Source organism: Aquarana catesbeiana, linkage group LG09 (genome assembly GCF_042186555.1).
Source record: "Aquarana catesbeiana isolate 2022-GZ linkage group LG09, ASM4218655v1, whole genome shotgun sequence".
Classification (NCBI taxonomy): Eukaryota; Metazoa; Chordata; class Amphibia; order Anura; family Ranidae; genus Aquarana; species Aquarana catesbeiana.
The window spans coordinates 233,545,838-233,690,016 of record NC_133332.1 but is presented as its reverse complement, the minus strand read 5'-3'; the positions used below and the strand labels follow the sequence as shown (position 1 = coordinate 233,690,016).

At 43.5% G+C, this 144,179-nt stretch overlaps 2 protein-coding genes across 3 annotated transcripts in view; both read left to right on the top strand.

Moving 5' to 3' along the window:
- Window positions 1–11,344, top strand: part of PHPT1 (phosphohistidine phosphatase 1) — a 13,052-nt gene extending 1,708 nt beyond the window's left edge. The window contains exons 2-3 of the mRNA XM_073599953.1: window positions 3,196–3,323; window positions 8,398–11,344. Coding sequence (XP_073456054.1) covers window positions 3,196–3,323; window positions 8,398–8,490 — 221 coding nt within the window. The 3' untranslated portion in view covers window positions 8,491–11,344. The remainder of the gene's footprint in view (window positions 1–3,195; window positions 3,324–8,397) is intronic.
- A 20,628-nt stretch (window positions 11,345–31,972) lies between these two features.
- Window positions 31,973–136,143, top strand: MAMDC4 (MAM domain containing 4). Of its 2 annotated transcripts, none has more exons than XM_073599952.1 (29): window positions 31,973–32,070; window positions 33,277–33,372; window positions 36,089–36,262; window positions 40,272–40,397; window positions 46,879–47,021; window positions 47,568–47,652; window positions 48,007–48,126; window positions 48,880–48,996; window positions 61,797–61,885; window positions 65,398–65,550; window positions 68,995–69,073; window positions 73,355–73,435; window positions 75,172–75,261; window positions 77,167–77,298; window positions 79,135–79,265; window positions 82,568–82,670; window positions 84,048–84,155; window positions 87,687–87,821; window positions 88,196–88,317; window positions 88,925–89,144; window positions 99,956–100,093; window positions 102,674–102,807; window positions 103,614–103,704; window positions 103,788–103,937; window positions 109,595–109,729; window positions 115,671–115,798; window positions 120,671–120,779; window positions 125,600–125,775; window positions 135,895–136,143. In XM_073599952.1, exons 1-29 carry the CDS (start codon window positions 32,022–32,024, stop codon window positions 135,934–135,936), a joined length of 3,456 nt encoding a protein of 1,151 aa, XP_073456053.1. In that variant the 5' UTR covers window positions 31,973–32,021; the 3' UTR covers window positions 135,937–136,143. The 2 variants fall into 2 exon arrangements, with proteins under 2 accessions (XP_073456053.1, XP_073456051.1); XM_073599950.1 differs by having other exon boundaries at window positions 125,597–125,775.
- The last annotated feature ends 8,036 nt before the right edge of the window (window positions 136,144–144,179 follow it).

The window sequence follows — 144,179 nt, the reverse complement described above, 5'->3', positions numbered from 1 at the left end:
CATCTATTGCTCTCCTCCCAAAACCACGCCCTCTGCACGCCCGCTGTGATGGGCTCTGTGATCAGACATTGTGTCCTTCAGGGTAGAGGGGCTAATCACAGGGCCAATCAAAAAAAGAATAAAAATGGTGGTTCAGTCGTGATAATATCTAATTATAGCAACCAACTCACCAAAACCAATCACAGTGACCCTTTACCATGTGATCAGCAGTGTCCAATCACAGCTGATCACAATGTAAATACACTTGCCGGTTATCGGCATTTCTTTCCTCATGCGCTGTCAAAGCGTGAGGAGAGGAGAGCCAGTAACCGGCAAGTGTGACAGGGGTCATCTACACTTATCAGTGTCCTGATTATCAGTGCAGCTACAACAGTGCCCATCAGTGCTGCATATCACTGCAGCCTGATCAGCGTACGTCAGTGAAGGAGAAAGATTACTTATTTGCAATTTTTTAACATAACATTAACATAATTTTTTATTTACTTTTATATTTTTTTCAAAATTTTCGGTCTTTTTTTTTTTTTTTTTTTTTTTTAGCAAAAAAAAACAGTGGTCTTTAAATACCACCAAAAGAAAGCTCTATTTGTGTGGGGAAAAAAAAAGATAAAAAAAATTTTGTTTGGGTACAGTGTTGCATGACAGCTGAAAATTGGCCTGGGCAGGAAGGGGGGTAAAAGTGCCCAGTAGGCAAGTAGTTAAACAAGATATGAAAAACACCAGAGCAAAATTTAATAATGCATTACAGTGTTTGTTCACCAATGCCAGAAGTCTGCCAAGCAAAATAGGTGAGTTGGAAGCTCTGGTGCACGAGGAGGGCTATGATGTAATCGGTATTGCTGAAACTTGGCTTCATTCCTCACATGACTGGGCATTAATATTCCTGGCGATGCACTCTTTCGGAGAGACAGGGTAAAAAGGAAAGGTGGTGGGGTCTGTTTCTATGTGAGAAGAGATCTCAAAGTGAGTGTGAAAGAGGACCTGGTTGATGGAGAGTGTGATGAGTCTGAAGCATTATGGGTGGAAATGCATATAGATGAGCGTACTTTAAAGTTAATCATTGGAGTTTGTTATAGACCATCCAATGTTAATGAGGAGGTGGAGACTCAGCTCCTTGCACAGATGGAAAGGGCTGGGACAGTGATAATAATGGGGGATTTTAACTACCCAGAAATTGACTAGAGTAATGGCACTGCTGGGACAGTTAAAGAGCAAACATTTATAAACCTATTACAGGACAATTTTATGGTCCAGTTTATTGAGGCCCCAACTAGGAATGATGCTCTGTTGGACCTGGTAATCTCAAACAATGCAGAGCTTATTACTAATGTCCAGATGAAGGAACACCTGGGTAGCAGTGATCATAACATGATTTCATTTGATGTTAGCTGTAAGCAAAAAACACATACGGGAAAGATAAAAACACTTAACTTTAAGAGAGCAAATTTTCCAAGGATGATGGCTGTTCTCCAGGACTTAGACTGGGAGAGAATATTGACATCAATGGGCACAGAACAGAAATGGGAATTCTTCAAAGTGACTGTTTGTGAACTCACTGCAAAGTATATTCCCATGGATAATAAGTTTAAAAGGCTAAAAATAAAACCTATGTGGCTCACGGCCAAAGTTAAAAAAGCTATAAACAATAAGAAAAGAGCTTTTAAAAAATATAAAAATGAAGGAACACTAGTGTCATTTAAATGTTACAAAGAATATAACAGAATATGTAAAAAGGAAATCAAGGACGCAAAAAATCAAAACGAACGACAGATTGTAAAAGATAGTAGGACAAACCCCCAAAAATTCTTCAAATATATTAATAGTAAAAAGGTCAGGTCTGAGCATGTAGGCCCTTTACAAAATAATCTGGACTGAGGACAAAGAGAAGGCAAATTTATTAAATACTTCTTCAGCTCTGTGTATACAAAGGAGCATGGGGGGAGCTCATGTCCATAATGGGGGTGGTAGTGACACAGCCCTGAATGATCCACAATGGCTCAAAAGTGATATGGTCCAGAAATATTTAGACAGAATAAAGGGGGATAAAGCACCTGGACCAGATGGCATCCACCCACGGATCCTAAAAGAATTGAGCTCTGTCATTTCAAAGCCATTGTATCTAATTTTTAGGGACTCGTTAATGACGGGAATAGTACCACTGGATTGGCATAGGGCCAATGTGGTGCCCATATTTAAATAGGGAACAAAGTCTTTACCAAGTAACTATAGACCTGTTAGTTTAACTTCTATAGTCAGGAAGATACTGGAGAGTTTAATAAAAGACCACATAGACGAGTTCTTGTTGGAAAAAAATATTTTAAGCAACAGACAGCATGGATTCATGAAAGACAGAAGTTGTCAGACAAACCTGATTTCTTTTTATGAAGAGGTAAGTAAAACCTTGGACAGAGGGGTGGCTGTGGACATGCTATACCTGGATTTTGCAAAAGCATTTGACACAGTTCCCCACGCATGGCTCATGTGTAAGGTAAAGTCTACAGGCTTGGAAATATCAGTTTTTAAATGGATAGAAAACTGGCTTAAAGACAGAATTCAGAGAGTAGTGGTTAATGATTCTTACTCTGAATGGTCTAAGGTTATCAGTGGTGTACCCCAAGGTTGAGTGCTGGGACCCTGACTTTTTAATATCTTTATAAATGATATTGGGTCTGGGATTAAAAGTAACATTTCAGTCTTTGCAGATGACACCAAGCTATGCAGTAGAATAACGTCCTTACAGGATGTCTCCAATTTACAAGCCGACCTCAATGCACTGTCTAATTGGGCGACAATGTGGCAGATGAGGTTTAATGTTGATAAATGTAACGTTGTGCACTTGGGGGCTAAGAATATGCATGCATCATACATACTAGGGGGAGTACAACTGGGGGAATCAATGGTGGAGGAGGATCTGGGGGTTTTGGTAGATCATAAGCTCATAAGGGGGGGTTGCCTTCCTCTGGATCAACTGTGGGTATATGGGATTGTATGATATTTTTTATTGTATTTATTTATTTTTTATGGTTGAACTGGATAGTCTTGTGTCTTTTTTCAACCTGACTATGTAACTATCTAGAATCTGACGATCATGATTGTCTTGTTCATAAAATGTTCTCATTGTTGAATATGTGCCATGTTCCCCTCCTTTATCACATTAGTATATTATTCTGAAAAGGCCGGCACTGTGTTTTGTTGCAGCTGACATCTATGACAAAGTGGCCTCGGAGATTGAGAAGGGCCGCGTGCTGGACTGTGAGTGCCTAGGAGGAGGCCGAATTTCCCATTCTAGTGGCAGCAAGAAGATCCATATCTATGGCTACTCCTTGGTAACTGAATATATGGACATAACTCTATTATTATCTCTTTACATCATTAAGCAGATTGCTCAAATTTTTCTTTTCTTCCACCATAGGAGCTTTCCAGGCCGGCAGACTACAATGATTACTGCTAGCGGCTATAGCCACTGGTAGTAATCGCATGTAGAAAAATCCGACAGGCTGGCTGTACCCAAGTTGATGGATTGACTTTGGTACAATCGGCCTGCCCGTACATGGATCGAATTTCGGCTGATCCCAGCTGAACTTGTCTAATTTCAATCCATGTATGGCTGGCTTTATATAGACCAATGCTTTTGCTTCAGAGTTCTGTCATATAAAGTGTAAAGGATGAGGGCACCACAAGGTATGATTTATTATTCTTGATAATAGCTTAGTAGGTAAATCCAATGCGTTTAAGGGGAACATAACTCTCCCTTCATCAGGGCTCGAATGTTGGCCTTTGTGGGCAAAGGATGAAGGATTAGCATCCAGACCGGCATCCACACTAATATTATACTTATCCTTGATTCTTCACTCAGATTGTCCAGTATTTCCCCTCCAGCATTAAAGCCCTGATGAAAGTAGAGTTGTGAAACACGCTGGAATTCCCTGCTGATCGTTTATTAAGAGTAATAAATCCAGGCAGGCTGTGCATGTGTTGAACATTCCCCATTCATTTCTTTCAGACGGCCTTCAGTTGTTTGTGATGCATAGTGCTTTAGCAAATCATTTGTCATCCAGTAAGGGTTGAGATCTTCTAGTTGTTGTAAACCCTTACATATACCCAGTGAAGTGACTGGCTTCAGGTGATACATTGAGATCAAACAAATCCTGCTACACAAGTTGTACCTGATTATCTGCAGTCTTCTCTTTGCTACATCTGTTAAAAGTCAAGAATTTATAAAGCTTGTCTGTGCTGTCAAAAAAAAAAGGGGGGGGGAGGGGCAAAGAGCTAAAGAGCTGAAGTCACACTCTGCAGATCTTAGTGAGGGGAGCTGATTGGAGGGAATGGAACCCCCCTCCCCTCCATACAGCACACAGGAACAGAGCGGTGGCTGTCAATCAGCTGGAGACCCCTCTCCTGCCATCTTTTTTTTTTTTTTTTTTTTTTCTCATGGTGTCAGGAAAACTTTTCAGAAGTGACTCTTGGTGATAGCAGAGCAAGGAGGTAGCAGACAGAAATTACACATAGGGGGAGTTTTACTAAAACTTGAGCACTCAGAACCTGATGCAGCTGTGCATGGTAGCCAATCGGCTTCTTATTTCAGCTTGTTTAACCACATGCTGCAAAATCACGTACCTGTACGTCATTTTGGCTCAAATGGTTGTACCAGGGTGATGCCTGCAGTTGCAGGCATCACCCCGGTACCGTTTTTAGAGCTGACGGGCAGTTTCTTGTGACAGGAATCGATGCAGCTAATCAGCCGCTCGTTCGTTATCCCAAGCACCGGGAAGGGACGTCCCCTTCCACCACTCTGCCCGGGCTCTTTCATCCAGGATAACCAAGCGACTGGCCGGAGACCCGAACAAACCCAAAATCCGCTTTGATCGGGTCTCTGATCTAGAAACCCAGAAAGCGACATTGTGACGTCCCTTCCATTTTACTGGAGCCTTAAAGGCGTCAGATTAAAAAAAAAATGTCAGTACAAAACAGCCAAACTTGGTGTTTTGAATGCTTTTAAGTGAAAAAAAAAAATATCTGACGTGTGACTATTGCTGTCAAAAAAAAAAATTAAAGCCCCACATGCCTCCGCATTTGCACGCAGAAGCGAACTCATACGTAAGTCGTGCCCGCAAATGTAAATGGTGTTCAAACCACACGTGAGGTATCGCCATGATCATTAGAGCAAGAGCAATAATTCTAGCATGAGACCTCCTCTGTAACTCTAAACTGGTAACCGTTAAAGATTTTTAAAGTGGCACCTATTGAGATTTTTAAATACTGTAGTCTGTTGCCAACCACGAGTGTGTTTAAAAAAAAAAATGCATTTGAAAGACCGCTGCACAAAATATGTGACATAAAATATTGCAATGACCGCCATTTTATTCTCCAGGGTTTCTGCCAAAAAAAAAAATATATAATGTTTGGGGGTTCTAAGTAATTTTTTAGCAAAGAATACAGATTTTAACTTGTAAGCAACAAATGTCAGAAAAAGGTGGTTAATTAAGCTTTGGCAATAAAACCTGGAAGCTTGGTTTCTATGCACAACTGCACTTGCACTGCTGATTTTGCACTCTTCAGTTTTAGTAAATCCACCCCAATGTGCTTTGGATTGAGACAAGTACAAGTCCAAGGGATATGCTTTGTTCATATTTCATGTCTGAGGTTTACAACCGCTTTCATCCTCTTAACACCCAATGCTTGAGCAGCCCTTAGGCCAGACCCACAACTGGTTACTGTTGGTTAAAAAAAAAAAAAAAAAAAAGATAGGGGGCCATTGCTGACCAGGTGAAAATGCTAATTCCCTTGCTGTCTCTGGCTTTGAAGATTCTGAGTCACTGATCCTGAGCAAGAATGTAGCACATATTTGGAACTCATCGTGTACAGATTTGTTCCAGGTAGGAAATAATAGAAATTATTGAAGCCATTAAATGAACATAGCAGCCAGACAATTAGCATTTTGAGAAGGTCAGCATTAGCAGCACTGCTTGTCTCGAGCAACAGACTACAAGGGAATTCTGTAAACGGGGAAAAAAAGTTCCTAAGATATGACGGTTGATAACATGGTTTGTGCCCCACGCCACAAATTTTTTGAATGGCCTCTACAATGTGATTGTGTTTATCATGTTTTATAGAATGTGTTGTTTTGTTGGGACACTTTTTCATCTTTTTGCTCTAAGTGCTGGTTCGCGGGGGGCGGGGGTGACCTGTCAGGCGACTTAGCCACCTGACAAGTCTTGCTCCATGCATTGCAATGGAACCGTTCTAATAGGGGTGACTCTAGTCGCTTCAACTTAGAAGAAGGTTCCTGTACTTCTTTATGGCGACTTGGGAGCGGCTTGCATTGACTTCTATAAAGAATTCGTTTTGTGAAGCCGCCCCTGTGTGAACCGGCACTAAATTATATATAATTCTGTTTGTTGCCTCAAAAAAAAATTTGTTTGGAAAACAAAAGTGGTCAAATGAAAACGAAATTATTTTCCATGGGTGCCATACGGCTTCCTTCCGAACACTTAGGCTGGGTTCACACATGTGCGGTGTCCTGCATCCAATTTGTATAAGTGTGAACCCAGCCTTACAGTATCAGACAATCATGGCGTGCCCAACATTTTCCAGTGTGAAATGCTGAATCTTCCAAGTGTAGTGTATACCAGCATAACCCCCAACTCCACAATGCAGCATTTGGTGCCTGAGTGGTGTTGTTTGCCGAAGGTGAAGATCTATGCATGTTGTTTTGGCTGTAGATACACAGTAATGCCCCGTACACACGGTCGGACATTGATCGGACATTCCGACAACAAAATCCTAGGATTTTTTCCGACGGATGTTGGCTCAAACTTGTCTTGCATACACACGGTCACACAAAGTTGTCGGAAAATCCAATCGTTCTGAACGCGGTGACGTAAAACACGTACGTCGGGACTATAAACGGGGCAGTGGCCAATAGCTTTCATCTCTTTATTTATTCTGAGCATACGTGGCACTTTGTCCGTCGGATTTGTGTACACATGATCGGTATTTCCGACAACGGATTTTGTTGTCGGAAAATTTTATATCCTGCTCTCAAACTTTGTGTGTCGGAAAATCCGATGGAAAATGTGTGATGGAGCCTACACACGGTCGGAATTTCCGACAACAAGGTCCTATCACACATTTTCCGTCGGAAAATCCGACCGTGTGTACGGGGCATAAGAGTGGATGATTGCTGTGCAGAGGTGGTATGTCTTTTCTTAGTTGGCCCTGATTACAGGGTCAATAAAAGCTGAACTCAAAGAATTACCCCAAAAACATCCTTCTAGTGCAAACCCCCCCCCCCCCCCCCCCCACTGCAAGGGTTAAATGCTGGTTAAAGGAGTTGTAAAGACAGAAGGTTTTTCCATGCATTAAGATAAAAAACCAGTGTGTGGCAGCCTCCCCAGCACCCCCTAATTACTTACCCGAGCCCCATCTCTCTTGAAGCCGTCCAGGACACTCCTCCTGATTGGCCAAGACACAGCAGCCGCGCCATTGGCTCCTGCGGCTGTCAATCAGTCAGCCAATCAGGGGAGAAAAGGGGCCGGGCCAGGTTGGGGCTCCGAGTCTGAATGGATACATGGACCTCTGACTCTGCTTGGGTGCCCCCATAGAAAGCTGCTGGCTGAGGGCGCACTCGATAGAAGGGAGGGGCCAAGAACAGAAAAGAGAGACCCAAGAAGAGGCAGATCCGGGCTGCACTGCACAGAGGAGGTAAGTAATACATGTTTGTAAAGTTTTGTTTAAAAAAAAAAAAATAACAATCACTTTAAGTGTGGGGTAGAGGAATAATCTGTAGTATTTGTCCTATTCCTCGCTCCAGCATGCTTCAGGCACTCACCACCTCTCTGATGCTTCAGATTTTTTGGGGGCCCTTGCGGTTTTTATGTACTGCAATCCAGGGCTATTGGTCTTGTATTGTACTTGATGTGAGTAATGCAAACGCAGACCAGAACGTCTGAAGAGAAGAGGTTTTGGGGGACCGGTCACACAGCGTGGAGGAAATCTGCCCAAGCGAGGAAATATAAGGTATCTGTTATACCTTATTATTTTACTCCTGGGCTTAAAAAGCATGTAACCCTCGCAGTGCAGATCTCCATTATAAGGGTGTTCTTGTTTAAATCCCGGAGTTGAGCTTTAAAGTAAACATCTACTCCAGGCAACTAGCGAAATCAGTCTATGCTAATTCTGTGCAAATATTGTTAAGATTGGTAGTTTTGCACAAAGTGCTTTTGACCCAGACTGACATATAAATTTATATTCTGAATGTAGCCTGCAATAGTGGATACAGAAGAAACTTTACCGCAGTATGCCTCAGAAAATTTGGTTGTAGTCTCTGAATAGCTTATATTTAGATTATTTGTCAAAAGATTTCATAAAACACTAACCGCACATCCTCATCTTTTGTAGGGTTTTGGCCGGGCCAAGCACTCTGTATCTATGGAGCTGATCAAGACGAAATATCCAGACTATGAGGTCACCTGGTCAGATGAAGGATACTGATGAGGCTTCCAATGACCCTACAGAGTTCCAGGGCACAGTGTTACTGGTCTGAGGCCAGAACTGCACAGGACATTTTAGGCTTCTGCTATTCGGTGATTACCCACATGGTAGACTTCATCTCTTTTCACCACTGTAACAATGCTCCCCATTGTTACAGTGGTTAGATGAGGTAATTGTCATTACAGGTTAACTCGCACAGTAATATAATATTTAAAGTAGAATTCCAGCCTAACACTAACTAGTCTTTTAAAATGTTCTCTCCCCTCTTCTGCTACCTATACTGCCTGACCTGTGTAAAAAAAAAAAAAAAAAAAAAAAAAAAAAAAGGTCTATACTTATTTTCAGTCTGCTCATTTTAGGACTAGTGATCCCCTGTGTTAGTGAGTCTACAGGAGAGTGGAGGGAGCACTCTACAAGGGCCTGGGAAATCTAGGAGTTGTGACGTCACTCATAGACTACCATGTCTAGGCCATTGTCGGTGCTCTCTCCTCTCTGAGAAGCTGCTAATCATGTGACTGGCCCGGAGCAGGCTCAAAATAGATAAGTACACAGACCTTTTTTGCTTCGGTTTGGGGAAAGGAACATTTTAAGACTAGTTAGACCCCTTTCACACTGGGGAATTTTTCAGGCGCTTTAGCATTAAAAAAAGCGCCTGAAAGAAGCCTCATCTGAAATCCCAATGTGAAAGCCCGAGTGCTTTCACACTGGGGCACTGCATTGGCAGGGCGTCAAAAAAATGTCCTGCAAGCAGCTTCTTTGCAGCGCTTTCGTGTTTTTGCCACCGGGCTGGGTGCAAAAAACGACTGAAAAACGCCCCATTGTGAAAGGGGTCTTAGGAAGCGCTTTACCAGCGTTTTTCGGGCGCTGGCAGTGTAAAAGGGCTTGGGCTTTCACGCAGGGATTGCAGATGAGGCTTCTTTCAGGCACTTTCCAGGCACTTTTTTTAACGCTAAAGTGCCTGAAAAACGCCCCAGTGTGAAAGGGGTCTTAGTGTTAGGCTGGAATTCTACTTTAAAGGATAAGTTCACCTTTTGAAGTATGTTACACCTATATTAAGGGTGTAATGTGTAACATGCTCCAGACCTGCATACCCCCCCCCACGCCTTGTGACATCGGGCAAGGGATCCGCTCCTTGCATCTACTGCCATATTTTGAAAATGGTGGGGCTCCGCCAGCCCAGCTATGTCATTAAAAAGATGCACAATAGTGATTAATTGTGTATGTGATTTCGCGCAAAAACTTCTGGGTGAATAATGCTGTTTCATAAAGATGCACAACTAATATAATTCCTCAAAGTGTAGAACCACAATAGATAAAAGTGTAAATATAAGTGAAAGTCCTTCAAAGTGTGACTATTAAGGTGAACATGCGTTGATAGGTGATCTGGTGACTTTTCGTGGCGTTGTATGCCCACTAGGGGCTCCCAGAACTCTCACCTCGATGAGAGGTGTACATCCTTTGGGTCTGTGCTCTTTCTGGTCCAGTCCTGTGCTGGCGTTCTGTTCCGTCAAGAAAGGATATGGTGGAGGTTTGGATGTTGGGCAGAGTTGGAAGACTTCCAGATCCTCACATACCAAAAACGGTGAGTAGAAAGATACAGCTATGTCATTCACTCACCGGAATCTGCAAATGAGAAAACTACAAGTTCCGTCTGCCACTATGGCAGATGGTTTGTAGTTCTCAATGGGCCGTCAGCATGCTGATTGGCACACTCCTAGTCCATTCACACTGCCTTCAGCTCTGTAACAGAAAGTCCATACAGAGAACAGAGCTACAGACCGTGTGTGAAGGAGCCCAACATTGTAATTGCGATCCACTGAGGCTCCTGTGAAAAAAGTAATAAATGCACACTTTTTCAAAAAAGTGAACTTCTCCTTAAAAAAAAAAACTGTACTGAGGAATTATAGAAGCAACAATTGCTGACTTGTTCATTTAAAATTCCTAATTCCTGGCTGCCATACTGAACTGAATATGGAATTCAGAAATTCTTATTTCACTTTCCAATCTGCATGTTTACTCCAAGCCGGCAACTCCAAAGATTTTGAAGCAAAAGACAGCTAGAATTTTTAGACGGAGGTAAGCGATGGAAACCTACTTGGTTTTTCTCGGGTAGGTTTACTAATAATTACTGTGGTCATATTGCATATGGAATACAGAAGCCTATTGAGTGTAGGCCTGCCTACTGTCCACAAGAGAGTAATGTAATCACATAGTTGTATGATAGTGTACAGTTTGCCTCAACAATGGGGAAGCCATTTTATTGGCTGAATGTTATTCAAAATGAATCATATTTGTGCCTGCCAAAGTACCAGTAACACTGCAGACTAAAGCTGGCCATACAGTTAGTTTTTATTTCTTTTTTTTTTTGTTTAGCCAGCGGGCTGAATGGGGGAAAAAAAAAAAATTAACAGATTCCTCCATCCACACAATCAAGATGGATGGCGGAATCTTTCCCCCGCAGGACATTGTGTTCTGACAGCTGCACCCACCACCATCAGAATACACAGATCAGTGGTTGCAGCCATTTTTCTGCAGTCACTGATTTGAGAAAGTTTCCAGTACATCCCTTTGACAGAAATCAATCAAACCATTAACTTCTGTCAAGCGGGAACCGCCGTACACTGATCAAAATTCAGCCAGTCCCTGCTGATCTGGACGAATTTTGATCAGTGTTTGGCCAGCTTTACTGTTTGCTTAGCTGATGCTCACTAGATACTGCAAAATACATTGATAGATGTATTTATTCTGCCTTGACGTTAAGCATCATTCTATGATAACACAGAGCCCTCTAATGCCACAAAATGTCCCTTTTCATGTGCATTTCCTGTGTAAATAAAAGAATCTGTAAACGTGTTATCTTTACTGCTATTCATGTGCGATTTAAATGGGGAAAGTTTACATTTATTAATGATTACCTGTCAAAGCAGACCCAAAAACTGATTACATTTAGATACAAATGACTGAACGGCTTTCCTTGCTAACATATATTTATTCCTCCTTAGCCAATGATTTGATTAATACACCTCAGCCACACAGCATAGCCAGGATGGTGACCTCATTGGTCACTATTGCAGCTTCCTGTGTCACCTGCACACTTATTAGAATATGAAAGAGCTTAAAGCAAACCTATGATGTAGCCATGCAGAGCACAGCAACAGATCTGCTTTAATGCACAGCATATATTTACCTCTCTGTTCAGCCTCCATGATTGAACAATGGAAGCTCTGTGTAAGCTCTGAGTCACTGTAGTCAGTTTTCACAGGTCTAAGGGCTTTCTCCTCAGCCAAGCAGTAGCAGTGTCACTTGCTCCTCCAATCCCAGAAGTTCTATATATTTTCTTCATTGGTGGCAGCTGAGCAAAGCACAAGGGGACTAAAGAATAGCAAGGACAGAACCCATTTTTTCCTTCCTGTGAAGCTTGTTAAATGCTTGTAGTGTCTGATGCTTTTCAGACTAGCACTTAAAGCAGAGTTCTGCCTTTTTTTTTTTTTTTTTTTTTTAAGTCAGCAGCTACAAATACTGCAGCTGCTGACTTTTAAAATATGGACACTTACCTGTCCATGGCACCCACGATGTCGGCACCCGAAGCCGATCTGTCCATTGGGTGGAGGCGCTGCCATCTTCGGTAAGGGAATCAGGAAGTGAAGCCTTGCGAGTCGCGCTGCATGATCCCGCTGTCTTCTGGGACCTGTGTGTCTCCCAGAAGACAGCGGGGGGATGGAGGAGGCGCCTGATATGGTATAGATATCTGTGGATACTGCGGCTATCTATGCCTGGAAGTGGGAGCAAATACCTGGATTAGCTTTAAGAGCTAACATTGCATAAAAACCTTATTTATGAAAGGCAAATCCACTTTGCACTACAAGTGCACTTGGAAGTGCAGTCGCTGTAGATCTGAGGGGAAGATCTGAAATAAGGGTAAGCTCTGCTGATTTAATCTTCCAGTCATGTGCAAGCTAAAATTATGTTTTTTTGTTTCCTTGCATGCCCCCCTTCAGATCTACAGCGACTGCACTTCCAAGTGCACTTGTAGTGCAAAGTGTATTTGCTTTTCGTAAATTAAACCCCCCCCCCCCCTCCTCCTTGTGTCTGAGCCATTATGCTGATCCAAAAAGCTAAAATTCCTCTTCAGAACGGTATGAAATCATTACTACTATATTTATCAAGTGGGCATCTGTTGGGCTGGCAGGAAGCCTTCCTCTGCCCCACTGTGCCTTCAATTTGTAAGGAGGCTCTTTCCTGTACAAGTGGAAGCCTAACATATGTTTTTATTGAGTTTCTACACATGCTGTCATACGATTAGTTGTCAGTAATTCCATTGATGCAAAGTCCTGAAAGGCAATAAATGTTTTTGTGTTATTTTGTGGTGGTACAACTCATGCACACACAAAATATTTGGTATCCCTTACCTTTTGCCTTCCTTTTCATAACAAATTTGTATCTGCTACTCCCCTGTACTCAAAAATGTAAATAAAACAATATTGTTTAGTTGGAGTACAAATGATCATAGTTTTTCATAAAGAATGAGTTCACCTTTGGGAACATGTTATGTTAGGGTGGAACATGTAACATGTTTTCCCGAATGCTGCAGCCGCTCACCGATCCCCTCTCTCCCTGTGACTGCAGTATGGGGGAAAGGTTACCTGTACTAGCTGTCACTTTTTGATGAGCGCGAAGCCGTGCCTCATTTATTTACAGAGTTCTGTGACTACAATGAATTACTGACATCTTTTGCTATGTCACTGTTGAGCTCTCTGGTAGTTTGATTCTTCCTGTCTGTGTGAAACTGCCTGGCCGTACGATGTAGCTTACACAGACAGTCTGCAGGCGACCTGCTTAGCTCCTGTGATCTGCTGATTGCCGCTGCAGTGCTTTCCAGGCTCCTACAAAAGCCTTTTTTTAAAGTGAACTTATACTTTAAAGTAGATCTGCGGCCAGGCTATGAACATCCAAATACATGTTCTTAACAAACAGAAAACAAACTTTAAGATCTTGTTCACACTGGTGTGGTCTGGTGCTTTGTGTTAACAGAAAAAAAAGGTAAAAAGAAAAATTTAGGAGCTTCTGCTTCATATTTTGAGGATGAGTTACTCTACAGCGTTTTCAAGTACAGAGGTCAGTGAGGGCTTATTTTAAATTTTATTTACTGTTTGTTAAAGTGGTTTTAAGGATTTGGCTTTAAAAAAACAAAAAAAAAAACAAACCTGTTATACTTACCTGCTCTGTTCAGTGGTTTTGCACAGAGCAGCCTGGATCCTCCTCTTCGTGAGTCCCTCGCCGGCGCTCCTTGCTCCTTCCCCTTGACCAGTGCCCCCAATAGCAATTGGTAAAGTAAATGGGGTAAACGGCACTACCCTAGGCTGGTGAGGGCTATCTCAATCCCTCAGTGTTATAACAATGGTGCACCACCCAGAGGCTAGTGTGCTCCTATGGTGATAATCATAAGTGTTTAAATCACATATACCAACATATGATGTGACATGTAATAGCTAATTAGAAATGCAAACCCCCTCTGTAAATTGCTGTATGTGCTCTGGAACTGTATACACTTATTCAATTTCAATAAAACCTTTTGTTTGAGAGAAAAAAAAGTAATGCAAACCCCAAACGGAAAAACCTCTGCTTTCACATTAGTTAAATAATCAATAATTAATATCCAACATAAATAACTATATTCCATATGTGAAAAAAAAAGCAATATAAACAACCTCAAAAGCAATGTGTGTATAACTATAAATAAAAATGTAAGCACTGAGTTATCAAAACACAATGCTAATAATCAAAAATAGGTAAAATATGACTAATAGTTTGTTGAAAAATGTTATGTGTATTGACATGAATCGTCCCAAAAACAGTGATGTATATTCTCGCTGTAACAATTGCCAGGAATTCCAAAGTGACCAAGTGCTCAGCAGATCAGGTGACTCTTGTGCTCCCCCTTAAGGTACCCCACTCACCAACTCCTTTTACCCCTACAGGGGTGATTGGCGTGTATAAATAACCGGGCGTGATGTCCCTTGATGGCTTCTCCAAGCAATTCACCAAACCAAGATATCCAAGCGATCTATTCAGCAATTCCCAATGGCAGTTCCAGAGAATACTTCAGTAAGATCCCAGGGATAAATCCTGTGTCCTGCAGACGTGTGACAGCTCCTCCAGCCCCGCTGTATCCGGGCGTCCTGAACTACCTCCTCCTGCTAGAAGCCAGCACAGCACAGTGTAGTGCCGCTTGCTATGGGGGCACTGGTGCGTGCTCGCTCCTGAGCTCTACTCTATGCGTCCATAAGGCTCCATGCACACTGAAGCTCATAAACTGCTGTTTTTGGGAGTTTGGGCATTTTTTTTTTTTTAACAGCCCATAAACTCCCCTCTGTTATCCTATGTGTCCATATGCACACATGGTTGTTTTTGGACGTTTATCAGCAGTGAAATTTAAGGGCTGTTTTCTGAATGCCCTAAAATCGCGTTCAGGAGTTGTTTTTCTGACCACAAAAAAAGCCAAACGCTCATAAACTTCGATAAACTCTCAAAAACGTGGCTCACCAGCGTTTTTTAAAGTTTTTGATCCATTAAAAATAATAATAAAAACGCTATTAAAACTTTAAAAAAACGTTGAAAGACTCACTGCAAAGCTACTGGCGACTTTAGAACGTTATTTTAATGTCCAATGTGCATGAAGCCTTAAGCCTTGTATACACGATCAGATTTTCGGCAGGGAATTGTGTGATGACAGACTGTTTGCCTAAAATCCAACCGTTAGTACGCTCCATCAGACAATTGTCCAACTTTCGGCCAACAAATGTTCAATGGCAGGCTAGTACATTTTCGGCGGACAACGGTCTGTTGTCAGATTTTCCTATCGTGTGTACACAAGTCCATCACACAAAAGTACAAACACGCATGCTCAGAATCAATGCTCACCAAACACGACATTAGCAGAAGGTGCCCAAAGGGTAGCACTCAAGAGCTGAAATTCAACATAGTACGTCACTACGTTCGTGTTTGTTGGCCGACAATTGTGTACCATTTGTATGCAAGACAAGTTCCTGGCACACGCCCTTCGGACAAAAGTCTGACGCTTTGTTGGCCAACAATCTGATCGAGTGTACGAGGCTTTAAACATAGAGCTGTGACTCGGCCCCCCCCGCTCTCCTCATTGCAAAATTTAGTTGGGCATAAAAAATTTTGTCAGAAGTTCTGACCCTTCCTTTGACCCTTTCCTCACTCTGTGCAATATGTACAAGAAAAAAATTCCACTTAGGTGGACCCCCGCTTTATCTATCTGTGTTTTTTTTTTTTTTTTGAGTTCATTCACAAACTTTTCTTCTCAGCATTACATACTCACATATTGTGTGTAATATGTCCGCCTGTGTCAGATTTAGTCGGAAAGAATAACTTATATTATTCACTGCAGGCGGTTTCCATCTTCATTGTGGGCATTTGAAGCCCACAAGCATTTATTTCCTGGATGTGGTGAATGCTGTGCTCTCAGCATTCCCCGATCGTTCCCGCACATGCTCAGTGGCATCCTGGGAAGCCTGAGACTAGATCCCAGGTGTCTGGGAGAGGCTAGAAACACGCCTACTCCCACGGGAGGAGAACCAGGAAGTGCAAAGAAGAATAGAAAAATAAAAGGTAATTACGGCGATTTAAATTTTTTTAAACGGCATGTCAGCATCTAGGCAAGGAAGAGAATACATACAGATATTGTTCAAAATTTGGGTGGAACCCCGCTTTAACTTAGTGCAACAGTCATCCAGTTTGACTACTTTGAACTTTGAGATATGACATATATTAAAATTTGTGTATTTTTAACCAACCATATTGCTCAATCAGATCAGCTGAAAGGTACCCAATGACATAATATAATTTTTGCCTGACCTGGCCTTTCTCACTGCAAGGGCTTATGTTGATAGCATCCTTGTCAAGGATTAGGATCCTGTGGGTATGTATGTGGCTAGGTATCACCGTCTCTCATGTGTTCTCGGACCAGCACATTGGCCAGTTATCACAAGAATCAAAGGATCCCTAGTCTGGAAACTTTTAGTGACCAGAAAAAAATGCACGTGTTCGCATCCAAGCTGCCATCAAACACAAATTACAGACTTGCTCCTGACACCTCCAGTCATTACACTCTGCTTTCCAGGCTTTTATAGACGACACACACTGCTCTCACTAGCAGTTACATGCTAGCTAAACCAGGCTTGTTTAGGTGTGCTTTGCTGTCTAAAGTGGCATCCATCCCTCCACTGGCTTCCGCTCACCCAACAAATTAAATTCAAAATAATAAGTAATAATAAATACTAACAACTACTTACAAAGCCATCCACAACTTAGCCCCCAGCTACATCACTAGCCTAGTCTCTAAATACCAACCAAATCGTTCTGTTCATTCTTCTCAAGACCTCCTGCTCTTTAGCCCCATCGTCACCTCCTCCGATACTCCCTCCAGGACTTTTCCAGAGCCTCTCCAATCATATTGAGCTCCTTACCCCAATCTGTTCGATTATCTCCTACTCTATTCACTTTTAGATGATCCCTGAAAACCCTCCTCATCAGAGAAGCCTATCCTACCCACACCTAACAACTATATTTTAATTTTCTCTGTCAGCTCATCCCCCACAGTTATCGTTTGTATCACTTGACCCTCCCTTCTGGATTGTATGCTCTAACAGGCAGGTCCCTCTGATTCCTCCTGTATTGAATTGTATTGTAACTATACTGTCTGCCCTTATATTGTTGATGCGCAAACTGTTGGCGCTATATAATTCCTGTATAATAATGATAAACGAGCCCTTAGGCTCCGTACACATCTTGGCGTATGGGGGCGACAATCGTGGCAAAAACGTGCAAATAGAATCGCGGGATGCCTGTTGCCCAAAAGAAGCTCATGTACTTCTTTTGGACGACCTGTCTCGCGATTCTGTTCGCATGATTTTACCGCGATTGTCACCCGATGAATTGCGGGAAATTCGCGTCGCGTTTGGGGTACTATTGAAATTGACGGGGAACGTAGGGCACCCTGCGAGTTGTCGTTATTGCTAATCGCGGCGTTTTGAAACGCGGAGATGTGAACGAAAGCCTCAATAAAAATCGCAGATCGCCGCTATTACTAGTAAAAAAAAAAAAAAAAATTATAATAAAAATGCCATAAATCTATCCCCTATTTTGTAGATGCTCTAACTTTTGTGCAAACCAATTAATATGCTCTTATTGCGATTTTTTTTTTTTTTTTTTTTTTTAACCAAAAATATGTAGAATACATATCAGCCTCAACTGAGAAAGAAATCTTTTTATATATATTTTTGGGGGATATTTAGTATAGCAAAAAGTAAAAAATATTGCTTTTTTTTCAAAATTGACGCTTTTTTTTTGTTTATAGCGCAAAAAATAAAAACCACAGAGGTGATCAAATGCCACCAAAAGAAAGTTCTATTTGTGGGGAAAAAAAGGACGTCAATTTTGTTTGGGTACAGCGTTGCACGACCGCGCAATTAGTTAAAGCAACGCAGCGCCGTATCGCAAAAAATGGGCTGGCCAGGAAGGGGGTAAATACTTCCAGGGCTGAAGTGGTTATTATTATTATTATTATAATAATACAGGATGTATATAGCGCCAATAGTTTGCACATTGCTTTACAATGTAAAGGGGGACAGTACAAAAACAGTTCAATACACAAGGAACAGGTCATGGAGCTTACAATCTAAAGGGAGGGAGAGGTAGTACAAAGGTAATAGCTGCAGGGGATGATCTGATGGAGGTAGGGTAGGCATCCTTGAATAAATGCGTTTTCAAGGATCGTCTAAAGGTGGACAGAGTAGGCGCTAACAGGACATTACTACGGTAGGGAGTTCCAGAGGATGCGGCAGGTTCTGGAAAAGTCCTGGAGGCGAGTGTGGGAGGAGGTAACAGGGGAGCAAGATGTCTTGGGAGGAGTGGAGAGGACGATTTGGGCGATATCTGCAGATGAGGTTGGTGATGTACCTGGGGCTAATGATGTGGATGGCTTTGTACATTGTGGTTAGTATTTTGAATGAGGTATAGGTCTTATGCACTTGTCACCTCTTTGGGGTGCCACGTGGTGCGCCTCCCAAAGGATCAGCTCTCTGAACTCAAAAATTAGATGCACAGGTTCCCTTTAAGGGATCCTGTCTAACTTGAATGGCTAGATATAATACTCAAAGAAAAAAATGTGCCACCACCAATGCAGTAATTTATGTCCTATTAAAAGAAATTGCCCCTTTATTTAATAGTAATACAGTCACAAGTAATAATTATGTATTAGCATATCAAGAAATAAGATGAATTTTTGGTGATAACACTCACAAACTGCACTTCCGGTTTTGATACTGTCCCGGAAGTGGAGTCGCCTGGCTCCGCCCAATGTGTTGAGCAATAGATCACACGACTTCCTCGGGGGAAGTCGCGCCCCCCCCCCCCCCGGAGGAAGTCAGACTTTTGCAGAAAGTTTTGTGATTTTGCACAGATTCAGGTGACTGTGCCAACTGGGATTCAGGCACATCAGCTGGTGTCCAAAAAGGAACACACAGGATTTAATCAAACCCGCACTGTGAGGAACACACATAAGCATTTAGCCTTCCTTCCTTTCACACTGTACTGTTAGAATACTATGCATATTCAAAATCAACAATGATCTGACTTAATGTTTATGAAAATATGATTCAGAACGACTCCTTTTTGCTGAATTATGATACCGATATTTTGCAAGAAGAGATAAACCTGCTTTGCTCGCAGTTCAAACACACAACATAAGGACATGCTGCATCCAAAGAAGCACAGCGCAATGTGAACCAGGTCATATGTTTGACATGCATTTCAAATGCAGTAAAACACCCGTGTAAAAGAGCCCTAAAACTTGTCTTAATCTCTATTATTATCCATTCCCCATGCATCCACTGCTGGCAGGCAGTACATATACATTTAGGTCCGTATATATTTGAACACAGGTACAATTTAAGTTTTTTCCAGTATTTACCAAAACATATTCCAGCTTTAGTTATATAATGGCAATGGGCTGAAAGTGCACACTCTCATGTTTAATTTTGAGGGTATGTACATCCAAATCAGAGGAGGGGTTTAGGAATTACAGCTCTTAGGCTGCATTCACAGCTGAGCGTTTCAAAGACCCGCGTTTTTGCCGCGATTTTGTTCAGGTCACCAATGTAAAAGGCAGAAAAACGCCTGTAATCCTCCCCAAAGAAGCTCATGTTCTTTTTTGAGCTTAAGGTGTTTTTCAGGCGTTTTGCTTCAGGTGACAAAACACTCATATGTGAACAGGTGCCATTGAAATGAATGGGATTTTGCTTGTTGGGTGTTTTTCAGGTTTTTTTGGGGCGTTTTATGAGCTGAAAATGCTCAGGTGTGAATGCAGCCTCAAGAATAGTTATCCACCCCTTTTCAAGGGACCAAAAGTAATTGGACATTTGAATCAAAAGCTGTTTCATGGCCAGGGGTGGGCTACTCCTTCGTTATTTCTTCATCAATTACGCAGGTAAAAGGTCTGGAGTTGATTCTAAGTGTGGTATTTGCATTTGAAATCTTTTGCTGAGAACCTACATAATGCGTTCAAAGGAGCTATCCATGCAAGTGAAACAGGCCATTGTAAAGCTTCAAAAAGGAAACAAATCCATCAGAGAGATAGCAGCAACATTAGGAGTGGCCAAATCAACAGTTTGGTACATTCTGAGAAAAGAAGAACACACTGGTGAGCTCAGCAACATAAAAAGGCCTGGACATCCATGGAAGAAAACAGTGGTGGATGATCGCAGGATCCTCTCTATGGTAAAGAAAAACCCATTCACAACATCCGGACAAGTGAAGGACATTCTCCAGGAGGTGGGCGTATCATTGTCAAAGTCTACAATCAAGAGAAGACTTTGTGAGAGCAAATACAGAGGGTTCACCACAAGGTGCAAACCATTCATAAGCCTGAAGAATAGAAAAGCTAGATTAGACTTTGCCAAAAAACATCTAAAAAAGCCAGACCAGTTCTAGAAAAGCATTATTTGGATGGATGAAACTAAGATCAGTCTGTACTAGAATGAAGGGAAGAAAAAAGTATGGAGAAGGCTTGGAACAGCTCATGATCCAAAGCACACAACATCATCTGTAAAACATGGTGGAGGCAGTATGATAGCATGGGCATGCATGGCTTCCAGTGGCACTGGGTCATTGGTGTTTATTGAGGGGGCTGTATATAAAAATGGTTGCAGTTTATTAAAAAAATGGATACTTGATATTTATGTTCAACCCCTTGTATTAAAGCTAAAATGCTGCACTTCAAATTACTTTGGATTGTTTCGTTTTAATTTTATTCTGGTGGCATACAGAGCCAAAAGTATGAAAATTGTGCCTGTGTCCAAATATATATGGACCTAACTGTATCTCCCTGCTACTTTTGCAGCATTCATATCTGTGACAACGCCAGGCGGTGGGAGTGACTGAGTACTGTTGGAGCGTGTGGTCTCATCCAGCTGCCTTCAGGAGCCTGTGGCCATCCTTAGTAATGTAACACTATGGTGGCCTTATCTCTTTTTGGGGCTTATTCATGATCAAACTCATTCTGGGTGGTGGAGGCTTGAGAGCACGATTCCCCCGGATGATTAATGGGCTGGGTATATAGCCACAAGCTTTGAAGACCTTCCTTAACAGGAGGTCATAAGGATCTGGTAAGCGGCCATTTTTATTATCCAATCATGTGCAAGCAAAAATGCTGTTTTTTATTTTCCTTGCATGTCCCCCTCGGATCTACAACGACTACACTTCCAAGTGCACTTGTAGTGCAAAGTGTACTTGCCTTTCGTAAATAACCCCCATTGTGTGATTTTTCTGATAGCGATGTATTACCCAATGTTTTTAGTAATGTAACTGCAAGTTCACAGCATGAAGGGAACAGGCTCTAGTGGTGTTGCTGTATCACAGTAGGATCATAAACTCTTGGAACTCGGATTTATGACTTTATAACAGGGAGCTGGTGCTAAGGTCGCCTCCAGTGTGCAATGGCCAAGACTAACTGTTGGCTTTTGTAGTTCTGTTTTAACTTGCTTAAGGTGTAGGTCAAGGTGTGCGCTGTGTCTGCACATTTGAATAGTGACTCGTGGTCTCTGAACTGTTGCTTAACCCTCTGCTCATGTACTTTATCGAATGTGTCATGTTTTAAGTCAGTACTAGAAAGCATTATTTGTCTCTTTCCTGGTCTCCAAACTTTCTAAACAAAGAGCAGGTTTATTGTCCTTCAGACATTAGGGGGGCCCGGACTGTGGTCTCCCGGGAGTAGAAAATACCCCAGCGTCAGTGGGAGTAAACAATGTCTCTGACTTGGTGCTCATTGCGAGTTAAAAAAAAATATACATAGCACCTCTGGTCAGTAGGAGCGAGAATAGTGACCTGTCGTTGGTATTGGAGGAATAGTGCCTCACCATTGGTGTCATTGGGAAGAATAGCGCCTCATCGTTGCTGTCATTGTGAAGAATAGTGCCACATCATTGGTGTATTTGGGAAGAATAGTGCCACATTGTTGGTGTCATTGGGAGGAATAGTGCCCCATTGTTGGTGTCGGTGGCAGGAATAGTGCCCCACTGCAGCTGTCAGTGGGACTAATGGTGCCCCCAGGGTCAGATAATGGTAGGCAAAGGGCTGCAGTTTGGGGACCATTGCTTTAGACATTCAATGTTAAAATTGATGTTTTAGTCTCCTGGGTCTCTGTTAATGAGATCGCTGCACTTGGGTCTACAACTGCGGCCATTATGAGCAGGGTTCTCACTTTTCTCATAAGATCATTGAAGCATCTTGTTCTTTTTTCTAGATTAGCATGTGAAAGAAATAAACTTCACTGGAAACAAAATTGGTTTCAGTTTCACTACTGATTAAAGAAAATGATTATGCTATAATAAATGGTAACCATATATCCAGTGTGGGCAGAAATGGAGCCAGGGACTGTGGTAAGATGATTTTGCTGATGATTTAAATCGGAACTGAAGGGATCAATACACACCTTTCCAACTGTCACTCACCAGCACTGGCATCTTCTCCTGTGTGCCGGTTTTTGTCCATTTTCATTGGCCAGTGCAGGATGATGTCACTCCTGCGCAGGAGCTAGTCATTCCGGAACACACAGTGATTGGGCCAGCCGCTGTAAGCTGAGCTGCGCATGCGCAGCTCAGTTTACATCCTAGGGATTGCTTTGAGCAGGCAGGTAGGTGTAGTTTATTGCAGATTGCATTGCATGCCTCTTCTGCAATAAAAAGCCTGCCTGCTCACAGTATGTAACAGCTTAAAGTGGAACTTTACTCAGAAACTTAAATCCTGCTAGATCACGTCAGGCTGGTCCTGTTGCAGATATAGCTATGTAAAACATTAAAAATAAGTGCTCATACGGTTTAAATACCAGTAATACACTGTTTCACCCTGCTCTGTACATGCTCAGTTTCTCTCCATTTTAAGGGACTGCTAAGAGGCCAATCCTCTGACAGCCTGAAGTGGAATTAAACCCTCATATCTTTTGCAGCCAAGGAAGCTGCTTCTGTCTGACCAGTTATGAGACCAGCTATTTGATGGTTTGACAGTTTGGTTGAGGACACAAGCAAATGTGAAAGTTAGCAATCCCAACATTCCAGGAATGTAACTTTTTTGAAACCATTAAATCAATGGGTTTAGTTCCGCTTTATTGTATACTGCTGTTCAGGGGCTCTGGGCTTCAGCAAAATGGCAGTCTCCAGCAAGAAGAAACAGGAGCAATGCTGGAGGCAATTTACAGCACACTAATTTTGGTAGCATAACTATCTATGTGGAATGTATGTTCCTTGCTAAAGAACATCATTTTTTGGAAGTTGCTATGGGTATATGAGTTCCGTTTTAAGAAACTGCTGTATAGCGGAGAGTACATGCATTCTTCCCTGCCCAGACCCACAAGTAGTGATTTTTTTGTTAACTTTTGCCACAGGACCCCAGGAGAATTATCCTACTCTCCAGTGTGTATGGTCATATCTTCAGGGTAACCCTTCCTGGCTTAACCTGGACCCGTAGACAGTCCTATGCGCACCTCCATCAGGCCTTACACCAACGGACCCCACTCTACCCCTTGGGCACAAGTTTGGTTTCCAGATTAGGAGAAGGAAGAGTCCACATCAGGAATGCCTTTTAACAATGTACTGAATCATCTGAAGCAAAGCTATTTACATACTTTAGCCATACCTTGGAGGTAGCAGCACTCCGGTCAAGTTACAAACAATCCAGCATAGTTCAGAGAGATGTGGCATGAGAGGAGAGACAAATCACCTGTTACTCACAGGAGGGGTGTCCCAGAGTCCAGCATCCCACAAGGAAAATGTGTAAAGTCCCCACGCTGCTCGCGGCTTCCTCCCTAAGGGAAAGCTAAACGAAAGGGGCACAACTGCCTACAAGCTGTTCTGGTCCACCCACACATAGATTCCAACGTATCATTGCCAAGGGATATCTAGTTCCATTAAAAGGGGCCACCTCGGTATCCTACCCAACAAAACTAGTGCACACTCCACCTTTTAAACCCTACTTATAGCGGAAATATGGAAGTTTTCATTTGCATTGCTTTCAGTGTATATAAAATTAAATATAAAATGCATAAGGTGCAAAAAAAGTAAAGTAGGCTACACACTATAAGAAAATTGAACAGGACATCCTCCGGTATTCCTCGAGGATTCCTTCACAGCTGGTCGAACCCAAGGGTGCTACTAATTGTACAAAAAATATTGTAAGACAAAGGCATTTTTCGTTGACATAGGAACGTGGTAGGTAGATCATATTGTTTGTTTCCGATCATGCACAGTCTTTTGTATTTTTTCTCCAAAGAAAACGGTATGAATTAAACGAAAATCGTTCTGCTCTGTTCTAGAGCTGCACGATTAATCGTGCATAGAATCGCAATCTCGATTCGCCCGCCCCCCCGCGATCTCCTGCCTGGATTACCTCGTATTTTTGGGATGTAGCCTGGACCGGAGGGACCAGAGGAGAAGCCGTCAGAAACCAGAGTGGAACGCAAATGACACCGATATCGGAACTGACGTCAGCAACAGGAACTGACATCAGTTGTCAGTAGAGCAGAGAGCGATGTGCCGTGGATGCCTGTGCGTGGGCGGAACCACGCTGTCGCTTAGTCGGAGAGCCGGGAAACACTGCATTGACTGTGCAGTGTGCACACTCTCCGTCACACTTCACAGAAGCAGGCTTTAGGTAATACGAAGCAATGACCTATTTTAAGGAATATGGGGTGTGGTGGTGCTACCTTAGGCTAAGGGTTGATTGCTCAGGCCCTTTGTATATAACGGTGGATAGGTGTAAAGTGCAACAGTCAGCAGATGCTAAACTCCACTGATTAGACTAAAGTGCTTAAAGGCATAAACCATCCTATAATGTGACATATGGTAAAAAAAAATATGTACAAAAAACACAGTGACTTGACATCTACCTTCACAGATGTAAGGAATAGATTGGTATAAATTTGTTAACCCAAAATATTACCGTGAAGTAGCACCAAAATCAGCACAGATACTGTGAAAGTGAAATATATACAAACAAAATTTGTCCAAAACTACAATAATAATCAAAAATTACAGTACAATTGAAAATGTATAAAAAAAAATGAATCAATCAGTCCGATCAAACAAGTATTTGTTCTTTTTCAATATGCTGTGGCAGATAAAGGATATTCCAAAGGTGACAGAGTGCTCAAATAATCAAGTGACTCTTGTCTCCCTTTTGGGTCCCCACTCATCAGCTCCTATTATCCCTGCAAGGGTGATAGGAATACCCGGACGTCTGGGTAATTTTTGAGAATCGTGATCTTTATTCCAAGCAAAAGAATCGTGATTCTAATTTTTCCCAGAATCATGCAGCTCTACTCTGCTCACGTACGAGAAAGATTTTGGAGTTTGTCGGCTGTCGGAAGTTGTGTACACACTATATGGAAATCGTGCAAAAATGTTCCGCCGATTTTCCTACTTAATACGTGACTGGATTTACTTTGACGGGTCCTGGGAGTCATAGCCATTAGCTGCCTGGCTGTGCGAGAACATAATCCTTTTGGAGACAACAAACACTATTATAGCAGAGAGCTGCATTTCCGGTGGATGATGCTGTGTGTGTCTGGATCCTGCAAAACATTTTTCGAAATGGCTATTTCACATTGTATTTTGTATATTATTATAGTTCCCAACTATCCATCGTTTGGAAGGACTCTCCCTCTTTAGGGACCAAACCCCTCTGTCCCTCTTTCCTCCTTAATTGTCCCTCTGATGTAAAGTATTATTAAAGGTATTATACTACAATAAACCTTTTACCCAACATCAAAATGATTGCATTTGTTATTATGAAAACCCATGTGATATTTGGGGGTTGTTAGCTCAGTGGTAAAAGCATTTTTAGTGAGTCCATGCAAGTCTGAAATGTGGTTCAGGGCTTGCTGGACCATTTTTACTAAATAAAATTAAAGTTCAATAGAAACAGGTGCCTATACAGGGGCTATCACCGTCAAAAAAGGGTAATGAAAATAATATTGAGATGTCTTACACTTTCTCCAGCAGTGCCGCTGCTTAGGGCCCAAACATTGGCCTTTGGCTGGTCTCTCAGACCATCTCACATAGTACCTCTGTGTTTATTCAGCTTTCCCAGCAACCCTGGCTTTCTCAGTGTTTTTAGTTGAAGCACCCTGCTGCAACTGCCCACTCCCAGGGCTCTCACTCCTTTGAGATCTCCAGATTCCCTCAGTCCCCTGGACTCACTTAGTTGTCTTGGCTCACTCAGTCCTCCAAACATTGCTTAGTCATTTCAATTCTCTTAGCCCTCTTGTCTTCAGCATGGAGTGCTGTGTCTTGAGCAGAGCACACCTGTCCCCTATCGAGAGCTCCCTTTTCTCCAGCATGGATTGCTGTCTCTTGAGTGGAGCACACCTGTCCCCTAATGGGAACTCTCTTGTCTCCAGCATGGAGTGCTGTCTCTTGAGCAGAGCACATCTGTCCCCTAATGAGAGCTCTCTTGTCTCCACCATGGAGTGCTATCTCTTGAGTGGAGCACACCTGTTCCCTAATGGGAACTCTCTTGTCTCCAGCATTGAGTGCTGTCTCTTGAGCGGAGCACATCTGTCCCCTAATGAGAGCTCTCTTGTCTCCACCATGGAGTGCTATCTCTTGAGTAGAGCACACTTGTCCCCTAATGGGAACTCTCTTGTCTCCAGCATGGAGTGCTGTCTCTTGAGCGGAGCACATCTGTCCCCTAATGAGAGCTCTCTTGTCTCCACCATGGAGTGCTATCTCTTGAGTGGAGCACACCTGTCCCCTAATGGGAACTCTCTTGTCTCCAGCATTGAGTGCTGTCTCTTGAGTAGAGCACATCTGTCCCCTAATGAGAGCTCTCTTGTCTCCACCATGGAGTGCTATCTCTTGAGTAGAGCACATCTGTCCCCTAACGAGAGCTCCCTTGTCTCCAGCATGGAGTGCTATCTCTTGAGTGGAGCACACCTGTCCCCTAATAGGAACTCTCTTGTCTCCAGCATGGAGTGCTGTCTCTTGAGAGGAGCACATCTGTCCCCTAATGAGAGCTCTCTTGTCTCCACAATGGAGTGCTATCTCTTGAGTGGAGCACACCTGTCCCCTAATGGGAACTCTCTTGTCTCCAGGATGGAGTGCTGTCTCTTGAGTAGAGCACACCTGTCCCCTATCGAGAGCTCCCTTTTCTCCAGCATGGAGTGCTGTCTCTTGAATAGAGAACACCTGTCCCCTAATGGCAGCTCTCTTGTCTCCAGCATGGAGTGCTGTCTCTTGAGTGGGGCACACCTGTCCCCTAATGGGAACTGTCTTGTCTACAGCATAGAGTGCTGTCTCTTGAGCAGAGCACATCTGTCCCCTAATGAGAGCTCTCTTGTCTCCACAATGGAGTGCTATCTCTTGAGTGGAGCACACCTGTCCCCTAATGGGAACTCTCTTGTCTCCAACATTGAGTGCTGTCTCTTGAGCGGAGCATATCTGTCCCCTAATCAGAGCTCTCTTGTCTCCACCATGGAGTGCTATCTCTTGAGTAGAGCACATCTGTCCCCTAACAAGAGCTCCCTTGTCTCCAGCATGGAGTGCCATCTCTTGAGTGGAGCACACCTGTCCCCTAATAGGAACTCTCTTGTCTCCAGCATGGAGTGCTGTCTCTTGAGTGGAGCACATCTGTCCCCTAATGAGAGCTCTCTTGTCTCCACAATGGAGTGCTATCTCTTGAGTGGAGCACACCTGTCCCCTAATGGGAACTCTCTTGTCTCCAGCATGGAGTGCTGTCTCTTGAGTGGAGCACACATGTCCCCAAACAAGAGCTCCCTTGTCTCCAGGATGGAGTGCTGTCTCTTGAGTAGAGCACACCTGTCCCCTATCGAGAGCTCCCTTTTCTCCAGCATGGAGTGCTGTCTCTTGAATAGAGGACACCTGTCCCCTAATGGCAGCTCTCTTGTCTCCAGCATGGAGTGCTGTCTCTTGAGCGGAGCACATCTGTCCCCTAACGAGAGCTCTTATGTCTCCACTGAGGAGTGCTGGCTCTTGAGTGGAGCACACCTGTCCCCTAACAAGAGCTCTCTTGTCTCCAGCATGGAGTGCTGTCTCTTGAGTGGAGCACACCTGTCCCCTAATGGGAGCTCTCTTGTCTCCAGCATAGAGTGCTGTCTCTTGAGAAGAGCACACCTGTCTCCTATCGAGAGCTCCCTTTTCTCCAGCATGGAGTGCTGTCTCTTGAATAGAGAACACCTGTCCCCTAATGGCAGCTCTCTTGTCTCCAGCATGGAGTGCTGTCTCTTGAGTGGAGCACACCTGTCCCCTAATGGGAACTGTCTTGTCTCCAGCATAGAGTGCTGTCTCTTGAGCAGAGCACATCTGTCCCCTAACGAGAGCTCTTTTGTCTCCACCGAGGAGTGCTATCTCTTGAGTGGAGCACACCTGTCCCCTAATGTGAACTCTCTTGTCTCCAATATTGAGTGCTGTCTCTTGAGCGGAGCATATCTGTCCCCTAATGAGAGCTCTCTTGTCTCCACCATGGAGTGCTATCTCTTGAGTAGAGCACATCTGTCCCCTAACAAGAGCTCCCTTGTCTCCAGCATGGAGTGCCATCTCTTGAGCGGAGCACACCTGTCCCCTAATGGGAGCTCTCTTGTCTCCAGCATAGAGTGCTGTCTCCTGAGCAGAGCACACCTGTCTCCTATCGAGAGCTCCCTTTTCTCCAGCATGGAGTGCTGTCTCTTGAATAGAGGACACCTGTCTCCTAATGGGAGCTCTCTTGTCTCCAACATGGAGTGCTGTCTCATGAGTGGAGCACAACTGTACCCTAATGGCAGCTCTCTTGTCTCCAGCATGGAGTGCTGCCTCTTGAGCGGAACAGACCTGTCCCCTAACGGAAGCTCTGAACTATTGCCAGGTTCTTTAATTATAAGTGTTGTGTGTGCTGGCACTCAGAGCCTGCTGTTTCCATGCAAGACCTGGACACTGGATTAGAGAATTCCTCCCACACAAAGTTCTTGGAAGTCTCTAAACTCCTGAATACCAAAACCCAGGGAAAGCTGTAAAAAATGTTTTCTGCGCTCACAATTGTTATTCCAGAGCCCCACACTCTGCAGACGCATGAACCCTTTCATTTCTATTTCCATTTTCACAGTGGCAGGGCCTCACACTCTCACAGCCAGTATAAAGGAGAAGTAGTGATGAAGTCTGTTTAACCAATAATTTTTGCATATTAATTTCTCATTGTCAATGTATTGGGGGAGCAATAGAAGTGTGGCCTTGCCTATATACTTTGTGCTACTTCATGTCCCTCTTTCCCATTTCAGAAAGTTGGGAGGAATGCTTTATTATTTACTTCCCATATGTACAGCATATAGGGACATATGCAGCCGGGACATATTATGCAGCCCTTTACAGGGAGTACAGAACCATTTAATCAGTCCCAGCTTCCCAAAGGAGCTCACAACATAATGTACCTCCCTCATTCATACGCACTACAGCCAGTTTGAGAAGAGTTCAGTTATAGCCCAACTCCAGACATTTTTCAAATTTTATTTTGGATAGAGTAGGAAGAGGTAGGACGTTCTGTTTTTATTTGTTCTCTGTCCCCATTTGGATGTTTTTCCACATAGAACAGAAAATGGTAGGAAGCGGGGACTCAAAGTGCAGCTGAACATTTTTACAGTAAAATGGGGGTTAAGCTGCCCACAGATGGGTCATTTTTTTTGATCGGCCAGCGGGGCCGATCAATCAACTTGGGTACAACCAGCCTCCTGGATTATACATGAGATTATTGCTAGTGGCTGTTATAGCCGCTCGCAATAATCACTGTGTTCTCCCGGCCAGGATGACTTCCCCTGCCCCTCCACCGGGAGAACACAATGGCTCCACGGGAGGGATTTCCATCTGTATTGATGGGGTATCGAAAGATTTTCTTTCCTGGAACCCCGTGGTTGCAGGAAAGAAAATCATTCCGTCTATGGCCATACTTAGTCTATCTGTCAGATTATTTATACTGTCTGTGTCTTCCCATCCCTGTGAAATCACCATTTATTCTTCCCAAGTGTATCCAAAACTGAAAAACAAAAACAAAACTTTGACCTGGGTTTTAGTTTTTGGACTGTGGAAATTAGTTGACGGCGAGTGTGGAGCAGGGGCGGACTGAGCTGGCAGTTTCCTGGCTGATCGCTTCTGGCAGAAGCGGTGCAGCCTTTTTACAGGGCAGTTGCCCCCCTGCCCCCTGGGCCGCTCCAGTGCCCTGTAAAAAAGGCTGTCACCGCTGTGACACAGCTTGGATATGAATGCCCAGCCGCTGTCAAACAAAGTCTCGCCTCCTGGACCAGCTCCTATGATAGCACACTAGTCCAATGCCGGTCCAGGAGGCGGGACTTTGACAGCGGCCAGCATTTTATCTCCAAGCTGTGTTATAGTGGGAGATCCCCGCTCTGTGTGATCAGGCCGCCAATCCTCCCAATTCCTCCCTGTGATCCCTGCTCCATTGATGAGGACTGATGAGGCTGCACTTATGGGCACTGATAGGCTGCACTTATGGGCACTGATAAGCTACATTGATGGGCACTGATGAGGCTGCACTGATGGGCACTGATGAGGCTGCACTGATGGGCACTGATAGGCTGCATTGATGGGCACTGATGAGGCTGCATTGATGGGCACCAATAGGCTGTATTGATGGGCAAAGATAAGAACTGATGAGCTGCACTGATAAAGCAGCACTGATATGCTTTACTGATGGGCACTAATAAACTTCACTAACGGCTACTGATGAGGCGGTACTGATGGCCACTGATGAGGCAGCAATAATGCGCACTGGTAAGCTGCACTGATGAGGCTGCACAGATAAGGCAGCACTGATCCGCACTGATGAGGCAGCAATAATGGAAACATAAGCTGCACTGATGAGGCTGCACTGATCGACACGGATGAGCCTGCACTGATGGGAACTGATGATGCTGCACTGATGGGCTGCACTGATAAGGCAGCACTGATATGCTTCACTGATGGGCATTAATAAGCTGCACTGATGGCCACTGATGAGGCAGCAATAATGGGCACTGATAAGCTGCACTGATAAGCACAGATAAGGCTGCACTGATGGGTATTGATATGCTGCACTGATGGGCACTGATAGGCTGCACTAATGGGTACTGATATACTGCACTGATAGGCTGCACTGATGGGTACTGATATGCGTTATGTTAATATTGTTAAAGTTGTTGTTGTTAATATTTATTTTTGTAACTTAATTTTGCATAAAACATTTAACAGTGTCATTACATGAGATAATTTACGACGGCGCAATTAGGGGCAGAATTAGGGGCAGGGCAGGGTAGGGGTTGGGTGGGGCAACTGGGGGCGAGTAATTGCCCATACACACGACCCGAAAATCGGACAAAAAAATACCGCTTTCAATGCGATCGTACGATAACCGTATCGTTAGTACAGAGCTTTCGAGTGCCGATCACGACAGTTCATCCGATATTATTTTATCAGACATGCACAAAAATTTTTCTCGTACGATACCAGATCGTACGATTTTCGTTTAATCAGCACAGTTGTCGTGCGAAAATACAATAGAAATACACTACAACACATGACAGCACTGATTTTTTATTCTGTCGTATGAGAATTTTCGTAACGGAAGCTCTGTCTTCCGATTTTCAGATCGTGTGTACAGGGTATTACTCTTGAGGCCTGGCTAGCACCTCAGGACTTGAAATTTTGAGCCCTATTATAGTATTTTATTAAGGTAGACATGTAACAATAAAAACATCCATTTCCATTTAATGAACTGCTACTTGTCCACGTTCACTTTTTTTCAAGGAAAAATGCATTTTTAATTTGATTGCTGTGACTCGTTTTCTGGCACATGTCCTTTACACAGCACACCATTGCATTGCACATCTCACATTGCAGAGCTGTGAATTCTGCTAACTAGGGTTGAAAGTCCATTCTGCCACCCCATCTCTGCAGTGCTCAGTCTGCCTGGAGGTTATCATGAAATGCTCACAAGTCGTCTTGCTCCTGCTGGCCCTGTGTAGCTTCGGTGAGTAAAAGTTAGTATACTTGTAGAGCCCTTTGGAGTTTGGGAAGGTTGCAGTGTATGTATAAGCAAAACTTTTTTTAGTTTAGGAGTTACTTTGCTGTCTGTGTCAAATTGAAGGGGTTTCCCTTCACTTTGCACCAGGAAGTGAGAGGAAATGTTTACAAAATGAGGAAAATTCCCCTGTTAGTCATCACAAAAACAAATGTCCCCACTGGAAAATATCCCCTTTATTCCTGTTTGGGTTGTAAAGTTTGGGATTTCCCATTACTTTCTGTCCTGGTCACCAGGACAAATACAGAGGGAGAATCAACCTAGTGGGTGAGCAGACAAAGTTGACAGGGGTTCTAATCCCCCCTTTGTATTCTAAATGAAAAACAATATTACAACTGGCTATACATACAATTTAATTATTATGTCTCAGTGTGGAGTGGGGATTGCATGTTAAGTAAAGAACAACCAACAGAAGTCTTCTGTGGCCCCCACACGTCTAAGCATTCCTCATCAGCCAATACAGTGGGGACGGAAAGTATTCAGATCCCCTTAAATTTTTCACTCTTTGTTATAGTGCAGCCATTTGCTAAGGTCATTTAAGTTCAAAAATGTCAACAGTTCTGTGTTTTTCTGTCAATATGGGGTGCTGAGTGTACATTAATGATGAAAAAAAGGAACTTAAATGATTTTAGCAAATGGCTGCAATATAACAAAGAGTGAAAAATGTAAGGGGGTCTTAAAACTTTCCATCCACACTGTATGTGGTTGTGCAGTGCATGTACAGTATTCTAATCCTCTGGTTGCAAGGCTTGATGGAACTTGTAGTTACTTGTAGTAGGGCCATTGCCACTCATATAGGACCCAGTAAGCAGTGAAGAAGATCGCTTCTACTTTGAGCATTAGCCATGGTGAGGGCACTAGACTGTAAACTCCTCCATGGCAGACATCTAAATGGGACCCCAGTTTGCTTCGATTTACCTTCTATGTAGTTTTAGTTATGACTCCCTGTTCCTTCTAAAGAGCTGTTGATTTGTTGGTCTTTTGTCCCTTAAGAAATTAAGCACATATTGTCTATACGTGTGGAATTATTATTCCTATAAATATACGGGCCATATTTTTAAGCTATTTCAGACTTTGATGCCACAGACTTATTTAGAATATCTTATTGTATATACCATTATTGTCTATACTAATGATGATGTATACTGTCTACAGCTTCTGCGGCCTCCTCTTCCAGGTGTGAAGCCCATGAAAACAGCCTTTGCAACTTCATATGCGATTGCTGGGATTGTTCCGATGAGCGGGACTGTGGTGAGTATAGGTTATGTAATTGTATGTTTGGTAATGATTAAGCACAGTTTGGATGTGTGAAACGCATCTACGTGACTAAATATCTGGTGTCCTGGTGATTTTCAATAAAGGCACTTTTTTGGAACCTTTGGATGTGCAGCCATTTCTTCTTTTTTCTATGTAATTGTATGTAAGACAGCTTGAAAACCCAACTCCAACCATAATGTTTTCTTTAGTTTTGGTAGGAGTAGGGAAAGGTTACAACTTCTCAGGTAATACACTAGTTTCTACTACTGGAAGATATGTGGTAGTATATTTTAGTTCAGATCTCCTAATGCAGCCTTTTTCAACCAGGGTGCCTTCTGGGCTACTCAGGGGTGCCTTGACAAAATGTCTAAAAATTGCCCCATATTACCCAAAAATTGTGTGCAAGCCAGTGAGTGGATGAAGCCTGCCTTTTTGTTACACAACAAAGCCATAGGTTTTCATTGTACAACATTACAACCTTGGGCACCATTTAGGCCAGCCGCCAGAACCCTAACAACTACTGATGCCATCAGTTAATAAGGAGGACATCTGTCAAATTGACAGCATCCTTGTTTGACCCCTCACCCCTCTGTGTCAGCACTGGGACCACATTAGCAACATAGTGGAGAGAAAATGAGTGCTGGAATATTAGTCAGTACCAGTGTGCAAAATTGTATTTGCTTTGCAAGAAATAAACATCTCTAATGTTGGGTGTCCTACATGTGTGGATGTTGCTGCAATATGAAACTATTAGGGGTGCCTAGAAATTGTGCATAATTTTAAAGGGTGCCTTGACTGGAAAAAGGTTGAGAAACACTGTCCTAATGGGCGATGCCCTATCCTAACGCCCCCCCCCCCCCAATAACCCTCTCTGTAACCCTAAATTTGGCCATACATTGAACCCCTGATCCCCCACTATGACAGCAGGCAGAGGATCCTCTCCCAGCACCCGCTGTAACAATTTTAAAAATGGTGCGGCTGTGCGGGGCTCTGCCCACAAAGCTACATCATTATTCACACAGCTCTGTGAATGAATAAACTACAAGTACTATCTGCCTCCATGGCCAATGGCTTGTAGTTCTCAATGCGCTAAAAGGGTGCTGATGAGCGCTCTTGTAGTTCGTTCAGTAACTATCTCCCCTGTACGGGAGGTAAAGGAAGACAGCTAGACTGAGTGTCTTCAGGAGACTGAAATTGCACCCGTGATCAGCTTTTACATGCTGCAGTGTACAAAAAATAATACATACATATTTTTTAACCTGCAAAAACTTCTGGTGATTTATTTATTTTACAAAAGGTGCACTCATCCTTTTTAAGTCGTTACCAGCTAAGGAGTAGATGGAGTGTGTTCTGATGGGGGCACCTGTTCAGGGCACAACTGTCAAAAATCTAAGATCTTTTCATAGTCCTGTCATGCCTCTGGGATAGAAAGAGAAGGCACATCTCCGCACTAAGGATACAACTGTAAAAAACTGATAGTGATTCTTCTATTCTCTATAAAAAAGCTAGAAGCATTTTTTTTTAACTTGAGTTCTACTTGTGACCCCATTGCTTATATAGCTGGCCCCTGTGTGCTGAAGACTAATCTTCCCATGCCTAAAGAACTGGTGCCAAAACCCTGGTTTCTCTGTAAGGTTTTTGTGATATCCTGTCACTTGCACTGACATTTAGATATAAATCTCCCCAATGGGGACACACACAGTATGAAGAAGTAAAGTGAACAAACAATCCAGCAGGAAGAGGACGGAGTACCTCACAATGGGCACTGCAGGTGCAGAGCTGGGAACTTAGGGCAGAGATCTCCCCAATAGAGTCCCCCAAGATATATAAAGAACTACCAGGAGGCTTAAAGTGTTACTAAACCCACAACAGTAAAATCAGTCTGTATATTCAGCATAGTATGCTTGTTATATTCACTGTGGAACTTCAGGGGTTAATCCTCTGCATTGTGTAAAAAGGCTGTTTTATTATGTATGCCCAGATCCTTCCCTCCTACACTGTCTATCTGGAGAAGGCCAGCTAACACAGAGTATAGCTGACCTACACATGCTCAATTGTGTCTTTTCTTTCATGGTGGAGAGAACATTTACTTGTTCTCAGAGCTAGCCAGGTCACATGATATTGGCATCACACATATGGGCGTGTATACAGGCTGTAGTGGAAATCTCCTCCTATCTGAACTCTCAGCACTGGAGAAACTGTGCAGTTTATCATGTAACCGTGGTATACAGATCATCCAAAAATATATATAATGGCAACATTTTAATGTAAAAATGAAGATTTATAAGGCACTGTGGGGGGATGAACTTTCATACTACTGGGTTTAGTAACACTTTAACTCTCCAGCATCTACCAAAAAGTGGTATATGTTTTGGTTGGTCCAGTCCTTTTAAAAGGTGCAGTATTATTTCCCTTGTTATGTATAGAGATGTGATATCTGATTATATATTACCAGTGCACATTAGGGAGTTTAGAAACACATGAAACACAATTTCGTGGGCACTGTGGGGGGATGAACTTTCATACTACTGGGTTTAGTAACACTTTAACTCTCCAGCATCTACCAAAAAGTGGTATATGTTTTGGTTGGTCGAGTCCTTTTAAAAGGTGCAGTATTATTTCCCTTGTTATGTATAGAGATGTGATATCTGATTATATATTACCAGTGCACATTAGGGAGTTTAGAAACACATGATTACTCTACCCCCAGGTTACCATCGAGATTCGCCAGTATGGGGCATTCCCTTCAGCTGTGATTTCGAGTACGACGACTGTGGCTGGAAGGACATCAGCACATCTAGCTACCGATGGGTGAGAGACAGACAAAGTTCCTCCATGTGGGGCTCCAGACATCATGGCGATCACACACTGGGACAAAGATGGGGTAACTCCAGTGATTCATATTTATTTCCCCAAATTACAGTTAATGGCCTCAATAACATATTCAGAACATTTGCTGGAAACATCTAGAAGACTTCTTATTAATTTTATATGTGTAATTGGATCTTTTGCACACACAGGTTTTTTAAAATGCCATAGGCACATGTAGGTGATACAAACAAAAACCTTGCAGGTTTCTTGATTTTTCAAGTACAATGACTTGTATAATGAGCAAAATTCCACTTTTTCAATTATTGCAGTTTTCATATATCAACTTCAGTGTGAGTCCCTTGGCCGGTCTTTTGAAGAACCCATTAACACGGAGTTATGCCCTGTAAACACGGTCGGACATTGATCGGACATTCCGACAACAAAATCCTAGGATTTTTTCCGAGGGATGTTGGCTCAAACTTGTCTTGCATACACACGGTCACACAAAGTTGTCAGAAAATCCGATCGTTCTGAATGCGGTGATGTAAAAGACGTATGTCGGGACTATAAATGGGGCAGTAGCCAATAGCTTTCATCTCTTAATTTATTCTGAGCATGCGTGGCACTTTGTGCGTTGAATTTGTGTACACACGAAACAGATTTTGTTGTCGGAAAATTTTATAGCAAGCTCTCAAACTTTGTGTGTAGGAAATTCCTATGCAAAATGTGTGATGGAGCCTACACACGGTCGGAATTTCCGACAACAAGGTCCTATCACACATTTTCTATCGGAAAATCCTATCGTATGTACAGGGCATTAGTCAGGTCAAGGATTGCACTTACACTCATGTAAATGCTTGTGGCCTGATTGCCTTCAGGTTCACAACGGGAACCTTTTGACGTTCATACATTTTGCTGTAAGGTGGATATATTGTGTTATGTGTTTATTAGAAAGTGTTAAGAGCCAACAAAATGGCTGCCAGTGCGTCTCTGACCAAAACACATGAATAGCGCACAGTGAAAAGCTACTACTATAAACGACAAACAAAACCTGTGGTGTAGTCACAAAGGTAGGGGCTTTGGTGCAAACTGGACTATCGCCACTCCTCTCCCCAATCACCACTATCTTACTGCCCCATGATGTACTGCAGAGCTACATAGTGCAGCTACAGGGCCCACTTTTCAATGTTTACCCTCTGTTCAGTTACGTGGCTTTGTGTCTGCACTGTAGCTTCTTCAGCAGCTCTTTAGTGGGGAATCCAGCACCTTCACCTGAAGCTTAGTGGATTCATTTTTTTTTTTAATTGCATTGAGATTCATAGGGGAGCTGCCATTGCCATCCTCATTCCGGAAATACTTGTTGCCTTTCAAGCTCTTGCTACTAAATCGCAACAAGTATGCAGCAGCTGATATCAGACTGAAGAGCTCCTGATTTGTATACTTGTTCCAGGTCTGTGCCTAAGAAAGTATTGAGGCCATTGGCATGAGATCAAGGAAACTAGCATTTTCAGAAAAAGAGGACAAGAATGGCAGACTTTGTATTTGTCTAAGTACAGATTTAACATGGGCAGTAAAAGAGCTGCTGTCCATAGGTGGGAACTTGCCTGAAAATGAGTCGGCAGTGCTGAAATTTAGATCTGGTTGCTGGGTCATTACTGGAATGACTCTAATTTTTGGCACAGCCTCTGAGTCACAAATGCTGGCCTAGGTGCCTGAGTGAAGCCCCACCGTAGACACAAAGGAGAGGAGGAGTGAACCCATTGTGTACACTGTGCAAAGGTGGGATATGCACAATGACAGCATTGACATGGAAAACTCTACTGCCCAGCAAAGCATTGTACATATTTGGGTAGAAAGAGAAAAATTGTGCTTCTAATAAGTGGATGGTACAAACACTATATTACCAAAAGTATTGTGACACCTGCCTTTAGACACACATGAACTTTAATGAAATTCCAGTCTTAGTCTGTAGGGTTCAATATTAAGTTGGTCCACCCTTTGCAGCTGTAACAGCTTCAACTCTTCTCAGAAGGCTGTCCACAGGGTATAGGAGTGTGTCTATGGGAATGCTTGACCATTCTTCCAGAAGCGCATTTGTTGCCTGGCTCACAGTCTCCATTTTAATTCATCCCAAAGGTGTTCTATCGGGTTGAGGCCAGGACTGTCAAGTTCCTCCACCCAAAACTTGCTCATCCATGTCTTTATGGACCTTGCTTTGTGCACTGGTGCGCAGTCATGTTGGAACAGGAAGGGGCCATCCCCAAACTGTTCCCACAAAGTTGGAAGCATGAAATTGTCCAAAATGTCTTGGTATACTGACGCCTTAAGAGTTCCCTTCACTGGAAGTAAGGGCCAAGCCCAACCCCTGAAACATAACGCACACCATAATCCCCCTCCACCAAATGATTTGGACCAGTGCACAAAGCAAGGTCCATAAAGACATGGAGGAGGAACTTGACTGGCCTACAGAGTCCTGACCTCAACCGATAGAAAACCTTTGGGATGAATTAGAGCGGAGACTGCAAGCCAGGCCTTCTCGTCAGTGCCTGACCTCACAAATGCGCTTCTGGAAGAATGGTCAAGCATTCCCATAGACACACTCTTAAACCTTGTTTACAGCCTTCCTAGAAGAGTTAAAGCTGTTAGGGCCCTTTCACACTGGGGCGGGGGCGGCGTCGGCGGTAAAGCGACGCTATTATAAGTGGCGCTTTACCGCCGGTATTCGGCCGATGGCGGGGCGGTTTTACCCCCCGCTAGCGGCCGAGAAAGGGTTAAATACCACCGCAGAGGCGCTTTGCCGGCGGTATAGCCGCACTGTCCCATTGATTTCACAGGGCTTTCACACTGGAGACAAAGCAGCGGCACTTTTGGGTCGGTTTGCAGGCGCTATTATTAGCGCAATAGCGCCTGCAAACCGCCCCAGTGTGAAAGGGCCCTTATAGCTGCAAAGCTGAGCAACAGATGCTACATATTTACAGTAAGTAGTGGCAGAGAAACTATTCCTCTAAACATTAGTAGATACCTATGTATAGGAAAGGTTGAAAGCCAGCAGTAACAAGAACATAGTGCTAAAGAGTGGTACATATGTAAAGGAAGAGTTGACAGCAGTATGGGGGACATGGTGCTACTGAATAGAAGTTGTTCAGGATTAATCCCAACACCAATCTGATAAGGTATGAGTAGTATTCTGTGTAATACTCTGCAGAATTCCCCAAACATTGCTATCAAACCCTACAAAAAGTTATATGTGTAATATTCTGCAGTTCCCTGATCATCAAAGGTATCAGCCCCTATAGATAGTGTGGAGTAGTCTGTTGAATACCATGAGCAGTGATACCAGGCCCCCCAGAGCAACTTCTATGTAATACTCTGCAAAATATTAAATTCCAGTATTGATTTTTAATTTACTGGATTTGGCTGTGCCCATGAGTGGCTGCGATGCACTCTGCTTATCTATCTCTAAGTTCCCTTCCCGACACAAATTTCCAGCTGCTTTTATCTCGTGTGTTGGAGAACTTGTCAGAAGTTATCATGCTGATAACAGAGCAGCAGAAAGACACAGGACTTAGAGCTTTGGAGAGAGATAAGTAAACACTGCAGATATATGTAGGTCAGATTTCATGATTGGTTGTTAAAGGACTTGGTAGCCGGCTTCCATACCCGCTACTTAACAACCAGCTATTCCTCACACAAAATTTGAATTGGTTGATAATTTTTTGACTGATCTAAATTAGAATCGTTCACTCTATAGAAGATAAATTAAAACAAATTTCAATGAAATCTGATACTATTGTCATTCCGAGATTTGGATACATCCGAATCTCCGAATAACCAAAAATTTCTCCAAATTTAGATTCAGGCCAAAACGAATTGCACATGTCCACTATCAGCCAGAATTCTTGGGTAGTCACTGGGCCTCAGGCTTGGTGTATGGAGTCAGTGTAGCTCTTTTTGCTGGCAGCCAGAAATCAGATTCTGTTTTTGTGTCTCTGCTGAGGATGACAAGAAGAGGTCAGTCACAAGTCAGTCCTTCTTATTTTGGTATGTTCCCAACATGACCCTTCCTTCTTTCCTCCGAACAGGCTGGTTCATGGCAGCTGAAGGTCTCAGCGGAAAATATGCAGCATCAGCACGCCTCCAATCCCCTGTTCTGAGAGAGGCAGCTGCCACATGTGAGATCCACATTCACTACCACATGTCGTCTGCAGGTAAGAAGGACAGATGCAATAATCAGAATGTATACAAGTAGGCAGTAATTCAACATAATATTACATTATAAATAACTGTAGTTTCTTTCTTATTAACCACTTGACCTCTGGAAGATTTACCTCCTTCATGACCAGGCCATTTTTTGCAATACGGCACTGCATTATTTTAACTGGCAATTGCGCGATCGTGCGACGCTGTACCCACATAAATTGAAGTCCTTTTTTTCTCACAAATAGAGTTTTCTTTTGGTGGTATTTGATCACTTCTGCGGTTTTTATTTTTTGCGCTATAAACAAAAAAAGACTGTCAATTAAAAAAAACAAAAAAAACTATTTTTTACTTTTTGTTATAAAACACATCCAATAAAAAATGTAACAAATTACATTTCTTCATCAGTTTAGGCCAATATGTATTCTGCTACATATTTTTGGTAAAAAAAAATCCCAATAAGCGTTTATTGATTGGCTTGCGCAAAAGTTATAGCGTTTACAAACTATGGAATTTTTTTTTTTTTTTTAACCAGTAATGGCGGCGATCAGCGACTTATAGTGGTACTGCAACAATGAAGCGGACAAATCGAACACTAAGTGACACTTTTGGGGACCAATGACGCCAATACAGTGATCAGTGCTAAAAAATATGCACTGCCACTGTACTAATGACACTTGCACTGAAGGGGTTAACATTAGGGGCGATCAAAGGGTTACATTTGCTCCTAGGGAGTGCTTGCTAACTGTGTGGGGGGATGCTTTAACTGTGGGAAGACAGAGATTCGTGTTGCTGCTTAGCAGAAATACAGGCTCTCTGCCTTCCTTACTAACAGAACGGCGATCTGCCTTGTTTACATAGGCAGATCGGCGGGGTCCGCCAATGATTGGCTTCCGTTGTGTACAATCACAGCGGGAGCGGCCCGCTGGCGGCGCTCCTGCATGCCGCAGACCCAGAAGTGCAGAATCACGTACCTGTTTGTGATTCTGCGCAGAGGAGCCGCCGCCCCACGGTAAATGTATGTGGGGCAAGCGGCAACTGCCCCACAAAGTTGAATGAAAGGCACAAAATGAACTTTCTGCCTGTATGTGCATCCAAAAACAAAACACAGACACAGGTGAACGAACAGACCCCCCCCCTAAGAATAGACCCCTTTCCTCAGTATAGACCAGACTCCCTCACTTCAGACCCCCCTCTCCACGAAGTACAGACCCCGTCCCTCAGTACAGACCCCCCTCCCACAGTATACACCCACCTTCCTCACTCACGACCCCCCTCTCCACTAAGTACAGACCCCCTCCCTCAGTACAGACCCCCCTCCCACGGTATACACCCACCTCCCTCAATCCAGATCCCTCCTCTCCACTAAGTACAGACCCCGTCCCTCAGTACAGACCCCCCTCCCACAGTATACACCCACCTCCCTCAATCCAGATCCTTCCTCTCCACTAATTATAAACCCCCTTCTCCACTAAGGCTGGCCATACACTATTCAATTTTCCTGTTCAACTTTCCTTTAGATTTACCAAAACCATATAATAGGAGGTCAAACCTAAACACTTTCAATTTGGATGCAATCAGGCAGGCCCTTGTACTACATAGTTGAAGGTAAATCTAAAGAAAATTGAACAGGAAAATTGTATGGTGTATGGCCAGCTTAAGTATGGACCCCCGTCCCTCAGTCCAGACCACTCCCTCCACTAAGTACAGACCCCCCTCCTTCAGTACACACACCCCTCTCCACTAAGTATAGACCCCTGTTCCTTAGTCCAGACCCCCCTCCCTCAGTACACACACCCCTCTCCACTAAGTATAGACCCCCGTTCCTCAGTCCAGACCCCCGTTCCTCAGTACACACACCCCTCTCCAGTTGTACTAGTAGGGTGGTGATGGGGGTCCATTATGTGCTGGGGGGGCATTTTGGGAGAGGAGAGGACTTGTGCTAGCAGGGAGGTGGGGGGTTCAGATATGTGCTGAGGGGCACTTTGGAACGTTTCAAACCTTTGGGAGGTTTTAAATCCAAAACCCACTTCTAGCATAGGTCCTTTCCCCTCCCAAAGTGCCCCACCAACACATATCCTTTTAACCACCCCACAATCACTCCGCCATCATTTTTAACTTACCCCCCCCCCCGTGTCCATCTACAATACAATAAGCTTAGCACAGACCATAACTGAGCGCAGGTGTCCCTCCTCTGGTCTGTGTAGATGTAAACAGCCGAGGAGGGAGAGGCAGCTTCGGTCCACTCTACTATGTGAGACAGCCGGTACAACCCAGACAGCCACTGAGAGATGCGGATCAGTGCCACTGGTGTGGTGGGGTGCCCCTGCCGACGGTTGTCATCCAGGTGCGGTCTGCACCCACCTAGCGACGCCATTGATTAGTTCAATAGTGAACTGTGTTCTGCCCCATAATTCTTCCTTAAGAGATGTTTTCATGATGAGGAAAGTCATGAATGTGTAATATGTTACTTATTGCTGGCAGTCTTTTAATCATTAGTTAAGCAATTACTGAAACAAACGGCTTTAGTAATTTTACCTCTTAGACCAATTTTGAGCTTTGCCCATTCTATGGTGGCCCCTCCACTAGCACATACTTTCCCTTCGCTCCTGCATAACTTAATTCAGCCACCAAATTTGAAGAAAAATATAGGTACATCTGGGTATAGAGGAGCATGCAACTCTCTCTTCTCCCCTACAGGTGCTTGGAGCAGTTTCACATGGGGGAGAGGAGAGAGTTCTCAGTCCAAACTGGAGCTTGCAGAGAGCTAATTCCCCTTGCTCATGGATCATTGGGATAGGCATATAACCAGATATAGGCAGTTGAAGTTGTATACAAATTATGAGGAGAATACTGTATATCAAAACTGGAGCAGCCAACACTTTTGTAAACATTTTTTCATTTAACTTTATTGCTTTCTCAAGGGGGCTTAAAAACCCTCTATGTGATAGCATCAGCAGGTGACAGGTTCTCTTTATAGAAACATCAGGGGTTTATCGGGGGTCACAGGTCCCCTTAGCCCTCGGCACATCCCTCTTCTCTCGATCTTCGTTCCAGGTACTCTATCTTCGGCCGCTTGAATAGCTGAGCTGCGGGTGGAGAGCAAAATTGCATGGGGGGGCCAAGAAAATGTTTGGCCACGGTTCAATCAATATTAAAGACGGCCCTGCAACTAGTGAGTGATCACCCTCTCCTGAACCACATGAGGCCACGTGACCTCAACATTGGGAGATAGAAATGTGCACGATGGAAAAATTTGTTTAATTTTGGATTCATTGGTTAAGTTAATAATTTTGTTTCTTCATATTCGTCATGTTAGAACGAATAGTTTTTTTGGAATCTGTTTAGTATATTTAGATTTAGTTAGTGTATCGGTTATTTTAGAATCTATTCAAATTTTGTCTATATTCGTTCTATTCTATTATCATCATCCTTATTTCACTTTTATACCTTGCTGTATTTATTGCAATATGTTTCCATTTTGAATTTGAATTCAAATAAATTTAAAAATTCAAGTTCATATTTTGAATTTTCCAAATGTGTTACTTTGTTCTCTTATAGTTTTGTTATAATTTATTTTGGATTTGTTGACATTTATTACTATTGTGATTCAGAAATTCAGATACATCTGAATAACTAAAATCTAGTCCGAATTTCAATTCACAGTGAAACTAATTGCACATGTCTATTGGGAGGGTACCTTGGGTACAAAGCCCCCCCTCAAACTCTGCAAGACACCTTCTCCCCATTGTGATGGAAACAAGGGTCTCATCCTCACATCCCTGGCCTGGTGGATGTGGGGGGTCTGTGGGAGGAGAACTCCTTGTGCCTGCGTAGGTTTCTTCCGGGTACTCCAGTTTTCTTTCACACTCCAAAGACATGGTAATGGTTTAATTGGATTCTGTCTAATTTGGCCCTAGTATGTGTATATATAAATGTAAGTAAAGCCTGGTACACACTATGCATTTTTCTGGGCTGAACAAAACAAAAACTGACAGTCCAATGTTAGTACAGCGATCCCCCCTGCTGAGCTGTTGTGTTCTGACAGAGGGACGGCCCCCCACCAGAACACTCTGGTCAGCTGCTGGTTTCCAAACATGCTCGTCCGACAGAAGCTGGCCGAACTGCCATTGGTTGAGAGCACTGATCGGGTATCGGTTGGCTGTTGGTTTTCCAGCATGCTTGTCCGACAGAAGCTTCTGTCTGTCGGACCGGCTGCCATACACGTGAACTGATGTGAATGTACAATGTAGATGTAAAGCACTGAGTAAATTGACGACACTATATAAATACTTATAATAAATAAAAATAAATAAACTTGTGGGAATCTTGAAACCCCCTTGCACTCCCCTAATGTGAATGAGTAAACGGTACAGGGTTAAAAAGTGTATAAAACACTCATACCTTTAAAGAGGAAGTAAACCCTGATGAGTTTACTTCCTCTTTGTTTCCCTGCAAAGGTAAAGCATAATGGGCTACTATGCATCGCATAGTAGCCCATTATGTGTCACTTACCTGACACAGGAGCCTGCGATGTCACCGCTGTCCCTTCTCCCACGAAGCGTCCATCTTCTTTCCGGGTATCGCGACTCGCGACTTTTACCTGTAGGTAAAAGTGGTCTGTAAGGCTTTACAACCACTTTAAGTCCTTTGTTAAAAAAAAAAAAAAAAAAAGTCCTCTGATGTAAATCCATTGCCAGTCATGTCATCCAGTGATGTCCTTCCAACATCAATCACAATGAGAGCTACCCTGATGACATGCCAAAATGTTGAATTTCGCCATAATGATCTGCTTGAATGTCAGTAGCAACTGGGAAACTGGGTGATGTTATTTACATCACCCGGTGTTGTGTCAAATTAGCCAACTCATCAGAAACTCCAACCAGCTCGCTTCCAGTTTCTTTAAACCATCAGTAATTTGAGATTTCGACTAATTGCTGGTGTTGCTGACACAGCACCAGCTACCATTTACAGTCCGCTGCATTATATTATATTATATATTACTCGCTCCGATACTAACCAACAAAATGGCTGCCTCCAAGGTGGCGACAACTTTGTCCTCGTTAGCCGCTGTGGTGTCAAAACAGCAAAATCTTCTTGTACCGGACTGTATTCGGTTGCCGGTGTTGTGTCCAAACAGCAATTTGTCTAAATCTCCAATTACTGATGGTTTAAAGAAACCGGAAGTGAGGTGATTGGAGTTTTTTGACGAATTGGCTAATTTGACAAAGCACCAGGATCCCTGGCCGAATTGTTGACATTTAGCAGCCAGCCTGGGAAATGTCATTTGCAATGGGAGTGTCGGCAGGAGAAGATCATTGGGGAGTTGCTGATTGTGATTGATATTGGGTTGCTGGACAATGTGATTAACATTAGATTTATATCAGGAGGCATTGTTTATATATTTATTTTTGTAATAAAGGACTTTTTGAAAGATTTGAGTGTTTTTATTTACTATTTAACTTCCCACTGGAAGCTGTCATTTAGTGGTGGTAGATATACCACCACTCAATTAATGACTTATGGTTGTGGCAGTGGGAAACTCGAGCAGGCAGGCGGGCAAATCGCCCAGATCTGGCAATCTAATTCACCTGTTTACTAAACTGGGAACAACTAGGTTCAGATTGAATCCATATTCATCTCCATATTCATCATAAAGGACTTTTTGAAAGATTTGAGTGTTTTTATTCACTATTTAACTTCCCACTGGAAGCTGTAATTTAGCGGTGGTAGATATACCGCCATCTAATTCACCCGTTTACTAAACTGGGAACAACTAGGTTCAGATTGAATCCATATTCATCTCGTAGTCAACCTGAACCTGAATCTCATCCTTAGGCAGGCCATAGATGTGTGATTCCCTCATCAGCACTGACTGTGAGGATGGGGGGGATCCCTCCTGCGGAGCTATTATGTTCTCCCAGCTGGAGGACGTGGAGAGCCGCCCTTACTGGCAATAGTTGCATTCTAGAAATCCCACTTGCTGGTTGTACTCAAGTTGATCAATTGATCGACTTGGGTACAATCAGCCTGCCCATTAATGGATCGAATGTCGGCCAGTCCCTGCTGAATTGGCCGAGATTCGAAAGCATCTATGGCCAGCTTTGCTCTTGAGGCTGGTCATAGAGGGTAGATGCCTGATTGGGAATATTAGACATTTGGCTGTACTGTTGCTGATGCAACTTTGAAATGATCTAAAGTGCTGGTGGTAGGCTGCCTTGATGCATTTGGTTTTTTATGTGTTGTAGGCTTCTTGAAATTGACTAAGGTTTGCTGGGGTCAGCATTAGTGTTCTCCTTTCCTTTTCTCCTTAGAAAATCGAAAGGGCGGTGCCAGGATTTTCAGACAATTTGGAAAAATTGTCTGCATAATATCAACCAGTAAATAGTTGGTTGCTCTATTTTGATTACCCCATGAGAACTTTCATATTTTATGTATTGAGTGATAATAGATCTATTTATGGTGAAACCCTTCCCTTTCCTTTTTTGTCAGATTCTTCTGAGGTGAATGGAAGCCTCTCTATGCAGCTGATAGACCGCACTCAGGCCTTCACCCTATGGAATAGCTCGCGGAGCAGTGTGCTGTCCTGGGGACGAGCAGTTATCTACACTGGCAGGATCTCTGGGGACTTCCAGGTCTGTTGTAACATCTTCTCATGTAGACATGCAGTTTTCTACACTAGCAGGATCTCTGGGGACTTGCAGGTCTGCTTTAGGGCTCTGTCGGTCCCTAGCTGGGCCTTCCACTCTTGGCAATTCAGGTGCTTTAGAGAAGTCCCCACAGTATTGTTTTTCAATCTGGTCAAAATGTGTATATTGGTTCATTTTTCATTTAGCTATTTGGTTGTACCTTCCAACTGTGAGGGAATGGGACCCTCTGCAAAAATAAAAGAGCCCTCTGTGGGGAGTAGGGGGGCTTTCTGAACGCTAGATAGGGGAACCTTTCTGCAAACCTCAGAGGGTACCTTCTGCACACTGGGATTGGGTAGGGAGATTTATTCAAACTTGGGAGTACCTTCTACACACCAGGGGACATCTGCAGTCTTCTTTTAATGGGGCAAGTTTTGATGGACAGAAGCTCCATAATACCAAGTGGTAGGGATCCCATTACTTTTATAATTAATTCCCAGACTCTACAGTTCTCACCTCTGCCTAATAATCTGATCACTGTTTTCCTTACAGGTTATTGTCACAGCCTCACATGACCCTCTCAGCTGGGTGGACATTGCTGTGGATGATATTGAATTTCGTCATTGTGCTCTTTCAGGTATCCTATGAACTAGTTCATTATAGGGGATAGAGCCGTGTTTTCTGTTATAAATAATCCCATCTTCCAAAACTGGAGAAAAGTGTCTGTTTCCAATAGCAACCAGTCATTTATCCACAACAAGCTAGAAAATGACTTATATCAGACTAATTTGGTCAATGTGTTTACTTTTCTGCCCATATTGCCTAAATCAGCTTCTATGTGGTACTCTACCTCCGATTCAAGGATGTCTAAAAGAACGTTTCCATAGGAGCTTACCAGATATTTTGTTATAGTATAGAATAGAAGAATGAAAAGTAAATTCTGGATAAGAGAACCTGTCATGCACATGTTTGAGCACTGTTTTTTTTTCAGGTCTGCAGGAAGATTGTGCGGCGGGACATTATCACTGTGCTCGAGGCAGTTGTGTGAAGGATAGCTTTCTATGTGATGGGACCGATGACTGTGGTGACAATTCAGATGAAACAAACTGCAGTGAGTTCTTAAAACGCTCTTGTGCCCCAAGACCATAGACATTAAACTATTTACATATTCTTAACAAGCGGTAAAAGAGCTTAACAGCAAGTGATCCCTGACTTGTTTAGCTGAAGGAACTGTGAAGTCGTTTATCCTCAAATATTGCTAAGACCTCAAAAGGTTGGCAGGCTGCCAAGATTGTTGTCTTCCAGGCATTTTACCAGTTCATCTTTCAGCGTAACATTGACCAGGTCCTAGGAAGTAAAATACAGCTCCTGCACTGGGCCTGGATTAGGATGATGTCATTATGTTTGCATTGCCTTCACCTCATATGGGCACTGTAAATCTCCAAACACATTCCTGGGCAAACCAAAGCTTTTGGAGATAGTCATTTACCACAGAGATCATTGTAAGCACATCAGCGATATGTGGAGGCCTTAATTCCCCTTGGAAACACAATGAGTGTTTGAGATCCATCTCAATCCAGCTTTTCTGGGTCTGGAATTGGCTGCACACTCATCTGTGCCACATGGTGCTTTTGCCCATTGTTCCAACACTTACAGTCAACACTGTAGCTGTTTATATATCAGTTTAATTTGTCAGAAAGTCTGAAGACAGACCTGTACAGCTTATGTTGACCATTGAGCTTCTTCTGTTTTTGTCAGCATCTTTTTAGGAATTAAAGGGAGAATCTGATTAAACTGGTATGCACAAAACTGTTCTTTTGGACACCAAGGCTTAATATACGGTATCCTTCTTGTCTCATTATAGACACCAGTCATCACTGCAGCTTTGAGGAGGGCACCTGTGGCTGGGAGTCTAAGTGGGAAAGAGTTGATGGGTTCAATTCCAGACCAGGTCGAGATCACACAGCCAACAAGAGATCAGGTAAAGATGAACTCCTATCTGTTACAGCTTGAAGTACACGGAAATTGGTGTTAGAACCTATACACACTATTAGATTTTCTGCAGATTTTTGTCTTCAGATTTACCAAAACCATGTAGTGCAAGGGCCTGCTTGATTGCATACAAATTGAGACTCTTAAAGTTTGTCCTCATATTATATGGTTTTGGTAAATCTGAAGACAAAAATCTGCAGAAAATCTAATAGTGTGTATGGGGCCTTAGGCAACACATTTGCATTTTTTGTATTTTGAGTGCATCTTACTGCATTACCACGCTATGAGGTTGATTTACTAAAACTGGAGAGTGCAAAATCTGGTGCAGCTGTGCATGATAGCTAAACAGTGTCTAACTCCAGCTTGTTCAACTAAAGCGGAGTTCCACCCAAAAGTGGAACTTCTGCTCTTTTTTTTTCTCCTCTCCGCCTCCGGTGCCACAATTGGCACCTTTGGGGGGGGGGGACACAGAATACCTGTCTTCGACAGGTATACTGTTCCCACTTCCGGGAGTCCAGGCTGAGGCCCGTGACATCACTGCTGGGCTCCCTCCTCCTCTCCCTGTCGCTGGGCCAGTAGGAGAGAGGAGTGGGGTCTTGCGCATGCTCAGTAGGGTTCCTGGCGTGAAGCCATAAGGCTACACTGCCGGCTACCCTTACCAGCAATGGCGGAAGCAGCACCCGACAGCTGATGGAAACATCAGCTGCGGTGCTGACATCGCTGGACTCCAGGACAGGTAAGTGCCCTATTGTTAAAAGCCAGCAGCTGCAGTATGTGTTTTTTTTTTGGACGGAACACCGCTTTAAGCGTTGACAAAAAAACCTGGAATCTCATTGGTTTCTATGCAGAGTTGCACCAGATTTTGCAGTCTCTAGTTTTAGTAAATCAACCCTATATGTTTGTTAAGTGTTCCCATTTACACGGCACACCTAAAAAAAATTTAGGAAAAATATTTCTTACCTTTTTAGGTGTCTTTTAGAAAAAGGTGTCATGGCTGACTACAAGAATTTCTCAAGATAATTACTGTCATCTGTATGAATTGAAAGCCTGGGGATTGGCTGAACCCAGTGCTCATTAATATAAAATGCTTCTAAATGTTTAACCCTTTGTTAGGACAGGTAGGATTAAAAGATGATATCTGCCAGCACAGTACAGACAGAGTTACTTATGGTGAACACAGCTCCCCAGCCCCCTCACAAACAAAGAGAACTAGTGGGATGTTACATTGTTGGACTTTGCAGAAAAGGACATCTAAAATGTAAACTGCAATTGTTACTTTTTTTTTTAAGTTATGCCATGTAAATGGGGACAAGTAACAAATATTAAGTAGGTGTTATTCAAGTTTGGATGCAAAACTGAAAATATACTGCACTAAAACACAGAAGTACAAACATAGCTGAAGACCAAAAAAGGAGCTCCCTTCACAAGAAAATGGGGGACACTTTTCACAGAGTTTCTGCACTGGTCATTTGTGACCTCTAAAATCTGTTAGTATGTCCCTCATGCAAAAATACAATTCCTGAGCTGGCAATTTTTCTTTGAACTGCCTTCAACAGCTGACACATCTGGACTTTAGTTTTATTAGGGAAACTCAATATTTTATTGTTTTTTTGTTTTTTATGTGCAATTGGGTCTACTTTAATCTGCAAATATGCAAGTTAAGTTTAAATGAGTGAAAACACAAGTTTAAATGAGTGACACAAGTGTTTATGTTGTATTATGATTTTTTTAATGAAATTCTTTTTGTATTTTAATACACAATTAAAAAAAATATTTTTTTAAAGTGGCAGTAAGCTATTATTTTTAACTTGTATCTACAGGTAAGCTTCTAATAAGGCTTACCTGTAGGCAGTATGGACATCTTCTAAACATGCGCTATTAAGAAAATATTCACATTGACTGCAGCCGATGACGTCACAGACACATGTGCAGTAGCTCTGCGTTCAAGGTACACTGAGTGTGCCCTGAATGCAGATAGAGCAGTGCCGCAATCGTGACTCCCGTGTGCATGCGTGGGATTGATGTCATTGCAGCCTGGCCATTCAAACGGCCAGAGAGCACCAACCTGGAAGAAAGAGTGAGTGAGGCATTTTTTTGTGCTTTTGAGCATTTCTCAGTGCATATATGAGCATTTTAGAAGTGTGTTTTACATTTGTAATTAAGCTTCAGGCATTTTTGTTTTATCCAATGGAAAGCACTAAGGGGAGGGAACCAATTTTTACAGGGTCTAAAAAACTTGAAAAACGCCAGAAGAAATGCGTAAAAAAGCTAGATTCGATCACTTCCAATCATTCCCTTGGAAGCCTTTAAGGCCAAAAATGCCCAAACCTGCCTCAAAAGTAGCTCATATAGCTTTTGGTGCTTCAGGCTTTGAGCTACCGGCATCTGAGTGATCTCATGTGAACAGTCACCGTTGTAATATGTAGGAATGGATGTTAAGCATTTTTGAGCTTCGAGCTACAAATGCTCAGGTGTGAATGGTGCCTAAAGACTGATTTCAAGTAATTATGATAATGGAACTGAAGGAATATGTATGATTTGTTTATTTAATTGTTGGAGTTCTCCTTACAACCAAACTTCAAAAATTCACAAAAACAGTTAATGTTGTAATGTTAAAAATAATTAACTGCAGCTAGTATGACTGTGTGAACCTGTCTTCATTTTGTCCACGAATACCCCTGAGTCAATCAGGCTGTTTTGCAGTGAACACATTTTGTCAGGAAACATGCTGACAGGAGGAAAGAACAGAGTGAGGAGTCATAAGTGTGCTGTTTGTCCTACATCATCCAATCAGCAGGCTGGGGGTGTGTTCTTGTTTTACAAAGGAATATATTGAAGATTTTTAGTTTTTTTATTCTTATACAGCACAATAACACAGTACAAAGTACATAGACTTAGACAGGAAATGAGCAAGTAGGCTAAGTGCTCACAAAAAAAAGGAAACAAAAGAGCCGACCTGACATGACTAAAGGATTCGTCAACCTTGGGTCATTACCATTAGATTAAAGACACAGACCGCGTGACATGGGTTTTAAAAGGCCACAGCAGCCCCATTTATTAACCAAATAATAAATAACATAACGTGAAAACACGTAACACATACCCGTAAGAACAAAAATAATATCCAACAGCAAGAGGTCTTTGGGTGTATTAAAAAGGCACACTTTAATGACTTTAATGGTCTATATCCTCAGCTGTGCCCCAACTGGCTCGAGGACGCTCGGACATCACACCAACTTCCATATTTCCTTCCCCCAGGGGACTTATCTCCTGGGAGAACCACCGCTAACCAAAGGAAAGCGCCATCCTTAGATGGGCCCCACTAATCCTGTGACCATGCAAAATTTTCACTGACCCCCCAAAGACCCCTTGAACCGCCGACTGCTGCGACAAAATTGAACAGTACACCTTAACATGAAATTATACCATAACCATAAATATAGTTGTTTTTTTTTTTTTTTTTTTTTTTTATGTTTCTTTTTTTTTTTTTTTTTAATGTGTTCTTTCTCTTTTTTTTTTTTTTTTTTTTTGAAAAGCAAAACATGTAACAACAACAACATGTACCCCATCCTTAAATACCAACACTCCCTCAACCTGTCCAGCATGTTAACCCCTAACACAAGGGCGGGAGGGTGGGAAGATGTCTCCTCTCCAACTTCTCTGAATGATGAAGAATCCACCCCCTACACCGGACCCCAAGCCTCTGGCCCTGCCCCATCTGCTTTCTACCTCCAATCAGGTAAGAGATGACTTCTTGCCCCCACCACTGACCTGACTGACCGTTACTTGACCCCTGTTCCTCCCATAGTCATGCAGCCCCTGCGTCCATTCTCTCCTATGGGTCTCACTTGACTAAAGGATTCGTCAACCTTGGGTCATTACCATTAGATTAAAGACACAGACCGCGTGACATGGGTTTTAAAAGGCCACAGCAGCCCCATTTATTAACCAAATAATAAATAACATAACGTGAAAACACGTAACACATACCCGTAAGAACAAAAATAATATCCAACAGCAAGAGGTCTTTGGGTGTATTAAAAAGGCACACTTTAATTACTTTAATGGTCTATATCCTCAGCTGTGCCCCAACTGGCTCGAGGACGCTCGGACATCACACCAACTTCCATATTTCCTTCCCCCAGGGGACTTATCTCCTGGGAGAACCACCGCTAACCAAAGGAAAGCGCCATCCTTAGATGGGCCCCACTAATCCTGTGACCATGCAAAATTTTCACTGACCCCCCAAAGACCCCTTGAACCGCCACATGAGCTTGATTGAAAACCTCATTCAAGCGAATCCCTCCACACCTGCAAAGCCCGAACCACCCCTTCCTGAAGGCCAAGGGACCAGACGTCTATACCCACAGCATTTAAATGAACACCGTCATCTCTCCAATAGCGAACAGACTGATCCTCCAACTCCCTGTGTCGGACCACTATACCTCACAACCTGGCCACAAACTTCCCAATCTCCCGGTTCAACTTGGTTCTGGCTTTGTTCATTTGAACTACGGAGCGGGCGAAACGCAACCTCTTTCTCGCCACAATATCGGACCATACTATGATGCAGCCAGGGAAATCACGCAAAAGGCGCAAAACATCAAACTTTATATCCCTCGCCAAATCCCTGGCTGCACGCACCCCTAAATCATTGCCCCCTGCCTGGAAAACTACCACCTTTGGTGGCCTGTCAACTCTGGCAAATTAATGAAATTCCGGGATAACCTGGCCCCACATCATTCCACGAATCCCTAACCATTTTAGGACAGCCTCACTCCGTGAAATGCCCAGTTGTCTCCCATCCGGTCGGACATCTGCCCGAACAGCCCCCCAGAAAACATATGAATCCCCCAGGATCCCCCCCCAGACCAGTAAGAAGACCTGAAAGGAAACAAAAGGAACATAGAACCATGCACAACATACAATGACACTTCAAAGCAGATGAGGGCGAACATAAATCTTAAAACGATCTAACTCCCACCTCCCTATCCGTCTCACTACCTATGAATCCAAACCCCACCTGGCCACTTCTGTGGCTGCCCCCACACGAAAGGAGTGAGTATTAAACTGTGAAACCTCCCTACCCGCCTGCTTTAAACCACGCCGGAAAACGGACAAAAATTGAAAACGCGACAGAGATGAACCATCTTTGTGCAATAAAAAGGTCCCCGACCCCAACCCTCTCGCTTCAAGATCCCGTTGCACCAAAGAAACCGGACAAACAGATGCCGGCAGTACCCGAAACAATGACACAGAAACTCCTTTTCCCAACTGATCCGTTTTTGACTTACTAATATGAATCTGAACACACTCCCCTGACATTGTCACGTCGTTCAATTGTAACCCCCCGGCCCCTGACCTGTTCTTGCTCACCAGCTCCCCAATACGCAACGCCCCGAAAATTGCTAATGAAAAAGCCACCGTGAACAGCCTCACCTCATAATTGGAAGTACCAACCCCTGGCAACAGCCCAACCAACTCCTGAAGCAAGTCAAACGAGACCAGGTGCCTAGAATCCAGATGCACTCGCCCCTTCCGGAACCCCTTCATGGCCTGGCACACCCTAAAATCCTTTGTCACATCCGTCAGGCCTTGACTCCGAAAGAAAAAGGCTAAGGCAGCTAAACTCTTGTTAATTTTCGACACCGATGTGCCCTGCGCAAACCCATTCCCAATAAAGTACAGCAGCAAAGCCAAATACTCCTGTTGTGAAACATTCCTCCCAACCGAACTTACCAGGTCAGACCACTCACCCCACACCGGCGAGTACGCTGCCCATGTACCCCCGGTCACCGATCGACGTAACAGCTCCTCCGTTACTCCAATGCCAGTCTCCACAGCCTGTCTGGACAAGGAACCCCCAGTTGCTCCGACTCCGGCGCCAACCTTCGAAACCTTGTCCACTGAAAACGAGACAAAGAATCGGCAATGGAATTCAAAACACCCGGGACATGAACAGCTTGTACCAGACAATTCAAACTTAAACACCGTAAAACCAAGTGACGCAGCAATCGCACCACCGGCGGCGAAGAAGCTGACAAGCTCAATATTACCTCCACCACCCCCAAGTTGTCGCAATGAAAACAGACCCGCCGGTCCCGAAATTTGGAGCCCCAAATCTCAACCGCCACCACAATCGGAAATAGTTCCAGCAACACTAAATTACGCAAGAACCCCGCCACACTCCACTCCTTGAGCCACGCCGCCGCGCACCAAGCCCCTTGGCAAAGAGCCCCAAAGCCCGAACTACCCGCCGCATGCGTGAAAATGTCAATGTCGGAAGCAGCCACAACAGAGGCCATCCATAATGACCTGCCATTATACGTGACCAAAATTTTTTCCCAAACCCTCAGGTCAGCCTTCAGTTCCCTTGAAAGCCTAATGAAGTGATGCGGCATAAGAACCCCTGCGGTAACAGCACAGAAACGACGACTAAAGATGCGTCCCATAGGCATGATGCGGCAGGCGAAATTAAGCTTACCCAATAACGACTGCAACTGCCTAAGCCTCACCTTCTTTTTCCGCCAGCGCCTCAGCCACCCCCCGACGCAAGTCTTCCAGTTTGTCGCTCGGGAGCCGACATTCCATGAGACGCGTGTCAACGATAATGCCCAAAAATTGTATGACCGTGGAAGGACCTTCCGTTTTACCCGGCGCCAAGGGAATCCCAAAACGGGTCGCAATAGATTCCAAAGTGTGCAACATTACTGAGCCGACTGAAAAATCCGGAGGACCAATGCAAAGGAAATCATCGAGATAGTGCAGCACCGACCCCAACTGAGTCTCTGCCCGAACCACCCATTCCACGAAGGTGCTGAAGACCTCAAAATATGCGCAAGAAATGGAACCCCATCGGAAGACACCGGTCAAGATAAAACTGCCCCCCCAACGACAACCCAGCAAATGCGGAATGTCCGGGTGCACTGGTAGCAAGCGAAAAGCGGATTCCCTTTTTTTTTTTTTTTTTTGGGGACAACCCCCAAGAGGGACACGTGTAAAGACGACACGGGGGGGGGAGGGGGGGGGCTCGAATGGTCCAGCCATTCTCCCAAGTTCCACCTCCTTCGCCAATTTGGCAGAAACAACCTGTGGAAATTGGCGGGTTGATGTTAAGTTTTTGTGCCGAGGCGACGGGGTCACTGGCCCCAAACACGGGATCCGAAAACCATGTGCAAAACCATCAGCCAAAAACGTGCCGCCTCCCTCCGCGGATACCTATCTAGATACGGCACCATCGCGAGGAGGTTTACCGGCGTCTTCCCTTTTTTGAAGCTGACTCGACGGGTTGGGACTTTTCCTTCCTAAAACACTTGACATAACTGTGGGAGCCCCCGCAACCAGAGCACTCGTGACGGAAGCGACAGTTCGTGCAAAAACGGCACGACCCCTCGTTATACTGCCAACAAATTCCTTTCCGTTGTGAGGCCGACTGTCCAGCGGTACTTGAACCGCCGCCCCCCCCAAGAAAGGGCTGTCCCGACCCGTGCTTGGGACATAAGCTTCATCCAAAGCCCAATGTCCTTATGATCCCAACGCAAGCCCAGACGCAAAGCTTTGCGCTGTCGGAATTGCTTGTCATAACGCAACCAAGCAACACCCCCATAAACCCGATAAGCCTCCCCAATGGCATCCAGATTTAACAAAAAAGTGGAGAACCATTCTCCGGCGCTCTTTCGCCAATCACGCTATCCGAGATGACAAACGCCTGAAGCCAATTCGCAAAAGTGCGCGGAATAAGCCTCCAGCGACGCTTCCCTTCCTCCTCCTTCTTGCTTTCGTCTGCCTTCCCTTTGTCAATAGTAAATTTTTCCAATGGCAAAAGAGAGAATATTTCAACATATTCCCCTTTCCAAATTTTTTCCCGTACGTCTGGCTTCAAATGCACCCCCAGTGGGCCCTCGAAGCACACGTAGATTTCGCACTTCGCCGCATCCGCCAACCGAACCTTATCCTCAGCAGCCTCCTTCCCTTTACTCGCGGCCGCCCCAGACACTTCTGTCAGCGACGCGGCTGTTATGCTATCACCGGGGGACGCCACCGTTGAGGGAACCGTGGTAGGAAAACTAGAGATCCCGCTCCAGGCAGCCGGAGCCCATGCCCCAACAGGCCCTTGAGATGTGCTAGGAGTTCCCGCCGGGTCAAAACGAGCCAACAAATCCCGAAAACCTGCAAAAATTGCGGACAAAACCAGCGCTGCACCCGCATCTCCCCCTACAATTCCTGATCCACCTGTACCAGCCCCCGCAGAAACCCCCACTGCACCCCCCCCACCCGACTATTAAGTATAGGTAAAATTGGCGACTTACCAGGCTGCAGCCGCACCGCCACACGACTAGCCGTCTGTCCGGATCCCAGCTGACTCTTCAAGGCAGGACGCCTCCCGCCTGACCGATCATCATCATCATCCGCGCTGGTAATCGAACCGGACTCAGCCGAAGAATCTTGCCACGGCGACGTCCCCTGCCTCCCTCGCACCGACGACTCCTCATCTGGGCTCCCGGAAGCCTCCTCTTCAGTCCCAGGCACAATTCTCACCCCCGAAGAGCTGCTGGGCACTGTAGTACCCCCAGCTGCAGCAGGGACGCGCTGTCTCTTTAAGGGGGGGTGTCCCCCAGCTTGAAGACTTGTACAGCTCCCGGCCTGCGATCCCGCTGGCGAACCAGCAGAGGGCGCTCCAACCCCCCTGCCGTTCGTGTCAGTTCCTTTCTGATGCAGAAACCTCTTCTGTGCAGCGGCCGTGGAGGGAGCCGAACGCTCCGGAGCCCTGCGTCTGCGTCTGGCGGGGGACGATGGCGGCACCCCCCCAGTGATATGCCTCCGGTCCTGTGGCTCTACATCGCACGGAGCAGCTGAGGGGTAAGTCCGCCGTCCACCGCTGACACCGCTGCTTCTCCCACGCCAAGCCTCCCTCCCCACCGTGACATCCATGGGGGGGGGGGGGGGGGGGATGGCTGCCGCCTGCTCCGGCCTGTGTAGCGAGCCACTGGAGAGCGCCGGGGGGTCGGATTCCTCCCAGGGCCCCCACCGGAACTGATAGGATGCAGCCCGGCAGCCAGCCCTGGAGGGTCCCTGGGATAGGGGCTCCTACTAGCCTGTTGAGCCCGTGGGACAGGAGATGGGCTCAGGCGCTCCGGAGGGTGCACCTTCCTGACTCGTTTTTGCCCTGGGGGAGAAGGGGCAGGTGAGGGGGAAGCTCCCGACCCCCCAAGCACATCAGATAGCTGCTGTTGCAGCCACTGAGGGCCCCGCTCGACCGCTGCGGCCCTGACCTGAGCCAGCAAGGCATCAAGATCACTTATCTCCCTATATCTCTAACCTGCAGGTGATCAGCAAGGGTGTCCCTAGAAGATGTCTCCTCTCCAACTTCTCTGAATGATGAAGAATCCACCCCCTACACCGGACCCCAAGCCTCTGGCCCTGCCCCATCTGCTTTCTACCTCCAATCAGGTAAGAGATGACTTCTTGCCCCCACCACTGACCTGACTGACCGTTACTTGACCCCTGTTCCTCCCATAGTCATGCAGCCCCTGCGTCCATTCTCTCCTATGGGTCTCACTTTATAAGTACATGGTACAGCAAGTTTGCTAATTCTCCAATAACAAGGTAATAGCCCCTCCCCGCGGGGCCTGCTCCTCACAAGTGGTGACTGTGACCTCCAACAGGAGAATAAAAGTGACCTAAATGCCCACACTTCAAACTAGGAGACGGTAAAAAAGAACTAAAGAGGCTTGAGGGCAAAAGAGAAAGGAAAGTAGGAGGGATTGAGACTAGCTCAGAAGAAGATGGGGGAAAAAAGGAGAGGAGGGAGGAAGAGGCAGGGAGAAAGGGGAGGGGAGATTCCTGCAGGATCCAGCCTTGTGTGCATGATGAGGATCCACAAAAGGACCTATCAGATCAAGAGAAGGGTGCAATCAAGGTTCAAGCTATCATTGTATGTGATCCACGGGTCCCAGACCTTCAAAAATTTGTCTCGGGTGTCATTCAAAATGGAAACAATCCAAATAAAGTGCAAATACAAACACCACGCAAGGGAGCTGTAAGTGCTTTTCAGTTTTATTTGTATTTTGTGTATGTGTGTATATATCTATATATATATATATATATATAATATATATATATATATATATAGATATATACATACATAGATATCTATATATATATATATATATAGATATCTATATATATAGATATCTATATATATATATATATATATATATATATATATATATATATATATATATATATATAGATGTCTATATATATATAGATATCTATATACAGGGCTTTTTTTCAGGGGGAACTTGGTGGAACTCAGTTCCACCACCTCTGGCTCAGACCCCTTGGTGCCTGCTCACCACAATCACTAGTAAACACAGAAGTCTGGTTTCTGTGTATACAAGTGACAGCTCTGCACTCTGTATGTAATACAATCCTGGTATTTAATGCCCCTTTAAGACCCTCCTACTGTTTTCGTGAAATTTGACTGAACACACCCACTATTTGATATGATTTGGAGGGTGTGTGTAGGGGGAGGGGTTTTGTGGGGCCATGGTTAAGTTCCAGCACCTATTGTTTGAGAAAAAAAGCCCTGTCTATATATATATATATATATATATATATATATATATATATATATATATATATATATATATATATATATATATGTAATTAGGGGTTATTTAAAATCATCTGTGATCTAACAATTTTATGATTTTAGGTACATTGTCTGCCATACGTAAGAACAATGTTATTTTATTGCAGTTAATTAGGGTTATTGAATTACTCCAGGAGATTCAGAGTCGAGAGTATCTGTTTTTCCATGATGGCTGGTATGATCTTGCTTGCTGATTGTATGCAGACAGTATAAGAACTGTTTAACATGCAGTTCAGGAAGTGTCCACAAGTTGGAGCATGTTTCCCCCATTTTGGTACGTTCTTGACTCTGGCGCTCATGAGGTTAAGTGATTTGGGGAGGACGGTATATGGATATGGTTGCCGTGCCATGCAGCCAAAGCTTTGAAAAAGTCAGCAGACGAAACACGTTAGGGTCGGACCGCACAGCAACCAGAAGTGATGACAGACCCCCGCCAGAAGTGACATATCGCTGTGAGCGAGGGGACAAGGTGAGATGCCGTGCAAGCGGCATACTGACGGGTTTACAGGCACATCTGTGTGAGAATTGTTGGGCTGTTTTTAACTTTATGTTTGTGAGTGGCTTTTTATTGGAATTTATTAAAATGTGGGTATAAATGAAATTACGCAATTAGTTTTCCTTTCTTTTGCTCGGGAAGCCTGCAAAGGGGAAATTGGATGTGGGAAGTGGTGACTCATTGGAAACTGTGTTCCATCACAAGCGCTATTGCTTGTCATTGATGAGATAAGCAACAGCAATCAGTGAGTGCAAGGGAGAGAGAGGAAGTGGCTGCCCCTATCTCTGGGTAATTTGGAGTGTACTGCATGACGTTTTCCACGTGGATGGATGATTTTGGACATTTTACATATTACAACACTGGTAGAATGGACAAGTGCAAGTGCACTATTGAGATTTTTTAATGTTGGTAATATAGCATATATGTATATCATGTATGAGTCACTTATATGTGTATCACATAATTAGCACAAGCACTCTAGTTATATACTGCAGTTTACGGAATACTACCTTATATCTAAATGGCTATGCTAATTTAGATATATGAAGGGCAAAATGGAAATAAGCTTCACATTCACCATAAGCCGTTGTTTGACTTTGGTGAGGGTAAAAAACAGCTTCCGTCAAGCCTTGGCCAATGTCTGATGTGCTGTCAGAAAAACAAAGCCCACTAATCTCCTCTGGTACCTGGTCACAGTTGAGATAGATTTGTGCAATAGAGCTTCCTACGGGTTACGAGCCAAAGTTACATTCAATAATGCCTTAATTATGATGTATACTTGCGTCCAAAAGTGGATCACCTTGGGGTAAGTCCACCAGATGTGGAGTAGAATGCCCTGCTCTCTAGAGCCATGAAAACACACTGGGGACATGCTGGTGAGAACCGGGATATATGATCCAGGCCACGTACCATCGAGGGAGCAGTTTATACATGTTTAGAGGAGGCGAGACAAATTTTGTTCCAGGCTGCCTGGTCTAAGGTTTTGCCTAGGTCCGCTTCCCACTTTACCACATATAAAAGATTACCAGAACTCCTGGAGGTCACAAGCAAAATGTAGAGATGAGAAACTAGGCCCCTCAAGTGAGGGTCTTTCTGGCAACGATTTTCAAAGGATGTCAAAAGCTTAGGAGGCCCAACACGATATCTGAGCAGGCTACAGATATGGTGCATAATTTGAAGGTGGCAAAAGGCCTTCGAGGCTGGTAATTGCCAATGTTCTCAGAAGTAGCTAAAGGATTTGACACCATCCAAAGTTAAAAGTTTGCAAACATACTTAACTCTTAACCCTTGCCACCAGCGAAAGGCCAGCTGATTGTCATGAAAAACTGGGGAGTATTTAGGATGCCCAACACAAGAAGGTGGGGAGAAAGCAAGTTGCTGGAGTCCCAAAGATGCAAAGGATGGATCAGTGATGGGTCAAGGATCCAGGGCTGATAGTTTGGGGAGGGTGTTCTTGATCCGTGTTCTTGATCAACATCCACACTGGCTGGCTGGATAAACAGAATGTCAAACCCTTTGGAAGACAAAAAAAAAAAACAATCCATATGTGTATTTTAACGGTGCATTTTGCTGCTTGTCTGGAACCCAGCTTTAAATTACTTTCTGTGTCCATTAACATATTGTTAATACATTTCAGGTTTCTTCTTGCGTGCTCTACAAAACACCACAGAAGCCAGCACACTAAGAAGCCCCCAGCTACAAGCAGATAGCAACTCGTCATGCTTTGTAAGTAGTACCTCATCGATTTTTCCCAATTTCTTCCTGATACTTTCACCCCATAGTTTATTTACAATAACAAACTAGAATTTCAAGCATTATGTTTTGAAGTACTGCATATATTGCTTATATTGGCCATGGAATACCCTAAGTTGTGGGCTATATTTTCTCAGTGCTTAGTGGAGGTAGAGCGTGTTTAGGTCCCCAGTGTCCACTCTTAGTGATATATGAGGAAGCACGACAGGAGAGTCCTACATGTGACTGAACGTGCATTGTAGAGAGCGCGGTGCCAGGCAGGCATGCACTGGAGTCAGAGGCATTGCTAGAACCTACCATGGAAAGCACAGGCCCCTCAGTCTTCTAGTGATTTTCTCTGGCCTTCTTTGCAGTGCTGAAATTTTGATCTGAGATTATTCTATCTTGCGCACTAGTAACTTAATTTTCCTTCCCACAAATAATGCTTTTTTTTCTAGTTTTGGGTAGAGTAGGGTATGGTTAAAAATGTTTGTAGTTTCAGCAGTGTCATATACAGTGCCTTTACAAAGTATTCATACCCTTTTTCCTTTTTCATACCCATTTTCCAAATTTTTTTCATGTTACAACCAAAAACGTAAATATATTTTATTGGGATTGTATGTGATAGACCAGCACAAAGTGGCACATAATTGTGAAGTGGAAGGAAAATGATAAATGGTTTTCAAAATGTTTTACAAATAAATATCTGAAAAGTGTGGAGTGCATTTGTATTCAGCCCCCTTTACTCTGATACTCCTAACTAAAATTTAGGGAAACCAATTGCCTTCAGAGGTCACCTAAAAAGTAAAGTCCACCTGTGTGTAATTTAATCTCAGTATAAATACAACTGTTCTGTGAAGCCCTTGGAGGTTTGTTAGAGAACCTTATGAACAAACAGCATCACGAAAGGCCAAGGAACACACCAGACAGGTCAGGTATAAAGTTGTGGAGAAGTTTAAAGGAGAAGTCCAGCCAAAGCTCCTTTGGCTGGGCTTCTCCAATGGATCACAGGAAGAGTGGCAATAAGAAAGCCACTGTTGAAAAAAAAAAGCCACAAGAAGTCCTGTTTGCAGTTTGCGAGAAGCCATGTGCGGGACACAGCCAACATGTGGAAGAAGGTGCTCTGGTCAGGTGAGACCAAAATTGAACTTTTTGGCCAAAAAGCAAAACGCTATGTGTGGCGGAAAACTAACACTGCACATCACCCCAAACACACCATCCCCACCGTGAAACATGGTGGTGGCAGCATCATGTTGTGGGGATGCTTTTCTTTAGCAGGGAAAGGGAAGCTGGTCAGAATTGATGAGAAGATGGATGGAGCCAAATACAGGGCAATTTTGAAAGAAAACATCTTAGAGTCTGCAAAAGACTTGAGACTGGGGTGGAGGTTCACCTTCTAGCAGGAAAACAACCCTAAACATACAGCCAAAGCTACAATGGAATGGTTTAGATCAAAGCATATTTATGTGTTAAAATGGCCCAGTCAAGGTCCAAACCTAAATCCAATTGAGAATCTGTGGCAAGACTTGAAAATTGCTGTTCACAGAGGCTCTCCATCCAATCTGACAAAGCCTAATATATTTTGCAAAGAAGAATGGGCAAAAATATCACTCTCTAAATGTACAAAGCTGGTAGAGACATCCCCAAAAAGACTTGCAGTTGTAATTACAGTGAAAGGTGGTTCTACAAAGTATTGACTCAGGGGGGCTGAATACAAATGCACTCCACACTTTTTTTATTTTTTTATTTGGAAAACCACTTATCATTTTACTTCCACAATTATGTGCAACTGAATGTTGATCTATTAGATAAAATCCCAATAAAACACATTTACCTTTTTGGTTATAACATGACAAAATGTGGAAAATTTCAAGGGGTATGAATACTTTTTCAAAGCACTGTATGTGTTATAAATATTTAAGACACACTATTTTCAGAGGTACTGCCTTTAAACACCAGATGCAAAGACAGACAGTAATGTGCAAGCTCTAAACAACTCTATCTGAAGCATAGATAGGGCTGAGGACCCTTCCCACTTTCAAACCTGTAAATACTGGGTATTGTATTTGTTCCTGGAGACTGAACCGGGCAGTGGGGTAGTAAAGGAAAGGTGAGTATGTGTTGCTAGGGATGGTGGCATGAAAGTATGGACAAAGCACGGGTATACTTTAAATTGAGGTTTGATACATAGATTATTTTTTTATGCCAGCATAAGGCAGTAGCCTGTATCAGTATATTTCCGTATGGAATAATTATGTATAAGAAATATAAGGTGTGGTAGGAGCAGTAGATTTGTATGGGTACTTTTGGGTGTTCTTTTAGAGCCCTGTTTCACTGTTCTGGATAATAGAGACAGAAAAGAGAAGGGAGAGAAAAGATAATACAAATGAAACCTGAAATTCCTTTACTCGCCTTTCATCATGTTATAATACAAGTCTCAAAAAATGTGATTCTTGTTGCCTAGGGGTGATCTGCATCTTTTAGGATGCTAGCAACACCCTTAGTTAGTTAGATATGATATTTTAATGCCCTTAAAGTATATCAAAACCCAAGAAGAAAAATATAATTAATTGTAGCAGTTCTTATGCCGCGTACACACGGTCGGACTTTTCGTCTACAAAAGTCCAACGGACGCTGACGGACTAAAGCTGGCTGGTAATCCGATCGTGTGTGGGCTTCTCCGGACTTTCAACTGACTTTTTTAGCCTCAAATCCGACAGACTTTAGATTTGAAACATGCTTCAAATCTTTACGTCGTAAGTACGACGGACCCCGAAATCCGCTCGTCTGTGTGCTAGTCCGACGGACAAAAACCCATACTGGCTATGAACTTCCTTATTTTAGTCCGGTGTACGTCATCACGTACGAATCCGTCGGACTTTTGTGTGGTCGTGTGTAGGCAAGTCCGTTCGTAAGAAAGTCTGCCGCAAGTCCGCCGAAGGTACGTCGGAAGTCTGTCGGACAGGCTGTCGGACTTTTGTAGACGAAAAGTCCGACCGTGTGTACGCGGCATTAGATATTGTGGCTGCATCAGTGTTCTTCTTTCAGGCTTTCTTCATTTTACTTTCACCTGGTGATCCTACCAGTAACATAATTCCTGTGCTAAGGTGACAATGCTCACTTACTGTACTGTATCTAGAGAAACACTATTGTCACCTTTGAAAGTACACCTCTCTTATCTGTGACTCCATAACATAGTTGGGGTGGTAATCTATAGTTCACAGAAGGTAACTGGGGAGAGCAAGCAGATACCACTGTTTGAGATTTCAGTCTAGTGCACAATCTTTCTAGCAAATCCAACATCTACAGTATATCTGTTTGCTGTAAAGTCTGAAAAAAGAAAACCTATGCAGCCACCACGTCCAAAGATATTTTTGTAATTGAGTTTACATTCACTTTAGTTAGCCACCCATATGCGCAGGAAAATTAGGTCCTTTTTTTTTTTTTTTTTTTAACTATGCCTTCTTTTGTCTTTTTTTTTATAAGCTTTGTGTTTCTGTCTACAGTTTGTATTTTATTACCTCTTGGATGGTTCCAGTTCCAGTTCACTGGTGATCAGAGACTCCGATAATAATGTTCTGTTACAGAGAAAGGGACACAGGGGACCTGTATGGCTCAGAGAGAAGATCAACTTTCAGAATTACACCCAGAGTTTCCAGGTAACCTTATATGTATTAATACAAACAAGATATTCAGCACTGACATAAGAGGACACAGATAAAATAAACTGCTAGCAAACACTCAAGGTTAATTCAAAAAATACCTCAAATAAACATACAAATATAATAGTGCTGTGCAATTCCTAAATGTCCATGCAATAAAATAAAATACAAAGATTGATAAAAAGTCCCAGCTGGTGCGTGTGAAGACAGCTTGAATAACTATAAGGTGCGGTGACACGCACAAAGCAAAGGATGACACATCCGGTGACTGTGATCCTTCCACCACAAATACAGATGGCCTCTCACCTCAAGAACTCGACCTGAAACAGGTCACATAGAGGTATAAACAGGGCTTTTTTTCTCAAACAATAGGTGCTGGAACTTAACCACGGCCCCACAAAACTCCCCCCTACACACACCCTCCAAATCACATCAAGTGGGATGGTCTTAAAGGGGCATTAAATACCAGGATTGCATTACATACAGAGTGCAGAGCTGTGACTTGTAAACACAGAAACCAGACTTCTGTGTTTACAAGTGATTGTGGTGAGCAGGCACCAAAGGATCTGAGCCAGAGGTGGTGGAACTGAGTTCCACCAAGTTCCCCCTGAAAAAAAGCCCTGGGTATAAATCATCAGGCAAGCAATCACCAGATAACAGCTCCAGTACTCGTCCTCAGATCCACAATCAATAAGGTGATCCAGTATAAAAGTAAAAGAAGAACACAGCAAAACAGAGAGCATTAAATCGCTGTGTTCTTCTTTTACTTTTATATGAGTAAAATGTGAGTGACGATATAAGCATATGTATGTGTTAGTAGAAGATGTTAATAAGCAGATATGTGTAATGATTCCCCCTCACTTCTCTCTCTCTCAGAATTCTGTCTCTGAGCTCTTCAGGCAGTTTGTTTGACCTCATGATGCTCATTTGCTCTGACATGCACTGTGAGCTGTAAGGTCTTATATAGACAGGTGTGTGGCTTTCCTAATCAAGTCCAATCAGTATAATCAAACACAGCTGGACTCAAATGAAGGTGTAGAACCATCTCAAGGATGATCAGAAGAAATGGACAGCACCTGAGTTAAATATATGAGTGTCGCAGCAAAGGGTCTGAATACTTAGGACCATGTGATATTTCTGTTTTTCTTTTTTAATAAATCTGCAAAAATGTCAACAATTCTGTGTTTTTCTGTCAATATGGGGTGTTGTATGTACATTAATGAGGATAAAAAATGAACTTAAATGATTTTAGCAAATGGCTGCAATATAACAGAGTGAAAAATTTAAGGGGGTCTGAATACTTTCCGTCCCCACTGTATGTGCTTTCATTCTTTATTATTATCAGGACTAATAAATAGAATCTTTTCTTAGCACCGTACAATTTATTATTACAGAATTTTACAAGGGTGGTAAAAACTTTTTGGTGCCACTGCTTGTTAGATTGGTTGATGTATGGTGAGCGCTGGAGTTTTCCGTTCATCTTTTCTTTACTCAAGTACATATGTGTTGTAAATATTAAAGTGGTTCTAAAGGCAGAAAGTTCTTTACCTTAAGGCACTTTCGGTAAAAAAAAAAAAACTTCTGTGTTTGGCTCTCCCCCCTTATATTTACCTCAGCCTGATCTTGATCCAGAGCTGTGCCCAAGAGCAGTGGCTCTCTCCCCTCTTCCCTAAACATGGAGGCACCAGTCTGAACCATTGGCTTCTGCTGCTGTCAATCACAGCCTGTGAGGAGGAAGTGAGGGGTGGGGCCAAGCTGAGCTATGCGTGTAAATAGACAAGCACAGTCCGGATCAGAATTGAGTGCCCCCATAGCAAGCAGTTTGCTATGTAGGCACTCCGAAGGGGAAAGGAGCTAGGAGAGCTGGCGGGGGACTCCAAAAGAGGATGACCTGGACTACTCTGTGCAAAATCATTGCACAGAGCGGGTAAATATGACATTTTTGTTCTTTACAATCACTTTAAAAATAAAGGATTAATAATTTAGTGTAATTATTAGTATTGCTGTGGAGGAGTATGCCGACAGGTATAGAACATAAACTCCTTCAATCCAAACAAATTTCCTGCAGCAAATGAGTTCTTTTCCAGAGATCAGCATCCCAGAACAGATGACAAATTCCAACAGAGTACTTGCAAAATATACAAATCAGAAGCCTCCAGCCTTTGTGCACTGGTACAAAACATTTGGTGGAGGGGGATTATGGTGTGGGGTTGTTTTTCAGGGGTTGGGCTTGGCCCCTTAGTTCCAGTGAAGGGAACTTTTAAGGCGTTAGAATACCAAGACATTTTGGACAATTTCAGACTCCCAACTTTGTGGGAACCGTTTGGAGATGGCCCCTTCCTGTTCCAACATGACTGCACACCAGTGCACAAAGCAAGGTCCATAAAGGCACGGATGAGTGAGTTTGGGGTGGAGGAACTTGACTGGCCTGCACAGAGTCCTGACGTCAACCCGATAGAACACCTTTGGGATGAATTAGAGCGAAGACTGCGAGCCAGGCCTTCTCGTCCACATCAGTGCCTGACCTCACAGCTTCCCGAAGAATGGTCAAACATTCCCATAGACACACTCTTAAACCTTCTGGAAGCCTTCCTAGAGAAGTTGAAGCTGTTATAGCTGAAAAGGGTGGCCAACTCAATATTGAACCCTATGGACTAAGACTGGGATTCCATTAAAGTTCATGTGTGTGTAAAGGCAGGTGTCCCAATTCTTTTGGTAATATAGTGTATGTGCAAGAATATGGACACTCATCCAGCATATATTTGCGATCTTTATTATGCACCTAGGTGGCTTCCAAGCATGCAATTATGTATACTATATTCCATACCCTTCCTTCCAAAAACTTTCTATCAATCAAAAATCCTTTCTAGATATATAGTTTCTTTCCCCTTCTATTAAAGTTGGATACACACTTTAAGAAAAAAAAAATTACAGATCGTTGCATCAACACGAGCGATATTAATGCAGCAACCTCTCCCTTTGAATTAATATATTCTGATGTGGGGGACCGGCTTCTGATGAAAAGAGAGCAGTATACACAGACTGAAAGTCCGCTGGTCCCTGCTGAACCGGCTGATTTTCGACTTAAGATGTAAAGGCAGCTGATTGTTTAATCAAACACTTTTGATCTTGAAATAACAATTAAGATCAGCTGTAGTGTTTACAACCCCAGTTGCTTATGACAGTAAACCAATTGACCAATTAAATTTTTTTTCTCATTACAGTTTGTCTTTTGAATAGAATTAGCATAGGGAGAGTCTGCCAACTCTAACAATCTTGATGACTTCCATTTTAATGTGTAAATAGACCTGTCACCTGTCTGTACATGTACATTCAGCTCTCTGCACCTTTTCACATTGTCCAGGTTTTTTTTTTTTTTAATTCCCGTATTGAAAAATACAGTTTAGCTCTCCTTTTTGACCTCTCTTATCTATTTCTCAGATTATCATTGAAGGTGTTGCTGGAGGAAAGGAAGGTACTGTGGCTCTTGATGATCTTATACTGTCTTCTGGATGCAAAGGTGAGTTTAAGATCACAGGGGCCCCTCGCCATGGCAGGAGAGTTACTGAGAAAGCATTCTGCTCCTACATGATGAATACTCATTTAGTTTAACTAAGGATATAACTTTTTTTTGTAATGAGAGGATAGAACCACTGTTTTTTATTGCTGTCTGTGTCCCAGTTAGGAAAAGTAACTTTCTCGAATTGTTCTGATCTTCAGTGTCATTGGGAAAAAAATTGATCCAAAATTTTGAGTTGTCACCACAGGAATAGAGGGTAAACCTTGCAAAAGAAACACTAAAGCTGGCCATAGACAATTTGAATCTCGGCTGGTCCCTGCTGAACCATGTATGGGCAGGTTGTATGTACCCAAGTTGCTCGATTAAACAACTTGGATACAACCAGCCTGTCAGATTTTTCATGCGATTAGTATCAGGGGCTATAGCCACTAGCAATAATCACTGTGTGTTATCCCAGCCAGGATGGCTTCCTGTGTTGATGGGGAAATCTAGCAATTTTGTGGTTGCAGGAAAGAAAATCACACCATCTATGGCCGGCTTTATTCACGTGACAGCTATCTAGGTATTTCCTTCACATTGGAAAGATACAGTGGGGCAAAAAAGTTTTTAGTCAGCCACCAATTGTGCAAGTTCTCCCACTTAAAAAGATGAGAGAGGCCTGTAATTGTCATCATAGGTATACCTCAACTATGAGAGACGAAATGTGGAAACAAATCCAGACAATCACATTGTCTGATTTTTTTTAAAGAATTTATTTGCAAATTATGGTAGAAAATAAGTATTTGGTCAATATCAAAAGTTCATCTCAATACTTTGTTATATACTTTGTTGGCAATGACAGAGGTCAAACATTTTCTGTAAGTCTTCACAAGGTTGTCACACACTGTTGCTGGTATGTTGGCCCATTCCTCCATGCAGATCTCCTCTAGAGCAGTGATGTTTTGGGGCTGTCGCTGGGCAACACGGACTTTCAACTCCCTCCAAAGGTTTTCTATGGGGTTGAGATCTGGAGACTGGCTAGGCCACTCCAGGACCTTGAAATGCTTCTTACAAAGCCACTCCTTCCTTGCCCGGGCGGTGTGTTTGGGATCATTGTCATGCTGAAAGACCCAACCACGTTTCATCTTCAATGCCCTTGCTGATGGGAGGAAGTTTGCACTCAAAGTCTCACGATACATGGCCCCATTCATTCTTTCATGTACACGGATCAGTCGTCCTGTTCCCTTTGCAGAGAAACAGCCCTAAAGCATGATGTTGCCACCCCCATGCTTCACAGTAGGTATGGTGTTCTTTGGTTGCAACTCAGCATTCTCTCTCTCTTCCAAACACGACGAATTGTGTTTCTACCAAACAGTTCTACTTTGGTTTCATCTGACCACATGGCGTTCTCCTAATCCTTCTGGATCATCCAAATGCTCTCTAGCAAACCTCAGACGGGCCCGGACATGTACTGGCTTAAGCAGGGGGACACGTCTGGGACTGCAGGATCTGAGTCCCTGGTGGAGTAGTGTGTTACTGATGGTAGACTTTGTTACGTTGGTCCCAGCTCTCTGCAGGTCATTCACTAGGTCCCCCTGTGTGGTTCTGGGATTTTTGCTCACCGTTCTTGTGATCATTTTGACCCCACGAGGTGAGATCTTGCATGGAGCCCCAGATCGAGGGAGATTATCAGTGGTCTTGTATGTCTTCCATTTTCTAATTATTGCTCCCACAGTTGATTTCTTCACAGCAAGCTGCTTGCCTATTGCAGATTCAGTCTTCCTAGCCTGGTGCAGGTCTACAATTATGTTTCTGGTGTCCTTCGACAGCTCTTTGGTCTTCACCATAGTGGAGTTTGGAGTGTGACTGTTTGAGGTTGTGGACAGGTGTCTTTTATATTGATAACAGGCAGGTGCCATTAATACAGGTAATGAGTGGAGGACAGAGGAGCCTCCTAAAGAAGAAGATACAGGTCTGTGAGAGCCAGAAATCTTGCTTGTTTGTAGGTGACCAAATACTTATTTTCCACTATAATTTGCAAATAAATTCTTTCAAAAATCAGACAATCACATCAGATGTGATTGTCTGGATTTGTTTCCACATGTTGTCCCTCATAGTTGAGGTATACCTATGATGACAATTACAGGCCTCTCTCATCTTTTTAAGTGGGAGAACTTGTACAATTGGTGGCTGACTAAATACTTTTTTGCCCCACTGTATCCTCTCTCTTAATGTTGGTGTCTTCAGGACAGGTAATTAAAGGGGTTGTAAACATTCGTGTTTTTTCACCTTAATACATCCTATTCATTAAGGTGAGAAAACACCTGTCAGTGAACTGACCCCTAGCCCCCCCCCGTTTTACTTACCTGAACCCTCGAACTTGACCCACGGGGATGCGCTTTCTCTCTGCCCGAAGTTCTCGGCTCTTGATTGGATAGATTGATAGCAGCGCAGCCATTGGCTCCCACTGCTGTCAATCAAATCCAATGACGCGAGCGCCGGGGTGCAGGGCCGAGTCCTGCATTCAGCCTCTATGGACACCAAATGCTGGACTCGGAAGCGCGCCCACAAGGTAACCCCCTCAGCGAAATGCTTCTCCAAGGGGGTTATAAGATGTGGGGAGGAGCTGCGAGAGCCGCCGGGGGACCCCAGAAGAGCAGCTTCGGGGCCACTCTGTGCAAAATGAGCTGCACAGTGGAGGTAAGTATGATATGTTTGTTATTTATTTTTATTTTTTACAATCATTTTTAATATCCTTAATGAGAGTGGATTTAACCCTCCCTACTGTAAAAAACAAAACAAAAACATTTTGACCTTAAATATACTTTAAATAGGGTGCCCACGTGTCCCGGATTGCCCCGCAATTGCCATCTCTGTCTTGGGTCCTGGGCACCTTCATTCCGGGACAATACAATACAATATACAATATGATATATGTCCCTGAATGGCCGTTTGGAAATGTGGTCATCAACTTTAAAACTGAATTCCAGGGAAAAGATTGGGCTTCTTTTCAGTGGGGTTACCCCTGCACTGCAAGGGTAGAATGCAGAGTAGGCCTAGAGGACTGCAAAAAGCTAATTAGTTTACCCAATCCCCTCCTCCCATAAGCTTCCTCCAGGCTGTAAGACTGGTCCCTGCAGCTGCTTCTTCCATATTCTCTAGTGATCTGGCAGTGATTCAAACTAATATTGAGTTGCAAAACAGACATAAGATAAGAATATAATGGATCCAGACTGGCAAAGTAATAGCACTCATTTAAAGTATATGTAAACCATGACCTTGCAAAACAACCCATTCAGTTTAAAACAGAAATGAAATGCAAAACATTTGTGTATAGATATGAAAAATACATTATAAATACCCTTTCCCCCCTTTTATATAAGTGATCACATTCTCTCTGTCCTCAGCTGCTTAGGGAGCTGGGGGGAGGGGGACTTCAGCACAATGAACTTCCCAGAAGTCTGATCATTGAAGGAGAGCAGGCTGCGTTCTCAGTACAACCACAACACTGACCACGCTGTGCTCTTATGTCTAGTATGGTCAGTTTTTTTTAAAAAGAAAAGCAGAGGGACATGCAGGAACACCAGGTATTTCACACAAAGGAAGCAATACAAAGAAAATATGATACTTTCCCATACAAGTACATGGTACAGCAGGCACAAATCAGGAATATGAAATGTTGGGTTTACATATTCATTTGAGTTTTGTGATGCTTTTATCCTTTAAAAGAACAAATCCTGTCACAGTATACAGCAACAGTATATTGTTTCATTTAAGAACAGCCCATGGGCTCCAGGGAGCTTTTAAAATGTCAGAATGTATTTCAGTTATTGTGGCTCCTACATCTCAGTGATATGTACATGTTTATTGTGTCCTTCTAATCCTAGCATACTTCAGTAAAATAAGAGAAAACATGATGAATTCAAATCAATGCTGACACATTCATTAATAATAAAGATTACATGTTTTATTAATTCATATTCAAAATACACATTATAGATGTGGATATAACGTGGCTTTAAATGTAAAATAATAAAATATGCAACCTTTTTTAATAATGAATGTGTCAACACTGATTTAAAATCTGTCAATCTGTCATTAAAAAAATGTGTATATTAAATAGAATAATCAAAAAATGAAACCAAATAATAAGTTACATCAAAAATGACTTTTGGTTAAACATTGCAATAATTTTAAAATCTGTACTCACTGAAAATATACCATACTTGCCCTCTACTAGAGCAGAGGGAGTTTTTATTGTTAATGTCTAACTCTGTACAATGACATGTTGAATTTCTACAGGAAACTTCAGCGAGCTGTTTGAATCACCATTTCTACCTGCAAAGACTGAGATTGATGTGAGAGAATCCTGCAGCACAGTAGGTGAGGAATGTTTGTCTCTTTGCTTCAAAGTGAATCTGCTGCAACTGTTTTCTGGCACAGCTGAGACTCTTATTATGTGCTGAAAGCTGCCATTGGCCGGTCTTTAGAAGCAGCACCAGTCCCTGGGTAGAATATGCCTCATATCATATCCCCTGACTGCTGCTTTATGACCATTGACTCAGTGAGCACACCTCTTCTGCACCATGACTATTGACTCAGTGAGCACACCTCTGCTGCATAATGACCATTGACTCAGTGAGCACACCTCTGCTGCATTATGATCACTGACCCAGTGAGCACACTTCTGCTGCATCATGACCATGGACTCAGTGAGCACACCTCTGCTGCACCATGACCACTGACCCAGTGAGCAAACTTCTGCTGCATTATGACCACTGACCCAGTGAGCACACCTCTGCTGCATCATGACCACTGACCCAGTGAGCACACCTCTGCTGCATCATGACTATTGACTCCGTGAGCACACCTCTGTTGCTTTATGACCACTGACCCAGTGAGCACACCTCTGCTGCATCATGACCACTGACCCAGTGAGCACACCTCTGCTGCATCATGACCACTGACCCAGTGAGCACTCCTCTGCTGCATCATGACTATTGACTCCGTGAGCACACCTCTGCTGCTTTATGACCATTGACTCAGTAAGCACACCTCTGCTGCATCATGACCACTGACCCAGTGAGCACACCTCTGCTGCATCATGGCCATTGACTCAGTGAGCACACCTCTGCTGCATCATGACCACTGACCCAGTGAGCACACCTCTGCTGCATCATGGCCATTGGCCCAGTGAGCACACTTCTGCTGCATCATGACCATTGACTCAGTGAGCACACCTCTGCTGCATCATGACCACTGACCCAGTGAGCACACCTCTGCTGCATCATGGCCATTGGCCCAGTGAGCACACTTCTGCTGCATCATGACCATTGACTCCGTGAGCACACCTCTGCTGCTTTATGACCATTGACTCAGTAAGCACACCTCTGCTGCATCATGACCATTGACTCAGTGAGCACACCTCTGCTGCATCATGACCACTGACCCAGTGAGCACACCTCTGCTGCATCATGGCCATTGACTCAGTGAGCACACCTCTGCTGCATCATGACCACTGACCCAGTGAGCACACCTCTGCTGCATCATGGCCATTGGCCCAGTGAGCACACTTCTGCTGCATCATGGCCATTGACTCAGTGAGCACATCTCTGCTGCATCATGACCACTGACCCAGTGAGCACACCTCTGCTGCATCATGACCACTGACCCAGTGAGCACACCTCTGTTGCATCATGGCCATTGGCCCAGTGAGCACACTTCTGCTGCATCATGACCATTGACTCAGTGAGCACACCTCTGCTGCATCATGACCATTGACTCGGTGAGCACACCTCTGCTGCATCATGACTATTGACTCCGTGAGCACACCTCTGCTGCTTTATGACCATTGACTGTCTCTGATGTCACTACAGTTTTTATTCACTTTTATTATAAATACTTTTTTTCAATGTGCACTCCTGCCATGTCTCAAGGTCATGTGACCCAAAACCAGAGTGCTGCAAGGTGTGCTATGTACAAAGCACAGGTATGCTTTTGCAGAATGTCCAATACCTGTGTGATTAAAGAGGACCTAACTTTTTACAGGTTAGGTTAATTTTAGGACATTTTAGTGAGCAAGATTTTAACATGTTACAATTTTTTTTTATTACTTACAGAACTGTTTGATTTTAAAAAAGGCATAGAAGGCTGGACAGATGTCAGCATTGGGCGGCTAAAATGGGAGGATTCTAAAGGAGGAGATGTTGGTATGTAATGCATTCATGTCACCTATACAATGTGATGACAAAGTCTTCTAGATAAGAGGGCACCTAAGCTGGTCATAGATGGGTACTTTTTTCATTCAGCAAATGGGCTGAATGAAAAAAACTAACAGATTCCTGTATCCACACAAACGAGCTGGATGGAGGATTTCCCCCCTTCGGGACATTGCATTCTGACAGTGGAACTTGCTGTTGTCAGAATACACTGATCGGCAGCTGCAGCCACTGATCAACAAAGGTTTTCCAGCATGTTCCTTTGAAAGAAATTGATGAAACGTCCTTCTTCTGTTGAGCAGAATGGCCACACACTGATTGAAATTTGGCTGGTTCCTGCTGAACCGGAAAACATTTGATCAGTCTATAGGCCAGCTTTACAGAAAGAGGAGCATATGGTTTAGTGCAGTGCTTGCAGGTCACATCATACTTTACCTGTACAATGGGATTACAAGGTCTTCTGAGCGGAGCATATAGCATACAACAATGCCTGCATGTCAAATCCAACCTTACCTATACATTGAGACGACAAGGTTTTCTAGGTAAGAGGGAACTCACAGAGAGAGGAGTATGTAGTGTAGTGCAATGCAGAATACACAGCCACTGTTCACTATGGAGCCACAAAAAAAAAAATGGTGCCAAGCCCTAATGAGCATTACCAAAGATACAGAACAACACTACATCTAATGATATTATATATGTTAAAGGAAAGCAACAATGTTGTTAGAAAAGTTGCCAAAAAAAATGTTCTTTTGGTTGTAGCCATGGAAACAGTACACAGTTTGTAGACAGAATTTATCAGAATCTTCCTTCGTCTATCTATGCCTTTGAAGATCTTGCTGCATTTTTTCATGAGCGTGAGGGAAAACTGAAGACATCACCAATGACCTTAGGTGTACTGGACCAGTAGAGGCATCTTTGGCAAAAGACTTCATGACTAAAGCCAGCCATACATGGATCAAAATTCGGCCAATTCACCAGGGACCAGCTGAATTTCTAACTATGCATGGGCACAGTGGTTGTACAGAAGTCGTTCTAACAATCGACTTCTCTACAACCACCTTGTCAGATTTTCCCCACTCAATCAACGCTGCAGGTTATGTTTTTCAGAAGGGCAGCAAGGGCTGCCACCCGCCTGAACGAGGCCTAAGGCTGGCTGATTAGCTAGTTTAAACATTGCTTGAGAAATTAGGGCTGTGCATATGGCAAAAGTTCTATTATGTATGTGCAATCTAAGGTGCCTTTTTAAATTTTAAATTCAAATGTAACTATTTTATTTAGGTACAGGGGGTCCCCTACTTACAAACATCCGACTTACAAACGACTCCTACTTACAAACGGAGGGAGACAACAGGAAGTGAGAGGAAATCTACCCCTAGGAAGGGAAATTCACTCCTGTAAGAGTTAATATGGGAAAAAGGTGTCTCCACTGATGCTTTATCACCTATCCTTATTTCCCTAATAACCCCAAATTTTCAAAATCCAATTGTCATTGGGACAGAAAGTGAGGTGAAATCTTCTGAACAGGGGCACAGACAGCAAAACAAATGTTACAGGGGTGATAACCCTTCCCTATGCTATCTACAAAACTTAAAAATAGATTTTTTGGCTGGAGCTACACTTAAAAAATGTACCTGTTCCGACTTACAAACAGATTCAACTTAAGAACAAACCTAAAGTCCCTATCTTGTTTGTAACCCGGGGACCCCCTGTATAGCACAAACATTGCATCCCTTATAAAGCAGGTTTCCTTGGTATACTCTCAGACGCTCCTGTGTCTTTGCATGGCTAGAGGCTCATATCTGCACAATACATTCTAGCTGTAGTTCAATAATACTTACTGTATAAACTGTATATATGTTAATTGTATTATTTATCATCTGCTATACTTTCCAGGACCGGGCCTTAAAGTGATGAAAGCAGAGGGGAATTTAAAAACGAATGCTGAAATTATCAGCCCCCTGCTCTGCTCCGTTGAACCTTCCTGTGTTCTGAATATAACCTATTACTTTACCAGTGGCCCTGCAGGTATTTTATACATGGGGATTATATATGTTTGGGGTCTATTTTGTTTTTGTTTGTTTTTTCATATAAAAGTACATAAATGTTTAAACTGATGTCTTATACCTCTATGTGTCTGTGTGTGTTTGTGTATTTGTGTATTTGTGTGTGTGTATATATATATATATATATATATATATATATATATATATATATATATGCATCTCATAAAATTAGAATATCATCAAAAAATTAATTTATTTCAGTAATTCAGTTCAAAAAATGAAACTCATATTATATACTGTAGATTCATTACACATTGTTAAAGAAGCTGGCTGTTCAGAGTGCAAAAGGAGCCCCAACCAAGTATTGAGTGCATACTATACTATAAAGACACGGATGAGTTTGGGGTGGAGAAACTTGACTGGCCTGCAACAGAGTCCTGACCTCAACCTGATAGAACACCTTTGGGATAAATGAGAGAATCAGTGTCTGACCTCACAAATGCGCTTCTGGAAGAATGGTCAAACATTCCCATAGACACACTCCTAAACCTTGTGGACAGCTTTCCCAAAAGAGTGAAGCTGTCATAGCTGCAAAGGGTGGGCCAACTCAATACTGAACCCTACAGACTAATGCTGGCCATACACTATACGAAAAATCTGCCGAAAAACGTTCATTTAGACCATTCGTCGTTTTTCGGACAGTTAATGGCCACAAAATCGATAATCGCTGAGACGTTTTTGAGCCGACAAAACTAAGGACAAGGTTGAAAATGTTATGCCGAATGAACGATAAATTGAAAGGTTAATGTGTTTCCCGTCCGAACTATCTGCGCTAGGTATATGTAAAAAAAAACAAACAAAAATGTATTTATTTATGTCCACCGAACGATTTATCGGTCATTACATGATGGCACAATCGTTTGCGGTCACGGCCGAACGTTCGTTTTCTGAAAATGGGTTTGGCCAAATTTTCGTATAGTGTATGGCCAGCATTAGACTGGGATGCCATTAAAGTTTATGTGCGTGTAAAGGCAGGTGTCCCAATACTTTTGGTAATGTTGTCTGTGTGTGTGTATATATATATATATATATATATTTGTTTTACAAATAAACACCTAATACCTGACAAAGGATTCCCAGAGTACTATGTGCTTTGTGAGTGAGAAAATCAGAAGTGGTTTCCTATGTGGCATACTGTCTTTGAAACCTCGGACTGAGCTGTATGTAGGAGGGCAGAGGGGTCACTTTGCTTACCTATTCACTTGTGTGTGTTTTTGTCCAATACAGTTTGAGCTATTGAGCTCTGCAAACAGGAGGCTTTGCCTTGTCTTCATATAAGAATACAAAATATTCATATATAATATTAACCTATCTAAAAAAAAAAAAAAAATTTTACAACAAATTTTTAAAATAATACACCTTAAGTTTTCTATAACAATGTTAACATATTCTGTGTATGCGTAAAGACAAGACATTTATACGTATATATTAATAGATCCATCCTGCATTCATACCACACAAGCCCAATAGTGGAAGAGGGTGTGTGGCTAACTGTAGTACCATCTGGACATCAAATGAAGGTGAAAATGGTGAACCAGTACTGACTAAGTAAATAAAAACTCTTAGGCAGGGCCTTCTCCAGATAAATCCCCTCTGATCCCGAGGATGGCAAGTCCTTCAATATCCTATATAGGGTTGTATTACTAACTGAGAAACTTGCAGAGGTCCTGCTGTAGTGGTCACCATGAGCTTTGCCAACATCTTGTTACATCTCTGCTGTGACTTTAGTAATGTAAGAGAACCAGAGAGATAATGTTGAATTTTTATTTGTATCTGTGTGATTTGATTCCTGTCCCAGGATTTCTGAATCTACGGGTGTGGGATCCAAAGCTGGGAACACATACTCATATGTTGCATGGCACAGGAGAGAGAAGCACATCATGGAATACTGTTGCAATTCCTCTGGGAGAGAGGAAACAGCCTTTCCAGGTACAGTTGTTATAAAGAGTTTGTCACTGAATATAGATAATGTTGTATACAAAGAATAACAGGACATCAGTTGCATATGGAAGAAATAGTTACAGTAGTTAAAGGGGTTGTAAACCTTCGTGTTTTTTCACCTTAATGCATCCTATGTATTAAGGTGAATAAACACCTGGCAGTCACCGGCCCCCCAGCCCCCCTGTTTTATTTACCTGAGCCACTTCATCTCTTCGGCCGGGATGCGCTGTCCTTCTCTCCACAGTGTCCCGGCTCTTGAGTGGATAGATTGATAGCAGCGCAGCCATTGGCTCCTGCTGCTGTCAATCAAATCCAATGACCCGGGGGGCGGGGGCCAAGTCCGGCATTCGTGTCTGTGGATGCAAATGATGGACTCGGGAGTGCGCCTGCAAGGTGACCCCCTCAGGAGAGCGCTTCTCCTAGGGGGTTATCTGATGCGGGGAGGAGCCGTGAGAGCCCCCGGGGGACCCCAGAAGAGGATGTTCGGGGCCACTCTGTTCTTTAAAAAAAACAATCCTTTACAATCACTTTAAGCTGTAGATTACTTTAAAGCCCATTTGCGCTTGCCTGTTTTGCTGCAGTAAATTGCATGCATTTTATTGCAGGAAAATAAAGTAGAAATGTAATTTATTCCTTGGTGGCATCAGTGGTGTGTAGCTTAGTGCATTTTTAAAATATAGGACATGCTGCATCTCCGGTAAACGAAAAGGAATTTTAAACACAGAAAAAGGACTGGACGATTTATTTGCAAATAATAATATCGCCTATAATTACTAAAGAGATACAGAGCAAGGAAATTAATCTGCCTGTCCTTGGAGGGTGCCAGGGAGGATTTTGTTTCCTTCCATGTGGCAAGTTCATAGGAGTTGTTAGAGGTTGCGGTTGATAGACATCGATCTGTTGTTAAAGAGACACTGTCAGGTCAAAAATCCAGTTCCCTGTAAGAGAAGATGTAGTATGGTTACCTCTCCCGGAGCCTCTAACTTCTACCTGCCCTCTATTCAAGTGTTTCAGCATATGTCATTTTCTTCAACGTTCAACTCTTCCAGGACTACCAGGTGTCCCCTGCTATGTACTGGTTCCTTCTTCCAGGCTCTACCTCACTACAGGACTCAGCAGTGAAATACGTTTAGAGGAAGGTACCAGCATGTTTTTTGGAACACAGATATTCAGCAATCCCAGTAGAGTTGAATACATGGTAGCAGTGGAATCGAGGGGAGGTAGGAGGCATGGGCCAATACAGGGGTGAGTAGACTACATCTTCACCTGCAGGGAACTGACCTTTTGATGTGTTTGAAGACCAGACAGGGTCGCCTTAAAGTAGAACTATAGGCAAACCTTTTTTTTCATTTTAAGTAGCGTAAGAGAGGGTCAGAACCCCTGTCAGTTTATTTTTTGCCATCTGTGTCCCACTGGGGAGATTTACTTTACTTTCTGTCCCATAGCTAAAACCGCAAGAGAGAAAAAATCCCTGCAAGTTAAAGAAATCCTTTGGGGATCCCCAGGTCACCAGAACTAGTGTCCACATTGGAAGATTTTCCCTCTATTACTTTTCTGGGGACAACCCAAAATTTGGCATTTTCTTTTACCTTCACTTTCAATGATAATGGTAAACAGGACAAATAGAGAGGGTGAATCTCCTTAACGGGGGCATAGAAAATGCTGCCAGCCAAAACTAATAATAATATTTTGAATAGAGTGGGGAAGGGTTAGAACCACTGTTTGTTTTTTTTTATTTTAACCTCTGTGCCCCTATTGGGGCGATTTCCCCTCATTTCCTTGTAGGACTTGAGCAAAAGACAGCAAAAGCAAAAAGAAAAGTAATTTTTGAAAGATTGGGAAAGGGTTAGAACTTCTGACTTTTATTGCTGTCAGTGCTGTCCTGTCCCAATGACGCTCACACAACCATTTCTTCTGTGGGCATCATTTGGACAAGAAGTGAGGGAGAATCTCTCCAGTCACAAACAGAATGAAGCCTACCAGAAATTTAAACCTTTCTCTATTCTATACAAAACAAAAAAACACTCCGTTCAGGGAGGGATCTGTGAGCAGAACCCCAGCTGAACCAGAGCTGAACTGGACAGTTTTATAATGTCATTGCCCATTCAGTTTGTGTCTGCATTTTGACAGCAGACACTGGTGGCCTTGTGATATAGATAGATGTCTTGTGAGCTACCAATGAATAGTTGTCCAAAGAATGTTTTAAACGTAGGAGAACCAATCCACAGCCACTAAGCTTATTCCCATAATCTGTGTATAAATTATTAAAAATAAGCAAATGCAGCGCTATGTGATATATCACTCACTCAAGTGAAAAAAATATATATATAATTGCCGTGGGCAATGCGCAAGTGAATGTTAGAGAAACTTGAATTCTTAAACAAAGAATATGAATGGTAAAAATATATAAATGAAATACGCTGACCTCCAATTGTGTGACCGCACAATTAATTTTGGTCCACAACAGCAGCTGAACCACCTCTGGGCGCTAAGTAGCAGGATTTACAGGCTCCCCCAGGTGTAATCCAAAGATGGTACCCTCAATTTAACATACAAAAGAGGCCAGTGCATTGTCGTTTAAATATAGAAATTTATTGTAGGTAAACATCAGGGTACTCACACTTTATAGGTGCTTGCAGCGCACCAGGCTATAGAAACCATACAATGTTAAAATCCTCTCCAAATGGTTTGCAGGCTTGTGTGATCAGCAGCTAGCTCAGAGAGCAAGTGACTGTCTCCTCCATCGTCCCCACCCCTCCCCTACGCGTGACGACAAAGGGCGATCACATGTCTTTCTCAGGGGGATCTGCTGGTGGCCTCGTGATGGCTCTATGTGTGGCTGTATGTAAAAAAAAAAACTTGTGTCCGTTTACATCAGGCAACCTCTGATTCAACACATTTAGGTCTGGAGAAACAGAAAAGGATGCCCTATTTTTCCTTTTTTTTTTAAAGACGTAGACAGACTCAGAGGTAGGCAAATGTAAACAGACACAAGTGCATATACATTTGCTTGCCCATATAGCTGTGTAGAGTGTCTGATCAGGTCTGCCTGTACGTTTTTCAGATGGACCTGATCGGAATATCCCTATTTTGTTTTTCTTTTCTTACAGGAAATGGTGAATTAATGGGGGAAAGTATTATAGACAGAGGAGGGAAAACTAAAATGAGCAAAACCACGATACTGGGGAAAACTGCCCTGTACTCATAATAAATTAATCAATGGAAACTAAAAATGTTCTTAAGTGTTAAAGAAAGCAAGAAAGCAAAAGGAATTTTGTTTGTTGTTTCAGCTGGTGCTGTCTGGATCTGTGGACCCCCAACCAGAAGGGAACTGGAGCGCTCTAGTACAAGAAATGCGGTTTATAGGTTGCCATAATGCCAATGTCTCTGACGGTATGAACACTGAAATATATCTGTCCGCTCAGGCTAATGGAGCTGATTGTAGTACCTTGTAGAAGCATTGTTTAAGAAAATATCTTTCATCAGCTGCAGATCTTAGCAGAAACATGTAGGCAGACAAAGACGAGGGACACCATTGCTAACCTCTCTCTGATAATGCTAGTTATCTGGCTGTCTCTGGCTTCAATGCATTCCAAGTCACTGACCAGGAACAAGCTTGCAGATTGAAAAAAAATGAAGTCAGAGCTGCTAATCTGCATGTTGGGATCCAGTCAACGCCTCATAAGGTATTAAAGTCATTTGAACATCATAACAGCCAGACAACTGGTATTTTCTGGAGGAGGACAGTTATGGCAGGCTACATAAGCTGGCAGATTCCTAAATGATAAAACTCCAATATGGCAGCTCAACAAAGTCATAAAAATAGGTACATTTTTACATAACTTTTAACAAAAACTATAGTATACACATTGACAACACTAGAATGTGGTTTAATGGTTCAGATGTATTCAAATCTGCTAAAAAGCCAAACTATAAACTTACAGCACATTCCAGTCATCATCTGCTATGTATAAATATGTAACATTCCTAAATAACATTGTCATCATATAGACCAACATAGCCAGCAACGACAAAAAGTCTACATCTGCTTAAAGTAGAACTAAAGGCAATTTTTTTTTTCATTTTGGATAGAGTAAAAGAGGGTTATAACCTCTTGTCAGATTTTTCTTTTTTTTTGCCATCTGTGTCCCATTGGGAAGATCTTTATTCACTTCCTGTCCCAGAGCCAAAACAGGAAATGAGAGGAAATCCCTGCTGATTAAGGCAATCCATTGGGCCCCCCTTTAATCTCCAATATTCCAAATGTATCTTTCTTTTGTCACTATTCTTTTAAAGAGAGCATCATTCTTAAATGTCCGTGAATCGATATAAAAATTGTTTTGTGTGAAGTTAGCAAACTGCAAATATACGAGCAAATGGTATACTATTTTGTGTGACAGCAAGCCTTTTCTATATATATTTTTAGATTGATGACGTAAATTATATGATATTTTACAGAGAAAGGGAGATTTCTATGAAAATAAATGTACCTACGACATTTAGAATCTTTTTGTTTAGCTTGGTTGGGATGTGGAAGTGTATGCGTAAAGTGGGACTCCAAAAAAAAACTGCATACTTGCGTTTTAATCTACAGTCAGCTATTCATTTCCATAACTAATAAACACAATATGGAGCACAGTAGAGCCTTTTAAAGCCAGGAGGTATAGGTCACTGTTCCATCACAAATCTAATAAATTATGGGTAATCGTGTGGAATTAAAAAGTTGATGAGAGAAACAATATGTGTTCACTGGCATTAATTATTTTCTAGAACCTGTAACTTGCAACTTTGAGGAGAGTCTGTGTGGCTGGTACCAAGATCTGACAGATGAGATTGACTGGAAGCTGGGAAGCTTATCAGACCACACTACGGGGCAAGGTAAGTTTGTCAAGGCTATTTGTTTTGGGCAGAAGTTTATCTTCATGTGTCACTTACAGCCTTATGCACACTGGGCATTTTTACAACAAATGCTAAAAACTCATGTTTTTATAATGCAGCATTTTACAGTTAACACTACTGGCGTTTTTATAACATCCAGCGTCCATGAGGCCTTAGAGTTCTGTTGTTGCAACATTAATACTACCCTTAGCAGATCATCAGATCGGGCCGGGTTCTTATTAAAGTTTGCAGGAAGATGGTCCTTGACTGATTACTGCCCAGGTTGAGTTTCCTAGGTCATGTACATAGGTCTTTTTATCGAGGCTCCTTCTGGCCATTTTCTGTGTTGGGTGAGTTCCTTGGGTCCTGTATGTAGGAAGACTTTTGGTAGGCTTTTGTACTTGAATTAATCTTCAGATATAATATTTCCAGAAAGCCTTCTGGCAAAAATCATACAAGGCGAGTTCCTTGGATATTGTATTTCTAGGAAGACTTCTCGTGGCAGGTCTCTGTACAAAGTGAGTTCCTTGGGTATTGTATTTCTAGGTAGACTTCTCGTGGCAGGTCTCTGTACAAAGTGAGTTCCCTGGGTATTGTTTTTCTAGGAAGACTTCTCGTGGCAGGTCTCTGTACAAAGTGAGTTCCTTGTTTTATTGTATTTCCAGATAGACTTCCCGTGGCAGGTCTCTGTTCAAAGTGAGTTCCATGGGTATTGCATTTCTAGTATTGTTCTCTGTATGAGGTGAGTTCTGCAGGTCTGACTTATAGGAATACTTCTGGCTGGTCTCTGCAGGGGTGAGTTCTACAACTCTTGTATGTCTAAGAAGACATCTCCTGGGTGGTCTTTGTACAAAGTGAGTTTTTCAGGTATTGTATTTCTAGAAAGGCTTCTCCAGGCTGGCATCTGTATGAGATAGGTTCCTTGGGTTTGATATTTCTAGGAAGACTTCTCAACTGGTCTCTATGCAAGGTGAGTTCTTAAGTTCTAATATTTCTAGATTTATCCTCTACTGTTCTTGTAATGGGATGCACAAAGAATAAAGAGATGGAAGACAGCAAGAGAAAGGAGAAGGGAGAGAGAAGAGATAAAACTGGCAACAAGAAAGCCTCATTCACTTTTAAATATGTTATGCCACAATCTCAAAAAGATTTCTATCTAGGTGCCCAGAAGGCGCCTGAGATTTTAGAGTCATAATATCGCCCTAAAGCCTAGTACACATGATTTTTTTTGCTTGCTAGGCTCCATATCAAAAATGAAGAGGTTACTAAAGTTTTAAAATTCTCGTAAGACAGAATAAAAATTTGGATGTGATGTATTGTATTTTGTGTGAAAACTATACTGATTAAACAAAAATAGTATGATCTGGTATCGTGCAAGAAAAATGTTCGTGTATGTCCCTTCAGATAAATTTGGATGAAAGCAGTGTACTAACGATCAGATTCTCATATGATCGCTTCAAATGTGGTATTTTTTGTATGATTTTCTGATTGTGTGTACGGGCCTTAAAGAGGAAGTAAATCTGCTAAAAAAAAAACATTTTTTCCCCCTTTCCTGCAAAGTAAAGGCATAATGTGCTGGTATTTTAGAAAAAGACTCAGTTACATAGTTACATAGTAGGTGAGATTGAAAAAATACACAAGTCCATCAAGTCCAACCTATGTGTGTGATTATATGTCAGTATTACATTGTATATACCTGTATATTGTGGTCGTTCAGGTGCTTATCTAATAGTTTTTTGAAACTATCAATGCTCCCTGCTGAGACCACCGCCTGTGGAATGGAATTCCACATCCTTACCGCTCTTACAGTAAAGAACCCTCAACGTAGTTTAAGGTTAAACCTCTTTTCTTCTAATTTTAATGAGTGGCCACGTGTCTTGTTAAAATCCCTTCTGCAAAAAAGTTTTATCCCTATTGTGGGGTCACCAGTACGGTATTTGTATATTGAAATCATATCCCCTCTCCAGCGTCTCCTCTCCAGAGAGAATAAGTTCAGTGCTCGCAACCTTTCCTCATAACTAATATCCTCCAGACTCTTTATTATCTTTGTTGCCCTTCTTTGTACTCGCTTTATTTCCAGTACACTGGTGCCCAGAACTGGACAGCATACTCTAGGTGCGGCCGGACCAGAGTCTTGTAGAGCAGGAGAATTATCAATTTATCTCTGGAGTTGATCCCCTTTTTAATGCATGCCAATATTCTGTTTGCTTTGTTAGCAGCAGCTTGTCATTGCATGCCATTGCTGAGCCTATCATCTATTAGGACCCCCAGGTCCTTTTCCATCCTAGATTCCCCCAGAGGTTTTCTCCCCAGTGTATAGATTGCATTCATATTTTTGCCACCCAAATGCATTATCTTACATTTTTCTACCTTGAACAACATTTGCCATGTAGTTGCCCACCCCAGACTCAAAACATTTTAGAACAGTCCATGGTGGTAATCTAGAGTCTTTCTTTTTGCGGTCTGGAACAGGTGAGAAGATCTGTTGGGGGGGGATACACACCATACTCTACCTCAGCGGGAGGTGTGGTGGATACACAGATTGAATACTCGATTTCCTAGTGGAATGAACAGTAGAATGGATGTAAACTTGTTTTTAAATTAATATAATTTGTTTCCACAAGGGGTTAACAATTGTTTGCCCTTTGAGTTTTCAGTCCGTGTTTCCATTCTTTCCCTCCCCCCTTTTTCTCTGGTTCTACCAACCTCACATGATTTTAATTGTTAATTGATTCTAAATTGGATTGTACCTCCTCCTTTTTAGGAGGAATGGATACTTTTTCCTATATAAACTAGATTTATTGTAAATCTGTATGTTATGAGGAAGGCTTTTGCCGAAACATGTTAGCGTTTTGATGTCACACTGCTGTCTGTGCCCAATAAAGATTTAAGAAGAAGCAATCGAGTTGCCGGAATTCTTTTTGCAATAATGTGCTAGTATGCATTGCGTACTAGCAGATTATGTGACATTTACCTGCAAAGGAAGTCCGCATTGTCCCCGCTGCAGACCGCATCCATCTTTGCCCTTCTATGGCCGCAGACTCCGGCTGTGTGACTGGCTGGAGGCACGTGACGTCACTCCCACGCAGGTCACGGCACTCACTCCTGAAGAAATGGCACAGGTGGCCGTTCCTTCAGAGCGCATGAGCCGATGACATCATCGGCACAGTATATAGTAAATATCTCCTAAATGGCACAAGTTTAGGAGATATTTACAGTACCTATAGGTAAGCCTTATTATAGGCTTACCTATAGGTATAAATTACATAGGGAGGTTTACAACCTCTTTAAGAAATAATATGAGATCAGTTGAGTTCAATATGCAGTTTGGAAAGACTTCAGTATACATTTCTGTGATGTAGATGTATACTTTTGCTGTAGACTAGAAATAAACATTCTTGCCAACTGTATTGCAATGTGAGGGCAGCTTTTTTCATTCTGCACCACCGACAATGAGATTATCTTAGGAGTACACTGAAAACAGTGAAAAATGAACTGCTGTATTTTATGTTAACACTTGCTGTGTTATAGGTCGTTTTATGTATGTGGAAGGAGATTCTCGAGGAGATCGTGGTAACAAAGCACGCCTTATATCTTATCTACAATTAAACCCGAAGGAGTCACAGTGCTTGTCATTTCACTATCGGCTGCATGGCCCAGATACAGGTAAAAATAATAATCTCTCCTATGATGGAACCTGAAAAAAGAGAAATATGAAGGCTGCCTTTTTTTAAAATGTTAATGTCATGACCATGATGCAGTTCCAAAGCTTCAATAATCATTATGACTGATCCAGGCAGAGTTCTGAGTTCACAATTATGCAAATTGTTCTAGGTCTGTGACTCTGGAAGTACTGAAGCCAGGGAGAGCCAGTCAAATAGCATTTTGGTCAGCGATGACAGCTGTGTTCTTTTTATGTGTAGAATTCAAGATGGCTTTACTACCCAGATGACTATTTATTTTTTTAATCATAAAGTGATCACACTGTTGCTCCTGTATACCTCTTATTCACACCAGGCTCTCTCTTGCATTCCATCCAGGCACTTTGAACCTATTCAGTATATATGATGGAGGAGAAGAAAAGCTGATATGGACCAGCACTGGCACCCATGGAAATCGCTGGCATCGAGACTCTGTCACTCTCACGGGCAAGAACTATCAGGTAATCACCCTTCAGAAGGCTATATTCATATGGGGAGAATAGACTTCATGTAAACAATGCCCCTGATGGTTACCAAATCTGGTACTTCCATGTAACTTTTATAGGGCTGACCCTTCCAAGAATACTAATTGTCTGGCTGTCTCTGGTTTCAGTACTTTGTGTCACTGACCCAGAACTAGCATGCGGATTAAAGAGTAAAAACAGAACTCCTGCATAATTGTTCCAGGTCAGTGCCTCAAAGTACTGAAGCCACTGGATCAGCATAGCAGCCAGGAAACAAATATTTTCTGACGAAGACAGTAACTGCACAGGCTTCCCTTTGATGCCCAAGTGTTAACATAAAAATCATTTAATTGCAGAAACAAACAAACAAAAACAAAAAATCTCCCTACAGGTGGATAAAACTTCTGATGCATTCAGGATTTTCTTGCAATTCGAGGAAACTTTTTTTTTATTCCCTGAAATTTTTGCTCATTGCTTAACACAGGTGTAAGCATTGGGTGTGCCTAGAAAAGTATAACAAGTTAGTAGCCGGAATGATGGAGTTCTGGCAATACGGTAGATTTTTAAGTAATGTATCTTTATTTTCTCTTTGCCAATGTCTTAGCTGATATTTGAAGCATTGCGTGATGGATCTGTGGGTTACATCGCCATTGATGACATCACTATCACATCCAATGTGTGCCCTGCTCCTACACGTTGCTCTTTTGAAGCTGGAACCTGTGGCTTCTCCTCTGAGGGAACTTACACATGGAAATTACATCAGCACAGCCGCTCTGAATCCCACAATGGGCCTTACTTTGATCATACGCTGCAGACCTTCACAGGTGACTGGGCTTTCATACTTCTAACAGCATGAGGTTGGTTGAGGTGACATTGGTTAAATGCAGTATAGAAGTGGCAGGAGGCTTTGCATGTTAAAACATTAATATTGCATTACAAAAATTATACAAAGTACACAAGCCCTTTGTGTAAATAAAACAGTTCTTTAATATAGATTAAAGATTAATAGAAAGGGTTATTTATTGTAAAAGTAGTTACTTTGTGGTTAGGAAGGATTCCTTACTGCAAGAGTTGTAGTGCATAGATAGGAAGAGTTTCTTACTGTAAAGGCACCTAGAAAATTCAGAGGGAGACCAGTTTATTCACTGCAAAGGATTTTTGTGCAAACATGCAGGTTTCTTCCATAGGAGAAGGGTTAACACAGTAGATATCCTTGACACCAGCCATTCTTAGGTTAAAGCATGCGTTAGCGGATTCCCCATTGATTTAATTGTAGTAGTTTAGATGAAAATTAGATAGTCCAACTGACCTGTTTGCGTTGCATTTCTTTGGATGTAGCCTGTCTTATCGAATTCTTAAATCGAGGGAAAGCAGGTCAAACTTCGTTTTTTCTTCTCCAACAGTACCAACTGACTGGTGTTAAGCAAATGTGATATCAATATTCCAAAAATGTTGAGTTGTATAGCAAAAACTACAGACCAGTCAGTCTGATATTGATACTATGTAAAATATTGGAGGGAACGTTGAAGCGGAGTTCCACCCAGAAGTGGAACTTCCATTCATTTGTCTCCTCTCCCCCTCTGGTGCCACAATTGGCACCTTTCGGGAGGGGTTGGGGGGGGGGGGGGCAGGATACCTGATAGGTATCCTATTCCCACTTCCGGGAGTCCACACCGTGGCCCATGACATCACCGCGGGGCTCCCTCCTCCTCTTGTCGCTGGGCCAGTAGGAGAGAGGAGCGGAGCCTTGCGCATGCACAGTAGTGCTCCCAGCGTGAAGCCATAAGGCTACACTGCCAGGTTCCCTTACCTGCAATGGCGGTGGCAGCCCCCAACAGCTGATGGAAACATCAGCTGCAGTGCTGACATCGCTGGACTCCAGGACAGGTAAGTGTCCTATTATTAAAAGCCAGCAGCTGCAGTATTTTTTTTTGGGGGGGGGCGGACCTCCGTTATAAGGAACTTCGTTCAAGAATTTGCTTGCGAATATGGATTTTTGAAAGACCGTGCTTGTCCAAAACCTGTCAACTAAGGATGGGCTTTGGCGTGTTCGCACACTCCACGTGCAGAGCACGCCAGGAAGTCGGCATGGCGCTGCTCTAATCACAGGCAGTGAGACATTTCCTGATCTCTGCAGCCGCACATCGGGAAAATGTCTCACTGCCTGTGATTAGCGCAGCAACGTGCCGACTTCCTGGCGGCTCTGCACGTGGAGTGTGCGAACACGCCCGAGCTCATCCTTACTGTGAACCTTCTATGAGGAACTGGGTAGTAACTAAGATATGATACTATGAGAGAGGAAGGCCAGTGGACATAGTTTTTCTGGATTTTTCTAAAGCATTCAATACAGTACCACATAAATTCTTAGTATACAAATTAGAGGTGTGGAAGAAATTGTATGAACATTGATAGAAAACAGGTTACAGAAACACATCCAGATGGTAGGGATAAATGGCACAAATGCTAACGGGCCTAAGGTTCTAAGTGGTGTGCCCCAAAGGCTCCGTCTTGTAACTAATTTGGTTGATCTTGTTTATAAATTATATAGAGATTGGAATTAATAGTTCAATGTAATGTAATATAAGCTTAATGCCGCATACACACGAGCGGACTTTCCGGCGTACTTGGTCCGGCGGACTTTTTTTTCCCAAAAATCCGCCGGACCTAGATTTGAAACATGTTTTAAATTTTTCCGTCGGACTCAGTTCCTGACGGAAAGCACGTTTCTCTGTATGCTGGTCCGACGGAAAGCCCGTTCGTCTGTATGCTGGTCTGACGGACCAGATACGACGCAAGGGCAGGGTATTGCATCTCACGCTCGCTGCAATAGGAAAAACAAATTTTCCTACTGCGGCGAGTTAGGGGCATACCAGGCCCTTAGGTCTGGTATGGATTTTAAAGGGATCCCCCTACGCCGAAAAAAAACTGCGTGGGGTCACCCCTAGAATCCATACCAGACCCCGATCCGAGCACGCAGCCCGGTCGGTCAGGAAAGGGGGTGGGGACGAGTGAGCGCCCCCCCCCCCTCCTGAACCGTGCCAGGCCACATGCCCTCAACATGGGGGGTGTGTGCTTTGGGGGAGAGGGCGCCCTGCGGGGCCCCCCCCACCACAAAGCACCTTGTCCCCATGTTGATGAGGACAAGGGCCTCTTCCCGACAACCCTGGCCGTTGGTTGTCGGGGTCTGCGGGCAGGGGGCTTATCGGAATCCGGGAGCCCCCTATAATAAGAGGGCCCCCAGATCCCGGCCCCCACCCTATGTGAATGAGTATGGGGTACATGGTACCCCTACCCATTTACCTAGGGAAAAAGTGTCAATAATAAAACACACTACACAGGTTTTTAAAGTAATTTATTAGACAGCTCCGGGGGGTGGTCTTCTTCCGGCTTCTGGGGTCTTCTTCCGACTTCGAGGGTCCCTCCGGTTCCTCTTCTCCCGGTGTCTGGTTGGTTCTTCTCCGCTCTCTCTGGCCACTTCTCCCGGTGTTCCAGTTCTTCTGCCGGCTCCTCCGCTGTCTTCATGCCGCTCTTTTGCCAGCGGAGGCCCGGACTTCTGGGCTTCTTGGCTTCTTGGCTTCTTCTCTTCTTCCGATGTTGACACGGCGATCTCTCTGGCTGGAATGCTCTTTGAGCGCTCCGATGTGACTTATATAGGCGGAGATCCCGCCCTCTTATGCCGACACAGTCCCTGGGCATGCTGGGACTGTGACGGCATAAGGGGGCGTGGTCGTCGACCACGCCCCCCCCGATAAAAGCGGCAAGATTGACTTCCTTTTCTAGTCCCATCGTACCAGAATCACGTTCAAAATGAACGGACTTGTTCGTGTGTGGGCAAGTCCGTTCATTCTGAAAGTCCGCCATAACTCCGGCGAAAGTCCGTCGGAAAGACGGGCGGACCTAGCCTGCCGGAAAGTCCGGTCGTGTCTGGTCGTGTGTAGGCAAGTCCGTCCGTTCAGGTAGTCCGCTGGAAAGTCCGGCGGAAAGACCGTCGGACCAAGTCTGCTGGAAAGTCCGCTCGTGTGTACGAGGCAGTGTGATACGAAGTGTAATACAATTAAATGTATACAAGCCACTCTTTAGGAGGAGCTCCTCTGAGAGAATCTGTGATAATAAAAAAAAAAGATTTGGGATGCCTTGTAGACCACAGACTTCGCAATAGACTGCAATGCCAGGCTGCAGCTGGAAAAGCAAGAAGACTATACTCATGCATTGAAAAGGGCATGCATTCCAGAGATACATCTATAATTCTCCCCTTTAACAGAACACTGGTTCAACCTCATCTTGAGTTTACACTGCAGTTTTGATCACTATTCCCAAAGGAAGAATATCCTTGAACTAGAAAGAGTTTAGAGAAGGACAACAAAATTGATATGGGGCTATAGAGCCTTAGTAATGAGGATAGACTACAAAAATTACATATTCACCCAGGAGAAGTGGCACTAAGGAGGTGATAGGATTACAGTATACACATTTATCAATGGTGACTGTAGTATTGGTGATAAACTGCTTTATTCCAAGGTCCCTTGGAGGACACTGAGCCACAACCTGAGATTAAGTGAAAAGAGGTTCAGTTTTAAAGGGCGTACTTTACTGTTAAAGTAGTGAACATGTGGAACTCCCTTCCCCAAGTATTGGTATCAAGTATGAGCTTGGAGCAGTGTTTTTTAACCTTTTTTCATTCAAGGTACCCATTAGAACTACGCACAATCCCGAGCCACACCAGTCTGAGAGCTCGTTCACGCCATGAGGTGCGTCCTAGCATGCGCTTTTTTGCGGGTTCACGCACGTCGCATTTTTTAATAGCTGTGAACTTACATGCATTTGCTAGATGCATAGGGGTGTCATTAGGAAATAATGGCACCCGCATGCGACTGCAAAAGGCAGCACATTTTTGTGTGGTACAGGAAAAGGTGCAATTTCACACGTGTTACCTCTCTGCACTTGGTGTGAACAAGCCCTAAAATCTAGTCTGTGAGGCAAAGTTCAATGATCTTGGGTTACCGGTGGTGGGGGACCTATTGTTGCTGGGGGTGGGTCTAATGTTGCTGGGGGGTCAGTTGTTGCTGAAAGAGAACTACTGTTAGGGGAGGGGTCCATTGTTGATGGCTGCCGGAGAGTCTATTAATGCTGGCTGTGCGGAGATCTGTCGATGCTGCCGGGAGTCTATTGTTGCTGGGGAAAAATTTGTTTGTGGGTTGCTCCATTGCTGTTAGGGGGATCTATTGTTGCTGGCTGCAGGGGATCTATTTTACTGCTTTTCTTGATTTCAATATCAAATTCCATACAAATTACTTAGCAACACAAAATTCTGTATTGTCTAAAAGGGGCGGTACTGGGAGGTGGGTAGGGGATGGAACCAAGGAATGGTGCTCGGAGGTGGGTAAGTACAGAGAAAGGTGGGTGGAAAGGGGGAGTTCCTGCACCTATTGTCTGAGAAAAAAAGCCCTGAATATATATATATATATATATATATATATATATATATATATATATATATATACACACACACAGCATCTCACTTTCTAAATATTTTATTATATCTTTTCATGTGACAACACTGAACAAATGACACTTTGCTACAATGTAAAGTAGTGAGTGTACAGCTAACAGTGTAAATTTGCTGTCCCTTCAAAATAACTCAACACACAGCCATTAATGTCTAAACCACTGGCAACAAAAGTGAGTACACCCCTAAGTGAAAATGTCTAAATTGGGCCCAATTAGTAATTTTCCCTCCTCGGTGTCATGTGATTCGTTAGTGTTACAAGATCTCAGGTGTGAATGGGGAGCAGGTGTGTTAAATTTGGTGTTATTGCTCTCACTCTCTCACACTGGTCACTGGAAGTTCAACATGGCACCTCATGGCAAAGAACTCTCTGAGGATCTGAAAAAAATAAAATAATTGTTGCTCTACATAAAGATGGCCTAGGCCAGTGATGGCGAACCTTGGCACCCCAGATGTTTTGGAATGACATTTCCCATGATGCTCAACTACACTGCAGAGTGCATTAGCATCATGGGAAATGAAGTTCCAAAAACATCTGGGGTGCCAAGGTTCGCCATCACTGGCCTAGGCTATAAGAAGATTTCCAAGACCCCGAAACTGAGCTGCAGCACGGTGGCCAAGACCATACAGCGGTTTAACAGGACAGGTACCACTCAGAACAAGCCTTGCCATGGTCAACCAAAGAAGTTGAGTGCACGTGCTTGGCGTCATATCCAGAGGTTGCCTTTGGGAAATAGACATATGAGTGCTGCCAGCATTGCTGCAGAGGTTGAAGGGTTGGAGGGGGGGGGGGGTCAGCCTGTCAGTGCTCAGACCATACCCCGCACAAGGCATCAAATTGGTCTGTATGGCTGTCATCCCAGAAGGAAGCCTCTTCCAAAGATGATGCACAAGAAAGCCCGCAAACAGTTTGATGAGGTCAAGCAGACTAAGGACATGGATTACTGGAACCCTGTCATGTGGTCTGATGAGACCAAGATAAACTTATTTGGTTCAGATGGTGTCATGCGTGTGTGGCGGCAACCAGGTGAGGAGTTCAAAGACAAGTGTGTCTTGCCTACAGTCAAACATGGTGGTGGGAGTGTCATGGTCTGGGGCTGCCGGCACTGGGGAGCTACAGTTCATTGAGGGAACCATGAATGCCAACATGTACTGTGACATACTGAAACAGAGCATTAACCCCTCCCTTCAGAGACTGGGCCGGAGGACAGTATTCCAACATGATAACGACCCCAAACACACCTCCAAGACGATCACTGCCTTGCTAAAGAAGCTGAGGGTAAAGGTGATGGACTGGCCAAGCATGTCTCTAAACCCTATTGAGCATCTGTGGGGCATCTTCAAATGGAAGGTGGAGGAGCGCAAGGTCTCTAACTTCCACCAGCCCCGTGATGTCGTCATGAAGGAGTGGAAGAGGACTCCAGTGGCAACCCGTGAAGCTCTGGTGAACTCCATGCCCATGAGGGTTAAGGCAGTGCTGGAAAATAATGGTGGCCACACAAAATATTGACACTTTGGGCCCAATTTGGACATTTTCACTTAGGGGTGTACTCACTTTTGTTGGGAGCGGTTTAGACATTAATGGCTGTGTGTTGAGTTATTTTGAGGGGACAGCAAATTTACATTGTTATACAAGCTGTACACTCACTACTTTACATTGTAGCAAAGTGTCATTTCTTCAGTGTTGTCACATGAAAAGGTATAATAAAATGTTTACAAAAATGTGAGGGGTGTACTCACTTTTGTGAGCTACTGTGTATATATATATATATATATATATATATATATATATATATATATATATATATATATATATATATATATATATATCACCAAAACAGAAATAGAGGGGAAATCTTCTAATCATTAGAGCTGTTCTAAAGACAGCTGTCCAAGAGGGGATTTCCTCTCACTTTAGAGGTATTTTTTCTTACTCACCTGTTATTTCTCCTGTAAATTTCTGCAACAGGATACAAGCAGCAAAAAGGAAAAACTGCCAGGTTTAGAGCTTGAGATGGGTTCACACTGCTGCGGTTCAAACACTGCTTGTAATTCGCACAGGAATGTGCCGCGATTCCTGTGCGAATTACATGCGGTGTTTCTGGGGTGCGATTTGGGCTTGGATTTGTATGGCTCAAAGTGCACCCACCGCATTTGCACTAAACTGGTGCAGGACCCTTTTTGTGTCCACACCCATGCGATCCGATTCTGCAAATCGCACTGCATTTTGCAAACCAATTGCGGGTTGTCGTTAACTTAACATACACTCCACAATTGTTTCGCACAGACGGGATGCGATTTAGATGCAGTGCCAAATCCGCAGAGATTTTGCTGTGAATTCGCACCACATCTAGTGTGAACCTATGATTACTTGGTCATTTCCTGTATTTGTATCATAACAGTGTACAGAGTTGTTTTCCTGGAGGTCAGTTTTAAGACAACCCTGTCACCAGAGCTTTTTTTCTGGAGTAACGCGCCGGAACGTAGTTCCGGCACCTCTGCCAGAGAGCTCCTCGTGTCCTGTGTGTACTATAGCCTGCTGCCCTAGCCTGTAAAAAAGCACTGGCGGCCACGGAGGGATCAACCGTGGAGGCACCTCTGCCAGAGCACTCCCCCCATATGCTGTGCGTACTCTACTTAGCCTGCTGCGTGCTGCCTATAATGAACAAACACTGGCAGCTGCCGAGGGATCAAATGCCTGCAGCTTGTGAGAGCGTAAGGTGAAGTGATCTGTACTCCGCGATGCCTCTCCGTGCAGACTGACCGAAAGCCTGTGTTTCACTATGAAAGCGAGCTGTGGCACAGATGGTGTAGGTTGGTAGCCAGGCTGTCCCCCTCACTATGTGAAAACAAGGTTTCTGGTTGTTAACAAAATAACAATGGGGCTGTGCTGTCTGTGTCTCTTTGCTGGACTTAACTGGGCTGGGCTGTCTCTTTGGTGAACTGGGCTGGGCTGTCTCTTTGCTGGACTGGGCTGTCTCTTTGGTGGACTGGGCTGTCTCTTTGGTGGACTGGACTCGGTTGGGCTGTCTCTTTGCTGGACTGGGCTGTCTCTTTGGTGGACTAGGCTGTCTCTTTGATGGACTGGGAGTGGCTGTCTCTTTGGTGGACTGGCCTGGCCTGTCTCTTTGCTGGACTGGATAGGGCTATCTCTCTGGTGGACTGGGCTGTCTCTTTGGTGGACTGGACTTGGTTGGGCTGTCTCTTTGCAGGACTGGGCTGTCTCTTTGCTGGACTGGGCTGTCTCTTTGGTGGACTAGGCTGTCTCTTTGGTGGACTGGCCTGGCCTGTCTCTTTGGTGGACTGGCCTGCGCTGTCTCTTTGGTGAACTGGACTGCGCTGTCTCTTTGGTGGACTGGACTGCGCTGTCTCTTTGGTGGACTGGGAGCGGCTGTCTCTTTGCTGTACTGGGCTGTAGCTGTCTCTTCGCTGGACTGTCTCTTGGTGGACTGGGCTGGACTAGGCTGTCTCTTTGATGTACTGCGCTGTGGCTGTCTCTTTACTGGAGTGGACTGCGGCTGTCTCTTTGATGTACTTGGTTTTATGATCTGTAAAGGGGTGGTTCTAGGGGGCGTGACCTAGGAGGGGGTGGGTGAGTTTCTGCACCTTTTTCTCTGAGAAAAAAAAAGCCCTGCCTGTCACCAACCTAAAAAAATGCACAGGAAAAATCAAGTTTTTTTATGCTTGCTTGCAGCATTTTTCCTTTCCGTAGGCCTTTTTATTGTGTATGTGTATACACTGTGTATGCAATGTTCCTTTGAACATGCTAGCAAACATGACTTCTCCAGGAAGAGTCTGTTCCCAAACACAACTTTCTCCCTCCTTGCATGTCATACCTCTCTCCTCTTCTGGGAGTAAATAATTTTTCTCTTTGCTGGCCCAGCTCCTCGACCCCTTAACACTCTTCATAGCCCATTATGTAGCTGCTGGGGAGGAGCAAAGAGCAATACAATAGAGTGACAGCGCTGAGTCTGCTGGGGTTGCTGACATCACATCTAAGATGGCGGTGGCTAGCAGCAGTCTTCGGGCGTTTGGATGTCTACGGAGGCTTTACCAGGTAAACAACACATATACTGTGTATATGATAATACGATAAACATATATATACTGTTAAAAGAAGATTGATTTGGTGTCAAGTTGTGGAAAGTAAGGGTTCTGCACCTTGCTGCGTAAGTGGCAACAATATAAAAAGGAAGGGTTCAACATTGTAACATGTACAGGGCTCCTAAGCCTCGATTCACACAAGGGCAACACGACTTCAGCGCGACTTTGCAAGGCGACTTCAATTCGGCTTCAACGTGACTTCAGCGCAACTTTAACCCCTTCCCGCCGACCGTACGCACATCTGCGTACTCGGCTTTCCGGGGTTATACCAGGATGATGCCCGCAGCTGCAGGCATCATCCTGGTACCGTTGTTTCGAGCCGGCGATCGGCTAACCGTATATAACAACCGATGCGGCTAAAAGCCGCTCGGCTGTTATACCGGAGGAGCGGGTGGGGACATCCCCCCCCTCCTGCCGCCTCCTGCCGTGCGATCAAGAAGCCCAGTGTCCAATCGGCCGCCTTCGGCGGCTGGGGGCGGGCTGGAACGAAGCTGTGGGCGGCTTCGTTCCAGCCTTCTCAATGTAAACGCGGAAGCGATGTCATGACGTCACTTCCCGTTTACTCGGCTGCCAATGGCGCCGGTTTTAAAAAAATATACAGTGTTCAGAATCGCCGTTTTTGGCGATCTGAATACTGTGAAGTGCAAAGGAGGGATCGGGGGTCTTTTAGACCCCCGATCCCTCCATAAAGAGTACCTGTCACCACCTATTACTGTCACAAGGGATGTTTACATTCCTTGTGACAGCAATAAAATTAAAAAAAAAAAAAAAGTTTTTTTTAAACACGATTTACAAGTATTAAAAAAAAACAAAATAAATTAAACAAAAAAAATTTTTTTTAAAGTGCCCCCGTCCCCACGAGCTCGCGCAGCGAAGAAAACGCGTATGGAAGTCACGCCCGCATATGTAAACGGTGTTCAAATCACACATGTGAGATATCGCCGCGATCGTCAGAGCGAGAGCAATAATTCTAACCCTAGACCTCCTCTGTAACTCAAACCTGGTAACCATAAAAAAAACTTAAAGCGTCGCCTATGGAAATTCATAGGTACCGTAGTTTGTCGCCATTCCACGAGTGCGTGCAATTATAAAGGGTGACATGTTTGGTATCTATTTACTCGGCATAACATCATCTTTCACATTATACAAAAAAATTGGGGTAACTTTACTGTTTGGATTTTTTAAAATTCATGAAAGTCTCCCTTTTCCAAAAATTTGCGTTTAAAACACCGCTGCACAAATACCGTGTGATATAAAATATTGCAACAATCGCCATTTTATTCTCTAGATTCTCTGCTAAAAATATATATATAATGTTTGGGAACTCTAAGTAATTTTCTAGCAAAAAATACGTATTTTAACTTGTAAACACCACATTTCAAAAATAGGCTTAGTCATGAAAGGGTTAAGCAGCTTACAACGCGACTTCAAGTCGCCTCCAGGACAGGTGACTTTGGCTGTGTCCAATCACAGAATAATCAGCTCTCTGGGAGGGAGGGGTTTGCCTGGGTAAACTAATTTCTTTTCCTGTAAAGTCACTTCAATATAGATGGAGATCCGACTTGGCGGCGACTTCCATTGAATTCTATGGGTACAGGTCGCCTAGAAGTCGGATTGAAGTAGTACAGGAACCTTTTCTGAAGTCGGAGCGACTTCAGTAGTGTAAATTAAGACACTCTCATTGACTATAATGCAAATCTCAAAGTAAATCGACTTGGGGCGACTTAAGGGCTTACAAGTCGGATCCCAAGTCGTTGTAGTGTGAACCGACCCTTAGTATGGATAAGCTGTGGATAGGAAAGGACACTTATTAGAATGGACACGTTATGAATGGTTCCTTACAGTATACAGAGAGGACGAGTACGCTGAGCATCCAGAGTCATGTTTCTCCCTCGCTAGATCCTATATTAGGTTGGCAATAGATCCTTGGTATCTGTAACAGTAAAGTAAGTAATGTACCATTCCTCCAATGTGCCTCTTCATTATGGTTTACTCTTGTAACTGGTATTATTTTCCTTTCCTCAGGACATTACATGGTGATTGATACCAGCTCTTCCTCCCTGCCCCAGAAAAAGACTGCAGTTTTGAAATCTAGTAGCTACAGTGCCCAACCAGATGAAGCCTGTCTGAACTTCTGGTATCAGCTAGGAGGAGAAGAGCCAGGTAAGTAATGATGGGGGGGCTGCGATGGCTCACATTGACTTTCCTGGGTTACACATAGGGCCTGTGTCAACAGGCTTTTGTTCGATTTAAGCAGATTTTGCATCCCCACGCAAGGGAATGCAAAACCCGCTTGAGGCTAATCAAAAGGTGATCAGCTGTTGGACAAGTGCACCTGTCAATGAATTCTGAAAGATCTCAGACGTGCTTTAAACTGATGTCATTGACACAAGTCCAAAGCCCTTCAATACAGGCTGTAGTGGGAATTGAATTTGGTCCTGTTTGTTGGCTTCATTCAACCCAAGACTCGGTTTATATAAGCATTTACAGATGGTTCAAGTCAGAGTCAAAGCCAAAAGACATATCTGCAATTTTCTATTCTTTCCTGGCTTTGAAGACTTAAGTAAAATACATCCTAGAGCAGGGGTGCTCATCCTATGGCCCTTCGAGCCCTCTCACGTGGCCCTCAAACTCAAACTTAATGCAGGAGTTTTGGTGTGCTTTCAGAAAATGCACCACACCCACAATATATAATAGAAGTCTATGGAAAGAGTAGCTAACTCCCAGGAAAGATGCAGGTGCACTGCACATTAGTCTGAAAGCAGCCTTATAGGAGGCTCAGGACAGTAAGGCCCCTTTCACAAGATCGGACCGGTCAGGTCCGCCTGTCAGTTTTGACGGCGGACCTGAACGGGCGCTCCATGTTAGCCTATGGAGTGACGGATGTCAGCAGAGACATGTCCACTAACATCCGACCCCGTCCGATCTGCTAAAAGCAGACGGATGGCCCTACGTCCGGATCCGTCGCTGGCGGATCGGATCGGGTGAGATCTGACAAAAATGGACATGCTGTCCGTTTTCATCCAATCCCTCCATAGGCAGCAGCGGCGCCTGACAAGCCCCTCCCCGCTCAGTGAGCAGAGAGGGACCTGTCATCCGCCGGCTCAGCGGAGATCAATGGAGAGATCTCCTGCTGAGCCGGCGGACCGAGGCGGGCTCCATGGAAACGGAGTTCGCCTCGTATGAATGAGGCCTAAGGGCTCATTTACATTTGCAGTTTGGGGGGCACGTTAAAACCCTATAGTTGAGACGTGTTTTTACTACACCCCCCAACCACTGATGTAGCTTCAGGGGGTCACAATGGCAACCCTGCCCCATGCTCCAGGAGGCCTCCCTGTCATTCTGTTTTACACTTGGACAAGAGGGGCGACATATACAGGAACTGATCCTCTCCATTTTCCTCCTGCAACTGCTGAAAAACCCGGCTTCTTCTCCTCTCCATCCTGCCGGCATTCAGCGGCTGTAGGAGGAAAATCTTCATTTTCAAAATAAAAAAATTAAAATGTTGAACCATTTTTTATTGTGGCCCACGATCGGCTACCAAATCTTTTAAGTGGCCCCTCACTCTTCCAAAGGTTGAGCACCCCTGTCCTAGAGCCTAGACAGGGGTCCGTGTACTCTGTAAGCACCACAGACTAGACCGTCATGTTCAGCATTGTTCCTATAAGCCTGTTGCTACAATATATAAATAGAGTAATGAATAAGTGTTGTGATTTCACTTAATTAGTGTCAGCTGGCAGCATTAATATTTCATAAATTTGAGCACAGGATCTGTGTGTATATTGTGGTTGCGCTAACTGATTTTAGTATTATAGTGTTGCAATATACTTATAAAGTGATGTATAGTGTTGCAATATACTTATAAAGTATTACGTGACTAAACAATATGCTTATTCTTATACTTGTACTCGGTCTTAAAAAAGTGGTATTGATGTAACCCTAGTCAGAATACAATGTCCCGGTTGGAGAGATAGGGGAATCTCTTGGCTGGTTGAAAATAAATTAAAAAAACAATTAACCGTATATGATGAGCAGTTGTATATTCTGGGTTATATTCTAGGAAACGCTGCTGTTCAGTTCTCTGTGGTTATATTCTAGAGAAAACTGCTATTCTCCATTGTTTTCCTTAAAAGAATGGACTGATGCAATAGCAACTAGTTTTCTGCAAAAAAATTATAAAAAGTAACAAACTGTTTTTGTTTCCTAATAAAAAATTACACCTAAAAGTGGTAGTAAAGTCAGTTATTGTAAAAATCTCTGACAGGCAGGGTTTTTTATAACGGAAGAGACCCTAGAAGTCTCTTCTGTCATAAACCTCCCCCCTGCCTGTCAGCAAGTAATGTGATCTGAGACGCACATGCGCAGCTCAGACCACATTTATGGCCCGCTCTGTGTAGCGCTGCGATGCGACTCCTGTACAAATGCATAAGAGTGACATGGCCCCGGCACAGCCAATCGGCCAAAGATTGCAAACCCAGAAGAAAGACCGAGCGAAGAAGCTGCCGGGACAAGGGAGAGCGGTGGGAGCGCATTGCTGGAGGGCTGAACTTGTAGGTACGTTTGTCATAATGTACTAGTATGCAGTGCATACTATTACATTATGGCTTAAGACTGCTGTGGGATCTGTTTTTTTTTCTTTAATGTACACTTTACTACCGCTTTAAAAATGTCTGTCCCCCTTTTTTTTTTTATCAGTAGGCTTGCTCTGACATGATGCAATAAATGCTGCTATGTCTTTGACAGGAACACTGAATGTGTACATTGAAGAGGATAATGGAAAGAAGAAAGTTAAGAGACAGTTACTGACTATCAGTGGGAAACATCAAGAAAGCTGGCACCACAAAAGTCTGGCACTCCAGTCTGATCTACCCTGGGTGGTAAGACTGATACCATGGATTGACTATATTAATGCTGATAAACTATGCTTTTAATACATCTACGTTATTTGCAAATATCCAGGGATACTAAAAAGATTTGCATTTATAACTTCTTTCTTTTTTTTCCATACCATGCCGAGAATACGTAAACACTGTTCTGTTTACATTCATCTTTTCTGCACTATAACTGCAGACAAGGAATGATGACAATACAGGCATGGTTTACTCATTGTACAAAATTCAGTGCTTCATAGCAGCACGTCTATCTATTACTGATCTGACGACAATAAAGGTTTCATCCGATTGGTTAAAACAGTAGTAAATCACCACTAAATTAAAAATAAAGTGCCCCAGCATGGTTAAGTTATAATGTATAAGTTTTCACCACATACTAGCACATTATGACAGACTTGCCTGTAAAGCAGATTCCTTACATGCAGCGCTATCACAGATTCCCCCGCGCAGCCATCTTCAACTGGTCTTCCTTCCGAGTTCACGGGCTCTGGCTGTAGCCGGGGCCGCGGTCATGTCACTCCTGCGCATGAGTGCGGGAGCTCATGGGGATGCCGTCCCTTCAGAGTACATGCGCCGGTGACGTCACCGGCAGCATCCCTTGTGAATATCTCTTAAACAGTACTAGTTTAGGAGATTTTCACTGTACCTATATGTAAGCCTTATTATAGGCTTACCTGTAGGTACAAGTTCAAAAGTGGAGTTTACCTCCACTTTAATATGGGATACTATGCTTTACCTATCATCATTATCCTTTATTCTGCTGGTACTAACTCTCTCTCTTCTCCATGCAGCTGTTGTTTGAAGTCGTGGGGGCTGGTGGAGATCGTTCTTATATTGCTGTGGATGATATTCACATAAGACATCACCGTTGTCATGAAGCAGGTATTAAACAAGCCCTCAGTTTTAGTAAAATCTACAGCTTTTATAGTTATGGAGTCAGTGGATTTACCCCCTTTCTCCTGCAGTGTCATGTGACTTTGAATGGGGATCATGTGCTTGGACCAACGTTCGGATCCCCTTAATGGACACTTATGATTGGGACTGGACATATGGAAAAGCTCTAGAAAGACCAATCTCGGCTCCAGAGAAAGACCACAGTCCTGGCACACCGGAAGGTAGGGAAACCCTGTATGTTCTATAGACCAATTGTAGTGAACCTGTACTGTGTAAAATATAGGGGCTGACACTGGTGACCTTTGTTTCCCAGTTTCCTGGTTGTAATGCTGGCCCAATGACTACAGTAAATCGACTCATGAACCCAAAGCAAGTATGCAGATCAGCAGTTCTGACTTCTCACTGACTTTTAACCTGTGTGAGTGTTCGTGGTCAGGAACTCTGTATTAGTGGCAGGGCCAGCCAACATTTTCAGGAAGACAGAAATGGCACTCCCCAGATTTCTCTTAGCGCTGGTTTTCTTTAGGGTCACCCTGAGGCATTTGTATGGACCGGGGTGTGTCTTTTGTCAGCAGAAATGTCAGATTGTTCACTTACCCTACAAAATACCATGGTAGAGGATGTCCTGAATCTGTCACAGTATCTTGGAGAAAAGTGGGCAGGACTTGACAGACAAACTATAAGGTGAAGATGCATGAAACATTTCCTATTTGTGTGATATTATATGCCTTTGCCATAGTTGATTAGTTCCTATAGCCAGGTCCTTGTCACCTTCACCTATACACAATTATTGGCTTTCTCACTTGGATATCAACTACCCATAGACTAACTCTATTCTATAGTAAGGTTAATTCTAGGCATTAAAATACTGTGGGATTGTAAGAAGTTTACATACAGTGCCTTATATGCCTATATTCATAACCCTTGAAATGTTCCACCTTTTGTCATGTTACAACCAAAAACGTAAATTTATTTTATTGGGATTTTATGTGATAGACCAACACAAAGAGGCAAATAATTGTGAAGTGGAAGGAAAATGATAAATGGTTTTCAAATTTTTTTACAAATAAATATCTGAAAAGTGTGGCGTGCATTTGTATTCAGCCCCCTTTACGCTGATACCCCTAACTACAATCCAATGGAACCAAATGCCTTCAGAAGTCACCTAATTAGTAAATAGAGTCTACCTGCGTGTAATTTAATCTCAGTATAAATACAGCTGTTCTGGGAAGCCCTCCGAGGTTTGTTAGAGAACCCTAGGGAACAAACAGCGTCATGAAGGCCAAGGAACACACAGACAGGTCAGTGATAAAGTGGTGGAGAAGTTTAAAGCAGAGTTAGGTTATAAAAAAAATATCCCAAGCTTTGAACATCTCATGGAGAACTGTTCAATCCATCATCTGAAAATGGAAAGAGTATGGCACAACTGCAAACCTTCCAAGACATGGCCGTCCACCCAAACTGACAGGCCGGGAAAGAAGAGCATTAAACAGAGAAGCAGCCAAGAGGCCCATGGTAACTCTGGAGGAGCTGCAGAGATCCAAAGCTCTGGGGCGAAGGTTCACCTTCCAGCAGGACAACGACCCTAAACATACAGCCAACGCTACAATGGAATGGTTTAGATCAAAGCATATTGATGTGTTAGAATAGCCCCAGTTGAGAATCTGTGGCAAGACTTGAAAATTTCTGTTCACAGACGCTTTCCATCCAATCTGACAGAGCTTGAGCTATTTTGCAAAGAAGAATGGGCAAAAATTTCACTCTCTAGATGTGCAAAGCTGGTAGAGACATCCCCAAAAAGACTTGCAGCTGTAATTGCAGCGAAAGGTGGTTCTACAAAGTATTAACTCAGGGGGGCTGAATACAAATGCACACCACACCTTTCACATATTTATTTGTAAAAAAAAATTGAAAACCATTTATCATTTTCATTCCCCTTCACAATTATGTGCCACTTTGTGTTGGTCTACCACATAAAATCCCAATAAAATACATTAACGTTTTTTGTTGTAACATGACAAAATGTGGAAAATGCCAAGGGGTATGAATACTTTTTCAGGGCACTGTAAAAAATTTCCCCCATGTAAATATAATTTACAATTATAGTAATCCCCAAAATGCTACAGAATGCTAGAATTAGTTAAAGTTAAACCTAAAGTGGAACTTCAAGTTCCATTTAAACTCTCTCACTTTTTTTTTTTTTTCGGGAGCGGGTACCTAGTTCTGATAGGCACCCTTTCTCATTCCGCTAGGATCGGCTAGGCATTCCAAGTGGGAGTTCATCCCCTCTCCCTCCCTCCCTGCAGCCTCCTGGCACACATCAGGTCCCAGGAGGCTGCAGGTCTATTCACCCTTTCACAAAGCACAACACGACTTGCGCATGTGTAGTGGAGAGTCAGCTGTGAAGGCACAAGGAGTCACAGATGGCTTCCTACATTAAACATGCCGATGCCATGGACCCAAAGACCGGCAAAAAACTGACCCAGGTGAGGAAAGCGCTGGATCCCTGAGCAGGTAAGTGTCTTTGTAGCTGCTGACGTTTATTTATTTATTTAAAAAAAAAATGCTAAAGAAGAGTAAGGGCACTTTCATACTGATCCGTAGCAAAAATGCAGTAAAAACACATATACGTTTGTCTGCATGCGTTTTTCACAGGACATGTGACTCAAAAACTGCATCAAAAATGCGTGGGTGCGTTTTTTATGTGTTTTTAGCACGTTTTCTATGCATTTTAATGGGGAGGTGCATTTTTTTTTTAAGATATTTTTATTGCAGTTTTACGACATACAGACATAAAACAAAAGGCACAAACAAAAACTACGACACTGATAACAGAATGCTCCTAATCCAGCATATCATGAAAATCCAGGCAGTGTGCAATAATAAACTAGATATTACATCTACCAGTGGATATAACCATCAACAGAGGAGTAAGCGATACGGTTTTTAAACATCCTGGGCATAACAGAAGTTCTTGTTTAATACAACACTCACAAGGTGAACCCGTCATGGTAATACAGAGGAGAGGGTCAGTGTGCTAGCCAGGGATCTGCCCCATATTTTGTGGAACGCTTTAGTTCTCTTACGGAAGGTAAGTTTATATAGAGGCAGGGAATCATTGAGAAGTTTCAGACACATATTCCGCTTTGGGGTCTCCTGACCCTTTCCACGTCAGCAGGAGGGCCTTCCTCGCATAGAAATAGAGGATGCGAAGTAGTCTCAGAGCCTGAGGCTGGACAGCGAGGTCACCAAGTACGCCCAGCAGACAGTTTTTAGGGTGCACTATATTTGGTAAACCCAGTGCAGAAAATATGAAGGAGCCTATGTCAACCCAGAAGTCATGTACCAGTGGACAAGTCCAAAAGCAGTGGAGAAAATCAGCAGTTTGTCCGCAACTGCGGAAGCAGTCAGCAAAGGGGGATAGTCTCATTTTACACAGTCTAGCAGGGGTGAGGTGTGAATGATGGAAAATTTTTAGTTGAATCACCCTGTCCCTCGAGGAGATAACAGAGGTTTTGAACATATCACGGAACTCAGACCAATCCTCTTCTGTTATAGAGATATCAAAGGAGGCCCACCTCTCTTGGGCCCTCCAAAACCTAGGGTTAGTGCCTGTCCTGAGAGTGGAGTAATACGTGGATATAAGTTTTGTCTGGTCCGGGTCTCTCAGAAGTTTTTCCAGGTCAGGTGTCTTAATAGGACTCAGCAGAGAACCAAACTGAGTACGTATAGCATGCTTGAGTTGGTAATAGTAAAATAGGTATGTCGATGGGATGTCAAAATCTGTCAGTAGTTGAGAAAAGGATTTAAATATAGATGGCATAGGTATTTCACTCCCTTTGATGTCCATCTGATGGGGCTATAGAACCTATCTCCTTAAGGTTAGGGTTGAACCACAAGGGACTGTTGGGGGAGGTCTGCCATAAGCCTGGTTTCACACATGTGCGGTGCGAATTGAAGCTCAGGTTTCACTGGGGAGATAACAATCTCCTGTTCAACGGATTCATTGCGTTTTTGCTCAGGATTAGAGAGCAGGGAGAGGGGGAGGGAGGGGGAGGTGTAGTGAGGAGAAAGAGAAAATCCTTGTTCAGAACGCAATGCATCTGCGAATCAGATGCGTTCCCATAGGAGATAATAGGCTTGTAATTCGCACCGCAATGCCCAAAAAACGCACACGTTTTTTGTGCAATGCGCAGTGCGAATGCAACGCACATATGTGAACCAGATACATTCATATGAATGTATTTTAAAATGTCCTGCGAATTAGATGCGGTGTAAGCCGCATCTAATTCGCATAGGTGTGAACCCGGGCTGAATCAGTGGACATTTTCGCAACTATCGTTCGGAATAAGGAGAGGGAGGTTTGGATTAGCGACATGCCCGGTCCAGGTGGTGTGCATCCCCTATAGACAATGTTGTGGAGTATCTCAAATGAGGAAACTTTGGCTCCCTCAGTAGTGGTGCAGGCATTATCATAGTTAGAGTGGAGCCAATCATGAATGTTAACCAGCTGGGATGCTAGGTAGTAAAGGTAGAAGTTAGGGAATGCCAGACCTGCCAAATGTGAGGGGAGGCGCAGAGTTTCCAGCGCCACTCTAGGGGACTGCTAGTTCCAAAGGAACGCAATACAGATGGAGTCAATGCTTCTAAAAATGGATTTGGGAATTTTGCAAGGTGAATTAGCAATAACATACAGTAATTTTGCTAAGTAAATCATTTTAAGGACATTGGCTCTCCCCATGAGATCCAGGGGCAGATCTTTCCACTGTTTGGTTTGTGTCTGTAGTTGTAGCAGTAGGGGGCGTAGATTATTGGCAATATACAAGGATAGTGGTAACTGAATTATAACAATTAGATATCTAAAAGAGGTAGCGAATTTCAGTTGAGAGTTAGAGTGAATCAGCGGCAGTACAGTTTGATCTAGTGGAAATAGGATAGATTTATCCAAGTTCACCCGGAAGGTGCATTTTTGGTGCGTTTTTTTTTTTTTACCGCACCAAAAATGCAGCAAGTTGGATTTTACTAAAGGCAGCGGACCCGCAACGGATCAGTGTAAAGAGTTCCATAGGATTACATGATATCATGTTTTATGTTGCTTTTTTTTTTATCGCAAAAGCAGAAGAAAACCAGATCAGTGTGAAAGTAGCCCAAGAGAGAGAGTTAGAACACCTGCCAGGTTTTTGTTTTGCCATCTGTGTCCAATTAGGGATATTTCCTTTTACTTTACGTATAGCCAAAACACCAGGGTCACCAACTAGTGTCTCCATAGGAAGATTTCCTCCCTATTCCTTTTTTGGGGGCAACCCGAAATTTGGAATTTTATTTCACTTTGTATAACAGTTAACTTGGCAAATAGAGAGGGTGAATCTTCCTAACGGGGGCACAGACACCAATAAAAACAGATGTTCTAAGCTCTGTCCACTCTATCCACAACTTAAAAAAAAGTTTTGCCTTTTGCCCTGGTTTACACTGAATGCAATTATGAAATCGTGATACTTCACTTGAAGTAGTACGATTTCAAAGCTGCAGGTCAGTACAATTTCAGGTGCGACTTGCCTGACATCTGTGCGACTTCATGCACAGATGTATATGCAAGTCGTACCTGAAATTGCTAAAAAATAGTGCAGGAACCTTTTTTCCAAATCAGTGCAGCACAGATTTGAACCATTCCATTGCCAACAATAGGGTGGGACTTGGAACTCACACATTGCATGACAAGTCGCACCAGTGTGAACAGGGGCTTAGTTATACTTTAAGCATGGCCATCAGTAGAAGTAGTGTGGCATTTTATAGGATTATCCTATTCATTGGAGCATGCTGCCATTTGAATTTGATACATCTGAATATACTGTAGTTTATCATTTATTGTCTCCTACAGGACACTATGCTTTTGTGGACACTGGTGCAATGCACACAGAGGGAACCTCGGCCTGGCTGATCAGTGAGCATCTGCCTGCTACCACCGGATCCTGTTTTAGTTTCTGGTATCGTACAGACTCCCAGGACCATCTCCGTAAGTGATGCAACATGTCCAGGACATTGTTTCAGTATACCTACCATCGGATTGCAGTTTTTTGCTGTTAACATGCTACTCAAGTACCAGTTGCACATAGTAGTAAAATATACTGGGCGGGACATTAATCAAAACCGGAGCAGACAGAATCTGTCAGGAGCAGCTGTGCATGACAATCAATCAGCTTCTATCATCAGACTGTTCAGTTAGCCTCGGTTCACACTGGGGCGACTTGTCAGGCGACCTAGTCGCCTGACAAGTCGCCTCCCGTTCTGTGCCATGGAACCGTTCTAATCGGAGCGACGCAAGTCGCTCCGACTTAGAAAAAGGTTCCTGTATTACTTTGGGGGCGACTTGGGGCGACTTGCATAGACTTCTATGCAGAAGTCGTCTCGCAAGTCGCCCCGGCAGTCGTTTGCAGGTCGCCTCGCTGAGGCGACCTGCAAGTCGTGCCGCCCATGTGTGAACCGAGCCTTAGACCCCTTTAGTGCTAGTAATAGCCTCTGCTAAGCACCTGAAAACCGCCTCCCATTCACTGCAGTGTGACTTTTCACACTGGGGGCGGTGCACTTGCGGGACATTACCAAAAGTCCTGCAAGCAGCATCTTTGGGGTGGGTTGGGAGCGCTGTATTTAGCTCCCCCAGAGGACAGCATATGTATAAACGAGAAAAAAGAAGAGCCAGACAGAATGGAAGTAATGGAAGCTCAGAGTCAAGAGACGGTAAGAGAAAAGGAAGAGAAAAAAACTCGGACACGTCATCAGAAGCAGTCAGATGGCCCAAACAAGCCGGTTGGAGTGAGGGAAACTCATAGGAAACCCATGGTTCTCAGACCTTGAGAAATTTAGGATGTGAGTTGTTTACAATGCTGGACATCTGCTCATGGAGCATCAAGGCAATCAGGCGTTAGGTCACCCCTTGGAAGGCAGCGCAGGGGGTCTTCCAAGCCTGGGCTATGGTCCGTTTGGCAGAAATAAAAAGGTAGGTAGACAGCTTCAGCTGGGGCGCGTATAAGCCGGGAATTGACAATGCAATGGGGCCAACTTTGCATCCCTGCGGACGGTTAAATGGAAGAGGGTCTGGAGCAGGCTGAAAACCCTGGACCAGAACCCTACCAGTCTCGAGCAGGACCACTAGGTATGCAGAACATCCACCCTTTGTCTGCAGTAACAACAGCATCTGTCATTATTTCAAGGGTAGAGACGTGGGAGATGCTGATAATGGGCAATTGTCTATATTTTGTATCATAGGTGTATTTTAAATGATAGAGACAGAATATCAACTAAAAATCCAGAAAAAAACACATGATACAAATGTTATAAATTGAGTTACAGTTCAGTGAGTAAATTAAGTATTTGATCCCCAATCAAAACATGACTTAGTACATGGTGGAGAAACCTTTGTTGGCAAGCACAGACATTTCTTGTAGTTAGTGACCAGGTTTGCACACATCTCAGGAGGGGTTTTGATCCACTCTCCTTTACAGATCTACTCTAAATCCTTAAAGTGTTTGTTAAACCCCCCCCCCCCCCCCCCCAAAAAAAAACCAGATCCTGTTCCCTTAAAGCATGTTATACAGCACAGTGCTTGTGCTGTGTAACCCCCCCCCCTCCCGTATCACCTGTAATACCTGACTGATCCTGCCTGGCTATACCCTTCCTCCTGTACTTAGACCACAATATATGTAATGTAAATAATCTGCCGATCTGTACCTATATGAGTGCGGCTTCTGGCGCCAGCTGACTGTTCACAGCTGGCACACTTATTATTATGATACAGAGAGGTGGGAGAATTTGAAAGAAGTGGGTTAACAACCACTTTAAGGTTTCTTGGCTGTCGCTTCTCAACTCGAAATTTCAGCTCCCTCCATACATTTTTCTATAGGATTAAGGTCTAGAGACTGGCTAGGCTACTCCATGGCCTTAATATTCTTCTTCTTGAGTCACTCTTTTGTTGGCTTGGCAGTATGTTTTGAGTCATTGTCATGCTGAAAAACCCATCCATGACCCATCTTCAGTGTTCTGGCTTAGGGAAGGTGGTTCTAATCCAAGATTTTACAATACATGGCCCCATCCATTGTCCCTCAATGCGGCAAAGTTGGCCTGTACCTTTAGCAGAGAAACAGCTCCAAAGCATAATGTTTCCACCTTCATGCTTGACCGTAGGAATTGTTTTCTTAGGGTCATAGTCAACATTTTTCTTCCTCCAAACAGCGAGTCTCTCTCCTCAAGAAGGCACACGTACAGTCATGCCAATGAACATCCAAACGATTCAGAGAAGGATTGGGAGAAAGTGCTATGGTCAGATGAGACCAAAATTTAGCTCTTTGGCAATAACTTGACTTGCCGTGTTTGGAGGAAGAAAAACGCTGACTATGACCCTAAGAACAACATCCCTACAGTGAAGCATGGAGGTGAAAACACTATGCTTTGGGGCTGCTCCTCTGCTAAAGGTACAGGCTAACTTTGCTGCATTAAGGAGCCAGTGGACGGGGCCATGTATTGTAAACTCTTGGATGAGAATCTTTTTCCCTTAGCCAGAACACTGAAAATGGGTCGTGGATGGGTCTTCCAGCATGACAATTACCCAAAACATACCGCCAAGGCATGTTTTGGTTCAGTTTCCAGACCTTAATCCTATACAAAATTTATAGAGGGATCTGAAACTTCGAGTTAACAAGAGACCGCCAAGAAACCTTAAGGATTTAGAGAAGATATGTAAAGAAGAGTGGACCAAAATTAGGGGTGCAACAGATCGATACCGATCCGTGATCCGAACGCTTCAACCAGTTCAGGTCGGCACACATGCGCTCCGCGGAGCGCGCCGCTGCCTCGGCCTTAGGAAAGGCCGCGGCTTCGGCCTAGCTCCGGAGCAGCGGCCATCTTGGTACACCCGGCGGCCGTTTACCACGTGATCGCTCCGTCAAATGACGGAGCGATCACTTGTAAACAAACAAGACATGAATCATGACATGACGCCGGTTCCTCTCTCCCCTCTGTGTACTGATCTATACAGTGGAGGGGAGAGATCGGATGGCAGCAGTGCCAACACTCTGCAATACTCTGCCATACCCTGCCAATACTCTGTCATACTCTGTCAATACTCTGCCATACCCTGCCAATACTCTGCCATACCTTGCCAATACTCTGCCATACTCTGCCATACCCTGCCAATACGCTGCTAATACTCTGCCAATACCCTGCCAATACTCTGCCATACCCTGCCATACCCTGCCAATATTCTGCAATACCCGCCAATACCCTGCCATACCCTCCCATACCCTGCCAATACTCTGCCATACCCTGCCACTACTCTGCCACTACTCTGCCAATACTCTGCAATACCCTGCCAATACTGTGCCATACTCTGCCAGTACCCTGCCAATACCCTGCAATACTCTGCCATACCCTGCTAATATATTATTACAGTGGGGGAGATTGTGAATATTATTACAGTGGGGCAGATTGTAGATATTATTACAGTGGGGGAGATTGTGGATATTACAGTGGGGGAGATTGTGGATATTACAGTGGGGGAGATGACGTGGATATTACAGTGGGGGAGATGTAGATATTAAAGTGGGGGAGATTTTTTTCTTGTTGATCCAAACCGTGACTCCTGATCTGAGGAACGATCCGAACCGTGACTTGTTTGATCCGTTGCACCCCTAACCAAAATCCCTCCTGAGATGTGTGCAAACCTGGTAACCAACTACAAGAAACGTCTTACATATGTACTTGCCAACAAGGGTTTCTCCACCAAGTACTAAGTCATGTTTTGTTTGGGGATCACATACTTATTTTACTCACTGAACTGCAACTTAATTTATAGCGTTTGTGTTTTTTCTGGATTTCTGGTTGATATTCTCTCTCTATCATTTAAAATACACCTATGATAAAAAATTATAGACCCTTCATTTCTTTGTAAGTGGGCAAACTTACAAAATCTGAAAAAGTGGACGTGCGGCGCAGGGCAACAATCCAATGTTTTAGTTGAAGAAAGCGAAAGTATTCCCCGGCTGGGGCCTTGTCCGTCTCTCGGATGGCCTCCCAGGACGGAAAGGAGCAGGAGGAAAGAAAATCCTGGACCTGCGTGAAAGCTACTGTAGTTTGAATAAAAATCCCTCCACTGAATTCTTGAAGTGTAGCTCTAATTTTGTTAAGAAACAAACCCACTTCAGGAGATCTATATATGGGTATAAGGCTGTTAGCTGGCCTGCAGGAACTAATGTTTGCCTGGTAATGTTTTCCCTCAAACCATCTGCGGGAGAGTCTGTCTTCATTATCGCTACCTGAGCAGCCTCAGTTTTAAAAAAAATGCAGATGGTGTTCCTTTTCTAGCTGAGAAGAGACTTAGGAAGTATGCAACTTGCAGGTGTAGGAGTGAACTGGGAGGAGTTCAGTGCCACAATAAGCATGCAGAGATGTGTCGGTAGGAGGCTGTAAAATTTCAATAGGAAATAATGGTGACACCCTTCAGCAAAAGAGGATGTGCTTAACACTAGATATAAATTTTGGGCAAAAAAACAAAAACAAAAGTAAATGTATTTTATGTGATAGACCAACACAAAGTGGCACATAATTGTGAAGTGGAAGGAAAGTAATAAATGGTTTTCAACACGGTTTACAAATAAATGTGTAAAGTGTGGCGTGCATTTTTATTCAGCCCCTCTGAGTCAATACTTTGGAGAACTACCCTTTGCTGCAATTACAGCTGCATGTCTTTTTGAGTATGTCTCTACCAGCTTTGTGCATCTAGAGAGTGAAATTTTTGCCCATTCTTCTTTGCAAAATAGCTCAAGCTCTGTCTGGTTGGATGGAGAGCGTCTGTGAACAAAAATTTTCAAGTCTTGCCACAGATTCTCAATTGAATTTAGGTCTGGACTTTGACTGGGCTATTCTAACACATGAATATGCTTTGATGTAAACCATTCCATTGTAGCTCTGGCTGTATGTTTAGGGTCGTTGTTCTGCTGAAAAGTGAACCTCCGCCCCAGTCTCAAGTCTTTTGCAGACTCTAACAGGTTTTCTTCTAAGTTTGCCCTATATTTGGCTCCATCTATTTTCCCATCAGCTCTGACCAGCTTCCCTGTCCCTACTAAAGTAAAGCATCCCCACAACATGATGCTGCCACCACCATGTTTCATGATTTGGATTGTGTGTTCAGAGTGATGTGCAGTGTTCGTTTTCCGCCACACATGGTGTTTTTCTTTTAGGCCAAAAAGTTCAATTTTGGTCTCATCTGATCAGAGCACCTTCTTTCACATGTTTGCTGTGTCCCCCACATGCTTTCTTGCAAACTGCAAACAGGACTTCTTATGGCTTTCTTTCAACAATGTTCTTATTGTCACTCTTCCATAAATGCCAGATTTGTGAAGTGCACAACTAATAGTTGTCCTGTGGACAGATTCTACCACCTGAGCTGTGGATCTCTGCAGCTCCTCCAAAGTTACCATGGGCCTCTTGACTGCTTCTCTGATTAATGCGTTCCTTGCCTGGCCTGTCAGTTTAGGTGGACGGCCAGGTCTTGGTAGGTTTGCAGTTGTGCCATACTCTTTCCATTTTCGGATGATGGATTAAACAGTGCTCCATGAGAGGCTTGGGATATTTTCTTTTTATAACCTAACCCTGTTTTAACCCTGGCCTATTTACACATTAGGTGACTTCTGAAGGCAATGGTTCCACTAGATTTTAGTTAGGGGTATCAGAGAAAAAGGGGTCTGAATAATAAAAAAAATGTGTTGGTCTATCGCATTAAAATCCCAATAAAATACATTTACTTTTTTTTTTTTTTTTAACAGATGAATACATTTACGTTTTAGGTTGTAACATGACAAAATGTGGAAAATTTCAAGGGGAATACTTTTTCAAGGCACTGTAAATATATCCCAGCACAAGCTCTGAATGGACACAGTATACTAAAAATTCACTCTCTGTTCTAGATCTAGCGGAACTGGTTTTGTATATCACCAGCGCACAGGGGCTGCAGCCGGTGTGGGTCCTGCGTGGCTTCCACAGCACTGACTGGCAGGAGCAACAGTTTCAGCTCAACAGCACTGTTGAGTTCCAGGTAAATCCTGTAGGGTCTTTATGGGTAGGTTTTGTTTTTTAAACTCCATGAAGATGGGTTTTAAGAAGTAGTAGTGGTAGTAGCAGTAGTTTATATCTATATCCGCAGTGGGAGATCATCTAGGAGGCATTAGGCACAGGATGTTCACTGCTGTTTTTCAGGAAGAATTCCAGACAAAAAGGTAAATCATTCAGGGCACTGCTTAGGCAAAATTAAAGGGTTTGTTAACCCACATCATGTACTTTCTATAATCTGTTCTGCCGTATAATAATATTTCCCCCTGTGTGTCTGTTTAAAAAAAAAAGCCGTACATACCTTATCTGTGATCGCTGATTAGCGGTCACGTGATGTGTCGCATCTCTCCTCTCTCCGTGTGACAGATGCACTACATAAAAATTAGAACAGCACCCAAAAATGTAGTAACATCTGCACCCATAAATGCAGCCTCACCAGCACCCATAAATGCAGCCTCACCAGCACCCATAAATGCGGCCTTACCAGCACCCATAAATGCAGTAACATCAGCACCCAAAAATGTAGTAGTTTGCCTAGTGGTAGCGCCGGCCCTTTCTGTTTGGCCCAATCGCACATGATGACTTTAAGTCATCATCATGTGCGATTGTGTGTGTGTGCCAGGCCCAAGCAGCCAATCAAATATAGTGCTCAATATGGATTAAATAAATATGCTTAGCCATAGATATCATAAATAAAGTGTAACAAAGTGATTTGTGCAACAGCAGGTACTACTTGCACAAATCACTTTATTACACTTTATTTATGATATCTATGGCTAAGCGTATTTATTTAATCCATATTGTTTGAGCACTATATTTGATTGCTTGCTTCACTTCTGCTTACTGGTACCCATGCGTATGATGATCAAGATCGTGGTGACTGGTGACTTAAGTACTGTACTAGTACCTGCTGCTAGGCTGCAGTGCTAATCCTTCCAGTTGCTGCTGCCTGGGGGTTCCCCGTCATCCAATTTTTTCTCTTCTCTCTCGTGACATCTCTTCTCCAGCCTCCAGGTTCCCCTCCAGAGTCCTCACTGTCACCAACCACGTCACGGTCACGTCACACAGACCTGGGAGACCCCGCTCCGGGGAGAAGAAGAAGCAGCTGCGCAGAGGAGGGTAGGCAAAGCATTAGGCTCCGCCTCCGCCAGTTATCCTAAGGCTACGTAGACGACTTGGGCAGTCTGGCCAGTCAACTCATCGGCCGTCATTGGGGCACCTGTCCCTTCCCTCCCCACTGCCAGCCAGTTCAAGTACTACTTGCTAGCTGAAGTGCTGTGCCGGCGCCGCGCGCCAGCAAGCTGGCCGTAGCGCCGGGGACTAGATTAGTGCGGGAGGCGGCCGCGAGAGGACAGGTGGGACTTTTTTTTTGTGCGGGGGCAGCTTTTTTGCCGCCCCCCCATGGCACTTGCCATGGCTGCCATACCCTAGATACGCCACTGCATATCATTATAAGACAGATCAAATTATTCAAAGTAGGAAGTGTTACTAAGGCAGCAGCAGGGGGCAGGAGCCGAATTGCAGGGATGGGAGGGGGGAGACAGCAGGCTGCGGATGACTGAGGCACGCAAACTGACCACGGTGTCAGGGCTCAGTAGCCATGATTACTGTGGCCAGTTTACAGAGGGGAGGGGAGAAACTGGCAGGATAGGTGTTACAGGGGTCCAAATGACACAGGACAAGCACTATTATATAACATGCTTTAAAGGAGTAGGATCCATTTATTTATTTTGGGTTAACATACGCTTTAATCTTTGTAGATGTTCCCTATAACACAGCAAATTTGTATTTAAAATAGGGTGCACCCAAGATTCCAAGAGCACTAAGGGTAAAGAAACATAGCTGAGTTATAGGTACTCTTTAGAATTCTGTCTGGCTGAATGTGTTTGTGCTCACACCCAATTCATGTACCTGTAATAGAGAGGTAGAGGAATCTGTTGGCTCCCAGTACTGAGGTTGAAGTGTCCATACTCCTTCCTCAGTGTGCTCCCTTCCCAGCCACTGTGTTTGTTACACTGACAGGCACATTGCTGATGAGTTTTGTAAAGGGAGTCAGTGGAGCCCGATGGGGAAATGAGAGACTAGTTCCCCATCAAGTCCAAGTTACTGTTGATTGACAGGGCAGAGCCGTGTGCAGATCCAAAGCCACTATGCAGTCCAGTAACGGCTTTTAAAAAAAAAAAATATTCTTTATCATTTTCATGTTATACAGAGTAAAAACAAACCTTACATTTTTGACCTTAGGGAATGGTGCATATCATGGTCTACAGAAAGCATATTCTTTTGGAAACAGACAACTGCAAATTGCCAAGTTGTAACCAGTAGCGTAAAGCAGACACGATAATTCAGAGGAGCCCTCAGGCCCAAATTAAGCATTTACAAACAGGAAACCACAATCATGTCCAACCACTTTGGGTGAGCCGTGTCTTAAAAAAAAAAAAAAAAAAAAAACAGCCCAGTTCAGTACAGTTGGGCCTGTGTGCCCAATCAAAAATGGAAAAATGGGTGTTACAAAAATAAAGGGGGGGGGGGGCAGTGGGGCAAACAAACAAAGGAAGCTATTGTGTATGCAACAAGGGACAAGCATCCCACCAAACGCCCCATCAAAGGTTGACTGGTCATGTCACGCTTGAGAACCCATCATGTCATTTGGTGGAAAATGTAGAATTGGTCCAATACCACCACATTTTCCTGAAACATTCCTCTTTCGTTAGTTGAGACAATAGTTTCCACCATGTGCCTGATTTGAATAATCTTAGCAAACCACAAGCTGATGGGGCACAACTGTTTCTAAAATAATGGGATGCAGCTCCTTGCAACATTGAGAACGCTTTGAATCCGCTGTCATGCACCGTCAATCACAAGTTAAATGAACTTGATGGGAAACTAGCCTCTCGGTCCCTCATCAGGCTCTGACCGCTCAGTTACACAAGTAATTACCTAAATATGGGCATTGACATAATTGGCATAATTGGGTATTAACATCACCACTATCTGCGGCCCATTTGTTTACAATGAGCTTTTGGCTAAGGTATCAGAATGGGGCCAGGGATACAGCACTGGGCAGGAAGGTGTCACATACATTGCAGCTTCCCAGCACAAACATGCCCCACTCTAAGTACTGGTGTACCTCCATACTCTAGCTCAGAGCTGGTCCAAATTACTGTCAGTCTCTTAATCTCCAAAATGGCTGTAAGTCTTTAGAAATCTGCTGCTGCCAAAAAGACACGTTCTTTAAGTCTGCATTCACATCTGAGTGTTTCGTTTCAGGCGGAAAGTCGCACGTTTTTTGGCACAATTTTGCAGTGTATTTTTACAGGTCAAAAAGTCATGTAAAAAAGCAGAAAAACGCCTGTAATCTGCCCAAAAAGAAGCCCATGTACTTTTAAGCTTCAGGAGTTTTACTTCAGGTGACAAAACGCTCAGATGTGAACATGTGCCTTTGAAATGAATGAGATTTTGCTTGTTGGGTGTTTTTCGGGCGTTTTACGAGCTGAAAATGCTCAGGTGTGAATGCAGCCTGAGTGGTGGTAGTAAAAACTACCTGAATTTATTAGCTGTGTTGGTTACAGAAACTGGCACAAATGCTTGCCTGAATTTAGCACAGGTACTTCTAAAGGAAACTATAGCCAGAAAAGTGTCCTATCTGTTTTATTGTATTCCCCTGACTATATCTGATTGAATCATTGTAAAAAGCTGTCTGAAGGTGTTGTAAGCAAGACTGTTTTTTCTGCAGAAGAGTTAAAGGCAACGTGTGAAAAAAGCAAAGCGCTCCACTTGCAGTCTGAAAACAAAGATAAGAAACAAAACACATACAAATCTTTATACATAATCTTTAAAGCAGTTGTATACCCGCACATCTAAAAAAAAAAAAAACCCTGCAAGGCATCTTGCCCTGGGCGTTTCTTCCAGGTTTGCGGCTCCGGCGCTGTGAGTGGCTGGTGATGAGATGACGTCACTCTCGCGCATGAGTCTTCTTCCCGGCAAGGTTCAGCAGCGTCTGCTGGACCTTCAGCTGAGCATTCAGAGCGCATGCGCCGCTGACGTCAGCGGCTGCATGCAAAGGAAATATCTCCTAAACTGTACAGGTTTAGGAGATATTAATTTTACCTACAGGTAAGCCTTATTATAGGTTTATCTGAAGGTAAAAATGACAAATTAGGGTATACAACCACTTTAGGTAGCACATGAACATGAAGGCCACTTTCACACTGAAGCGCTTTACAGGCATTGTAGCTCTAAAAATATCGCCTGTAAAGCGCCTCTCCTGTCACTCCACTGTGAAAGCCCGAGTGCTTTCACACTGGAGCGGTGCGCTTGCAGGACATGAAAAAAAAATGTCCTGCAAGCAGCATCTTTGGGGCGGTTTAGGAGTGGTGTATACACCACACCTAAAACACTCCTAAAAATTTAAATCAGTGGGCAGCGCTGCCAAAGCGCTTCGGCAGCGGCACTTTTTAACCCCTTTGGGGGGTTAAGTGCGCACCGCTAGCGGTGGTAAAGTGCTGCTAAAACTAGCAGCGCTTTACCGCTACCGCCCCCATAACTTGATTAGCTGTAACAGGCAAGACAAGCACAATGCTTTCACCTCTTAGGTCTAAAGTTGACAATGCCAGCAATAAAACCACTGCCTGCATTCTGTGTCAGTCACAAATACACTTTATATCATATGATTGTAATTGTGAAAAACTGTACCAGAAAATATGGAGGACTGCTGTCTACTACAGCAACCAATCAGGTTTAATCTTATGTTCTATATCCTGGAAGGAAAAAAAGAAACAAGGACTCTCACTGGCTGCTGAGAGTAACAGGTCCTCTTTACCTTGCCCAGTCTTGCATAATTCTCGTTGTCTTACAGATTATATTTGAGGCATCCAAAGGTTCTCGTTCTCAAGCTGCTATCATGGCACTGGACAATCTGAAGTACACCCCTGACCTACTCTGTAATACAGAGCCAAAGCAGAAAGGTATTGACCTATATTATATTTTGAAATCATGAAATAGAGACACCGACAATAAAACATTCCCTGCTTCAGCCAAATATATAGTTTTGGCTGGAGTTATGCTTTAATCTATTTCTTTAGGGTGTATTTATATTTTTAATAAACATTTATAACAAAGCATATTTATGATGTTTAGTTTGCAAAGTGTGATGGGTCTTTCTAATAAGAATGTATGCCTAAAAGGAGAAGTCCAGCCAAAACTCGTTTGGCTAGACTTCTCCTATAGTTTACAAAAGTGCAATTCCTTTTGCACTCCTGTGACCCATTTTCAGCAGAGAGCGGACTTCAGCCGGTCCAGGCTCTTTGTCATCATGACCATGGAGTCGGGATCCGCCTAGATCCCTGGACCTCAATGAGAGACTGAGCCGGGGCGCTCCTGCCCCCTCCACAGCCCTTTAATGAGCGAGGAGGGAGCAGACCAGAGGGCTGGTGACTGACAGTCACCAGCTCTCTGCTCACGGAGCTGTGAGAACCGAGCGATCGACAGTATTCGATAGCTCGGTTCTCAGTGTAGAGGCGCCAAGGGACAGATGCAGCATCAAACCGTTGCTGCATCCACCTAAGTATGAATAAAAAATTCAATTAAAAAAACATACTTTTCTTTTAAAGAGTACAAGTATTTACATATTATTAACAAGAAAATTAGCCCCTACTGACTTTTGTAGCTGCAGACACTGCGGAGCACTTTATCCTCATAGATCACAGCAGAAGCACTAAAGTCCTCCATCCAGCTGAGATCACCGTGTTCCCTCCTTCTGGGGCTTCTGATTTGTGTTTACACTAGTGATTAGAAGGCTTTGGATCTGTTGCAGAAAGTGGTGAGCGGAGCTGCTGATTTACTGCTGGAAGAGAGAGCAGAGCTGCTGATTTACTGCTGGAAGAGAGACCAGTGTGAGCTGAACTGATGAGTTACTGCGGGTAAGCAGGGTTGGCTAAATTGCTAGGAGAATTTCAACAGTGCTGCTGTGAAAAGTGAGGATGAATAGCTAGACAGTGCCTGCAGCTAGAGAGGTCAGCAGGGGATTTTTTTTACTGCTTGATGAGAATATGTAAATAATTGAATGTTCATAGCCTGGCTACAGTTGCACTTGTGAACATTGGGTGTGCTACACACTATCGAAGTGCACTGGGCATGTGTAGCTTACCCTGTTCTAATGCCTCGCTGCCCGCAATAAGTTGCTGTGCAAATAAAACAGCTTTTTCACCTGTTGGACCTCCTGACACAGGCTTAGTTTACACTTGCGGTTAGCGGGCGGTAGAAATAGGTAACTGAGCTGCATTTTTTACAGCACCCCTTAAGCTGCAAATGCAGCTGGACAAGGTTCCACACATGCCATGGCCGCAGTGCGTTGCTTTATGATGTGTCATCGATCAAGACCCATTCAAGTGAATGGGGCCATGCAGCATCCATAAACTAAACACTAGGCTCACAGCTGCAGCATGTTCTTATACAAAAATCCCATTAAGTTTACAAAAAAAACCCGGAAAAAAAAACAGTCATTTTTGAGGTGGCGCATTCGCCTCCTAAATGTCTGTCAGCTGCGCTTGCATGGCTTTGTGAAAAGCGATGCACCTATGTAGGTGTAAACAAGTTCCTAGTGTTTAAAATCACTGTTCAGACAGAAGATACATTTGTATGTATTTGTTTTTTTATTCATCTACAGATCAAAGAGATAATTTTTAATCTGCATAAAATGTCAGTTAAAGCATCCTGGCAAGAGAAAAAAATAGTATTTTTGTGCTCATCTTAAAACTCTTTTCTTGGAGTCCATTGGGGGACAAAGGAAGTCTTTGCCATTGCATTAAACTGTTGCTTACAGGGGGATTGAAAAAAAAATTAAATAAAAATATGTAGGTCAGCTGCAGGATAACCCCTCCTTTGATTGTCACATCTTAATTTTGTAGCAAGCAGTACCAAGAGCATAGGATCAACACAGAAGGGTGGTACTTGCATCCCTCAAACTACAAGGAAAGGATTTTATTCTGAGTACAAAAATACTATTTCCTCTCTTGTCCATTAAGGACACAGGACGTCTTCTCCATCGGGACACCAAAAGCAGTCCAATGAAGAGGCAGGCAACAGCAAAAAACTACTAGCAGGCCTAACATAAAGAACTGGGGCCTGCCTCCTGCTCCAGGGCCGCCTACAGGCTCAATGCCCAAAGCTAGCACTGGATGAAGCTCGAACCCCCCACCCCCTTCCCCAGTAAGGGGAACAAGATAACCACCAGACCAGGAGAAGAAATGAATGGAATTACACCTGGAATTAAACCAAGAGAGAAACGTTTCATCATTGAAGGGAAAACACCAAACCACATACCATAAGCATGAAAAAAAATGGCCAACCTTATCCAGCCAGAAGGGTGGAACAAAAAAATTTCCCTGCATGGAAAAGACTGACAACCTGAACCATGGTCAACAAAGAGTAGAGCAGTGGTTCTCAAATCCTGTCCTCGGGGGGACCCAATAACAGGCCAGATTTTAAATATTACCTTGGGGAGATGCAATCTAGAATACTGCAATTACTGAGCACCAAATGATATCACCTGTGATGTATTTCACTTATCTTGCAAACCTGGCCTGTTGGTGGGTCCTGAGGACAGGAGTTGGAAACCACTGGAGTAGAGTGTCTTACCAGATCTTATAAGGATCAAAGGAACAAGGAAGTTCATACCTAGATTTACTCTCAGCAGACAATAAGCTCACCATGATGATAACTATCAGGGAAGATTCATAAGGATGACTTGGAGGTTCTTCTGCCCACCTAGAGAACCAAGATTTGATCCCATAAAGTCAGCATAATTACACAGGGTAAGGTACGTGGGAAGTTTCCATGCAAGAGTAGGCAGGGGATGGAGGATAGCTTTCTTCACCCTAAGACAGCATGAAGGACTGAAAACCTGATAGAACTGAGGACCAAGTTCAACACACACCCATTAGCAAGGAGAAGGCTCCCCTTACAACAAAGCCCTAACAGAACATATCCTGACTATTCTGGAGCCTTAAGAGTCACAGGGCTAGAGATGTTCCTGACTCCCTATATCCAAGAATACATCAGAGGCTGTGAAGCAACAATCAGGAGATTATCAGAACAGTAAAAAACATCTGCCTGGGTAACCTAGAGCAAGAAGGATCACCAGAAAGACCCGCTCTTGAGGCTGCAAAGCAAACGAGGAAAAACCTAGACCCAGGTGTGCAAATCTCACAGAGTCATTGGCTCATTCCCCGTGACTGTCAGAGGATACCTACATCTGGATATTGGCTTGTTCAGCTTATAGGCAGCTCAGGGTATCATGGAGCATACCTCTGACATCCTCCACCTGCTACACAGGACCAGAAATGCACTTAGATGTCTAGATGCCTCCCTTATGTCCTGAAGCAACCATTGCCTCTTAAAGACCACACTTCAAGGGATCAGAGCAGACAGGACTAGAACACAAGGTTGCATCCAAAACAGTATCAAAATGTATTTTCTTGCCACAAAAAGACCTTCCTTCCGTTCCTTCTCAGTTGTAGAGGCACATCAGCATCATGTTGCTATTCAGTAGTTTCTGTATCAGGCGAACTGTACAGGGAATGATTCTGCGATGTAGGAGGGGCACCCTGCTCTTGAATTCCAGATTGTAGATTGTCCAATGACAGGATCTTCCAGACAGTGTGAAGAGATATCTTCACCAGCCCTAGAAGACCTACCAGGTCAGGAACTACCTGTTCCTCAGGGGCAGACAGATTACAATGATAATGGAGTAAAGGGGTGCCTCAGAGAAGATGACCCTTGACACACAATTCTCTTGTGATAGCTGAGAGACGGGAAATTCTCTAACCAGTGGAAGGGGACATGAGAGCAAGAAAGCTGTAGATTCCTGTACTGCAGAAATATTCTGGTTTAAGCTGCCCTGTGGGTGATTAAAAACTTTCAGCTTTGCTTTCTAAAGATACAAGATCCAGGTGAATATTGAAGACTTCTGGACCATCAGGAAGACTGTTCACTAAGGCCCAAGTCAACTGACTGCTCCAAAGGAGGTCGTCTAAACGTCCCACAGTGTGGGTTTCATAAGAAAGCATTAGGGAAAACACAGGCCAGCATCCTCGAGAAAAGTTAAAGCGGAGTTTCACCCAGAAATGGAACTTCTGTGGATCGGATTCCCCCTCCGGTGCAACATTTGGCACCTTTCAGGGGGGAGGGGGAGTGGATACCTGTCAAATCCAGGTATCTGCTCCCACTTCTGGGGAAAGATCGCTGGAATCTTGTGCGGCAATCTACGCAATGTCCTGCCCCTCCCCCCCCACTGCCTTCTGGGAGACACACAGGTCCCAGAAGACAGCAGGGACCATTCAGAAAGAGCAGAGCCACTCGCGCGTGCGCAGTAGGAAACAGGCTGCGAAGCCATAAGGCTTCACTTACGGTATCCCTTAGTAAGGATGCCAGCGCCTGCACCCTGAGCCGAGGGACGGGTCGGCTTTGGGTACCAACATCACTGGACAGGTAAGTGCCTATATATTAAAAGTCAGCAGCTGCAGTATTTGTAGCTGCTGACTTAATTTTTTTTTTTACCCAGAGTAGGTTTAAAAAGATGTCCTCAAAAAAGAAACGGCTCACTTGCTTCTTGAATGCAGTGTCTGCATTCCAGCACTTCTCCACCCACATATACGCCTTATTAAAGACTTGCAGCCTGATCTTTAACAACCTTTCATATTGTTATCTTGTAGAACAGATCTTATGCAAAACAGGTTATCACTAAAAACTGATTATATTGTGAAACTGTGGACTTTTGTTCTAGCAGGAAAAAACAATTCAGGAACAATCTTGGCCATAGTTCTCAGTGTGATCATCATCCTCCTGTTCTTGCTGCTGGTCTTCTTGATTTACCGAAGATGGAAGAAAAACCATGGGGATGACCCAACACTGCCAGAACAAGGGGGCCAAATAGATGGCTTTGATAATATCTCATATGATCAGGTAATTAATTTAGAAGTGCATAGAGGCTTTTGTACTAGATGTACCAGGCAGTGATGTCCGATATTAGATATGGGTTTGTTGGAGGGTATGATAGAACTGCATATATTGCCAACATCTGTGAGATAATTTTAGTAAGCCTTCATAAAAGTTGGTTCAGTTGTTTGTTTTTTATTCAAAAGTCTGTCAGATGATTGACAGCTTTTGCAGATATTTACCAAGTGTTTTATAAGGGTTTCATGCCTTAAAGAGCCTGTCATACCTGCAACAGCCTCCCAAATGCTTCTGTCATGGTCACTGCCCATTCCCAAAGGCACAGCTTTGGCATTTCCTGATATAGCCAAAGGCCGATTGCCCCTACTGGCACCTGCCTATTCCTATTGGCCAATGAGGCTACCCATCATAGTGATGGACCAGTAGGAGCAGGTGGGGGTCCAACACTATGTAGAAGTTTTGTAGAAGTTTTAAAAGTACATGCTGGAGAGAAAATTTAGCAAAGTGAAGTAATGCAGTACGGCCATAATTTAGAAAAATGGAATGGCAATTTTACTTTTACCAAAAGAATCAAACTGGGGAATTCATAAAAAGAGTGTCTCAGACACTCTTTACAATTCCATTGTGCCTCCCCACACAACTAATGTTGGTGCTTGCCTATGTACCTGATGGTACCCCAAATTCATGTAGCTGTATCCAACAGTTGTTGTACAGAGGAGCAGATGAGTTTTGTAGCTGCGTGTGCCCCATCAGAACTGCTTCCCTTGTGATTGACAGCTGGCCATAGGCGAATTTCATAGCCAATAGACAGCCTGCTATAGGCTATGGAATCTGCCTGCTGTCAATCATAAGTAGAGCGCAGACCTGATGGCATAGGTGTGCGCAGCCTATTGCATTAGGGTGTGCACCTCAAAGCTCCAACACATTTGCATTTGACATATTTACCTGCCTCTTCCCCGCTCTCCATCCTGAAACAATGGGAGGAAGGGGGAGCAAGGGAGCACATGGGAGACCTGGGCAACAGAAGGAAGAGGATCAGGGAAATGAGGGGTGGCGGGGGTGGCATATATTAGTACCAATCCCCTATATTTTCCTTGTGTGGCAGCTGAATGTTGACAAAAAGGAGAGGAGAAGCCTACTTTCAGCTGCTGCAGGAGGAAAATACAGATCAGTTCCACTACATTCCACCCACGCCACCTCTCCTGTCCAGGTTCTGAGGGTCGGCAAGGAAGAGTTGTGGTTTACCTGTCACCTGCCCACCATTGACAGGTTGCCAACCCCAGGATTAGGGTGTGCCCAGGCACACCTGGCACACCCCTTGCGCACGCCTATGCCTGAACTAGTCTCTCAGCTTCACCATCCGGTTTCACCCACTGTCAGCCAACCGGGGGGGGGGGTTGGTGTAACAGCATACAGGAACTTTGCTAGTCTCTGTACACCAACTTAGAGTTGGTCCTAATTTCCTTTGGTTTCTATATCTACAAACTGGAAATGTCTTTTTGAATTTGATGCAGTAGAACGCCACCCTGTAAAAGTGGCACTATTAAGAACTACCTGAATCTGTTGAACATTGTGGAAACTGTCAGCAGAGCTTTTTTTTTTTTTTTTTTTTTTTTTTTTTTTTAACCACTTCCATACAGGGCATTTTCACCCCCTTCCTGCCCAAGCCAATTTTCAGCTTTCAGCGCTGTCACATTTTGAATAACAATTGCGCGGTCATACAACACTATACCCAAATGAAATTTTTATCATTTTTTCCCCACTAATAGAGCTTTCTTTTGGTGGTATTTGATCACCCCTGCGGTTTTTATTTCTTGCGCTATAAACAAAACAAGAGTGACAAGTTTGAAAAAACACACAATATTTTTTACTTTTTGCTATAATAAATATCCCAATTTTTTTTTTTTTAAACAAATTTTTTCCTCAGTTTAGGCCGATACATATTCTTCTACATATTTTTGGTAAAAAATATCGCAATAAGCGTATATTTATCGGTTTGCGCAAAAGTTATAGCGTCTACAAAATAAGGGGATAGATTTATAGCATTTTTATTGTTATTTTTTTTTTATTACTAGTAATGGCGGCGATCTGCGATTTTTATCGTGACTGCGATATTGCGGCGGACACATCAGACAATTTTGACACATTTTTGGGACCATTCACATTTATACAGCGATCCGTGCTATAAAAATGCATTGATTACTGTATAAATGTGATTGGCAATGAAGGGGTTAACCAGGAGGGGGCGCTGTAGGGTTAAATGTGTTCCTAAGGAGTGATTCTAACTGTGGGGGGAGGGGATTCACAAGGGGAGGAGACCGATCGGTGTTTCTCTGTACAAGGAACACACCATCGGTCTCCTCCCATCTGATAGGACGTGGATCTGTGTGTTTACGCACACAGATCCACGGTCCTGCTCAGTTACCGGGCAATCGCGGGTGCCCGGCGGACATCGCGGCGCCCCCTAGGGATCCTGGAAAGCAGCGCCGTCATATGACGGTGGCCCAGGATAACAGCTGCACCGTCCCGCCGTCATATGATGGTGGGTGGGCAGCAAGTGGTTAAAGATATATTTATTGATTTTTTACAAACCAGTTGTACAAAACAAGCACAACAACAACCACTAAATAAAACTCGGTTAATCATTGGTATATATCGTCAAGTACATAGCTCATGTATAAATAGAGGCCAAATAGTGAAACAATGGTCCCATACTGATCATATACGTACATATATAGCACAAGCATTCTGTCCATGTATAGCAACAGTAGTAATCTGTATAGAGTGTATCCTGGCACTGCCTGCATATAACACATATTATACATACATTATGAGGAGAGGGTCAGGGGGCTGGCCAGCCATCTGTCCCAGATTTTGTGGAACGTTTTTTTCCGTTTCCTGATTTCAAAGGTAAGTTTATATAGTGATATAACGTCATTAATTAATTTTAGCCAAAGGGATTTCAAAGATGTCTGTGTACCTTTCCATGATAACAATATAGCCTTTCTTACATAAAAATACAGAATATGTAGTAGTCTCTTAGCCTGTAATGGTATCTGTAAGTCACCAAAGATCCCCAGTAGACCGTTCTTAGGATGAATAATGTTAGGGATGCCTAGAGCAGAGGAAATGAAAGAACCCACCTCCACCCAAAAGTCTTGAACCACTGGACAGGTCCAGAAGCAGTGTAGGAAATCAGCGTCTCCGCCACAGCCACGGAAGCATCCAGCTGTGGGCTTCAACCCCATTTTGTATAGCCTGGCCGCGGCCGGGATTGGTGGAAAATCTTAACCTGTATGACACGGTCCCTAGATGAAATAACTGTGTTTTTGTATGTGTCACTAAACTCAGTCCAGTCATCCTCTGTAAGTGAAATGTCCATGGATGCCCACTTTTCCTGTGCTATACTAAATCTGGGGTTAAAATCGGTCATTAGGGCAGTGTAGTAGGCAGAAATAAGTTTATTGGGATCAGGTTGTCTCAGCAGTTTCTCCAATGGCGGTAAGTCAGTAGGATCATTTAGTGAGCCAAATTGAGCTCGGATAGCATGTCTAAGCTGATAATAGTAGAACAAGTAGGAGCGTGGTAAGTCAAAGTCAAGTCTCAGTTGGTAGAAGGATTTGAAGCCTTGTTTATTGTATAAATGACATAGATATTTTACTCCCCTGGAGTACCAGTGTTTGGTGTCGGGTAAAGAGTATAGTTCCTGCAGAGTGGGGTTAAACCATAGAGGATTATTTGGGGATGCTGACCAGGTATGCCGAGAAATTTTTGTAGTGATGTATCGGAAAATTGAAAGGGAGGTAGCCAGCATGGAGGTACCTGGTCGATTTGGGACCTTGTCCCTGTAAATAATATGGCGGGTTTCCATGGAAGCCGCAATGGCTCCTTCAGTGGTGGTAGATGCATTTGCCGAGACTGGGTGTAGCCAGTCATGAATATGTACCAACTGTGATGCTAAATAATATAGAAAAAAATTTGGAAACGCCAAGCCTGCCATATGTGATGGCAGCCTTAGCATCTCAAGAGCCACCCTAGGGGATCCACCACTCCACAGGAGCGTTGTACAGATCTTATCTATACGTTTAAAGACTTGGGGATTTTACAGGGGGAATTGGCCAGAATATATAGTAATTTCGGTAGATATACCATTTTGAGTAAGTTTGCCCTTCCCATAAGATCCAAAGGTAGGTCCATCCATTGTTTAGTTTGCTCCTGTAAGCGAATTAGTAGAGGATCTAAATTATTATTGATATAAGTGGATAAAGGCGACTGTACCAAAACCCCGAGGTATCGAAAAGATGGCACCACCTGCAACTTAGAGTCCGAGTGGATCTGGGAAATCGCAGCGGAGTCCAGGGGAAAAAGACTAGATTTATCCCAATTCACCCGGAATCCGGAGAAATCTCCGAACATATTGATCTCAGCCAACAGTGACCCGAGGGACACATTGGTATCTGCCAGATACTCCAAGGTATCATCTGCATAAAGCGGGATTTGCTCCTCCATGGCAGCAATAGCAAGGCCTTTAATAGATGGGGAGGAGCGAATGCGTACTGCTAATGGCTCCATGGCCAGGGCAAATAGGAGTGGGGACAACGGGCATCCCTGCCTTGTACCCCTAGTAATTAGAAATGACTCAGTGAATGAAGAGTTAACCCGAACACAGGCTCGGGGGGAAGCATAGAGGAGCCTTATCCATGTCACCATGTGAGGACCAAAACCATACAGCTGCAATACCCGGAAAAGATATGGCCACTCCATACTATCAAATGCTTTACAAGTGTCCAGGGATACAATGGCCCGTGCAGGAGGGCAATCATGTGGATATTGCAAATTGTGAAATAATCTACGAAAATTCATTCTAGTGGACCTTTCAGGTATAAAGCCCCCCTGGTCACTACTGACCAAGGTTGTAACTACAGCATTTAAACGATTTGCAGGGCGGTACGATTCACATTTAAGTGGGTCTTTGCGGGGTTTCAGTAAAAGTATGATCAAGCCCTCTCGCATAGTGGGGGGGAGGATTCCAGTATCTAAAGCCCTGTTATATGTATGTAGTAGAAGTGGGCATAGAAAATCCCTAAATTGTGTGTACCATTCGGTAGGGTAACCGTCCAGACCAGGAGTCTTATGGGCTGGCATTTGTGAAATGGCCATTGCAATCTCTTCAATTGAGATGGGTGCCTCCAACTCATCTCTCCTCTCAGTCGAAAGGGAGGGGAGAGATATGTCAGCAAGGTAGTCATTTAGTTGGGGCTCAGTGTAGTCGGCCCTAGATGTGTATAGGTCTTTATAGAAGTTTAAAAAGGTTTCCATGATATCCCCAGGAACATCACTAATTTGGTCTTGTACTGTAAGGATACGTGGGATAGATACAGGGGGACGGTCAGGTCTGGTCAGGTATGCTAAGAGGCGTCCAGCTTTGTTACCGTGCTCAAATGATTTCTGTGCAACGTGTACCAGTCGCTTTTGTGTAAGGTCTAGTAAACGGAGTTCATACTCCCTGCGCTTCTGAAGCCATGCTTCTCTCGTATCAGGGGCCGGGTTAGTGGCATAAACAGACTCAGCTTGCACCATGGCTGTTTATAGTTCTCCGGTAAGCTGCTGGTTATTTCTTCTTATAACCCCAGTGATGGACATGAATGTGCCCCTCTATGTGGTTTTAAAGGCTTCCCATTCTATAGAAGGGTCCACTGTTCCCAGATTGTCTTTCCAGTACTCCGTAATACCTTTCCTGCATGTCCCCTGTACCACCTTGTCCTCCAGCCAGTAAGAATTTAGACGCCAAATGGTAGGGCCTGAGCCTGGGAGGATGGCGAGGTCCACAGAAAGAGGAGCGTGGTCTGAGACACCTCTAGGCAGGTAGGAAACAGCAGAGACAATGGGAAGGGTGTCCGCTGGGGCAAATGCCATATCAATCCGAGACATGGTGTGGAAGAAGTCCGAGTTACAAGAAAACTGTCTTTCGTCCGGGTGTTTCCAGCACCATAGCTTGGTAAAGTTATAAACCAGCATCCAGTCCAGAAAAGAGGGAAAGGATCTACCCCCACCCCCCAAGTGGTCCATAGCAGGATCTAATATGGCATTAAAGTCACCCACACAAAGTAAAGGTCCAGGGGGTCTATTCAACAATTGAAGTGACAATTTGGACAACACTTCCACCGAAAATGGTGGAGGAATGTAAATGTTTACAAGAGTAAGCGTCACATATGAAATTTGTAGGGTAAGTACGACAAATCTTCCATCTGGGTCCATCTTTACTTGTACAGTTTCAGCTGGAAGGGACTTAGCCAGTAGAATAGCGACAACCCTGGAGTAGTTTGTGTGGGTGGCATGATAATACTGAGCCAGCCATGGACGCTTAAGGGCTCGTACCTTAGTATCAGTGAGGCGAGTTTCATTTAATATGGGGACAGCATTTTTTAAGGACTGAAAAAGCTAGGGACCTCTTCTGGGGTCAATTCATACATCTAGTGTTCCAAGACACTATCTTTAGGGGCTTTGTCATCTTAAAGTAGACCTTATAGCATAATCACATAGAAATGTAAATACACTCATGTCTAATACCTTACAGGCAGTGCCAGTCCGCACACATTCAATCACATTCATAGTACGTTTCAGATATCTGTTTCTACATAGGTACGTGCTATTAATAGATAAGGCAAAGAAAACCAATGGATTGCTCTGAGCAGCAACCTCAGAAAATGTAAAAAATGAAAAAAAGAAAAAAAAAGGAGCAAAAAATTAACATTTTTGAAAAACCTGTATCCCCCACCCCGCTTGGCCATCCCCAACTTAGCGAGCCTTGGATCCCTAAATCTGAAAAAGCCTCTCTTACCCCGTAAAAAGAAAAAAAGGGGAATGTTAGTGAGGGTCCAACTATACAGTGGCCACGCCACTAACCGGTGAGGGGGTAATGTGGAGACCAGTGTGGCTCCCAACTGAAAGTAAGAAAATGAAATGATGTCCTGATCCAGGTCGTTTAGCCTCTGTAATTGCGTAGAAGTTCAGTAGTCGTTCAGTCCTTCCTTATGGCAAGTAAAAGAGATGGTAGGCTGGTTAAAGAATAATAATAATAATAATAATAATTCCGGGTGTATGGGAAGGGCCTGGTGTATAGGTAAGTTATGCCCCTTAGTGAGCAGGAGAAAAGTCAGAGTTATTATGGGTCTTGCGGCTCACTTAGTAAAGGTGGTTGACATCAGCAATATGGGACAAGCACAGAGTAGATAGGAGACGTCAGAACTGTGGCAGGAAAGCAGCCAGCAAAGGAGTTTAATGAACAGGTGTTGCTATCAGTTACCTCTGCATCTGGATGCAGGTCCATAACGATCATTCAGCCACGCCATGGCTTCCTTGGGACTGGTGTAAAAGTGAGCTTTACCATCGTATATGATGCGAAGTTCGGCTGGAAAGAGCATGGCGTATTTCAGTCCCTCTTCACGTAAGTGGTTCTTCACTGCTGAGAAGGAGATACGCTGGCGCTGAATTTCAGCTGAGAAATCAGGATAGATTGATATATTATTGCCATTATACTTAAGCGGACCTTTCTCTCTTGCTATGCGTAGGATGGCTACCTTATCCTGAAAATTGAGAATACGTGCTATAATAGAGCGTGGAGGTGCTCCCTCTGGGGGAGGATGCGGAGGGGTGCGGTGTGCCCTTTCAATCACATAAGAGAATGAGGGTGCATCTGTGCCAAAAATGTCCCTCAACCAGGAGTAGGAAATTTTTCAGGGTGTGAGCCTTCTGCACGTTCAGGTAACCCAACAAAGTAGAGATTGTTCCTTCATGAACGATTCTCCAAATCATCAATTTTGGCGCGAAGGGCGACCAGCTCTCCAGTATTATCACGCATATTAACAGAGAGGGGGTGCACAGTGTCCTCTAAGGAACTAATGTGTTCCTCCATATCCCCGGCCCTGTCACGGAGGTTCTGAATGTCCTGTTTTAGAAGCGAGAAATCCATCCGTATAAAGGCTATTTGATTAGTGAGTGAGGCCTTGCAATCTTGTATAGCCAGCATAACGGTGGCCAGTGTAGGTTCATTAAGCGGAAAAATCTCCTCCTGGTCATTTTCAGCAGGTTGCTGGGGGTCCTGTGATGGCTGGGATTCTTGTGATAGCTGGGAGTCTGTTTGTGTGTGGAAGATAGCAGGAGTTGAAGCACTCACCCCACTAGCAGAGCTCCGGTCAGCAGAGGAGGATGTCTGCAGCGTGACTGCCTGATGAGCAGGTGTCCCGGCGCCATCTTGCCTCCGGAACCCCGCCAACCGGTCTGACATGGATGGGGGCCAAGCTGACCCATATTTCACCATATCAGCCAGCCTGCTGAGTGCCCACCGCTGTGGGGAACGTTTAGAGCCCTTCGGTGAGGAGATAGGGCACAGGATGCCTGAAGGATGGTAGTTTAAAGCCGGAGCAGTGTAACTATGCGGCCGCTCGCTCCACCATCAAGCCACGCCCCCCGCAGAGCTTTTTTTGGATATGGCACAGGACCTTTTTAAAAAGCCATATCACCAGAAAAGTGCAATTTAGTTTGATGAAAGACTTGGCCCACCAGGGCTACTAAGTCTTTCCTGATGTCCTCTTAGCAGTGAGGGTGCCCCTTCTTTGTGAAGAGTGGGGGGAAGCTGTTACAGTTTGCCTCTCTTTGGGTCACAGACATCCTAGACCTATGGGTTTAATGTGCTTCAAAGGCATACAAAAAAAGGGGGCAACAAAACTACCCCTGCACCACTTTATGCTTTCAAATCAAAAAACAACTGCCCAAGAACAGTTAGATTTGAAAAATGCCCTGAACCACTTGTCCCAGGGAGTCTTTGTACCAGTACCACCGCAAGACCAGTTGATGAGGTTTCTACTCAAACCTTTTCATGGTATCAAAACCCAGCAGGGGTATTTGTTCAATTCTGAATTTAAAAATCCCAAAACTTCACGTGGAATCTGCAAAGGTCAGTAATTACCTCTCTGAGACAAGGGGAATACATGGCATCTGTGGACATCCAAAGATGTCCATCTACATGTTCCCATTTACGCACCTTATCAGCACTTTCTTCGCTTTGCATTGGCAGACAACCACTTCCAGTTTGGGAGCAGAAGATAAGCCAAAGGGCAGTGCAACAGAATGTTCACAAAAGTCTTAGCACATCTGCTTATCCTGCACAGTATAATGTAGATAACTTCTTATGAAGAACTCTTTTACCTTGCAGCTATTAGAAAATGTTGACAAAATCATTCAGCTGCTTTAGGCCTTAGGCTAAGTGATTAGTTTCAACAAATCTATTCTCTAGCCTTCCCTTCACCTGAAGTAGTTGGGGCTGGCCAGGAATGCATCTCATGCAAAAAGTTTCTACTGGAAAAGTTCCTCTGAGATTTTTTTTTTTGAACCGGCCGATCTCGCCCCGACATTAGGCCCATGTGTACTAGGCTTAAGGATAGAAGGGTTTCCGAGTCAGTAATTTCTACCTTGCTCAAGCACGATAGCCCTCTTCCAGGAATATATAATTGCACCCGAAAGTCTTTTTGCCTGGTGTGAACACATGCACTTCAATCCTAGAGATCACTCTGTACTTTGCATTCTGGCCCTCCTACAATCAGATCTTGACCAGAACTTGGCCTTAAAGTTAATCTCCAGCTTTTAGTGACGTTTAAATTGTTTGTTTGCACTAAGTTAGCCCAACCAAGCCATTTACTTCACTAAAGACATGCAGCATCCCTCAGCGCTCTATGGACTCTATGTAATCTCAGCTAGATACAGTATACAGCGCTGTGTTTGGCAGTGGGATGGGCTCTGGTCAGGGTGGGCTCTGGTCAGAGGGTGCTTTGTATTTTATGAATGAGTCAGAGAATGTGACGTCATCCACCCGCCTCTGCCAGTCAGAGGAAGCGTTGTATTAATTCAGAAAATGCAAAGCTCCATGAGAATGGCTGAGCATTGCTCAGCCTGATTCAATTGGATTCCAGGTGTGGGAAGGAAGTTGTTGGGTGTTAGTAGTTAACCATTTCTTTTTTTCTGAAAAAGTGAACTAAATGCCTTTAATGCCGAAAAGGGTAAAGTGACATGGGGTCTTTAATTTTGTACAGTATGTTTACAGCTTTTACATAAATACCTGGATATATTTAGTTTCAGAATGAAGACGCAGCTTCCACCATCTCAGGCAGATGAGTTACAGAGCCATCCAGACACAGGAGAGTAATGCTGGACCTCTGCAGAGCCACCACTCCAACAAGGCCTCAGCATGGATATCAAGTTTGTCCCAGTTAAACTACTGGACAGTGTTGAATGGAGAGAAAGTCCTTACATCATTAACTACATGTTTAACTTTCACATGGCTATATTAAATAGTGAACACAAATAAAAGTTCTAATTTTTTTTGTGTGTTTTCTTTAATATCAGCTATCATGATATAAATTTTATTCATCTTTTGCTGTTTAGTCAGTCATTTTCACTTCATTATATTTAGGCCTTGTTCACACGGGTGCATCAATCGGTACATGTATACACAGAGGGCAGTGTTTACCCACCTGGAAGGCACACGTGGTTCATAAGTTTCCTTTGGATAAACTGGAGGCAGACAGATGAACAGGACAACTACCTTCTGCTTGAAATAAAAGGCCAAAAAAAACAAAAACCCAAAAAACACATATGGAAAGAAGTTGTTCTGGGCCACAATTCCATTTAGTCCTTATGCAGAACCTATGGGGTCACAAGTGGAAGTTACAAGGGAAACTCCCTGTACAAAGGTCTAAATCAAACAGTTGAAATCAATCTAAACCAATAGTCCCTTAAACAAGATAGGCTGGGCAGAAACCTGGCCTTGAAAGTGCAGAGAGCCAAAATGCTGGTCTAGACTTAGTTGTAGGAAGGAGGCTCTGCCCTACAGAGAAACTCCTGGGCTTCTCCAAGCCTCATACCAAGGGAAGTATGCCTTCCATAGCCAATAATAAACCTTAGCATCGGGCATGTTAATACCAGGGACTGAAGTAGGATGGCAAAAGGGTCCTTCTTGGGGCAGAAGGTCCTGATGATCTGACAGAGGCCATGGAAGGAGTTTCAGGGGAGAAACATATTATATAGATATATATTTATATTATACACACACACACACAGCCTTGAAAACTTATTCATACCCCTTGAAATTTCCCACATTTTGTCATGTTACAGCCAAAAATGTAAATTTTATGCGATAGACCAACACAAAGTGGTACATAATTGTGAAGTGGAAGGAAAATGATAAATGGTTTTCATTTTTTTTTTACAAATAAATATGTGAAAAGCGTGGAGTGCATTTGTATTCAGACCCCTTTACTCTGATACCCCTAACTAAAATCTTTTGCCCTCAAAAGGTCACCTAATTAGTAACTAGAGTCCACCTGTGTAGTTTAATCTCAGTATAAATACAGCTGTTCTGTGAAGCCCTCTGAGGTTTGTTAGAGAACCTTAGTGAACAAACAGCATCATGAAGGTCAAGGAACACACCAGACAGGTCAGGGATAAAGTTGTGGAGAAGTTTAAAGCAGGGGTTAGGTTATAAAAATAAAAATCCCAAGCTTTGAACATCTCACAGAACACTGTTCAATCCATCATCTGAAAATGGAAAGAGTATGGCACAACTGCAAACCTACCAAGACATGGCCGTCCACCTAAACTGACAGGCCAGGCAAGGAGAGCATTAATCATAAGAGCAATCAAGAGGCCCATGGTAACTCTGGAGGAGCTGCAGAGATCCACAGCTCACTGGGAGAATTTGTCCACAGGACAACTCTTATGCCGTGTACACATGACCGGACTTTGACTGAACTGGTCCGATGGAACAAATCCGTCGGACAATTCGATTGTGTGTGGGCTTCATCTGACCTTTTCTGTCGAAAAATCTGTCGGACTTTAGAAATAGAACATGTTTCAAATCTTTCCGACAGACTCGAGTCCGCTCGAAAAATCCCAATAAAATACATTCACGTTTTTGGTTGCAACATGACAAAATGTGGAAAATTTCAAGGGGTATGAATACTCTTTCAAGGCACTGTGTATGTACATTGTATAATATATATACACACACACACACACACACATACACATATACACATACAGTGGGGACGGAAAGTATTCAGACCCCCTTAAATTTTTCACTCTGTTATATTGCAGCCATTTGCTAAAATCATTTAAGTTCATTTTTTTCCTCATTAATGTACACGCAACACCCCATATTGGCAGAAAAACACAGAATTGTTGACATTTTTGCAGATTTATTAAAAAAAAGAAAAACTGAAATATCACATGGTCCCAAGTATTCAGACCCTTGCTGTGACACTCATATATTTAACTCAGGTGCTGTCCATTTCTTCTGATCATCCTTGAGATGGTTCTACACCTTCATTTGAGTCCAGCTGTGTTTGGTTATACTGATTGGGTTTGATTAGGAAAGCCACACACCTGTCTATATACATTACAGCTCACAGTACATGTCAGAGCAAATGAGAATCATGAGGTCAAAAGGAACTGCCTGAAGAGCTCAGAGACAGAATTGTGGCAAGGCACAGATCTGGCCAAGGTTACAAAAAATTTCTGCTGCACTTAAGGTTCCTAAGAGCACAGTGGCCTCCATAATCCTTAAATGGAAGAGGTTTGGGATGACCAGAACCCTTCCTAGAGCTGGCCGTCCGGCCAAACTGAGCTATCGGGGGGAGAAGAGCCTTGGTGAGAGAGGTAAAGAAGAACCCAAAGATCACTGTGGCTGAGCTCCAGAGATGCAGTCGGGAGATGGGAGAAAGTTGTAGAATGTCAAACATCACTGCAGCCCTCCACCAGTCAGGGCTTTATGGCAGAGTGGCCCGACGGAAGCCTCTCCTCAGTGCAAGACACATGAAAGCCCACATGGAGTTTGCTAAAAAAACACCCCTGAAGAACTCCAAGATGGTGAGAAATAAGATTCTCTGGTTTGATGAGACCAAGATAGAACATTTTGGTCTTAATTCTAAGCGGGATGTGTGGAGAAAACCAGACACTGCTCATCACCTGTCCAATACAGTCACAAGAGTGCAGCATGGTGGTGGCAGCATCATGCTGTGGGGGTGTTTTTCAGCTGCAGGGACAGGACGACTGGTTGCAATCGAGGGAAAGATGAATGCGGCCAAGTACAGGGATATCCTGGACAAAAACCTTCTCCAGAGTGCTCAGGACCTCAGACTGGGCCGAAGGTTTACCTTCCAACAAGACAATGACCCTAAGCACACAGCTAAAATAACAAAGGAGTGGCTTCACAACAACTCCATGACTGTTCTTGAATGGCCCAGCCAGAGCCCTGACTTAAACCCAATTGAGCATCTCTGGGGAGACCTAAAAATGACTGTCCACCAACGTTTACCATCCAACCTGACAGAACTGGAGAGGATCTGCAAGGAGGAATGGCAGAGGATCCCCAAATCCAGGTGTGAAAAACTTGTTGCATCTTTCCCAAAAAGACTCATGGCTGTATTAGATCAAAAGGGTGCTTGTACTAAATACTGAGTAAAGGGTCTGAATACTTAGGACCATGTGATATTTCAGTTTTTCTTTTTTAATAAATCTACAAAAGTGTCAACAATTCTGTGTTTTTCTGTCAATATGGGATGCTGTGTGTACATTAATGAGGAAAACAAAGGAACTTAAATGATTTTAGCAAATGGCTGCAATATAACAAAGAGTGAAAAATTTAAGGGGGTCTGAATACGTTCTGTCCCCACTGTATATACATACACACATATATATATATATATATACATTTATACTATAGATCAGCGTGTACTGATCCCATGGAGTCACTAGAGCATTGACTGCTTATGCCAGATTATGCTTGTATATAGAGACAAACCTGTCCTGGTTTGTTAAACCTGGGAGGTCCACGTTTGGCATCACCCACCTGTGATGCAGGACCTGGAACTATCTGGCATAGGGACCACTCCTCCAGTTCAGGCACGCCAGCTGCAGAAGTCCACGTGCAAATTGTACTACATATGCCTGGGCTAAAAAATCAGGATGGACATTTTGCCCAGGCTAGGATCTGAACACCTCTCTTGCTACAGTGAGTCTTGATTCCTCCCTGATAGTTTATTTATGCCTCAACCATAGCATTGTCCAACTGATAACATGTCAGATGACCTGCCTGCAGGATAGTCCAATGCTGCAGAAACAGAGAAAAATTGTCCAAAGTTCCAGGATGTTGATTGGTAGAAAAGACTTTGAGGACCAAAGTTCCTTGCATCGACAAGGTGCCCAGGATTCATCCCAAGCCAGACAGGGTGGCTTTCCTCAGCATTTTCCAGAATATAAAACAAAAAAGGTATTTGAGTCCCGAGCCAACTTCTTGAGTCACAACATACTAAAGTAGAGGTTTGGACTAAACAGAGCAAAAAGGAGTGGTAACGAAGGAAGCTCCCTTTAGGCCCAGGACTGTCATGTCAAAGCAGGGTCAGACAACTCCTAGACTGTAAAGAATGAATCAGACCAAAAAGTTTAAGGTTTCTCCAGAGCGGTGTCCAGGGCTATGCCAAGTGGAGTTTTTCAGTGGCGAAGGTTCAGCATCCATCTAACCACTGTTACTTTTGAACAGGCAAGGCCCCAATGTCTGGTCATCCAAGTATACCACAATAGGGGGTTCCACAAGAGTGCAGCAGTGCTGACACCTGAATCCTGGCGGTACAGACAAGACAAAATGTCAGGACCACAAACTGGAAGGATAGGGGCTCTACAGGAAAAAATGTAGGGAAACTCAACTCTGCTGGAATGAGGATGTTTTACAGGTACACATCCTTGATGTTCAGAGAAGTTAGAATGCTTCCCTTCGCCAGGAATACTATGATATCTATGGTTGATTCTGTATTCAAAACTAAGACAATCAGGACATGGAGATCCAAGATGGGGTGAGTGCCCCTTTATGTATGTAAACAATGAAAGTAAAGTATAGGGTACTCTCTAAAATCATTCTGCCAGAGGAACTGAGACAATGATAGCTTGATTCAGAAGACTTGAGAGGGCTGAGTGGAAACTGCCAATCTGTGGGGTGACACAGGTTGGGGTAAGAAAGGATGGGCAGAGAGCAAAACTCCGGTTTTTAGCTCTGAAATATAATTTTCTGTGCCCAGGCACCAGAGATCCATGTTGTCCAAGCATTTCCCCCCTCTCTTAAAAGTGGGGGCTCACTTCTATGTTGAGGAATGTGGATTTGGCAGAAGTTGAGCACAAAGCACTTTGGCTTGGAGAGGTCTTGAGGAATTGTAGAAACAAAGCGTTTCCGAACAGGGCAGGAGAAGACTTAGCTAGCTTTCTAGTTTTCTTCCACTGAGGATGATGAATGCTCTGGGTGTAAGTAGAGCCCTAGATAAATAGTATCTAGAATATATTTGAGGAGAGGATGCCCCCCAAGACTATGCAGAACAAACGCCTCTGATACAAGAAGTTCGCAGTCCAGCACCATAACCAGGGTACTCTCGCCTAAGTACTGACTGCAATAGCAAAGCCAGGAAGATATTAGCAGACCGGTGTTTTATCAGAAAGCTGCTACCCATCAGAAAATGCAACCTTAGTGATGTTCCATTGCGACCATCTTGGTACACCCGCACTCATCCGCAGTAAGCCTACAGTCTGAAGTCACCAAGTGGATACTCTTTACACCCACCGGAGTCTTGCATTTTACACTTAATTTTACCAGTAAATTTTACCAGTAAACTGAGCTTATATAGCATACAGTATTTAGAAACCCGTCAAACTGGTTTGAAAAAAGTGTCATGATTTTTTGTGGCCACCATTCTTTGCCAGCACTGCCTTAACCCTCTTGGGCATAGAGTTCACCAGAGCTTCACGGGTTGCCACTGAAGTCCTCTTCCACTCCTCCATGATGACATCACGGAGCTGGTGGATGTTAGAGATCTTGCGTTCCTCCACCTTCCGTTTGAGGATGCCCACAGATGCTCAATAGGGTTTAGGTCTAGAGACATGCTTGGCCAGTCCATCACCTTTACCCTCAGCTTCTTTAGAAAGGCAGTGGTTGTCTTGGGTGTTTGTTTGGGGTCGTTATGTTGAAAAACTGCCCTGCGGCCCAGTCTCTGAAGGGAGGTTCCCTCAATGAACTGTAGCTTCCCAGTGCCGGCAGCACTCGTGCAGCCCCAGACCATGACACTCCCACCTTCATGCTTGAGTGTAGGCAAAACACACTTGTCTTTGTACTCCTCACCTGGTTTCCGCCACACACGCTTGACACCATCAGAACCATTATCTTGGTCTCATCAGACCACAGTACATGGTTCCAGTAATCCATGTCCTTAGTCTGCTTGTCTTCAGCAAACTGTTTGCGGGCTATCTATAGAAGAGGCTTCCTTCTGGGACAACAGCCATACAGACCAATTTGATGCACTGTGCAGCGCATGGTCGGAGCACTGACAGACGGACCCCCCCCCCCCCCCCTCAACCTCTGCAGCAATGCTGGCAGCACTCATACATCTATTTCCCAAAGACAACCTCTGGATATGACGCCGAGCACGTGCACTCAACTTAATTGGTCGACCATGGCGAGGCCTGTTCTCAGTGGAACCTGTCCTGTTAAACCGCTGTATAGTCTTGGCCATCGCGCTGCAGCTCAGTTTCAGGGTCTTGACAATCTTCTTATAGCCTAGGCCATATTTATGTGGAGCAACAATTCTTTTTTTTCAGATCCTCAGAGAATTATTTGCCATGAGGTGCCATGTTGAACTTCCAGTGACCAGTATGAGAAAGTGACAACGATAACACAAAATTTAACACACCTGCTCCCCATTCACACCTGAAACATTGTAACACTAACAAGTCATATTACACAGGGGAGGGAAAATGGCTAACTGGTCCCAATTTGGACATTTTCACTTAGGGGTGTAATCACTTTTGTCGCCAGCAGTTTAGACATTAATGGCTGTGTGTTGAGTTATTTTGAGGAGACAGCAAATTTACACTGTTATACAAGCTGTACACTTACTACATTACATTGTAGCAAAGTGTAATTTCTTCAGTGTTGTCACATGAAAAGATATAATAAAATATTTACAAAAATTTGAGGGGTGTACTCACTTTTGTGAGATACTGTGTGTATATATATATATATATATATATATACACACACATGCATACATCAACAGCAGCAACCAATGGGTAAAGTAGTAGTACTCCACATTATATGATTGGTAAAAATGATAAAAGAATATAGTCTAGATGGAAATACAACGTTATATATTAAAAGATGGCAGCATCCTATTGCTTGACACATTTAATGGATAAAACCTTTTCATCAGAAGCAGATGCATCCAAATGTCTGCAAAAAATATAAATATCAATATTATCTAGTATTTGACTAAGGCTCCATGTACACGGGACGCTGAGGCAAAGTCCTCTGAATGATTTTTTTTGACATCTTGAAACCAGCATTTAAAAATGCCCATTTAGCCACGTTTGCATCTAGAAGCGTTTAGTTAAAATAACATCATAAGACCCTCCCCAAGCTCAAAAAACAGTAATATTTAACTATCTCAGCCATTTTGTGAGACCAGAGTGAGCAGCAGCAAGTTGTGGATTGTCATTTGCCATGTCACGGATTGTCACTTGCTACAAGTTGTGGATTGTCCACTTGCCACGTCACCTGCCACAAGTTGCTTGTTCAAATCTAACATATGGGTCAAATTCCAATTATACTTCGAATAACAGCAATGCTAGTGGTGTATTGGATTGGATTAAGGGCTCATTAGGGTGTATAATTGGTCTATGAATCATTGCAAGCAATTACAATTTTTTTAAATATCTTGTTTAATGGTTTTTTCATCATTTGCCACCATTTTTGAGATTTTTAATGTAAAAAAAAAAATAGAGCATCTTTAAAAACGCTTATAAACGAAAACACGTCTAAAACGGCGGTGCCGCGTTTGGCGTCTGAAACGTGGAAATCTTTGGCGTCTGAACCTATTTTTTTGCTTTCAAAGAAACGCTGTTAAAAGCAGCTGCCTAAAAATGGCAATAAATGAAACTGTGTACACGGTCACATAGGATAACATTGAATGAGTTCAGGGGCAGTTGAAAAAAAAGCGCCCAACTGCCTCTGAACGTGCGTTTAGCAGCGTATCGTGTACAAGTCATCAAAAAAAAAAAAAAAAATCTATAGGCAGGGGGAAGAGAAACATTCCCAGCCCTAAAATATTCACATAGGGCTAGGGGGTAAAGGAGCATGTGGTACTGCAGCATGAAGGCTGCTGGAAATGTCTGTCCCGGGAGCTGAAGTAATAGGGACCCAGGTATGGATTGAACGTATGTGCAAGTGTCCCCAGGGAAAAGTAGAATATCCATATTGAGGGTATTTGCAAAATACCTGAAATCCATAATAGGTGCTATACAAGAGTAACAGTAAGAAATAGTAC

Excerpts from the sequence above, each read along its gene's own strand:
- MAMDC4 (XM_073599950.1), top strand. The coding sequence starts at position 32,022 with ATGAAATGCTCACAAGTCGTCTTGCTCCTGCTGGCCCTGTGTAGCTTC. Across the intron at positions 115,799-120,670 it reads ACAGCACTGTTGAGTTCCAG|ATTATATTTGAGGCATCCAA; the intron begins GTAAATCCTGTA and ends GTTGTCTTACAG. Across the intron at positions 125,776-135,894 it reads ATAATATCTCATATGATCAG|TTTCAGAATGAAGACGCAGC; the intron begins GTAATTAATTTA and ends GGATATATTTAG.